The sequence below is a fragment of the Falco cherrug genome, chromosome 1, assembly GCF_023634085.1.
Source record: "Falco cherrug isolate bFalChe1 chromosome 1, bFalChe1.pri, whole genome shotgun sequence".
Lineage (NCBI taxonomy): Eukaryota > Metazoa > Chordata > Aves > Falconiformes > Falconidae > Falco > Falco cherrug.
The window spans coordinates 22,097,908-22,220,636 of NC_073697.1; the positions used below are offsets into that span (position 1 = coordinate 22,097,908).

The 122,729-nt window shown below is 39.8% G+C and overlaps 6 long non-coding RNA genes across 6 annotated transcripts; all 6 read right to left on the reverse strand.

The window, feature by feature from the left end:
• Window positions 1-35,433: 35,433 nt before the first annotated feature.
• LOC114014303 (uncharacterized) lies at window positions 35,434-42,803 on the reverse strand. The gene is made up of 3 exons (XR_003557760.2): window positions 42,608-42,803; window positions 38,710-38,834; window positions 35,434-36,127 (listed from the first exon to the last, which is right to left on the reverse strand). It is a non-coding gene; the product is annotated as an uncharacterized LOC114014303 (long non-coding RNA).
• Window positions 42,804-44,393: 1,590 nt separating this feature from the next.
• On the reverse strand, window positions 44,394-49,362 carry LOC114014290 (uncharacterized). Its single transcript, XR_003557724.2, has 4 exons — window positions 49,233-49,362; window positions 48,414-48,786; window positions 45,481-45,618; window positions 44,394-44,742 (listed from the first exon to the last, which is right to left on the reverse strand). It is a non-coding gene; the product is annotated as an uncharacterized LOC114014290 (long non-coding RNA).
• Window positions 49,363-49,512: 150 nt separating this feature from the next.
• On the reverse strand, window positions 49,513-88,967 carry LOC114014289 (uncharacterized). Its single transcript, XR_008730632.1, has 10 exons — window positions 88,850-88,967; window positions 82,762-82,800; window positions 81,924-81,989; window positions 74,971-78,032; window positions 66,087-66,248; window positions 64,734-64,825; window positions 61,903-62,013; window positions 59,725-60,011; window positions 51,206-59,498; window positions 49,513-49,715 (listed from the first exon to the last, which is right to left on the reverse strand). It is a non-coding gene; the product is annotated as an uncharacterized LOC114014289 (long non-coding RNA).
• Window positions 88,968-90,487: 1,520 nt separating this feature from the next.
• Window positions 90,488-97,783, reverse strand: LOC114014302 (uncharacterized). Its single transcript, XR_003557759.2, has 5 exons — window positions 97,619-97,783; window positions 97,462-97,520; window positions 96,067-96,253; window positions 95,775-95,918; window positions 90,488-91,810 (listed from the first exon to the last, which is right to left on the reverse strand). It is a non-coding gene; the product is annotated as an uncharacterized LOC114014302 (long non-coding RNA).
• A 109-nt stretch (window positions 97,784-97,892) lies between these two features.
• LOC114014306 (uncharacterized) lies at window positions 97,893-118,084 on the reverse strand. Its single transcript, XR_003557763.2, has 10 exons — window positions 117,544-118,084; window positions 115,167-115,284; window positions 113,238-113,423; window positions 112,051-112,183; window positions 110,073-110,202; window positions 108,894-109,183; window positions 107,612-107,712; window positions 106,678-106,780; window positions 100,609-100,751; window positions 97,893-98,677 (listed from the first exon to the last, which is right to left on the reverse strand). It is a non-coding gene; the product is annotated as an uncharacterized LOC114014306 (long non-coding RNA).
• Window positions 118,085-118,185: 101 nt separating this feature from the next.
• On the reverse strand, window positions 118,186-121,138 carry LOC129737264 (uncharacterized). The gene is made up of 3 exons (XR_008734944.1): window positions 120,997-121,138; window positions 120,467-120,561; window positions 118,186-119,725 (listed from the first exon to the last, which is right to left on the reverse strand). It is a non-coding gene; the product is annotated as an uncharacterized LOC129737264 (long non-coding RNA).
• Window positions 121,139-122,729: the final 1,591 nt, after the last annotated feature.

The following is a 122,729-nucleotide window of genomic DNA, read 5'->3' on the forward strand; positions in this document are numbered from 1 at the left end:
CACCAGGGGGATTGGGAAGAGGTGACTGGGTTGTGCAGATGCTATACAGGCACCCTCTGTGCTGGTTGGGGAACGGCTGTACGGGCAGGCACCTGGAAACCTTGGGAAGAACTAAAAACATTCCCCAGTTCTCCATGGCTGAGAAATGAAGTCATGCCCACCAACTTTTGTAGCTATGTAAACCTTGTTTACATGAAACATAGCTCCACATTTTTGGTGGGTTTTTTTCCTTTTTTTTTTTTTCTTTTCTTTTTTTTCCCCCACAGTAATGCACAGTAAAGCAGGAGAGAAAAATGCCCTGCACATCTCCACAGCTGTGAAATACCAAATAACTCCCATTGTTTGTTTCAGTTTCTAGGGATTTTGCTAAAAACATTGAAAATCAAAATTATTTTTCATTATTGATAGAGGGTGTATTTTTAGCTAAAGGCAGCTAGCAGGATCTGTAAGTCATATTAATTTTGACATTCTTTCAGGTTTTTTAAACTACTTTTGAATTTTATCATCTGCGGACACTGAGATAGATTAAATACAACCCTTTCACTGTCTCATACAGAAATTCAAATGCTGATTTCAAGCAGTAAACATCTGATCTTTTTAGGTGTTGAAAATAACAGCCCCTCTTAAAACTGTTCCATGTGAGTTATTTTGAACTTTTTCTCTGGCACCTCATCTCACACTGGCTCACATAAGTCTCACGCTTCTCGATGTATTTGAAACAATAAATTCAATGTGATTTTGTGAGAAAAAATGATAGACTGATTATAGCATGCCAGCTCAAAATTCAGAAAGGAAGCAGCCAGTTTTCATCACAGTGCTGCTTGCTTAAGGGAGAAATTCACACATAGGAAAACTTTAGATACCAGAACGTACATAATGTAACTTTAAATATTCTCTCTCATGCTTTCTTAGTAATATACGCTAACACAGTAATGTTTACATTAAGGATGAGCTTGAGCTACAAACAACAGATTCAGATTTTGCATCTAGAAGCTTGCAAAATTTTGAGAAGATGAACTTATATCACAGGCCCAGGCAGCATATGTGGTGGTGGTGGGGAAAAATCCTGCTGAAGAAAGAAAATGTACTTATTCTATACTCTTTGGTGGATGCAGTTCTGGACTAACAGACATAAGCAGTGAAACTGTGGGAATTATAATTTATCACTTTTAAATAATGTTTCTCAGCATTCTTGCATAGTTCGGCTTATACAAAGACTATGAGTTCATCTGAATTTCTCTTTAGCTTTCTACACATGCTGAATATTTTGAAGAATTTGAAATGAAATGAAATGTAGTTTGCTAGCACTTGACAAACTTTGTCTTAAGCTGGGAAAAACATGGAAAGAGCAGCCTGGTTAGCTCAAGCAGAAATTGCCCTAATGGGAAGACATCTGATTTTTCAAGGTTTAATTTAAAAACATCTGTCTCGGTGGATACCTCCCAGACAGACTCACTGCATGTGCCATGGGACAGCTCAGAGGAGGAGAGTGATCTGAAAAACCACTAAATGGGAGGAAAAGATGAAAAAAATAGGAGTGGGTGATTTTTCTCTTGTGGAGGATGGCAATCATGAGTTACAGAGGTTGCATCAATGCCAAGTTTTCCTTTAAACATATACATAAATAGAAAATATGCATTTCATGTTCACATTAAGAAAAACACATTTTTAGGGGAGGAAAACTGGTGGAAGAGACTGCCTGAAAGTTAGAGGTAATTAAGGAAAACAGGGAAGTCTTACCAAATTTCTTTAGCTGCAGTAAGATTTGCTGCAATACCAGCAAGGTAGGAAAACTACAGCTCCTTCTTGCATGTAGAGACTATCAGGAGCACGCCGAAAGCTTGCCCTTTGCTGGGCACAGGGATAAGTTTGTGGCATTCAGGGGGAAGAAACCTGCAGGGAAATGGGGTTCTCTGTCCCCCAGCTAGTGGGGTAACACAGAGATGCTGGAAGCTGTGCTCTGCAGTGGGAAAAGGCAGCGAGGCAGGTACTCTTGTGGGTGTTTGAGTCTTACCCAGCACTCTCTCTGACAACCCCCATGCGGAGCAGCACCGGCAGCACATGTAGAGTCTGGCTGTGAAGCCTGCATTGGGTGCACAGCTGTATTTACCGGTGTCTGGCTCTTGCCCTGTTTGCACACATGGGACAGAACAAGTATCGTGCCTCTTTTGTGCCTTTTTGTCTCTTTTGAAAGCCAGCCATGGAGGACGCCAGTCAGGGCTTTGAAAATTTCCATTTCAAATACTGAAAAGTGTTTTAATACTTTTGTGTTCATCTGCAAGTGGATGTGTGGAACGGTGTGGCAAACATACAATTAAACCGTCCTTCCCATGTGCGTATGGGATGCTTACGCCACTGAGTTTGGATCACATACTATATAGCTATTTGAGGCTAAGTGTAGTTGCCAGGCCCTTGCAGAGCAGGTCTGTTAAATAAAAATAAATAAATAAAAATAAAAACAAAGATACGACGAGTGATTTTAAAGTTGTTTTTCAGGTTTTTTCTTAAGGAAACGGATCATTTGCATTCAGGAAATTTCTGACACGCCACATCTCATCAGAGCATTGCATAATTTATCTACAGCTACTTGGTTTCCAAACGTGACACAACACAACCTAAGGTCAGTAGGATGAGCATCCCTCCCGAAATGGGGCATCATGCATTCATTAATTTCTTCAGTAACATACATGTTGTATATGGTGTAGATGCAAAACTGTGTGGTGAGCTTTTAGCGCTTCTGCAATGACTGTGGATGAAGAAGCAGTGCCTGCAATGTTGGTTGTATCCTGCACAGCTGATTTAACAGGTAGCCTTAGATGTGCCATTGCCATATAAAATATCTCTATCAGCAACGCCCTCGGTTTTTCTTCATAATTAAAATAACAATAATAGTCTAACATATGGAGGCATGCTGAGTTTGTTTGTAGGGAAGATTTTCAAACATTGCTGAGAAAATACATTTTAAAAAAACATCCCTGTGTGATTGAAAAGGCACACACATATTCGGTAGGAACACTACTCTGAAAACATGCACATGTATCTTTTCAACTCTTAAAGGAGATAAAATAGCCAGCATTCTCTAGTGTTTACTCTGCCAATATTTAATACAGTGCCCATTCTTCTTCCCTTATTAAATGCTGTTCTTAAACTCAGTCTAAATTATGGGTGTACACTCCAAAACAGGATGAATGCAGTACTCCCGAGAGTGATGGATAGCTTTGGTGCCTCAGTTCTGGGTGAGTAGCATGGCACTTAGGCAGAAAGATCTGGCTTGCCATTCATTGTAAATACTTTTATTTATAGTTATATGTATATATAATATATATTAAACTTTGTAAATATTTTGCAGATAACTGTGGCTTAGTTTCCTCAAATATATGCCAAATTACTTTTTTTTTTTAAGCATAATGTTAAATAGAGTTAACAATGTACCCACCAACCCTTCCTCCTACTTTATTTTTCCCCTTTTAAGTTATGTTAAGCGTGTGATCTTTTAGTCTCACTGACACAGTGACATAAGGATCTGCTTTGGCTGTTCGCTTTGTGGCTGTTATATTTAATGTGTTTAGAATGACCTTCTACCTCCATTAAATTACATGTGATCTAGTTTCTCAGCAGGGCCATTTATGATCGTTTGTCTGAGATTTTATGTATTGCTTTTCATTGTCCATCTCAGAAATTGTCTTACTTGCACTGAATAAAAAGTGACAAGAAGTGATGGAGTATGCTGTGGGAAATGCTTTGGAGATTCTTGATTCCACTAATGTTAGTTTATGAGCCACAGGATCTCTCAGGATGGATAACTGCATTACAGCGCGGTCAGTCTCACCCCGAGGGATACTTAGGGGGAGGAGGGGACAGCCCCCACACTGTCCCCTGCCTACACTTGCCCCCCTTGCCTGGCAGGGCAACTCCTCGCCACCTGGCTGAGCTGGCTTGAAGGCTCCTCCAAAGAGGAGCTCGTGTACGACCCTGGCTTTGCTGATAGCTAGTGGGCTACCTGTAGGCAGGGCACCAGTCCCATAATGTGTTGTGGGTGGTTTTTTCTTTTTCTTTTTTTTTTTAACTTGTGTTTGGATATTGTGCTGTCACTAAAAAAAAAAGGCCCCCATCCAGCTTCACTTGCCTTACTTCCCAAGGAAGCAACGCTGCCGGGATTGAGAAGACAGAGGCTAGAAACAGAAAAGGTTATTGGGAACAGTCTGTTTTCACATTTTAGTAGTATCTTGAATGAAACTCTGCTGACTTTCTCTGCTTCAAAATGGTTAGGTCGTGTTTTTCTATGAATCGTAGCTCTTTGTGTTACGTTCAGTGGGCACCATTTGTAGAGCACATGTGAAAAAGGGTAGGTGGCATTTTCCCTCTTGGTGTGCTGGCTTTAGTTCTTGTTCTCAGCAAACTGAGCAAGCCCAGATAAGATGCCTCTGCATAAACAAAGTATTAACTAAGCTTCTGGGGAGATGTTCTTGCTCTCTACAACTGCCCGTCAGGAGGCTGTAGCAAGGTGAGTGTTGGGTCTCTTCTCCCAAGTAACAAGTGATAGGATGAAAGGGAACAGCCTCAAGTTGTGCCAGGGAGGTTTACGTTAGATATTAGGGAAAATGTCTTCACTGAAAGTCTTGTCCAGCATTGGCACAGGTTGCCCAGGGAGGTAGTGGAGTCACCGTCCCTGGAGGTATTTTAAAGATGCATAGATATGGCACTTAGGAACATGGTTGAGTGGATGGCTTGGCAGTGCTGGGTTAGCAGTTGGACTTGATGGTCTCAAAGGTCTTTTCCAATCTAAATGATTCTATGATGGTTTTTTCTGACTGTTTCATACATTAAAATGTGCTGTATGAACATAAATTAAGGGTTCCTTGTAAATACAAAAACCTGAAGCCACATCCATAATAGACTTCAAACATGGAGAATGTATCACTATTGTTATTTGCGTTCTATGTGATAACAGGCAAATCCATAACTGCAGAATTAAAAATAAATAAGTAAACAGATCAGACAGTCTGAATACTGCAGTCTCAGAGATACAGTAGGTAGGAAGAGAAAAAAAAAACATATCAGTCTTTGCAGATGGTTTTATGATTCTATGAGGCCGCATTAAATAAGCTTTGTTACTGTTCTCCATTGCTCTTCAATGGACCACACAAGACAAAAGCAAACCTCAGTCAAAGGGTAAAAGTACTAAATAAATAAGTGCAGACCCACTTTTTCTGCTTCAGGACAGAATTTGTAATAAATTGAATCAAAAAGGGTTTTCATTGTTTTGGGAGCAGTTGGCTGTAGGGTGTGTGAGAGCTCTGATTTCTGTGTTAATTTAGTTGTCTTCAGAGATAAGAAAGACTGAAGGAATAAGTGTTTGAAGATTACTGTGTCTGTCCTGTTTCTGGCCACTAAGATTGGGGTTTTTAATCTTAATAATTTCATTTATGACAAATGGTGCAGCAGAAAACATCTTTTTCCTACATGTTTATCAGTTTTCTAAGCAATAGAGTCTGATACTTAATTTTGGTCGTCTTTGCCCCTACCAGAATAGGAGGTAAAACAGAGAATTTTCTTCTTTAGAGTACTTTGGGAACATCCTAACACATTAGCACAACTAGCATAGGTAAATCCAAAAGTAAGTCTGAGACTTGTCTCATTTTTCAAGAATCAATGAAAAATGTGAGTCTCACTTGTTTCCTGCTGTTCTACTATAAGCTAGCTTTTATTATTTTTATCTCCTGTGAAAGCAAAATTGGGCATGTCCAGAAAACAAATGCCATGCAGCAGAAGGAATAATCAAAAGGTTGTGAAGTGAAACAAAATCTGGAACACAGGGTGTTCAATTATATAGAATTAACATAAACATGAACAACGGTTTACCTAACTATTTTTTATGCCACATTAGCTTTTCTGTAGGAAGGAGAAAGTATACTCTGGTGCTTGAAATGCAAATGTTTCAAATGTACATCTATGCATATTCCCTGTTAGCCATGATTAAGGTCAGGGGTTTTAATTTTTGCCAGGAATGACTGTGCAGTCAACATTTGTTTTATTTCTGAAACAGCTAGATGCAGTTATTAAGAAATGTCTCTTCTCCTTCCCATTCGAAGCCAAAACGTTCTCATTTTGCCATTGAAAATTTTGATTCAGTACAGAAACACAGTTAAATTAAAGCCCAAGTGGTGTCCAACCCACACCTAGGAGATCTACACACATGCTTTATAATTGTACAAGGAAAGGGAGAGGGTATTCACATCTGAAATGTAAGAGATCCTTAGGTGGCTTTTTTATTGTTGTTGTTACCCCAATAGACACAAATAATCTGAGTATGTTCAATGTTAGCAATGTCTCTGAATATCCCGCTGTATGTACACATTAAAATACTGTCCCTTTAGAGCAATCTGGCCCTTTACCAACCTCCCAATGGCCATGGAAATAAACTGCAGTGCAAATTATGCTAAAAAAATCAAAGGATGAGAGTGAAATTCCTATCTGCAGAATTCATAATTTGTGCTTGCAGCCATCTGGCATTGCTCTCCCTTGGGACAGTGACCTCTCTCACTTCTCTCTCCATTGGTATTGCACTCACCTATCTCTTTGGTTGCCACACTGTCATATGAATGCTGCCTGTTATTTTTAAACATATTAATTTTCCTTTCTTTCTCTCCGTTTGGAGGTGTATGCCTGCTCTTTGAATAGAAATGTCTGTAACGGCAGTTCTACTAATTGAAATACAACACAGTCTTGTTTACTAAACACTCAGTGTGGGCAAGTACCTTCAGCTCCAAGGAGCGGCATGGGTGAAAGAAGGAAACAGAGGCAGCCTCAGAGGCATCTTTGAGCACCTTCATACAATATACTGGTACCACCAACCCCGGCCGGAGAGCCACAGATGTGACGCATGTAGTGTGTATGTCTTTCCATCTCACTGAGCCATACATCAAAGCTAACTGACCTGCTGAAACTACTCACAGAAAACTAAACTACCTTGTCCCCTCCTAAATAACTTTGAATGGAAAAAGTCTACTTGACGGCCTTTTAAAGGTCACAGTAAGAAAAGGAAAGTTGGCTCCTTTTTTTTCTGCTTGTATTATTTGCCTTAAATGCTACATTTGTTCCAGTCCCTGCTGTGGAGAACAAGTATTTGGGCAGTTATGAAGCATGGAGTTATCAGTCCCTGTATAAAGACAATATTAGAAAAATGCTATTGTGAGCCATAAGCATGAAGATTCAGATTGTGAAGCCAATGTGACTAAATGCAGCCTTGCAAAATGTCCTTCAGGAGGTATCTCACCATGGGTTCACAAAGTCACGCCTGTACAAATAGGGCTGGCACTCTCTACAAGTCCTTACCAACATCAGCAAATTAACCACTATTTGCTATTTCATGCTTCCAGAAAATGACTGTCGTCTCTGGCAGCTCCAGAAATCCAGCACACCCCTTCCCAGGTGCTATAGCTCCATAAGATGCTTTAACTTCTGCTGCTGCTTTCAGCTGGCACTAAGCAAGGTATGTCCTTGTCCTGTGTCACAGAGTGGAAGGGAGCAAGCACCAGTGAAGTTATTCAATCCCTCTTGATCCTATCCTTACCCATTTTAAGTAGCTTACTGATACTCCTGTTGACGTTTCTTTGCAACAAGCATGTTTTTTGTCCCCATTCTTCTTTCAGACCAGTCATCCATACCTGCATGAGATGGTGCAGGAACTGAATTGGTCAACAGACAAACAATAAGCACAATAATACAGTAAACATACATCATAAACCGAGTGTCCAGGCAGTGGAAATCAGCATGGTTTTATTAAAGTTAATGGGATTTTTTTACTCTTGAGAACTTGTTTACCCCAACTAGAAGTTATATTTTTGTCCAAATAACATAATTAATACAAGCACACTGAAGCTTCATACACTAAACCTCTATACATCCTCCATGTACAGGCCATAATCTTGTACAGATAAGATTATACCAAGTGAAATCCCAATCCTACTGAAGTTCTCAGAGTAGTTCCCATTCTCTGAAACCGTTTTCTGCAATTCACTTTTTTCCCCCTAATAATTATGTGGTCATAGTATAATATAAAGGCAAGACATTATAGGTGGTGTAAATGGGATCATGCACTACGTGACTGAAAATTCTGTATCATGAGTCAATCTCAAGGTAAGTGTCTGGCAAACCTTTTCTTAAAATTTAGGGGCATTGCAGGAGAACTGACCTAATGGAGTCAACAGAAGAGCATTGGCTGGCTTTACAGGAGATCAGTTTTGCCCCATTTACTTTAACTCAATACTGCAGCTATAGTAGGAATGGGTTAAATTCTTCAGCTGAACTTCATTCTGATTTTAATTCATTAAAAGCTGAAATCCCCAAGCAAAACTCAGGACTTGCCATGAAGGTAGGAAACTCGAAAATGTCACGATGCTGCAAAGCCAACAGAGGTCCAATGACACTGTTCCAAGGGCAACGACGCCATCACACAGTCGTGGTGAAAAGGTACAAAGAGATAAACTTTGTGTCTTCGTGTTCTCATTTATTCTACTCTGTTGATCCTTTGTGTCCACCTGAACTTGAAGAGAAAACAATTAAAGGAACTTTAAAAAGAGCCCTGTAACGGTTGCCATGCAATTAATTTACTCGTGGTATGCTTCCAGGCATCTTCAGTGGGAGAAAGTATGTGTCCAGAAGAATAACCTGATTTGATCTGAAAAAGACACGTACATAGTTAATCATAACGTTTCTACGTGTAGCCAGTCTTCTTTCTGAACACTTGCTACATCTTGACTAATTTAAACAGCAGTATATTCAGATTTGCCTATGCCTTTTTTTTTTTTTAAGTATGTAAAATAAATCTATCTATCTATCTAAATTCTATAACAAAACCCATTGATTTGGGTTTTGCTGTGGTTAGAAGAACAAAAGGGGGGGTGTATAAAGACGCAAATGTGGTTGTTAATGTTCATATACTTCAATGCAACATTTTGATGCACTTCAGTTTATGGATGATATTTATATGGACCTATCACTAAGCATAGTCCTGTGGGTCATGGACTTGGCTACTTTGCCTTTCAAAAATATGCCTGATAACTCAAGGTACCCAGTTCTAGACCAGTAAGATCCTGGAGACCCCCGTATCCTAATAAGCAAATTAAAGCAAGCAGAGAGACTGACGAGTCTGAGTGAAAAGGAAATGGGTTGTCCTATAACATGCTATAATTTGAGGTAATTATAATTAATTATAATCGTAATTATAATTACGTTTTGATAGTGCAAAGTTGGAAGAGAGTTTAGTCATTCCACCAAGGCTGGTGAAGTTAGTTAGGGGTTTTGTATCAATTGAATGTATTTAGGTATGGTCAAGAATTAATAGGAGAATTTTTATAAAAAAGTTTTCAGAAGTATTGCTCCAAAAACTGGGGTCAAAAGTTCCTTCTAGGTACCCAGAAGACTAAATATTATCCTGTTGGATTCTTCTCAGTAAGTGTATATACAGCAAAGGTGTATAACCCCCCTGCAACGTGATATACCATAAAAAGAGCCAAAAAAAAGAGGTGAAAGATGTGTCTCTATCCTTCCCTTAACAAATCCTAAGGAAAAAAATTCCAGGGACACAAAACAATTAAATGAGTAAGACACTCGTTACTACCACTGGAGTTCAGTTTTACGTTTAATCAAAGTGCTAATGGAAATTACCTCGGTGGTTGCTGTGCCATCCTTATTAGCAGATACTCCACGTTATAAAGCTGCTGCGTATAAACTGGCACCAGTGCCACAATCTGTGAAACCATGGTGCAACACATAGCTGTGGAAAAATAATTACTTCTGACCACCAGAGAAGAAGGTGGCTTATCGGTCAAGCAGTACATGTAGTTGTGCCTCTGTGGATAAATTAATCGCTTCACATCATAGGTATGTTCTGCGTTTTCCATTTTTGGTGAACAATTTTGCAGTATACCGGTTTAAATGGTATACCGTGTTTATCAATCTGCAGCACAGCATTCAATTATCTAGATTAAAAGAATTGACAGGAAATATTCTATATCATAGAAGGCTAACTATATTGTGAAGTCATACAAGTATATTCAAATCAAACTATTTACAAAAGAAATGGCAAAACTGCCATTATTGTCAATACGCACCATAGAACATAGGAATACACGCATATACCTCTCCTTTGTCAGTATCTGAAGGTCAAATCCTGGAAGTGCTCCCAAGGTGGATCCTTTGAGGATTTATAGAAGCACGCTGAAGCAAAATGCAAGCCAAAATATATTTGATGTGAAAGGAAAAAGGAAAGCAACTGAGATCATTATTCAAGCAGTACCGCATCTAGTGCTTGGTTTAGGTCTTAAATACTGGTAAAGCACCATTTCTGCAGCAGCCCTCTTTCTGCAGAGCCTGACACGTGGTATTTTGTGGCTGGCTGGCAACGATTCATTCCGCGTTTTGATTAAAAGACTGTACAACATGCAAGGCAGTAGAGAACTCATCCTAAGACTTCTGAGTTATTTCTCTTCTGCTAGAAGCTGACATTACACTGACAGCCATCTCATACTTGCAGGTTTTCAAAGTTTCTCATCTTTCAAAGTTTCTCATCTTAGGGACACAGTCCAGTGGAATGCATTCCCGCCCCCTGCCCCCCCCCCCCCCCCCCTCAAGTTTATGTACTTTGTTGATTTGTGAAAGAATACCTTAGGATGTTTGATATCTTTTGGCTTTGCATTGCAGGCAGTTTTTCTACCAGTATCAGCTCTTCTAAATCCTGAGAGATTGACTTCTTCCCTGGCTTGTTAACTTAATGTAGGTTGCCTTTCTGCCACTTCGGATAGAAGGGAATTAGAGGGAAAGGAGAGAAAGCAAAAAGAAACCCCCAAACTGCCACTGTTGCCTATTCTAGGTACTTCTGTGTTGCAAAGAAAATAATTCCTGAAATGGAATTCCTGTTATGGGAACACTTGGAAAATGAGGCTGGTATAAACTCCCCTGAACGAGAATTAGGAAGAAAGAATTTTATTTTAATACAATTTTAGAATTGAGGCATAGGCTGAAATTATATGGACCACATTGTTCTGGACTTCCTGTGACGCATGAGCCTTGATTCACTACATGACATGAAAAAAAATAATTCAGCTATACCTCTTTACCCTTTAGCCAGTAAAGGACTGCATGCTTCAAATTCTGGAATCACATCTTTTCCCCCTTATTTTAAGGTCAACAAATATATGCTTCAGCCTATGAGTCTTCAGTAGAGGTTATTACATTAAATGAATGACACAAGTACACAGGCAGAGGGAGAAAAAGGGGCATCAAAGCATTTAATCTACAACTTGTCACCTTTTACAAATTGTCTTGAAAAATGCTAATCACACTGGCTTGTAATTCACTTGTCTTTCAGTTTCTGCCCCATTAAACAGCATTATGTCCCTTAAAGTCTTAAGTCTTCCAGTTTCGTGTACTTTTCACTTTTTTTTTCCCCCCATCCCCTTTGCCTGTTATAATACACTCTTCTTGCTCTATCATTCTCCCTGACAGACTCTTCTCCCTTTAGCTTTGGCAGAACACTGCTTTTTATTGTAGTTCCCATGATCTGTTTTGGTGCTCAGAGTGTCAGCTTGTTCCTGAAAAGACATATCTGCTTGAAAGCAAGGATCCTGCTTGCTGAATTCCTAACAAAAATGATTTAAACTCCATTTACGTAGGGACTGGGAGCCAGATCTTTCCTCTCCCTTTTCCCTTTAATATGCATGAAGAAACACAGGTGCCCAGTTCCCAGAGATGCATCTTACCAAGCCAGAGAGCACAGTACCTCACACTCTATGTCCAGGTCCCGACTCTTGTTCATGGGCTGAGATCCACACGTGGGCACCATCCCACCTGGCAAACCACCCAAGCAGGGCATGAGCTGGTGGGCACCATCCTTACCACCTTTTCAGTGGACAGGGAGTCTGCCGGATGGCTGGGTAACAGATGGAGGAACAACGGGATGTATTTAGTGGGCCAGACCTAATGGATTCTGCTGGTGTCTTGGGAATACAGCTGTCAGCCAGAGGAATAAGGGCACGCGTGTCCGCTTCCGTAGCAATTGCAGGAGTTGACAACGTATAGTGATGTGGAGTGTGTGTGTGTGTGGGGAAAATGACATAAGGGGAGATTCTGGGGTGGGGGGGGAGGCAGGGACCTCTGACAACTGATTCAATACGCAGACCCACCATAAGGAAACACAGTTCCTTTGCTTCTAACTGACTTGCATTGCTTTGATGGGGTACAGGTTCATGTAAGAGAAAAACTAAAACAAGATATAAGAAAAACTATTCCTGTTAAACCCTGGATTGGATCCTGTAGAGCATGATTAGTATCAAAACATTTCTTCCTCTGATAAGTCTGAAAATATACAATGCAAAAAGTGGCTGTTATTTACCTCTAAATGTGGCAAAATGGTTTAGATAAAGGGCAAAATCCTGTCTGCTCTTTTTATTGCATTAGAAAAAACCCAGTGTGAACAGATAAAATGCTCAGGCACCAGATGAGAGCAGACAGAACCAATAAAATCAGAAATAAAGATGGTGTTTTATTGTGCTCTAGTGGATGGGTGAATTATACCCCTGAAACGTATTTCACCAACTTACTGTGTACAGGTTTGATGGGAAGTAACCCTTTCTGTAATTGCTGCCTGGTGCTTACCCAACAGTGCAAGGCAGTGTAACAGTAATACTAAACCCTGTAAAACTCTTCCAACAACCATATAAAGACCAAGATTGAGGTCTCTAATAGTGCTGTAATGACTGTATAAAGAATTATGACACCTTAACGACGATCCTAGGGCAGCCAGCACGCCATCAGTACAGCAAGACACACGCCAGACTCTTCTGAGCACAGATAAATGAGTGACGGAGGAAAAGGTCAAGAGTATTACGTAGAGTCAGAGATTTTCCGAGCGTAAGATCATTAGATCATTTAGACTCACCACCTGTGTAACACATGGTAAATAACCTTGCCACACAGCCCTGGAATTCACCCAGGTATCTTGTGTTAAGCATATGCATACCCAACGAGGCACCAAATCCTGATCTGAAGTCACTGAAAGACAGAAAATCTGACACTTCTTTTGGCATGGTGTTCCAGCGATAAAATATGTGCATTGTTGCCTCATCCTGAACTAATCCAGAAATTTTTGAGGATCCCTGCATCTGTCTTTAGGTGATTAAATACTGCAGGAAATACACCAGAATGGCTTGACATGTTTAGACCTTATTAAAATGGAAGAGCCGTGAGAATCGGGAATGCTAGTTGTTAAAAAGAAGCACTAGGAGTCACTTCAGAATTGATTTGTCCTTCCTGAGATCAGTTTTCAAGTGGTGACACATCATCCCTAGGAAGACATCCTGCCAAAAAAGAGAGAAAAAGAAGGAAAGGGATTTTTTGGTACGGATACTTGAAGTCATGTAAATATTTTAAGAAGAGCATAATCACATATTCCTAAAGGGAGCAATAACAAGCAAGTAGGGAATATTCTGGCTGAAGAAAAGATTCTGCGTTACAGACCAAAGACTAACAGAATGGACTTAGATACTAAGTTCAGCTGCAACTTCAGCAGTTTAATTTGCTGAATAAAAGCTACTGTGCAGTAGAAAGGCAGATGTTAGTCCAGCAAAAATAGCTGTCGTGCAAGATGAATATAGGTGTGCTGAAATAGCCATGCATCATCCACAATTTCTCTGGCTGCAGGGATGCTATGGGTTGGCAGCACATTGGCTCAAGGACTGCGCACAACGCCCCTGACAGATAGGGAGGACATTTCCCAAAGCAGGCAGCCAAGACCTTTGAGGTTTCTAGAGCCTCAGAATGACTTTCTCATGTTTTTCTAGTATTAGGACAAGGGCTTCCACAGACAATCAATGGCTTCCACAGTATCGAGAGAAATTATTTTGCGAGCTGTATTGCATGGCTGGTTAACTAGCTCCTGCAAGCAACTGCAGGCATAGGGTATGCAGAACAGAGCTGACTGCAGAAATTGGAAGCACAGATAATGCACTATGCACCAGAGAGGGACAGGATTCATAAAGTCTTCTCTAAATATCTGGGAACTAATCCCAACCTTCACTGGATTTAATGACAAAACTAAATGTCATTTCACGAGTTTTAGGTGTTTTTTTTCCCCCCACCAGATTTTCTAAGCTCGTGCGTTCAGACCTTCTAAAGCAGGGGCTGGTAACCTCCCAGAGAAGCAAGAAGTTGTTTTGCCACTGGGTGAGGTGCAGGATCCCAGCTCCCACAAAGCTGCATGCCACGGTGTGGGCTGGCATCCATGCTCTCCTTCAGCATCATCACGTGGAGGTGCTTTCTCTCTATCGTATGGATTTCTCCATTTCAAAGGCCAAGACAGATCCTTTGTAATGGGGAAAAGAATATGGAATCATTTGTGCAAGACACCAAACAGCCTGTAATTGAATATATAGGGAATTAAATACATATTTATTTATAGAAATGCACAAACCTTAAAATAACATATTGAGAACTCAAAGGATAGAAATTAGGAAATATCTTAGGAATTCAGGGAAAATCATGTATACACAAATTGCAGATGCACACACAGAAGTGACACCACTTTTAAAAAACTAATGTCATAGTATTTTGTCAGTTCTCTGGCCCTTTAGAGACAGCAGATTCCTTCTCACAGAGCACACAGAGAGCAGACCAGGCACAGAGGAGAGCAACCCGTGCATCCTTCCCAGCACGAACTCTCACATGATGGGTTAAATGGACTTTTTCTGTTCAGGGCCCAGGGAGATTTGCAGGGAGAAGATGGCAATTCCTAACAGCCTGACTGCCAGCTACAAATACCTTCCTGATGGAAAATATGCCTGGATCCCAACATCTCACAGAGGATCACTGCTTCCTTGCACACAGATAACAAGTTCTCCCTCTGCAGAAAGATTTCCTAGGGGTATGGGATACAAAAGGGGGAAGGCTGTAAGCTCTCAGCTCTGCCCACTTTTGACAGTTTTTCAGGTGTGCTTTGCTCCCTTCTGCTTTTTTTTAATCGAGAGTAGCATATGGCCACTTGTTAAATCTCAACAGGATTTCCAGCAACCGTGGTGTTATTAGAGTCATTTAATAATGCTGACGGATGTCGTGGGGGAAGGGGAGGTAGTTATGGTGGCTGTGTGCTTGATTTCCAGAGAACTAATTAAAAGTCCCTGCAAAATGCTTTTCTGAGGTATTATAAAATAGAACACACCACACACCCCCCCAAAATGAGAAACATGAAACCTGAGTTCACTCCTGTGATATTTAGATACATTCAGAATGAAAAAAAAAAATAAAAAAAATCACAAACAGAAACCCTGGGAGACTGGATGCAGTAGGACATACTTCTGAATCATAGATTAATTATGCACGAGAGATGGTGGAATAAGACTGTCAGCCCCATTGTTATGTCTCAAAATGAAAGTTTTTCTTTCTATTAATTACTTTAAAAAGTATTTTTCCTGGCAAATATAACTTCCAGTTCACTTAACGACAGAAAAGAGAGACTGTACAGTTCACTGCTCTTCTCTCATTTCCGGGCTAGGAAAAAACCAACATCACATACACTAAAACTTTCAGCTTTTGTCCAGAAATATCCTATGTAGCCACAGTGTCGTAACCTGTAGAAATACTCCTGTCTTTAAAGGGCTTTCACACCTGGTTTTCCCCTTTCAGTGTAAACATTGAGTAACTTTTTGACAGTTTATATTGTGTTAAGGAAAAAAACACCCCAAACCTAGCAATATAAACTGCATATACAGACACATTTTGTAAATATATTCCAGAGCAACATGGAAGAACAAAAATTTGGAAATATAACATACCAGATGAGAATTGTTTGTAAAGACAGCTGTGCTACACTGTGAAATCATATAATATGAGGGTGCCTTATCTACAAATGCCCTGATGCTGCTATATGACAGATTTTTCTCTATGAACAGACATACAACTGAATACTCACAAGTTGGTTTTATGATCACAGTAGGATGTGCTCTTTACAGTAACGCATCTGCTCATCACTTCAACCACTCTAGATTGTGACAATGAACTTTTATTTTAAGGAAGCACTGTCTTCCTAATAGAGGTTTTATAAAAAAAAAGACTAATTTGGAGTCCTTTTTAAAGATTTATATTATCATACAATGATTTATCATCATAGAAATCCTTTAATGATACTAAAAGACATATAAAAAAATTTATGAAGAGTTAGAATAGTCTAGCATAATCCAGTAATTGAGTTTCCAAGTCCTACTTGAAGTTTATGGCTGTTTGCATTTAATCTACATGATCTGATCCAGCATGAAATTTTAGCTTCTCTACACCAGAAAAGCAGCTTATAGATACATGTTTTACCCCCGGCGCATGGGAATTAGTTAGATTTTGATTGTCGGTGAAAGGACCATTGATAACATCTATGCAATGTTATCTCTATGTCCACAAAACCAACGCAATAGCTCTACACAATAAACAGTTGCAGCGTTGGCTAAGGCTAGCCACTGAATGCCCTCTAAAAATCTGAGCTGGTAAGTGTTTAGATCTTTGGTTTCTGATGTGAACATTTTGCTGGTTCTGCAACACCGCCTGAACTCAGATTAGAGGTTATTACAATATGAATGGCTATCGTGTTTGCTTCTGCATGCAAAAGCCAAACTCAGATGATTAAAGCTCTGATCTGCAAGCTGATAACTTGATTTGATTCAGCAGTTCTGAAACAGCACTGTACAAAAGGTTGTTTTTTGTGGGTTTGGGTTTTTTTTTTTTTTCCACCAAAGCACTGTAACTTAGTTTCATAACTTAGCAAAAAGTAAGGATGGCTTTACGTACAAAAATTTCCAAAAAAGCTACCTTATTATTGCATAATAACATTAAGTAATTGCATTAAAACTATATAAATATGTTTATCCCCAACACTGGTTTGAACCTTTATTCATCATTTGGGATTCTGCCATGAGTATTCGCATTCTAAGAGCCAAGTCAACAGACGGCACATCAGTAACCCTTCAGAGACCTACTGGTTGTGGAAGGATGCGCTCTGCCTTGACAGGAGCTGACCCATTTGACATTGTCCAAGACTAGGGCTGTAACAAACTACCAAAAATGCATTAAATAAACTTTTATTCTGGAAGTTCTCTAATACCTATGGTAAGAGCCACTGCTTAACTCTGGGACTGTCATTTATTGCTGAAAAAAAAATGTAATTAATGCAATTATCACCCATGAACAATCTTTACAGATAGACATTTAGGTAACTTACATTTCATTGCTTTTTTTACTCTTTCACAACCAAAGGCTGAAACAAGGCTTACTATAAATATGGTTAAGTTGCCAGATTTAAAAGAAAATTAGAAATGTTGATTTTTTTTTTCATGGTTATTTTGTTCATAGTTTGCAGGTAGAAGATCAGCAACAAGTTCAATACAACATTCGGCTCATTAAATCTTTTCAAATATCCCGACTTCTGAAATTGTTGGCCGACGTTTATTATAGCTGTCAGAATGTCTCAATTTCTAAATCCGAGTCAAAGATAAAACATCCATATTCAACACTGTAAAAAGTGCTTGGGGTCTTCTAAATGTCTGAGTACCAAAACTTAGAAACTCTTGCTAAATATCTTGCTTTAATAGGTATAACTGAAATGAAGAAGGCACAAACTTGTTTTCAATTATTGACAGATGCAAGGCTCTCCTTTTGCAGGACTCTGAAATGAAGTAGAACTCAGGTTTGGTGGAAAAATAGTTAATTTGATTTATAAAACAACATTTAACATTAAAGTGGAACATTCAACTCCTTGTGTCTGTTAAATTATCAGACAAAAAAGATAACAAAGTTGACTGAGGTCTACTGAAACAGTACATTTTGACCATTTTGAAATATCTTTGATTCTTATAAAGGAGCAGAAACTTTGAAACTAGGATGAAGATGCTCTGAGTCTAATATTCAGAAACCTGTTCATGTAAAAACATGTGTAAAAAAATAAAAGATTCCTTAATAATAAGTTAAAGGGTTTAGCATTTTTTATGAAGTCTTTTTATCAGTTTTTAAAAAAATAGCTCAGCTCAACTGAAAGAGTCATGAATATTATCAAAAAGGAAAAATGTTTGAGGGTGTGCTGTGTTTAGAAATAGCACTATATCATTCAATAATGATTAAGACAATTTCCAACAGTCTTGGCTATTTTTTCCTCAAATATTAACATAAATACATACTAAAATTTTTAGCTCTGTGTATGTGTGTATATATATATATGAACTGCTGTGCTATATTTAAGAGCCAGACACAGCACATTTTATGACTTTACCCCTCCATTTTAAGCAGGAAATCTCATTTGACCTCTTTCTTGTCGAATACAATTGTATCCTAATGGTGTCAAAATGTGAAATGAAACATAGGCAAGTAAGAGAAGAAAAGAAACTGAAATGAAATATTCTTACAACATTGAGCATCACTTTCAGCTTCTTGATTATTTTTTTGTCATGGGACATATTACAAATGAGAAATTCATTTGAGCCATGTCTTACTTTTGAGCTCAGTGAATGATCTGCAATTTAGAATAATTTTTTCCCAAACTGGGAAGATTATTCAAGTGGCCCGTGTTGGGAAGAGTATGGTTTAACTTCAACATCCAATTCTGCACCAGGAGCCAGTATGAAACATCAGACCAATTCCAAAACTGGGATTTTTCACTGGCAGGGAAGGATATTCTGTGCTACAAAAAATTCTTGACAAACTTGCTCCTGTTGCAAGGATGCCAGGAAAATTCAATAAAGTGTAGATAGAACATGAACTCGAAGTCTCTTGCTGTGGGTTTGATTTAGCTGGATGAGTTCCAGAGAAAAATAATAGTACACATCAGGGTGTACATATACATCTGTCTACTGCATTTAGCACATTTTGCATTGAATAATTGAAAAACCAACCCCTTGTAAATTATGTAGTAGGAGTTTTATGCTGAAGGAATAAAAAGAATATTCGTCCTTGTGCAATTTTACATACCGCTATAATCCTTGCTTTCCCAGCAGCTAAATTCTAATGATGGTAAATAAAATATAAATAATAAAGGAAATTTGGTTAAGATTTCTCATGGTCCCACATGGATTCTTTGGAAAGGTATCGTAGCTCCTCGGGACAGGGCAAGGCACTACTAACTGTGCAGAAAGGACACACTTCATCAGTGCTGACACTGGACTGGCCAGTGCCAAAAAGAATTTTCCATGTATATTTTTAGGACCTGCCATTCAGAGATGTTAAGCCTTGGTAGCTTGTTGCGATCAGATATAAAAAGCGTCCCCTCCCATCTTTTTTACATCAGTGTATCTATACTGACTTTGTATATTATTTCCAAGTTATACACGGGGAAGTATGAAAAGAACCATTCCCCGGGAGTAAAATTCCAATTGAAGCGTAAGCTTGTGTATAGCCACTTATTCGTATGAATTATATGAAAGTCATGGGTACTCTGGGTGTAAATCCAGGTGGAACCGTGCCACTAATCTATGAACATGTTGCACTCTTGAGAGGAGAAAAAACAAATCTAGAGATCCGACAGCCTTATAAAAGCATTCCCATTGTGGCATAATCTTTTAGAAAAAAAATAAATCATACCCCATCTTTTTGTAAATTGACCTGTAAGTTACTGGCAGCAAATCAATAGGGTACAAATGAAAAATAATAATGCAATAACAATGCTGTGTATTATCTTGGACCCCAGGCGAAAACTTGTAAAACGATCAATATGATAAAGATTCAGCGCTGTTACTCTTTTACAAAGAAATGACAAAATAACATACTGATTTCAAAAGGTGGCTGTAAAAAAAAAACCCAACACACCACAAACCCATCTGCCGCAAAATGAAAAGATAAACCCAAATATAAAACATTTCCTTGTTTGTTTGCCTGTTTCTTTCCCCTCAGACTTCCATTAATTTGAACTGGAATTAAAGGGAGCAATGGGGGGTTTTTTGTTTGTTTGGGGAAAAAGCAAGCAATTTTAGCATTAACCCAAGAATCTCAATGGATGAAAACTCACTTGCATACAAAAGGAATATGAAAACTGGTAGTTTCCATGAAGAACTTACGAGCACTTATTTCATTCACTATTTCATTTTAACTGTTATCTCCACTTTTTTTTTTTTACTTTTTTTTTTTTTTGAGCTGTTGAGCTTAAATGCAGCAGAGCATCCTTTAATTAAAGCAAGATTATTATTTTTTTGTAAATTAGAACAAAGAGGGTGCTTGGAAAGAGTCTTATCCTCCATCCTTAACAGCTTGCCTTGTTTATGGAGCAGGCATGGTAAAGCAGGTAGCAAGCTCTGGGTACAAAAAGGTCCATCTGGGGCCGCATGAGGAGCAGGGTAGCTCTGCCTTTGGGACTAGAGAGCCCTGTCACGGACCTGGGCAAACCCCTACAAACTTTCTGTAACGGAGGAATGAAACTTATGATGGTGGAGGTAGGATTACAGCAAGGCTTCATTCTTAAAAAAACCAACCAAACAAACAACAGACCATAAGCTTTACTGAACAAAATCTAAAATTAGGAAATTTCTTTTCTGTGTGTGTTTTCCACAGTTGTTGTTCAGAATAGAAAATTTAGAGCAGGAAAAGGAAGTGGAAACTGCAGAGGAGAGGGAGAAGGGCAGCAGTGCAGCCTGGCTGCTGATGGGGAAGCTCGGAGTTTGCCATCGCTGGCACGTCTGCAGCAGTGTTCAGCTGTGGCTGTGAGCCCCAGCGCTGCCGACACCAACGGAAAAACCATGGGAGGAGGATGAGCATATAGCACAGGGAAAGGCAGTCATGTTTAGAAGGATTACCTGTATCTCTGAACTAATCCTTGATCAGACTGTGATGCGCATTTATATACACAGGCATAACAGGCGTTCTGTGTGAAAGCTTCCAGAAAAGAAAATTTACAATGCAAACTGAGTAACTATATCTGTAGTTCAAAACAAACATACTCGCATGCTGCTATTTTGCAGGCAACAAGTGTGACACAGCACTGAAGTCTACGACGAGATAATTTTTAATGCCAGGTTCACGGCTGGTATGTGCGCGAGCCAACAGAGTGAACGCTAAGGCCAAGAACTACAAGGTAACTGACTAAGCATTAATCACTAATGTTATTTATTTATCCTTGTAGGTCTGCAAGGTGCTTTTCAGACAAGCAGAAAATTAAAGACTTCACGTTGATGATTTTGAAATCAAAATGAGTCATAAAAGTCAGACAATAAAGGGAGGGAGAATGAAGACAGAACAAGAAGATAAGCGGTAACCCTACAGGAGGGCACCGTTTGCGCGGAACAGCCTTCCCCTGTTCCAGCTTGCTTTCCTGCAAGTACACGGTAAACAGTTGTCTCATGCATCAGTCTTAGTAGCTACCCACAGCCACCTTGTCAGAAAAGATTTTTATAAATAAAAGCATGGGAAGATTGTGGCAACTCATGCATTCCCAGAACTATGTAAAGTAACTTCCACAATCAGTGCAACGTGGCACGTAGCAGTTACCCTTCGATCTCACTTATATTTTCATTTTGGATTACTAAGCACAGAGTGAAAATAAAATGCCTTTCCTGAAAGGCAGCCAAAAGCTACAGTTTTCAAATTTCAGTTCATGTTCAGAGCTTTATCACAATTTCATATGAATAAGTTCTTAGCTTAGAATTTTCCACAATTGCTTAAAGGTGCATTTAAAGTCATTTATCTCCATACGGGTGCATTGCTGTAGGAATTTTAAGAGTTATTTCAATATTAATCCACACTTCGTGGTTACAAGTACAGACCAGAGATCTTCATGCAGCTCCAGCCCCAAGACAGGCACCACCTCCAGGGTGACAGGAGACAGTCCCCTGCCTCTCCCATTAAAATAACGTGCATTTAATTTACTGTGACCTTGAAAGGAAGTATGAAAATCTCACTAGATGTGAAGATTTTTAATTCCTCTGGCATATCAGCCAATGGAGATGTTGGAAATTATTGCTAGAAGACTGTAACTGTCAGGGTATGGTAAGATTCTTTCATCTTAATTCTGGTTTTGGTTTTTTTTGGTTTTTTGGGTTTTTTGAAAATTGTCTTTGTGTGGATTTTTTGTTCTTTTTTTACAGTGTCTGTCTCCCTCCTTTTAAGTGGTATTTGTTGCAAATCAGAACAACCTCAAAATTGAAAAATCTTACTTTGGGGATGTTTAAAAAAAATAAAAATCAAAGTTCTTCATGCAATAAGATGAAGTTTTTCAGACAGCTGCAGATACCACCTGTTTGCAACATTTAAGGAAAGAAGCACACAGGCGTTTTCTCCAGATGCGCCAAACTGAGTTTTGCATTTATTCAGTCCTTCTGTTCTCTCTTGGTGTGCTGTCATTGTAAAATCCAAAGGGGTAAGTATGAGGAGAACAAAATCCCTCATTCTGAGCTCGCCTCTGCCTGCTACCCTGTACAGACAGAAAAAAACATCTTCCCACTGCTATCTGAAGAAATACACTCTGACATCAAACAGGAGTAGCAGAGGTTGTTTCCATAGTCTGCTGGACACCAACACATTTAATAAAAGCAACTGGACATCCCTTTTGCCAACATGTATGTCTGCTGAAGGCTGTGCCAACCCCTGCTGTTTCCCTCTGCTCTTTTGCTATGGCAAAATCTGCCTGCAGCATCCCTGGATGGAGGTTTTGGTTGGAGGTTGAGCAGCTGAATCAGCTTTAATCTGTTTCAGGCACAAGTCCATCACTGTAGCTTTGCCCACAAAGGACGGGAACTAATGTCTTGCCCAGAAAAGCTTCAAGCATGTGCACCAGCAACTGCTGTTAATGTGGAACAGAAACAAGAACCATGTCTGTCTCCTTTTCTGCTTGTGTAAATTCCTCCTAGTTGCAATTGAGTTAAGATGGACAACAAATATTGCCATGCACCCATATCAATTAGTTGTCAATGGCTCACCTCTCACAGTGCCTGTTATGGGTCACAGGCTCTCCCACTTACCTCAGCTACATTAGGCACCAGTTGCTGTAGTCTGAGTCCAACTCAATCTGCCTCACACTGGGCACCAACTGTTGCAGCACAATCAAACTAGCAGGCTGCAACAAGGCTTTTACCATGGGTCAGATTCTACTGTCTGTGCCATTTCACCTTCCTCCAGAGGGGCGGGGCAAGGCAACACCACTCCTCCTCCACCCAACCCCCTCTGCCACACTCTTCAGGGCTATTTAACTGCTTAGCAGGAACGAGCTACAGCTACACATCATCCGTGTCCATCAACCCACTGCCTTCAAGGCAAGGCCACAGCTGCATGCTATCAACACTCATTAGCCCACTGCCTCCATTCCTCTACACCTCCTGGCAGTGAGACAGATCCAGCACTGCTGGGTTTTGCCTTTGAAAGAAAAAGGACAGGTTGCAGGGTAGGTAAGGAAAAGTCTTCCAGTAGAAGTGACGCAGTTTCAATGTTAAAAAGCCAGGAAAATATATCATTTAGTTATTCTTTTCTATAGTCAGGGCTAGTTATTCCCTTGCTATGCTAAATCGCACACACACACACACACACATACATATATATATATTCAAAGACCAAGAAACCAACTCCATCTCATAAAAACTAAACAGTATTCTATTTTCTGTTTCCAAGCAGGCTGCTAAATCGCACAAGGTATTTATTTTATTTAATTTTTACTGTTATTTTAGCTGCTGTACTGTTTTCTGTACAACTCATGTCCCATAAGAGCAGCCTAAGCTCAGTGACACAGGCAGCGCCAAACAGTACACTGCCTTGAGAAGGAACACAATTCGTTTTGAAACCTTCCATAGGATGTATAATTATCAGCACCTAATTTATGCAACTGAGGTATCCCTGACTATTTAAACAGGCTGGCATAATGCTTTAAGTGGAACGGTTCCTTAATTCTGATTTTTTGTGCTCAGGTGTTAATATTGAAAGGCTACTTAGTCATAACGTGAACCAAACCAGTAATAATTCAAACAAAATACCTAAACCCAATGAAAACCTGTGGGGAGGGGGGAGGGGAAGACATGGCAAAGCCAACTTGGAGTGAAAGATCTGGAAGTAGTCTTTAGCCTGCTCAAGCTTTTGGAGAAGACTCAAGAATATAAAGGTAAAAAAATCATATATATAAACAAAAGAATGCTGCCTGCTGTAGTTAAGAAGTACGGAAGGAAACATTCCCTTGCTTTACAGCATGCCTTCCTTTTCTCTTTGGCTAACCACTGATACAATTTGGAGATCTGGAAAGACCACAGAGTGATCTGCTAGGCCAAATTGCTTTAAAAGTAGAATGTAGGCTACTACCTATCCTAAAAATAAATGCAATGTTTTTATGTAATCATTCATTCATCTTTTGTGTAGGAAAAATGGAAGTATTTTAACTGGATTCTCAGACCTCTACACTTAGAAATCAGTATCTCGCATGTAGAGCAGAAACGTAATTAATCTATTTCAGACTTTATAGATGTAGAAGAGCTTGCAATGGCCACAGGTTGTTTGGCACTGAAACCCACTAGCAACAGCAGTAAGTTGTAGATCAGAGACATTTTCATAATCACGAGTCACGTGATGCTTTCAAAGTATTTTCCAAAGGTAGGAGGAGAAGATTCTGCATTGTAAGAATCACTCATGAAGTTTTGTATGCATCAGTAACACATTATGGTCATGATGAAATAGCTGTCTCATCGCAGATTATGTGATGGATTTCCTACGGAGGGCTGAGAACTTGAAATTGAGCTGCAAAGCAGCCACGTTCATGTGCAATACGGTTTGTTAGTCTCAAAATTATGAGATTGTGGAGAAAAATATTTATCTTTATAGTAAGACAATGGAAAAGGGAAAGACATGGGTAAATACTTTCTGAAAATATTTTACGTTTTGTCCTCAAAGATACTTAAGCACCACTAATGTGGCCTGGTATTGGATAGATGAAACAAAAGTGTTGTATCAAAATCATTGTCTGAAATTAAGCCCAAGAAAAAGAGCTAAAGGCTGTGCCTCCTTTCGTGGAATTTATTTCCAGAGGTATTCAGGACAAAGACACTTAATCCCTAATGTAAACATGCAGGGAACGTTATTTATCTTTAAGAAGACTTGAAGGCTAATGCAACGCAAACTGAGAATTTTGTCTTTCTGTTGTGTGGGGTGAGAAGAGCTAGACACAATTTTTTTCTGCAGATATAAATGGATAGTTTAAAGAGGTGGCATAGCTGCAATTCCTTTGAATGATTCAAGCACCATGTTCGTTCTTTTTCATGAAAGAAAGCTTACAGTGTACAATTAAAAATGACAGAAATATGGTAGCAATATTGGTAGAAATATTGGGTCTGTGATATTTTGATTAAGTTTGATGCACTTGAAGTAGCTATTTCATTATGGTGGACACGTACGAAGCAACAGCTAGAAGACCCAGGTGTATGTATGCCATGGTGGGGGACTTTGCTGTTTAAGGGTAATTTTATTCAACAAATAAATGTTGGCAGTCATAATAAAAAAGGCTGTGCACACCTTTGTAGTCATCATATTAGACATCTTCCATCCTTCTTAATAAAAAAAAATTAATAACAATGAAACTGGCCTCTCAAACATTCCATCACTGCCTTCAGGAAAATGGATCAAGGGTTGGTTCTCATTATTTTGTCAAACTTCAAACGATACATTTTAATGAAGCTGTTTTAAGCTTTAGACCCCCTGTCCTTCTTCTAGTCAGCTTCTGCCACTCCTTGTCATAATATTTCTGTGCTGAGGTCACAGGTGCCTTAACAACATTAAAATATATATGATGTATATAGGCCTGAAACATATGCGGTCTGTACTTAGAATAATTTTAATTTTTAAAGCTGCTGGAATGCATGACCAAAGTAGCTGCAACAGCTTTTTCAATAATCTTTCCACATGAAAATTAAATTAAACCCACCAATTTGGAAGAATTCCAGTTCCAACAATTTGCTTCTAATCAAGGAGCTAGACATTGTTTGACTGGTGCTGGCACCTTGCCCTCTCCAGGGTAAGCCCTGACTATTTCTAAAATAATGAATCCACTGTCATCTCACAACCTAGGGAAACACAGGTCCCACTGATAGCTAAATCAGACAGGATCGTGCCCTTACCGTTAGCCCAAGGAAGTAGATATCCCACCAGGACAAGAAGAAAACGTTGCGCAGAACACTCAGCCACACCGTTTAGCTTCAGAGCAGCTTCCTCTGCCCATCCTGTGATGCTATGACACTGACTCATGGATCCAAAGCCCTGGAAAAACAGGTTCCAGCCCACGACCCTCTGGCACCAACACAGCACTGCTCCACCTGGTCTCACTGCCAACAGCTCTGCCGGGATGTGCACAGCCCCGATGGCATCTTCAGCCTGAAGCACTCGCTCCTCCAGCTAATTCTAAAGCTGGAAATGAGTTTTCCTTCTGATATTCCTAAAATGTATTTCACAAATGTGAAGAGAGGAAAGGTTTGGTTTTAGGCTCACACCCTCCATATGCAGTTCATGCTGTGCCCAGGTCTTGATATAAATTATCTTTCCCTCTGCTCATTACGAAGCTCCCTGCCAGGATCATTTTCCATGCTGTTCACCTCCTCTCTTCCCTTTGCTGGCTCCAGATTCTCTACCGCAGTAGACAAAAATTATTTATCCTCACTTTCAAGGCTCGTTAATAATTTCCTCCCTACTCATTACCTCTCATTTACTTTCCAGAGATGAACTTTCTCCTCGGGTTAGTGGCAGGGCCAGTTCGAAGTCCGGGGGTTAACACTGGTGGGTGCAGCTGACCATTTGTTCCCTGTGCTTTGGTTCTCCTCTGGGGGTTGGCAGGGTGGGATGGGAACCAGTGCCGAGGCAGTAAACCCCTTGGAGTGGGCACAATTTCTTGTCGCAGGCCTGAGAAGTGATTTGCACAAAGCACCCACCATTCTTCCAAGCTAATGCTGGACGAATAAATAGCAGGGAAGCAAAGGAGAATAGTGGACATGCAGCATGTAAATATTTTCTGAATAGCATTATTCTACATAAAATGTCACCCTGGTGACGTTACACACTGACAAATGAGAGCAACAAAGACAACAGGGATAGAAATGGAAGTAGGGGGAGTTGCAAAATGTGTCTCTAACCAAAAAGTGGGCTGCATTATGAAAGCACCCAACCTCCACAGTATATTAAGCCATTAGTGTATTTAAGGCAATGGTGGTCTGACTCACAGCTCCTCCAGCCAGCAGGAGCCCTTCCTTTAATTTCAATGTGGTGTGGAAGAGGCCACGAGGACTTACACATTCACCGGCTTTGAGGAGTTTGGAAAATGACATATTGTAAAGAAAAAGACCAACCAACATGTTTTTCCCAAATGTTTGGCAGCCGTCAGTGTTCCCTGAGTATGAGAGTAGAGCTCAAATTAACACACGCTGTAGTGTATCAAGCTGAGGCTTTCCAAGCTACTAATACAAAAGATGAATTCTCAAACGCCAGACACAGGTGACAAGATAAGAAGCCTAGCACATCATGTATAAGATATAAATGGATCCATCTGCCAGCAGTTACTTTATAAGTGAATTGCTCTCAATTATGTTAGAAACAGTATTTAATGAAATATGATTTTAAAGGACTACATAGAGGAAGAAAATGTGCAAAGTAAATTCCTGATATAATGAAAATTGAGAAGAGTGATAGATTCTGCTATTATAATTGGCAAACAGAATGGAGGGTTTTGATAGAGGTGACAGTAGAACAGCTTTTGGGGTATCATTTGGCTGGGATAGCAATTTTGTAATCATATGTCCAGCCTGTCTTCAGAGGTCATTTTCAAGGTACACCTTCAGATGAGAAATAGCGCTGTTATATGACAATTTCACTGATGGCTGCAAAGAAATGTTCATTACGTTGCCTTCTTGCCACAGAAGAAGGGACCAGTCATGTATCAAATGGTGGAACAGATGTCAATGAAAAACTGGCGTTTAGGTATTCTGAATTTAAATCCTTCATCCAGTCGACATCCAGTCCTTTCTCTTATGACAGAAAGTCAATGAACCCATATGAAGTGGCAGGTAAACATTTCCCCACCCCCACATCCCAATTTCTTCTGGGTTTTGGATTTCTGCTTGGGTTTTGGTTGGGTTGTTTTCTGTTTGGGTTTTTTTGTTGTTTGTTTGTTTGGTTGTTGTTGTTTTGTTTGGGGGGTTTTGTTTGTTTTTTGTTTGTTTGGTTGGTTTTGGTTTTTTTTCTTTTTTCCCTTCAGTATTTATCATCTCAGTCATCATGACAGAACAAGAGAGCAGTTGGGAAGAGCCCCAGCTTGGAAGGGAAGATGTAGATATGCCTGGCTGTGAGAGATGTATAGATCCCAAAAACCAAATGCCATGGTATCAATAAGGAAAATCTAACCTGTCTTTGAGAATCAACAAACAATGTGAGATTGGAAACATTTAAAACACAGGTGCATCTATACTGTATGGTCTCATTACAGGTTGGAACAAAGGTTGCTTAGATGCCTCGTCTGTGACATTCCATATTATAGTAGATGTATTTGTAGATACATTCTAACTTACATAATTTAGGAACTTCCTAAGGTTCCGTTTGCAGAATAACCAGCATGCTTACATAATGCATTCTACCCTGAACTGGTGATACCGCCTTCTTCAAGACAGTTTCATCCTTGTATCGTTTTTGTCTTGGTATGAGCGAGACATGGATTGCACAAGTACCCCTGCAGCTGCTGAATACAGATGTGAGGGAGTGTGACCTATTTCTGTAGGCTCTCTCTTAAAGCTCTTCCCATAGCCTGGATGGTGGAGGCATGCCACATTTTTTCAGAAAAGCAGGCACTAGTCTTCTAGCCTTAGAGACAGGATTTAATAATGCTGAATTTAAAGTTATTAGAAATACCATTGCTTTCACGAGTGCACAAATACTGAATTAATTATTACATCTATTTGAGATCAGCTGAATAGTATTTCATTGACTGATTTATGTTGGAAATTCACACTTACAAATTATATTCACCAATAAACTAGGCTTAGGTATGACATAGAAGTTATTGCTGTTACTCATGAAACGTTTTCTACTTTGCTTTTTGTTCTTGGGAATGTTGTACACCAAACAATATATTTCCCATATGAAATAGCTTTCCCGAAACATCTGCTGCCAGAAAGTTTGTCTGGAACTTGCAATGATGGATGAATTTTTGACAGGTAATTGCAATTCAGATCAGATGCAGACAGATTTAGTACCTAGAAGCTTCCAGTTTATTAAAATCACCACTGATTTATTTAAGCACCCCCCTCTCTATTCACCACCATTCAGAAATTAATCACTTGGGTATGGTGTTCAGAGCTCATCCAGCTGCTCATAATATGAAATACATCAGTTTATCCTAACTTTATCTATCTCTCAGCACTTCGGAAGAACGTATCACCACAGTATCCAGTTGCTACCAAACGTGGCATATAGTGTAAGCCTTTCAAGAGCGCTGAAAGAAATTCTAGAGTTCATATTAGTTACGTGTTTTAAACTCTTCAGGCTTACTAAAGCAAATTAAATGTCACCACTATCCATTACATGTATGAAAAGGATGTTTATCTTTTTCTTAGGTAGTAGCTGGCAGGATTGAAAGGCATTACTGCTTTGGTTCCTGCCAGTACAGTTTTTTCGGTTTTGTAGCATATAACAAATTCGTTATTGAATAGACATGCACCATCAAGATAGATACACACACACATACAGACACACAGACAAACACACAGACACACACACACACAGGCACAGAGACACAGAGACAGAGACAGACACGAGACAGACAGACAGAGAGACAGAGACAGAGAGAGACACAGACAGACAGACACACAGACACAGACACAGACACACACGTGTGCGCGCATATTAAGATTTTTCTAGATCATCCCTGAATTTATGTAACTGATATGACCACAGCAACAATGGCAAAATGGAAAGGGACTCCATCCAGTCATGAGCAATACAGGACAATTTTCTGAGCCATGTTAATGCTTCTCAGTTAGATGAGCAAGATGGTTTGTACTCGCTTTGGATTCCTAGGCCACCGCACTGGATTGTTGTCTTTGGGTTTTTTTTTTTTCCCTACATTGGCTTAGCGGAGATTTTCAAGCTTCATTAATATAATTGTCTTTAAAAAAATCCGGTCTAACTTCCAGCACTACAGTTCATTACAGCTTAGTTTTACAGAAGTTGAGGTAAACGACATCTGCTGCTGTCTCCTTGTCCACAAATCCAGTCATTTTATCATAGAAGCACTGAGGTCAGGTGAGGTTTACCCTTGCTGCTCTCTGTGGTCACCTACTCCTTCGTGTGCCTGGGAGTGTGTTCCCAGGTGACTCACTTCATGATTTTTGCAGGAACCGATGTGAGGCTGCCTGGGCTGTAGTTCCCTGGATTTTGTCCTTTTTACATGATGTGTGGCCTTTCCTGAAGATTGTGGACGGTTTGTTTGCCATCAGACCTTTTGCAGCTTGCTTTACAGCAAACAGTAGGTAGGCTGATCTACCCAGCCTTTCTTTCAAAGTAACTACATCTCCTTCATATCAATTCTACGTGGAGCTAAACTCAAACGAGTGCTAGCTATTGTGTTTGAGGACCAAGGTACCACCTCAGTGCTCTCAGAAGATACAGCGCATGATGGGACGACCTATGGGGCCCAGGTGTCTGTGTTATATAGGGATACACACCATAATACCGGTGGTTGAGGCTGGACCAGCTTTACACAAGGAAAAGTTGCATTGATCTCCTTAGATTCTAGACAGAAAGGACAGATCACACTCAGATATCAGATTTTATTAAAATATTATTTATCTGAATAACGTTATTGGCACCCAGTGCTCCCACCAGTTCACAGTGAAGTGAGAAAAGATTCAGTGCTGGTATTTCACTCGAGTCTGGCTGTTTCCAGACAGACTACCATCAAAGCTTTTGGAAAGTTAGACGTTAATTTTCTTTGCAACTCACATCTGTTCTGATAAAGGATTAGTTATGCACGGATAGCAGCCGTATGACCTTCAGCTATTTTTCTTGTACCTTTCCCAGACTAAACAGAGCTAAGCAAGTGTGGGACATGCTTGGAAAAGAGCCAAGGAAGGTTGAGGATGCCGAGGTAAAATGAGCATGGCAAATTCAGACAGTTAAAGCATTTCTATTTGACTTAATCCAGAACTGGCATCACAACTATTCCAGAATAGCCACTGAAATGACTCAAAGGGAAAAGTGGCAGAAGATAACAGATGATATCCTCCCTTGAATATAATCTAAAAATACACAGATGCCAGTACCTGCTCAGAGTTCCCAATAGCCTCCCACCAGCGGTAAGGCACAAGCAGACGTCAAAGGAAAAGAAGAGGGCAAGCGTACGGTACTCCCCTGAGTAATATTCCACCTGCCAGTTACTACCAGATCAAAGGGATTTTCTCAGCCATATGTAATTTTGTGCACATACTGTCAAAGGTAAGGACGGTTTGGCTCATGTGGACATAAGCGCCTGCTCCAATTTGTTTGTCATTTAAAAGTACTTTTATTATTCCAGGTGCCAGTAACTGTACTTCAAGAAGAAACCTAAAGGCACATCTGCTTTTGTTCACATACTGGAATCTCTTTCTGAAATCATGTCTTGTTTTAACAACAACCCTCTGAACTGGCTTAGCTGGTTTGCTGAAGCTAACAACCACCGCACGTACCTTCTTCTTGTACCTGCAACAGTAAATCACAAAAATGTTAATGCTGTAGACCATACTCTTACAAGAATAGCTATTCTTGCATTAAAAAAAAATAGCATCTATTAAGAAATTTAGGGTGAGTTTGTGCTTCTTCAAGCACAATAACTTAGCCAGATTTTTAAGGCACAGATGTAACATACCATTTCTTCAGTTGACTACAAGGAATGCCTGCCTCATGGACAGGAGTGAGCTTAGGCATTCCCCTTCAGCCTTACAGGGGGTGTCACCTGTCTTCTCTACCAGCGGTGAAATATCTGTGGGTGCTTTATGTATTTCTCACACAAACGAAGGAGATCCATAGTGTTCGTCCCACCTAGGGAGCCGTTACATGTTTTATGTGATGCTCTACCCGCATCCCTCTTGATGTTGTCTCATCAAACATATTTAACTGGCTGAGATTCCTCCATCTAACCACCCATAGGCCTAATTAGCTAATGCTAATTATTAGTGTCATAGATGTAAGTCCTTCTGCACCTACATTTTCATGCTTTCCTAGCTCCTTCCCAGCCTGCTCAACATTAAGCACACAGGTTCAGTGTTGGGTAGTTTTCAGTGTTAAATGTTAAACGGTAAGAGGTGAAGTACAATCACGGGTCTAGAAAAGGTGAGTTATGGGGAACGCTTGAAAGAAATAAAGTTATTTAATCCAGATTAGAGAACAGTGAGAAAGGGATATGACAGCATGTTCCCTAACATACAAACGGATGAGAGTTAGCTCTGAAAAAGAAAAAGGAAAAGAATTATTTCTCATGCCCACAGTAAGCAGCAAGAAGCATTAGAAGGGTGTAAATCCCAGTGAAAAAGATTGATGTTAGACACATCAAACAATCCCAGAGGAATGACGTGGGCCGTTATTAACTGAACAAGAGACCAAGCTATGTTCTCAGGGCTGATACAGAATAAAGCAGCTGTGATTTAAATGTTTCAGATTAGCTGCTGTTAAGTGGTCAGATGCATCTGACGGAAAGGAAGTTTTGGTGGAGCACGGCCAAATGGAAAAATATCTGCCACTGCTGGGAAAAGTATTTGTATCTTTCTCCAGGCATCTACCTAAACCTTTCCAGGTGGCTAACCCTGTGGCAAGCGCAGAGGTGCACAAACCTGCACAAAACCCGTATTTGCCTCCTGGTGAAGCTCACCCCTGTGTGGTTACAGCTACTTCAGTCACTGCTAGAGCAACACACCTCTGCACTCCGTCCCTGTGTCTGAGTACTCGGTTTGACTATTTGAGCCCTGTGGTTTGTGATTTCTTATAACTGACCCACCTGTCTGTGCCATTAAGGGAGAGGGAAATGTAGTTTTGTAAGCTCTGATCCATCTCAGGTTCCTAGAAGAAGAGAGTAAGGAGTAATGTTTTTACCAATATTCATTTGCTCCTTCATTACACAGTCTGCTGCAGAGAAATTATTCTTCTGCCAGGATTTTCCAGTTATGTATGCTCATCAATCTTTTAATGATTTTAAATATAATATGTGGATTCCCCCTCTTTTGCTTATGAATTAATTTTTTAAATTTTAGTAAGCTAACATTTTGAAGAAAAAAGGTCCATAGTGTTTCTGACAAACGATTATAGAATGTCAGATTGAGGATACGCTTCTATTAAAAAAAATGCTTTCTAGGGAGTGAAGATTTGTAGAAGTGTTCTGCTGATTCATGACAGCTAGATATGGAAATTAATTTCTAGAAGCTGCTCAGCGATGAAATATGTAACATATAATGCATTTGTCTGTAAGACAAATATGTATGTTGGCTGATTAAAGAAGATATATAAACTTCTGAAAAAAAACCAACCACAAAAGGAAATTATTCTCAGGATCAAACCAGCTAATTATAAAACCAACAGGAAATGAAATGTGTATTTTGAATAACTATATAATTTTTCCTAAACAGGAAACCTTGAATATTGATTTCTAATGTACTACATATGCAACTTCAAAATCTAATGGCGCATTATATATATACTACTGAATATCTGAATCCTGCCACTCTGCTTGTCCTAGTCCATTTTCAGACAGATGATGTTGGGCAATGTTGACTCACTGCCCAAAAGAATGAGAAACAGGGGACAAGGGAGGAGGAGAAGGAGGAGGAGAAGGAGGAGAAACTCCCTTTGCTGCAAAACACCCCCAAATGTGGCAAAGGGCTGGCTGTTTCCAAGGAGGATCATTTCAGGACACCAGGATACAAGTTTATTCTGGAGTACAACTATGGCAATCTACTCTCCAGTTAGAAAGGGAATCAAATAAAACTCAGCTGGGCTAGCCCCTATGGCACAGCATTAACCATTGTGGCAGGGATATATTGCAAATTTGACCATGATTAATCTGATATAAAAAATAAATCCTGATTTCATTGCCTACCTTAAATGCTGTTTGTAATAGGAGACCAAATATAAAGGCAGTGAAAGGCCTACAAATAGTTAAAAATGCACAGTTTTAAGTGAATCTGAGTCCATAAGCCAACTGATGAAAAGCCAAATTTTTATCATATTTTTTTTTACGCAGAAAACATGTGGCTCCTTGCATAGCAGGTGCAGAAAGGTGGGTGAGTTGGTCGGGGGTTTTTTTGTTGTTGTTGTTGTTTTTTGGGGTTGTATTTTTTTTTTTTTAGTTAACATAAGAATCTGTCAAACTAAGGAACACTTTTTCGAGAAAAAGCAGTTCAGCTTCAAACAGTCAACAAGTGATAAGTGAGGCCTTTCAAAAATAGAAGTGTGTACATGTGTTGATGAGACAATATGTGAATGCTGATGAATAAATATAATCTGCCTGAGTAGGCTAAATTTCAGCTTGTCCTCACATGTAAGCTATTTGCATTTCTACAGATGTGTTGATTTTACATGGCTTATGGACAAGAAAGTGGAAATGTTAAAAGACAGCTTTTCCCTGCTTTTGTTTTTTTTAAAGAAAACAACAATTCAGTTGTTCTGTCAGGTTCAGAGACTTGAAGTAATTGACGCTGAATGAATAAAAAAGATCAGTGTCCGCATCATCAAGCTACTAATTTAAAATTTCTCTAGTCCTTTTGCAAAAATAAGATCAAATTGTGTATTAGGTTCAGGCACACATCCCTGAGAGATGAGGGCTTTGCAAACTGGTGATTTCCCTGAGAATTAACGATTCCAAACACGTTGGCATTGCTAAAACAAGAGAGAGTATGTCTGTATATGTCTTCTAATTCAAGAAGGCAGATTATGCGACAGCTCAGAATTGACTCTTTTTCAGATTTTTTCCTTTTTCTTTTCTCTACAGGGTCCAAAAGAATGCATGATGTTCAAAGGACTTGTTGCTTTTCATATTTCTTTTCTCCATTTTGTCTTCTATCCTGTAAGAGAGTGAGAGAGCGTGCTTATTGCTTTGTGGCATACAAAATAAAGAGGGGAAAAAGAAAGAAAAACAAGCAGAAAATTTCTGAAGGTAATAAGAAAAATATTGAAAATATGTTTAAATTTCTATGAAGTAGAAGCAACTACTATTCTTTACATTTTCTAACTTTAATAACTCCTATTTAAGACCCAAATACTGTTTTCTTTGCACATCCATGTGCATTTTTTTTTTAACATGTGAGGATGGGATACAAACCCACAGAGTGCTAGTCAAAATTAGAGAACTGCAAAGCAGCTGCATTACACCTTTACTTTTGGGTGAAGAAATACTACATATTTGCAGTCTATAATCCCTTTTCTTTTCAGAGAAATTCCCAGTGGCAGAGCTGGAAGAAGAGCACATGTGGACAAGACCTCATAGTGCCTGTTCGCCTCACGGAGGATGATCGGAGACCCCTGCAGCCACCGCACAGCGGTACCTCAACCCCCAGCCTCATTCAGCTCCGTACGCCTCTCTGGGAGCACACGGAAGCACCTGGGGAAAACAGAAGCTGCAAGTCGTACAGATCCACATGAAAAAACAAACCTGGGCTCCAGATGGTCTCTGTCTGTAACCATCACGAGAGATGCCCTCCTGCCAGTCAGGAGATGGGGCAAGGAGGGAGCAACCTTCCTTGAAACCAACCAGGAAAACTGCAGAAGGTAATAAAAGGAAACGGGAACTGTTTTTTTTTTTAGCCTGGTGCTTCTCAGTCTTTGTATTCACCCTAGCCTTTCCAACAGTTAAGCGCTGGCTGGCACTTCATCTTTAGTTATTAACTTTATCACAGTCCTCATGATATTATAGTATTCTCTGTTGTGGTCCTCGCACATGGCACAGCTGGGCAATTGGCACAGCACATCCAACTTGTGGGTTAGAGATACACCTCTGTCTACGGGGTCCTGGTCCCCACCAGTGAGAGCCCACCCATACATCCCCCAAACGTCACAGGTCCCAGATCCAGCACTCACCCCAGTCTTGGAGCTAGAAATCACACTGCAGTCCTGCAGCTCACAGTAGCCAAGGAGAATCATCTTCAGTAAACTTCAGGTAACATGTTCATGTGAAAATAACAATATTAAGACTGAGATGATGCATATGGTCTAAGACAAGATGCTGGTGTTTCTCATTTTGTTGTCTCCACTGATTCTTTCCTGTGTCATGCCCAAAGCACAGTCTGAGGTGCACACTGTCTTGTTGACCCAGATATATACAGTGCCCAGGAGGAGGACAACCTCATTTGCTACGGGGAACAGTGGATACTAACAGCAAGAATGTAACAGGTGACACTTTTTTGCTTTTCTTCTTCTATTAGATTGCAGTGAATAATACTCCAGTCCTCAGATATGAGCTTAGAGCCACTCTGGCAAGCTGTCTGAAGATTAACCTTCTGGTGGGTCACAGCAAGCTGATACATCTCCATTTCCCCTAAGAGCCGCACACAAATCCATACTATGAATACTCGTGGTCCCGCTGCTTTCAGTGTAAGGAGCCATGAATTGAAGTTATGTATTATTTTGACCTTTCTGATCTCCCAACATCACACTCTCCCCACTTTGCTTCCTTGCTTTGGCTCTTCAGATTGGTAGTCTTTGTCTGACCTCTCCCTTAATGTGTGCAGAGGTCACTTTTTTGCCTGCACTGCCCTTTGTAGCTGGAGATTACTCCCCCTTAATTTGATCTACCGTGTCCATTTTGTAAAGTTCACATTCAACAAACTTGTTTTCTTTTAAAATCATGACAGATTGTTTCCCTGCTCAGTTGTTTACTCATGGCTTCGCACATGTCCTGAACTCCTCTCTCTGGCTCTCAGGTGTGAGTGATCCTTAGGATCAAATCCACTTAGGCATAGTTTGAAGGAATACTCCACTACTGCTGGAGTCGAGAAGAGAAGGGAAGAGGAAAAAAAATCTGTTGCATGACTACTACATCAATCTGATAAGAAAGGTCAGAGGCATAGGGCCCAACTACACAAGAACAAGAATTGCTCTTGTACTGAGAATTTGCTGGTCAACTGTAATTAGTTTCTAGCTCCTTACATCCTCCTCACTAGTGACGACAAAGAGGCTAGGTCTTTCTAACTGTGCAAAACTGGGTTTGTTATACAAAATATTTTAGGTCCTTTATTTCATAAATTTTGAAACCTTAGCTCATCTACTCCAAGAACACTGCATCTTTTCAACACGCCTTGTTGACACCCTCTAGCTAATATGACAATTCATCATTAGCAATTCCCTATGTCAGAGTTATGGTCTCAGTTCAAGAAAAGATTTAAGACATGCCAGAATCCTAGAGAAGCTGGGAATAAGAGTTAATATCACGTGCAAACATAGATGTAAATTTAAGTGGCATGCTCTATTTTTTGCCACTATGGGCCCCTGAAACCTGCCATGGTGTTGGAATCATTAACAAATACTGCCCAGGATGTGCACACCTGCTCAGGAATTGCATCCTCATTTCTATTTCTTATCTTATTCTTTAGCCTTCAAGTATTTGGATTGAAATGCCCAGCATAATTATTAACCTTCAGTACAGGAATCCCATCAGATAAATAATTTGTTTAAAGACCGTAAAAGATTAAAACACAGCAAAAGGTCTGAGCCCAAAGCAGAGGTTGCAAGGGAAGCTGTGCGTGTTTTTCAGAGTGCTTTGGTTTTGCTACTCTGTTCAGGAATAAACATACTTTAAAAAGCTTGAGGGAAGGAGATTTTGATGCCATAGCAAATATGAATCAGAGCTGAATTCATCATTGGTATGATGATCTTTGTAAAGATAATAAAAGAATTAAAATACCAAGTTATGAGGCACTGAGAGAATGCAATATACTGTTCCAAATATTCCTTGTAATCAGTGTGTGATGAATAGTCAGTTGAAACTAGTACCTACTTACCCATCCAATTCAGAAGAAAGAAACACCAAACCTGTTGTCATTTATACTAGAAGTAACCATAAGAACTGACCTGGTGTATAGGTGAAAGATTAGCTACAAACCTTTTTTACGTTTCTTCAAAAACTGACAATGTACAGAATATAGCTTTAAAAATTAATGTGACTGATCCTATTTTAGTGTTCACTTACTAAACTGTACATTAATATAATAAAAAAGATCATGTACATTTGATAAAATATGGCATGCTTTGTGATTATTTTTATATATACTGTCAGAATTATTCGGAGAACAGTAAAAATTATTTAAAAGCTCTAGGCTGAAAATAAATCCATCTGATGCCATTCTTTCAGAAGCTGTACTTTTCTCTGCCACTGTTAATGTTGTTATTCTGAGCAGAACAGTCCACACAGTTCTGATGGCTATCCAAAAAGGACTAGAAAATGGAGGTTTAATAGCCGAGAAAAAAAATATTTGAACATACAGAACAACAATAGCCAAAGGTGTTAAATGTTAAAACCCTCCCCTCCATATAAACGAGAAAACTAATGAACTTAGATAACCTGTAAAATCCTAGTAGATGCAAAAGAATTCAGAGATTGTTAATCACAGGCAGCTAAAAAACATCTCCTTCGCCTGGTTACATTTGGGTGAAAAAACTATAGGACCTTTTCTCCACTGAGAGTTTCCTGAAAAAATACCTAAAGTGTATAATTCTCTTCCGAGAAGCAAACCTTACCTTGGCCAGGGAATCAGGTATGGATCCTGCCTGCTGTGTCTCCTGCTCCTGCTGCAGGCAGAACAACTTCTCTACAGTGCAAGTTCTCGAGGACCATCTCGAGGTCTATCTGGGCAGCCCCACGCCTGGCAATACAGAGAAAGATTAGTTCCTTATCCATGTTGTTTTAAGTAAGAAGGCGGCATAAGGTCTCTGGAACCATGTGAATAATATAGAGCAGTTAATCAACATTTTATTCTTTACAGTTTAAGGCCTTCAGCTGAATGGGTTTAGTCTCTAAAATGACATCTATCATTTGAACTGATGAGCTTTTGTTGATGAAAAGACAAACAGGAAAAGATAAGAAGAAAAAATAATTGCTTTCCAATGAAATCCTCAGAGACAGAACTATACCAAATAAAATTTTAAAATTTTGTCATTTTCACAGGGAATCAGCTCTCATGTTCCACAAGAAACTTTGCTAAAGCTTTCAAGAAGCTGTGAAACCAAGGTTCAAAATTGTACAAAGGTTTCTGGCGATACCTGACTTCAAGGTAGAGGTGTTTCTATGGTCAGTGAGAGCTGGCTGCAAAAAAGAGACAGCAGGGGGTGAAGTACAGAAGCACAAACTTTGGTGGATTCACATAAGAACTTCAGAATATTTCCAGATGAAATTCCTGAACCTTCTGCCTTGCAACAAGTGTTTCAAGAATTGGCATCACATTGCACTTGAACCCAGCATGCACCAGTACGGACAAACCAGGACGTCACATATTTTCACACAATCAGTTAACTAAAGACTAAAGACTTCCAGAATCTGACGTTTGCTCACTTGCTTGCCTTGCATTCTCTAAAGGCTGCTGATCCCCTGTAGCAGTTGGTTACGAGGTATGTTTTTACTACTTCACCAATGGGCTTTGGCATGAAGTCCTAAATGAGAAAGACCTAAGCATAGATTTAAGGTGAACAGTTTGTATGACAAGGCAGAAAACTTAGCCAAGGACTGCAAATAACATTTTTAGATCCCTAATTCTATTTCAAATACTACTTCCCTTACAATTGTTACTCAGCTGTGAAGTGCCTTTTTTTTTTTTTTAGTAGAAACAAATAATTTAACAAGTATTCTTCTTGAGAAGATGGTTTGCTGTCTGTTGAGAAGTCTAGGCTATAATATTGCAGATCTGATTTACAGGAAATAGGTTATCTAATAAAAAGCTATTACAAAAATGACAGGATTGGAAGGGAGGAGGATGGGTCATTTATCATAGGGAAGTGATGCATTACTGATTCTAATAATGTTAAAAATATCAATAGTTCTCTTATTTTTGTCTTCCTCTGAGGCCGATAGATTAATATCTCTTTGTTCCACCTGGGCTTCCTTCCACTTCACAACTAGTAGTGGGGAACACCCTGTTTCCCCTTTGATTTCTTCACTCTGAGGTGCCACTGCCCCGTGGAGATTAACACAGGGGTAAGAGGAGTGCCCACCTACAGCTGTACCCTATTCTATAGATGCAGCAAAGAGACGGGTTGAAGGCACACCCAGCCAGTCATGGATACAGTTCAACACATCAGCTATTTAAGCAAGTTATACAGGACTGGATAATTTCCTACTTGTACAGAATTCTTCGGTCACTCAGATGTCTGAAGCAAGAGAAAATGTTAGGAGCTGGGGCAGCTCTGCTTCGGTAGGGGTAATATGGGAGTGTAACAGAGGGTCAGTATCACAACTTTAGGTTTAAAATATGAAATGGACTGTAGATTGCCACTTCGTGAATACTAATTCAGGGTAAGGTGAAAAAATACTCCTATTCCTGTATTTCCTCCACCTTGGGTCTCATTTTACATACAACATAACCCTCAGTCTGTGAACCAGATCCATCCTCCCCACTGCTTTAGCCAAAAGCACTTTAAAACTTAAACTAGAAAGTATCAGCAGCTGTGGAAAAAGTAAATTATCCTACCATACATTATACATTTGTGTCTTTAACAAAGGTCTGACTTCCTCCAGCATTTTAATCCAACTTTGGGGCTGGAGGTGTTTAAAAGACTCTACACACAGAGGCTGGGAGCGTATTGCCTACATTTCACAAGCCAGCAGCTATAGGAATAAGTAAAGCAGGCAGCCATGAAATAGTATTTATAGTAAGAATGAAGAGAACTAAAAAAAGGTAAAATGGTTTTACGTAAGATTTAATAAAAAACCCACCACCAACAACAACAAAAACCAGGTAAATTTACTGCAGCCAGAAAGGTTACAAATATTAGAAAAATGACATAAAAGTTAATAGAATGTATGTCATTTTAGGTCCCTCTTCCAGCTCATGCACTGTCCTTTAAAATACAGCAGCATCTGAGATTTGGAAGGTCAGGAGGAAAAAACCCTGCATTTGTACCATCTCCTGTTTCTTCTCCCATCTCATTGTTTTCAGTTTCCTTTGCAGAGACCTGATGAGAGATCATTAGCCTGAAAACTGAACTCAAACTCCGTAATCAGGATTATAATGGGAAATAATTATTGGGTAACCTCAGCAGACGCTGCTTGTTTTTTCCTCTCTGCAGTGACACCAGAAAAAGAATGAATTTTTGGACTCACGGAAAATTACAAACAAAAGAGCACAAGGTCATGACTGGGAAATGAGCACCTAAAAAAAAGTGGGCTTTCTTCTTCCACAAAACAAAATCCCCAAATGACAGAAAAACATAGATGAAGTTTCTCTGAAAAAGAGAAACTGTATATGAATAAGAGCAAAGCTGAATCTAAAAGAGGTCCATGTGTTTCCTGTGCCTACTCAAAGAAGGAAGGAACGAAGCAGAGAACTTGGGTGGATGGCAAGTGGAGTACGAGTAAATGATGGAGGGCAAGTGGTCAAACACTACTTGAGGTGGGGGAAAGCTGCATCCGTTTTCCCTTTAATAAAGATCCTGTAAGTCTAGAGATTATTTTTTCCTTCTCAATACTAACGTGTTCACCAGGCAAGTATTTCTCCTCTAATAAAAATTAATACATGCTAAATCTCCACTGAGTGTGGTTAAACACCATATATAATAATTAATGCACCACCCCCCACTCAATAATGTCACTGAAACCAAACTTCAGCATTTTATATTAATGCAATTTAAATAAGCAATCAACAGCATATGGTAATGCTAAATCAAGGAGATGAGTCACCATATAAAAATGATTATTTTTTTTTCTCCACATGGAGGAAAGATTAAGCACATCGTTAGTGATAGAATCATGAGAATAGCTGAACCATCGATCTTAAACAATGTCCAAATACATTTGAGATGCACAGCTGAAGGAGCTAAGGGCAGTGGGTGATTCAGAGGACTGTGTATGGGAAATACTCCAAAACGGGGATACTGTCACAGAACCAGCTGTAAAGGGTTGGGATCATCCCTCTATATGCAGGCCTGGGCACAAGGTGCTGCACAGCCAGACCATTTGCAGAAGTTTATGGAGACACAGTAGGTTACAGCTACAGGAATGTTTTTGGCACAGCCCCAATGGAATATGACGAACCATTAAAGAGGACCTGCAGCAAGTCGTTTGCCCAAGTAGGGGGTCGGGATAGGACCAAGATGTGACTTTTCCCCCTTATGTTTCTTTTCACTTTAAGAAGAGTTTCTGTGGCTAGCAAAATGATGAGGAAAACCAGATCCTAACAGGCAAAATGCCCAGAGCTCACGAATTACGGAGAATTCCACTGACTTTCCCAGCCGTTAGAGAACGATGATCAGACTTACATGGGAGGAAGCTGAAAGGAAATTCCCTGTTGCTACCAACCTACCAAAGCAGCAAAGATGGCAGCACCAGTGGGGGACAAATATTAAAATGTGGCTACATTTCAATACTAAAACCAAGAAAACGAAAAACCCACCCAAACCCAAAAAATTATGGGAAGCAGTATTTTACCTGGTTTCCCAGGTTTTGGTGCCCTGGAAGCAGATCCCTGCTTTGGTCATCTCCTCTTTGGGTACCAGTGAGTCCCCAGGTCTGCTCGATTGCCTACGGGATCAGGTTTGCTCCCCTCTTCTCACCAGGACCGTCCCTGTCTGAGCCATCAGCACCTGACTGCACACAACTGACTGTTAGGGCAATATAATATGCTTGAGTGTCTGTCTCTTATACTCTTGAATTTTTATAGCAACTTGAAACAGAAAATATTTTAACACAAATATTATGCAACAGTCAGAATCAAATGAGTAATAGGATACCCTTAATGAAAGCAATCAGCACTAAGTCAGAAAGCTCGGGAGACATTTATATGATATGTATGCCAGAGAAAGATTTTTGCATAGGGGAAACTGACAATAGAAAAAAAATAATTAATCATCATTAGTAAGTATTTTTATGGGGAGGGGGCAAAAAGCCCCAACAGAAAGCTGTTGATGAAGAATAAGAACTATCAGCTCCACACCTACAGAAAGATTTGAGATGAGGCAAGTATTGCTTGCTTCCCTTTCTTCCATCATTCCATCACAGCCATATGTTTTGCACTTGTTTTTCTCATGTCACAGTGTGATACGTCATCATAACCAGGCTTTGATAATACAAAGAGCACATCATGAACAGATATTCTACAGTCCTTACTTCTTCAGATTTTGTAGCATCTAGATTTTGAAAAATATTCACATATTGCTTCCACATATTTTCTTTTATCCTGACAACTCTTAATTAGAGAAATTTCTCCCCGTTGGTCAACAAAGTACTCTCCCTGATCATCTAACACAGGTTCTGTTGTGGAGTAACAGTGTAAATATGGGAGGTAATTTATAAGTCTCCAGTGCATTATTCACCATCATATTCCTAGATTTTTAAAAAGAAGTGGTAGCTATAACATTAAAATATTTGACAAATGACCAGAATATAACCAAGTTCTACTAAGAGCAAGGTAGAAGCCTTCCTGGTGTTCCTCAGCACTGAGCTGGGAAGGCCAGAGCATGGGGCAAACCATACCTCTGTGGCCTTCACAGCTACCCGAGTCAGCTTGCTGGGAGAGGAAAAAGAAAACCAAGGCATCTCCTGTGCCGGTCCTACAGGCACAGAAAGCAGTCCAGAGTCCCCATTTTGGTACTTTCCACCAATTTTCTCCTGAATAAGTAAATACTGGTGGTCTGAAGGTCTTGACATGAAGCCTAGAAGATGAGAGCAAAGGCCTTTGCTTTATCCTTGTAATTTTTAAATTGCACAGTTCATCTTCGTTTTGCGTGATAACTGTTAGGCATCCTGGACAGGCTGAACCAGGCACCTCAAGCTGCCTGCACACTGAATCAGTGTGAGCTGAGCTCAGGTAGGGCTAGTTCCTCCCTCCTGCCCCCCTTCCAAAATGTTCAGATCTCCAAGAGCTCAAACGATACTAAAAAAAAAATAATAAAAATCCCAATCTAGTGATAACCAATAAAATCCCACAGAAATACTCCCAAGGCTTTTATAACAATTCCTGAGTTGAAGGTGGAAAGACTTAGGCAAAATCCACTGCCTTCAGATGCTAAAACCTACACTATTTGATAAATAGGGATTTAGTTCCAATTAATAGGTTCAGAAGTGGGATGATTAAAGAAAAGAAAGCTCAGAGAATAATCAGCACTAATTATAGTAATGCTGCTAGTGTAATTAATCAGTTTTGCAACCTGCAAAATCGAGATAAAGAGTTATAAGATCCAGAGATGAAAAATCACTACGTAGAAACTGTGGATTGTCATTATCTAAAACAACACATTAACACCGATTTGGGTCTTGGGGATGGTTTGTCTTTACTCACCTTTCCCCTGGCTGCTGGAGGGAGAAGGCTGCTCTGTTCTCCCATGCTCTTTGGCCCATGGAGCTGCAACCATGAGAGCCTTTCCAGTGCCAGCCATGGTTGGTCTTGCCCTGCTGCTCTCTCTCCCATTTTCCTTCTACTGAGATGTGGCCATATCCCTGACTCATGGCCAGCAGGTTGAGGGAAGTGATTCTGCCCCTCTTCTCTGGTTGAGACCCCACCTGGGGTATGGTGTCCAGCTCTGGTGTCCTCAGCACAGGAGAGACATGGAGCTGTTGGAGCACATCTAGGTCACAAAAATGATCAGAGAGCTGGAGCTACTCTCCTTTGAGGACAGGCTGAGAGAGTTTGGGTTGCTCAGCCTGGAGAAGAGAAGGCTCCAGGAGACCTTACTGCAGCCTTTCAGTACTTCAAGGGGGCTTGTAAGAAAGATGGGGACAGATACTTAGTTGGGCCTGTAGTGGTAGGACAAGGGGGAATGGTTTTAAACTAAAAGAAGGTAGGTTCAGACCAGATATAAGGAAGAATTTTTTTTCTGATGAGGGTGGTGAACCACTGGCAGAGGTTGCCTGGAGGGGTGGTTGATGCCCCATCCCTGGCAGTATTCAAGGCCAGGCTGGACAGGGCTCTCAGCAATCTGATCTAGTGGAAGACGTCTCTGTTATTCAAGGCCAGGCTGGACAGGGCTCTCAGCAATCTGATCTAGTGGAAGACGTCTCTGTTATTCAAGGCCAGGCTGGACAGGGCTCTCATCAATCTGATCTAGTGGAAGACGTCTCTGTTGACTGCAGGGGGCGTGGGCTAGATGGGCTTTAACGTTCCCTTCCAACCTAAACTATTCTGTGATGCATCTCAAAGCCACCAGGGTGCTCTTGACCACACAGTGAGTCTTGTCTCTCCATGTCTCCTTCCCCACTCCCCAACGAATGCGTCCATCACCTATTTTATACTGTTCTCTCTTCAGCTACAGGGCATATCATGCTCCAAGAAAATTCAGAGTACCCCCGAAAGGTATTTCCATTACCTCGTTTCTCACTTCAGATCACTACAAGATGTCCTAGCAGAAAAAGTGGGAAGACTGAGAAAGGAGACAGTCCTGCACCAGTCCATAACACAGCGGGAATACTGAAGTATCCCAGACACTTAAAATGTCTGCAGTGACCTAAAAGGACAAATAATACTAACCTAATATAGGCATTCAGCCCCGTATCTATGCACTCAAAGAACTCATGTGACAGACTGTTGTTGTTTATGAAGCTATTTTTCAAGAGCATATAAAGTTCTCTTGCACTATGCACTAGTAAAATAAACTATAAAAACAATTTTACAGTGACATGAAAACAATAAATCATAAGGACAGAAATTCATCGATGTATCTTTGTCTAATGTGCCGTCCTTGAGTCCTCCTGTTATGCTTATATAGCAAATGCTCCCAAATAATCTGTGATTTTACATATTAGCTGCACAGCGATGTTTGGCGTAATGGATGAGTAAATAAAAACTGTTCATCTCAATTGTGTTTCAACATTAGTTTTATGTTGTCCTGGCCCCGTAAGTTTAAGGAGTATCCTTAGCACTAGTTAGAAGTAGTTTCTGTGATTTAATTTTATATTTATGTCTTTACTCAGCTGCAAGAGATTTTTCCAATAAATAAAGAGAGTGGCTATGAATCTTACATTACAGCTGTAAATTCTTGCAGCAGGCTACATTTTTAGTGATGCAAAGGCTGGCGCTCGTGGGCTCTTTCACGATAAATATATCAATGTCCGTCTGAACCCCCTGGTGGAAATATGGCTTCAATTTTTTTCTTAAAAACATGGATCAATCATTGTTGCCCTTGCCTATTCTTTTCTGTCAAATGCTTCAAATGTGTTGGAGTATCTGTAAAAAAGTTTGAGAAGCACTTTGGCTACATGTCTTACAGCCCTATTGTATAACATTTAACTTCAGTGCGGCTCTTGCTGGCTTTGAGGTACACGAAGAGCTGATCCAGACCTAAAGATCAGGGTGATTAATTATAAACCAACGAATTCAACAGACTTTATAAAGTAATGTAAGGGCCTTTCTTGCCTGCAGAATACCCTGTAATCAGGATCTAACCCTATGCCACTGGGCTCTAAGTTATATATTCCATATCCTTGGAAGAAAGCTCTGAATGTCCTACCAGTAGATACAGGGGAGAAAAAAACTATAGGGTTTACACACTCATGCTGCTTTTTTCCAGCTTAATTGATGGTAATTTTGTGGTTGGAACTACAGTGTATTAAGACATTGTCACTTTGCAAAATAATGTCAGAAACTTTCTGGTTTACTGCACTAGCTAGAGCCATTCTGTGCTTAGTTGATTTATACAGTCTTTTGTTAGATGAGTAACTCTTCCTTACTGGATAAAAAAACCCCAAACAAACAAACAACAAAAACCACCACAAAAAAAATCCAAAAGGAGACCTGGCAAGCCAATATGCATTAAACACTTCATTCTTTAGTGTGGTATTTGGGTCTTGCCCACTAGTAATGTAGGAGAGCCAGCATCCATCAGAATGCCCAAGTCTCTTACCGGAGTTATATCAGTTCTTGCAGGTGGATTACAACATAACTCTTCTAAAATTCAAGAAGTTTGTGACTCAGTGAAAGGAAACTGCAAAGGAGAGAAAGACAGGAGGTGTGAGCTTCCCTTCATGCGAAGTTTGCTACTTCAGCTTTTTTTGTCAGCAACACACTCACGTCTACCCGAAATGTAACGTATGGAAGTGGCTTTGATCCTTTTCTCTCTAATGATCTGTTCAGTTAGCAACCTTGTCATGAAAACGTGACACTACTGTCTTGTTAAGGCTCACCTCATGGAAGAGGTATTCTTTGAATGAAAGCATCAAAGACGTTCCTTAATCTACTTTATGGGAAAGTCTCTATTTTATGGTCATGTATACCTAAAGAATTGAAATATTTCAAGTTATAGTCTTGCATAGCTGAAGCTGGCACAATATAACCCACCAGCGATTGCCGGGACAGCTTCAAAGATCCCAGAAATTGTCAAAACCTATTTGCAAAGCAATATTATCGATACTTGCTTTGACAAGTAAATGCTGCCTTTTTCTCAAGGAAAAAAACCCAACAGATCTATTTATTAACGACATTTATTTGAGCGCATTAAAAACCAAAACCAAAACAAACAAACAAAAAAAACACAACCAAGAAAAAACACAACAATGTGAGTAGGGACTGAGCACCTATGTCGCAACACGATGAAAATAAGCTTGTCTGCACTGCAAATGAAGCATCTTCCGAATGAGAACCCTCCGAGGCGAGAACCACATCACGTGGAGCTGGGGTAAATCCAAGTGCTGCCTGGCACAGGAGAAAGGCACCCTCCGGCAGCACGGACCCTGTGCCCACACGTGTCAGGGCCACGAGAGCTGTTGGCCTCCCGCACACTGTGCCCACCAGCCATCGCAGGAGGCAGCGACTGCGGCAGGCTGCACAGCTGCAGCATAGGTGAGCCTTCCGGAGGGAACGGTGACAGATCACAGGCTCTGTCCTTGAGTAATTCTACTGAGATCAGTGGTTTTCCATCTCAATATAAGCGTGCATGTATGCATCAGAGCTGCCTGAAATCATGCTCTTGTGTTCTGTGTTAGTAATACAGGCATTGCTCACGACTTGGTTTATGACACAAAAAAAAAGGAAAAAAATTCTTCTTGATCACATCATGTGGAGTTTCATCAAAAGGAGCCTGTATGAGACTCAAACTAATGAACAGCATGTCTCACAAAGAGAGGACACGCTGCTTCCTACAAATAAGAAATTATTGTGGCTTCTTAAATGAGTTGTCTATGATACACTACAGTGAAGCAATTAATGTAAGGAAGATTATAATCCTCAAGAGTAATTTAAAAAGCCTTGTGATGCACGGAGACACAATAAAAAAAAAGGAGGAAAAAAAAAAAAAAGAGCCATTACCAAAAGTAGTTCCAACCAAGGCTGCTGGCAGGGTTATACCACACTCCAGTCCAAAGCAGTAGAGGCTGGGGAAGTGCTGGGCAGCGATGTCCACTGGAAAACTGGGCTAATGCTTTCTCCAATATTCCACAAGAGAAGCTGACACAGAGCCAGGTGACAGGCTCAGCAGGAGAGCAGGAGCTATAACTCCATCAGACCCTGCAGAAACGTCCCTTTCCCTGTTGTTCCCAAGCCGCAGGCTCCAGCCACAGTCAAGGATGTGCATCTAGCAACACGAAAGGAATTGTGACTGTTCCTGGGCAGCATCGCAGGGCACCACAGCGCTCACATTACTGGACGGGAACTTGTTCTGGCCTCTTGTGCTTCCTTGTCCCTGCAGCAAATGTACATATTTCAGGCACCCTCATCACTCCTCCTGGCTCAGCAGCAGAGGCATGTGCTGATGTACAACATCATAAAATATCAGCAACATGTTCCAGAAAGTAAACATGAGCTCCACAGTACCTGGAGCCTCTGCAGGTTTTCAACATGCCAGCAGAGGTGAAGCGCTGGGAAGGAAAGGCAAGACTTTTGGTAGCTTGCCTGGTCTGAGCCAGCCTCCTACAGCCCAAGCACCCTGCATTTGTGCTGCAGTGACAGATGCTAATATCTACCGCAAGCATTTGGCATTTTTTAATGTCAAAATGTGCCACAGATGGCTGCGAACATCAGCTAGCGAGACAGCAAAAGCTCCATATGCAGCCCTCCGTGGCCCTCCATCCCTGGCCATCAGCAGTGCTGGCTCAGGGCGCAGCAGGGCTCCCCAGCAGCCCCACGTACCATGGTGATGGGGCAGCTCCACGTGCCATGATGGGGCAGCTCCACGTGCCATGATGGGGTAGCTCCACTTGCCATGGTGATGGGGCAGCTCCACGTGCCATGATGGGGCAGCTCCACGAGCCATGATGGGGTAGCTCCACTTGCCATGATGGGGCAGCTCCACTTGCCATGATGGGGCAGCTCCACGTGCCATGATGGGGTAGCTCCACTTGCCATGGTGATGGGGCAGCTCCACGAGCCAGATGGGGCAGCTCCACGTGCCATGATGGGGTAGCTCCACTTGCCATGGTGATGGGGCAGCTCCACGAGCCAGATGGGGCAGCTCTACATGCCATGGTGACGGGGCAGCTCCACGTGCCATGGTGATGGGGCAGCTTGTGCCGCTTGTGAGCAGCTGGTACAAGCATATGCAGGGATCTCTGGCTGGGCAGAAAAATCACACCTTCGTACCTAGTGACGTAGCTGTTGCTGATGGGTTACTTGCTGTGACAAAACCAGAGTAAAACAGAAAGAAAAGATAGCCAGGTTTGGGGTTTTAGTGCACTTTGTCTATAGTTTTGTATTACTCAGCGTTAGTCTCAAAATGCTAATACTGCATCGGTTAAGTGTAGCATAACTTGAAAAACATAACATAGGTACAGAAGTATCCAGAATTTCACTTCCAGGCTGTTCATGGGCTAACCAGAAATATTTTCAAAACAATTCAGATTAGCAAAACGCATACCAAAAATCATAGCTTTTGTGTGGACATTTTATGAATAATAAAAAAATAATTTAACAGGATGAACTTCTACTGTGAACTTCTTGCCTGCTTCTAGCTGCCAACTAGCAGATGTTCACATCTATTCCCACTGTTTTTCACATATCGCCCTTATCCAATGAGCTAATAATACAAATGGACAGCCACAATGCAGTAACCTATAGCTGAAATATTAGTTAATTAGCAGCTACCCCAAACATTATGTGGCACTAAGCATAGCCAGAGAGGTAAAATAACCTTGGAAATCCAAACGGGTATGCCTTATTTTGTGCAAAAGGGAAAACAAATACTCAGTAATTAAAATTTTAAATACAATAATTTGTGCTGTTGATTTTGATAATACAAAAAATGGGAGGTAATATTCCTTATCAATCCACATCATATGTCTATTATTTTAGGCAGTCTGTTCTCATATAGAGCCTCAAAATCACGGCTCAGCCCATTTTTGGTGGCTGGATGCTCCAGCTGCAGGAGAGCAGGATTACACAAAAGACATCCTTTATTTTTGAAAATAAACCTCATTTTGAATGCTGAAGAAAGGAAAGGCAGTAATTGAACGTCTATTTGCAAATGCTCTCTGAGAAAACACGGAGATACGCCGGTGGCACGCAATATTGACGCACGGATATAAATGCCGGTCTGTAGATACAAAGCAGATCCTCGCTGACACCGCCAAGCAGCCGCAGTGAGGTGAGGTGTCTGCATTGAGATGTGAGCGCCAGGCAGGTGCGATGACGGGCACTGGCAGAGGAAGGACACACATTTCAGATGCTGGCTCTGACCTGCTGGTTTGTGGCTGTGAGCCCTTACTGGGAAAGGTCCAAGAGGCAGCTGCCATAGTTACAGCTCATCCTCTCCCCTCGAGATGGCAATTCTTTTCTGTGTGGGGTATGGCTATGGGTAAACGCACAGACAGGGTACAAACCGAGTCTTTTCTTCCCTAAATCCATGTGCTTGAGTACAAAGTAAAACAAGTATATGCAGCCCTTCGTGGCCTTCCATCCCTGGCCATCAGCAGTGCTGGTTCAGGGCACAGCAGGGCTCCCTGGCAGCCCCACGTACTACGGTGATGGGGCGGTCAGCTCCACGAGCCATGGTGATGGAGCAGCTCCTGTCCACAGGGCTGCCTCCTGGCCAGGACCGAGTAAAGCTCGTTTCAGCATTAAAACATCTCCACTCAAAGGATCGAGCCATAAAAAGAAATTGGTCATACCTGTAGTACTTAAATAACTTGCGTCCCCTCCAGAAATAGTATGGCTTTTGTGGATGGTCACTTTGCACAGATTTCTCCAAGCATCTTTCGCAGCACCTAAGAAGGCTGCTCCCAACCTGAGGACTTGCCACGCTTGTTCTGTTCAACAGACTGAAAAAACCCACCCAGCGACAAATATGCACCTTCCAACACCAACCCTGATTTCTCACTGGACTAAATTTTCATATATCTTAACAGCAGTTTAGCAATATACACACAAATAAAGAGCTTTAATTAAAAGAAAGATACCATGAAGAATGTAACTCCTAATTACATTACTAAACCCATAAGAAAATAAAAAAAAGATGACGGTTTATGTACTCGGCTTAAAATATGTCCTCAGTTAGACCTATAAGAATCACAGCTGCTGTAATGGTCCAGTGAGGGCAGCTTTTAGATCACATAAATTTAGATTTTTTCCTCTTAGCAACTTCATAATCATGAAGTTATATAACAAATCTGTAAACCAATTACCAAATGTCAGAAGGTGCCCTGATTAAAATACACATATCCCCTGGAACGTGCCATATTCACAAATTAGCCATGTGTTATTTATAGTTCCTCAAGGCACAATAACGAAGAAAGTGGTAATGAAATCTGAAAGCCTGAATATCTCCCTTATGTCTGAAAGCAAATCCCATGAGACCCATCTGTAGTCCAAGCTGGGGCGGGGGGTGGTGGGGTGGGGAATATTCCTTTCTAAAACAAACAAAAAACCTACAAACAACCTCTCCTGCCTTCATAGTTTCATATTTGGTGCTTCATTTTTAAACCTATTTAAGCTGCAAATTAAAATCCTACCATCCTCGTTGCTCCCACACGTTCATTTTATTGAAATGATTCTTCAAAATTCCTTCTTGTGTTCTGCAACACCACAACATGCAGCCCAAATGCTTAAAAAAAGACAGGTTCAGCTTTACGGGTGCAATTTGCACTTGCAAAACCCAAGTTACACAGTACGCCTCATCGTCTCGGTGTGTGGCTCAGTGTCCTTCCGTGCCCTGCCACTCCTGGCCCTTCACAGGATGACCAAGGATGCCTCTGTGCCTGTTCCTGCCCATGGAAGGCTGAACTTGTATGCATATCAATTCCTGCTGCAAGTTCCTGCAGCGAAGTTATTCAGCATTTTCATTCAAAACTCTGACTGCTGCAGCCACCCCCTGAGGCAGCACAATCCCACTGGCATGCTGCCCTGTTTCCATTGCCATAGGTGATGGCTGGTAGGGTCTTACTGACCCCAGTTCAGGTCCTTAATAAGGCATATTTACACCTACCCTGCAAGACACTTGCTTTCTTCTTCAGGGAGATATATCTGGTTCAACGTACCATTTTCAACATCCATATGTTAACATTTGGAAGGCCTTTGCTAGGTTATCTCTGCCTCTCTCACTTCCCACTCTCCCCAACACTGACTTTTGACTCTACATTATTGTCCCTTATTTTCTCTGTTCACTATTGATCAGAGCTGTTATTCTGCTTCTCACATAAGTTTTTCTTAAAAGCCATGCATTAATATTCTTTCTTATTTATGGTCATATATACATGTACTCCATCATATGCAGAAAAGCATTTTTGAAACATATGGTGATTACTGCATTGAAATATTTTACACTCATCCAATTTGATGCAGTCAACCTGTAGCATTGTAAGACACGAATAATTCATCATGTTGTAACATGAGTGCATAAGCACAAAACAAGGATAAATGAAGGAGACTGCCTCTTTTTTTGGCACATGAACCAATTCCCAGGAACGTGTGGTGGTTTCACCTTTTTTTGATGACGGATGCAAACGCTGCAGAACTGCCAAAAACATTTGAAGGTCCATCAGAATATTTAAATATGTCTGTAACACTTTATGGATAAAATAATTAGTATCACTGTCTTTCAACCCCCCAACTCAGTAACATCCTCCTCCTACCCCAAGTCTTTCCACAAAAGGCTCCCCTCATCCATTCCCCCATTTATTTCCAACAACAAACCGAACAGCAACAGAGCCTCTCCCTGCTCCAAACCGGGCGAGCATGCATTGCCTTCTGGTTTTCTTGCCTCTCTCTTGCTTCTTCCTTTGAATGGCTTTTCCCCTCTTTCTTTTAATCTGCCCCTCTCCCTCCTTACATTTGTTAGCTGTTTTCTTGTGTTGTTGGAGAACTGATTTCAGGCAGCTGAAAAGCTCTTGGAGGCACCTGAAGGGGTGAAAAATCGTACTAGAACCAAGAGTCGCATCTTTATATTACTTTTGCAGACCTGACTCCTAGCCAGAGGGTTAGCAGATGGACATACTTTGCCAGAACATGTTTTGAATTTAAACAAAATTACATTGGCTCTTGCTGGGCTGCTGCAGTAGCACAGTGACCTCAGGAGCCATTTCTACCTATGCACTGTGTTCAAAGGTGAACTGTGTTAAGGTTTAATTGACTTCATTTGAAACTTCTCTGTATGTAAGAGATGTGAATAATAGAAACAATTAAAAAAAAAAAATAGAATCCAAAACAAACCAGAAATAAAATAGTTCTCATCTTACCTAGCCTCCTTTTCTGCAATTCTTTTCACCTTTTCTTTATTACTCTGCCTTTTGAAGAGCTCCAAGATACACGTTTTTGAAGGATATCTAATTAATACAAGCCTCTGACCTTTACTTTTGAAGATAAATGTGTAGCTGGAAACAGCAAAATAACAAAAAGCCAGCCCCAAAATATCGCTGTGTCACTTGGCTTCAACCACAAATACAAAGCAGGAGATTTCCATGGGAGAATGTCTCCAGGATAGGGTTCCCACAGAGAAGTGGTAGCTGAGCACAAAACCCTCAGGTTTTGCATTTTAGAGATTTGGAACTATTTAAAACTAAAAGCACACTTAAGCCTTTCAGCCTGTGGCTACCATCCCTTACAGATGGATGGGGTCTTGGCAAAAGCCACCTCGTCCCTGCTAACTATGCAGCAAGTGCCTTGACAGACCTCTAGCCAACGGGAGGAGTATGCTTAGGTCAGTTACCAACTCGATACAAAGGGATTCCTGTCATGGGGGAGACCTTTTAGGGCTGTCCCTCCACCTGTTGCCAGTATTTTTCTTGCTGAGTTTCAGAACTGCTGGATGGGAGAGTCCCGGTTCTCCCTTTGGGAGCCCCACGTGCAAGGGAACAGGCTGCCCTGATGAAGAGCTGTATTTCACTGCCTGCACCCCTCGGGCCAACTCCTTTTTGTGACTTCAGACACCGCAATCTGCACATGTTTGTTTCCGTTGAATTTCCATGTTGAAACCCACAAGCGGCTCTGTCGGCTTCTGCTCTCTGGAAGGAGCTCGCCATCAGCCGCACGTGCACTGTCCTACTGCAAAGCACTTTCAGACCACCCTGGGGTCTGAGAGGTGCTGTCCTGCCACAGTGCTTGTAGAAACCTTCCAAATTTAATTTTCAGCAAGGGATAGGAAAGTCTCTCCCAAAAGGATCGTGCTTTCCAGGAAATCCCTTCATGCCTTTTCTGGCCAGCGGTGCTGTCACACAGACATACCGTATCCTGGTGGCGCGCTCCATGCTCCATGCAGCCATGCCCCAAGGGGCTCTTCCTGCATCCAGGCAGCCTGCAGATGTCTCCCCCATGACTCTCACGTCGAGTCATCGAGTGAGGATGGCAATAAATCAAGAAAAGTGGTCAGGGACCTATGCTGGACTTCAGGCTGCCTTTGCCATTATTCAGCATTGTGGTGTCAGCGGAGACGGGAAGTCTCGCTTTTTATTGAGGGTCACAGTTCAAGTATCTTAACTTCAAATTTTAAATTATCATCGTAAACCCACACTTTAACTATTTTGTTCATTTCAGAATGTAATTACCTTTTCTTTCCAGGACTGAATGGATATGCTAGGTGGTAAAGATTGTCTTTTGTTAGCAGAAGCAGACTCTATAAGCTATTGTGTTGTTAATTTTGCAGTTATCTTGGCTTCCTTAATATCATTTAGCTATTTCTTTTCTTTATGGTTACCTTATTCTTCTTGATTCTGTTTCACTTTGAACCTCCATTGATGTTGAGGATGTAACGCATTTTTTATCATACTGAGCAAAATGCTGATGGAATCTTTGTGCAGACTCTCTGGCGACAGAAAAAACTTATTATTACTGTACCGTTTGTATTGTATCACCAGAAATCTATGCACATGCTTTGTAGCCACCCACTTTGCACAGGAGCGTGAAGAAATAATTTTGTTTTATTCACTACAAAAGCACTTTTCTTAAACATGTGTCTTTATAATTGTCTTTTTAAAAATTTGTGCGTGCATAATGCATTGCTTTTAAAAGAGACTTGAATGATTTGCTCCAGTTGTACATACCTTACCTCTTAGGCTGCTTCTTAGCTCAAAGGTGAAACCATCTAGGGTGAAATCAAAAAGTCTGTTAGATTTGAATGTAGAAGGAAAAGAATTTCATTCACTGAGGGCAGGGACAAAAGAGCCCCATCTGCAGTCTGTACCAGTCATCCAATTACTCCCTTTCTGGCATTTTCAAGGATCTCAAACCCACCCAGACTTTTCATGACCCCGAGCCACCCAACTCGCAATCCGTAAAGGCAGAGAAGAAAGAATAAGCTCCTTTTCCTCACCTCCAGACAGCTCCGTATTTCCATTAATTCGAACCACCTGCTACCTTGACTTCTCAACGATCCGTGGCAAGGATCAGCAACTATCCAAATTCAATGGCAACTAACTAAAAGTATTCAGAAATATTTTTAGGTAAGCATCAGGCTCACTCAGCACAACCCAGCCAGCCATTCCCGACATCCATGTGAATAGCAGCTGGATATTATGACATAGTTGTGATAGCCATATATTGTCCATATGCTCACTTTGAGAAGCTGTAGAGACTTCTGTCTCTGAAACAGGGTTAAATGAAAATAATTTCATAAAAAAGCAGAAGACTAAAAATGCGGTCTAGTGAGTCTGTTTCCTTATTATGCTCTGTATTCCTACAAATTCATTTGGCAGTCAGGACACACGGGGTTTGAATAATTTCCTGCCGTTACATTTTCCCTGCTGCTAAAAGTAACATGGTGATGATTTTCAATAAACAAATCTGCTCTTTTCTCTCAAGGTTTGTGTACACTCCAAATGCATTTGTGACGTTAGATTTTCACCAGGGAAATGAAAAAAAGCCAACAACTCACACTGCTGAAAACCCAAGAAGCAAACCTGGCCATCTTTTTGTAACACTTTATGAAAGCATTTACTATTATTTAAGAAAATAATAAAAATCAGCATTGCCCTCTTAAGACACCCAGTACAAATTGGGACATGACTGAAAGAGGACTTTCATACTGAGGCTGCATCCAGTTGCCTTTCTTCTCAGCTCAGCTTTATCAGTTTTGAACTGAGCTCTTCCTCCTGAGGATGCTCTCAGGCCAAAATTCAGGTGACTCACAAGCACCAGAGGTCAATGTGAAGCAAAAGAAACATCAGAAAGAACCTATGGAAGATTTCTGTGAAATATAATGGAACTTTGGGCCACATCAGATTCTCTTTTTCTCTTTTTTTTTTTTCCTCTTTAATTGTCTTTTATTTAGACAATAATTTCTATTCCACCTTTTCTTTTGAATCCACGTGACAGGCAAACCATGTTTGGGTGTGGGTAGGCTGAGGAACGTAATTGCAGATCAGATCTGCTGAACCTGGGAGGCAGAACTGAACATTTCTAGTGAGGAAAACCCACACTTTTAGAACTTACACCCAAATAATACATTAAAAAACCTCATGCTTGAGGGAACAGATCACTCCTATCACCAGCCCTGCCCATTACTGTCTTAGGACTCTTTGGAAATAGTGCTCATAGTGGCCTGAAAGCAAAGCTGTGACACAAATTAAATTAAAAAAAAATAATTTAAAAAATTTAAACGGAGTTCCCATTTTTACATAAGGCCCCAATGACACAGTCAGAAATATTTGTCATATTCAGTATGAGCATTCCAAAACAACTCTTTCTTGAGCCTGTTTCCTTCACTCTTTCAGATGGTGTTAGATTAGGTGTTTGAAAAGAGCAATGCTTCCTTCCAGCTGCAGCCCAAAAGAACCACCAAACCTTTTCCGAAGAAAAAATCATACCCAGGCAGCCTCTTCACTGCCTTTTTATTCTGTGTATTCCTCCTTTCAGGCTGTGACGGCGCTTGTAAGTGAAGCAAGGAGAAATTACCTCTTCTGCAGTAAACCCCCACCTCATCCATCAAAGCCATATGGTCACTTGTTCATTTACTGTATACTGTTAGTTTAATAGTTAGGTAAATATTGCAGTGCCTGGATACTACAGAAAAGCGTATTTTTACACAATAATAAAAGACAGTAATAACACTAAGAAATGCTCTTATGGCAACTTGGGCCCTATAAAACTCTCCTGGCTTCAGGTGCTATTACTGCCTCAGCAGAAATCGGCTCTGACACCGGTGAAAAAGGACTTGGCATCCCAATTCTTTAAATAAGATTACTAAACAGGACTGACACTTTCATTTCAATTGGACTGTCTTGGGAGAAAATTCCATATAGGAGAATTTTCCTGGAAAAAGTCAACCAACAGTTTGTAGAATATCAGCTGTAACAGCTACCATTACTATTTCGAGTAAAAATTATCAGTCTTTCTATTAAAGATGAGCTGGAGACAAATCGGGATCTAATGTTTCATTGTATTTACACCTGCATGCCCAGATATGTAGGCAAAACTGCTCGCTCAATGGAAATCTTTCCTTAACTTCAGTGGAGCCAGGATTTCCCACTGATAGTTTTAATTTTCAGGATAACAACTGCAAGCACGTCACTAGCAATAACATTAATGATCTTCAGCGCAGTTTAAACATAATTAGAGGCAGACCAATTGTCCATGTTACATTCTCTTTCCAAGAAAAGACTGAGAAAAATCACGCAAAGCTGTATAACCTGAGGGGAGAAAAAGAAAACAAGCATAGAGGTGAGGTCTAAATCAAATATGAGGCAATCTATATTTTCCATTAAAGCCATTGTGAAATAGGCCATTTTGCAAAGGTCTTGATTGAAAACCATGTGAAAGTTAATGGTTTTGACTCAGATGATCCTCAGCACTCAAATAAGAAACAAGAGAAAGGAGACCCACAGAAACAGAACTTCAAAAAAATGCCAGCACAAAACCATACAACATAAAAGAAACAGTTTAAATAGCTCTAGCAAATAGTATAAATTTCCTTGCCCCCACAACTAGAGGAAGATTCAGCGATGCAGGTTCTCATTAAAATGTCTTTTTTCAATAAAGAGCCATTCAGTAAGTTTTGCCAATATTGTTTCTATATGCTGAAAGCTTTATCTATTCTTTGACATTTGGTACTTATCTAATCCTTTAGTTTTAATAAAAAGCTATTGACAAGTGTACTAAAGACTTCATTTTTTAATGTGGCTGATTTGAAGGCTAATTAGCACGTTCATATCTGTCAAAAAATCCAATGTCTTTTGTATACGTATTTCTGGGTTCTTTTGTGGTCATTTTAATTAAATTTGTTGATAAAATATTTGACAAATGAAGGAGGAGAGAAAAAGAAATATTTAGTAGCTCAGGTTAGGTTTTTCAAAGGCAATTCATAGTTAGTGCCCATTAAACTAAAGAAGGAATCGGCCGAATAATTTTCTAGGTTGTTTATTTTTTTTAATGTTATCCTTAAAATTTTAGCACCTCTTTTAAAAGAATAGTCAGGAGAGAACAAGGAGCAGTCATGATCCAAAACGGCTTCCTCTCTTCTTCTCTCCCAAAGGAAGAAGCAAAAGAAAATTACTGAGATGCTGAAAAACAGGACTTCACAGTTTAAAAGGCTGCTGACAACCTCTTATGGCCCTCTGCTTCAGAAGCTATGATTTCAAGAGCAAGCAAAGTGGGACATAAACGTTACTGATAACTGAAAATTAGGAGATGAAGAACACTTCAGAACGTTTAAGTGTGGTAGGTCTGATTACAGCAATCAAAACACTATCCCATTTTGCTGCAGTTTATCTTGACCGGCAAGGTTAAAAAATAAAAATAAAAAGAAAAAAAACCCTATATGATCTTAAATTATACAGTATGCATAAATATTACAAAAGTCCTGACAGAATTCTACACAGGCAGTTGACCCAAAAGGTAACATGGTATTTATCTTGTTTTGTACTTCCAACCAAAAAGATTCCTGCTGCTTCTTCAGAGAAGTTTCACTCTTTCCTGGCAGTCTGAAATATTCCTTTTGTCGGTTTGGTGTTGCGGACTGACCTGTTTCTCCCAAAATACCTATTAAAAAAAAAAAAAAAAGAGTTTTGTCCTTAATTATAACACCGGGGTGTTTGCAACGATGTTTGTATATGTGATTCTCTAGTCTGCAATGGCTTAATTATACATTATCCCAGAAGACCAGTAAAACAGCATAGCGACGTTTGTCAGAAGACGTAAATTTGGTCTCATGACCATAGGCATAGTCCCTGTTGCTCCAGAGAGTGAACATTACCCAGGCACTTACGTATACTATATAAGTTGTAGTTTCTCCTCTTCTGTCAAGTGATTTTTGACGACTTGGGATGTTTCCTCCTCTCCTCACATCAGCTTCCCAGGCAGATTTGAGCAGGTGTTTGTGCTGTTACTCCTCGTCGGGCAGCTGCTCCATAGTCTGGGGCCACAGCTCGTACCAAGGGCTCCAGGGTTAAGCTGGCAGTAAACACCATCACCTCTTCCCTCTCCTGTGAAAACCTTCTCCTTGCTAAAGATGCAAAATCTCCAAGGATCATTGCATAAACCTCACTAACTTCCCTACAAAGTGCAAAACAACTCCATAAATACACAGTGACACAAACATTAAAAACTCCAGTCGAGCCATCCACAGTGAGATTTCCTGTTTCAGCAGAGGACAAGAGAATAAACAACAGATGACAAATGTTAGGTTGTTCTCATCTTAAACCAATGTAACTCCATGCTGCTGCCAAACATGAATCCTCTCTTCCTTCTGTCAGGTGAATCAGCAAGTTCATCCCAATTCATCAGGGACCTGCACTACCGCTAATGGACAAAGGGGCTCAATAATATAGAAAGCATGATATATTAAAGGCACTAGAAAACAAACACTGTCCTCACCCACCCCCCAAAAAAACCCACCCAACCCCCCAAAAAAACCCCAAACCCCTAGTATTAACAATAGTACCCAATGCAGATTAAAAATGCAAATAAACAAAAGAACTTCATGCGGGTTTAACCCTAGTACTTAGGGATGACTTGAGCACAAATGGCCACATGCCGTGTTCACTATCCTGTACGCCGAAAGGATGCAGAACTGAAATAAAGTCTCACATCCAATAATTAAGACAAAAATAAGAGACCCAGAAGTTGTGATGAAAAAACACAAATTAAATGAAAAGCAGTCCCCTTTGGTTAGGAAGCAACTAAACGTCATTCCCAACTTCTTCCAGGAACTGAAAGTAAATCAGCACAGGCATGTGATGCTCTCAACTGAAGACCTGTACTGCAAGCACAGAAGTTAATTGGCAGCTAGCTTCTTTGCCATAGATTTAAAGATTTTAAGACCCAAAGGGATCAGTGTGATCGGCAGATTTGACCTTCCATATAAAAGAGGCCAGGAAATGTCATGCAGTAATTCTTACATCAAATCTAAAAACTTTTAGGCTAAAGTAGAATATATATTCGGCTAAGGTATCCAGACGGAGCTTTTAAGATTTAAAGAGATGGAGTGTTCATTGCCAGCCTTTTGAAAATTGATCTACCTGCCCTTGTTGTTAAGGAGGTTTGCCTAATACCCAGTTTCAATAGCTCTTTCTTCAACAGAGGTAGCCACTGCTATTCACCCCCAACTTCTTATTACACTCTTCATCTTCTTTAAGCAGTAAAATATAAAACGTATTTTCAAAAGTGAAATAAATAACGAGATTGAATTCAACTTCACCAAAAAAGAGGAACTGTGTGGCCCACGCAGTTTCAGGGTGCTGCTGATTGCTGCCATCTGGGAGAATCAATGGTAGATACTTGCATTAAAATATTCATTAAGCACCAAGTGACTTAGTAATTGCTTTAATCACCTTTCATACACGAACCCTCACTGCTATTCTTTGCATACTCCTCTGCCCAGTGAGTTTCAGGGCCATACTATTGTTTATTTATGCACAGCATCCACTGGAGTCAAAGGAAAAATGTACCGTAGGTAAGCCAGCAGCCCAGGGGACGGGCTTGCCAGACGTGTCACATCAATGCAGATTCCCTGCACTACCCACTTCAACCACCCACTGAAACTGTATTTAGAATTAAATTGCTTTCTATTAACTTTGCCCTTACAGAGGATCTACCAAGTTTCTAGCAGCTGCCCTGAAGTCACCCAGCTGTTTTTTAAAGTGTGCAGGGGACAGCAGCCCTGGGCTTGACAGCACACAAGTGATGCTGGAATGCTGGAAAACTTTTTCCCTTTTTTCCTTCCCCGCCCCCCCCCCCCCCCCCCCCCCCCGCCTTTTTTTTTAATTGGCTTCCAAGGAAGTCCCTTGCTGAGCTGTCTTGTTCTCTGCCAGCCTGATGAACCCCTGCACCGAGTCCTCTCTTGCAATAATCTTGTAATGTTATCAACAGCAGAGAGAGAATGAAAATCATGCCCTCATGGTCATCAGAAACCAGGATTTACCGACATGAAATTTTAGCAGCTTACATTTTCAAAAGCTTGTGTGTAGGACTTATTCATAGGAGTAAGTACAAATGCAAAGCAAAACCAGCAGGGCTTCTTTAAAGTCCAAGCAAGTACTTCCACCCAGCAAACTACCTACCAAGCAAATAAAATAATTGCAGTGATTTCCACAATAACAATAATAATGTCTGCCACCTAAGTGGAAATCTGCTGATGGTAATGCTGTGAGCAAATATCAACCCAGCCCCCTACTCCCATCCCTTCCAAAGAATAAGAATAGTCATATATATGTGTGTGTATATATATATATATGATCATATTACAGACAGTTCTCTGCAGCCTTTTTATTGATTCAAATGCACCCAGCTGCTGGTATGTTTTGCAGACCAGAGACTAGATGCTTGCATCTACCACTGCTAAAGGGGATACTTCTCCATGCACAGCTCAGAAAGGCAGGCTTATTTTTTCCTTACTTGAAAGAAAAAAACATATTTTTTTAAAAATCATAATAGCAATATAACAAAGCCAAAATTCTGTACAAACTCTAAGGTATCCATTAGCAATACTATATAATGCTGGACTAGACTGTTGAAGGGGGAAGCTTATTTTTTAATTTGAAAGAAAACATACCTGTTAAAAGCACACCAGCTGCATGAATTCAAGTATATTTTTTAACATTTAACATCTGTTTCATTAAATAATCCATAGTGAAGAGGAATGACCAGTAAATTCAGGCTATTTATGTCAGTTCTCTGACATGAAAATACTTCTTGGTCCAGCATTCAGAGGCTGTACTTACCTTCACAGCACTATAAGGTAACTAGCAAAATACACAGCCTTAAGTTAATCGGGACAATCCTGATTCTTTTTCTCATCTGCTGGAACAAATTCAACATGCTAGTGACATACTAGAAGCAAAGAGGGTCTAAGTTAGAGGTAGAAGGAAAAAACCACTGTCTTTGGAAAAGCTCAGTCTGGCAAACCCTCTGCAGGGTAGTGCCAAAATGGGTGCCAGTTTGTTGCGTGCTGGATTTCCTTGGGAAAAAGACATACACATGCTTCCATACCACCATCCAGAAACTGTTTCTCACCTGGGAACATAAACATTTCCTGCAGGTGCTGAAAGACTCCTGCCTGATGTGCTGTTTCAAATGGTAGCAGGTCTTGTATGTGTACGTTATTGCTGTGATACAGTCCTTCAAATCCATGGAATATGCTCGTGTTGAACTTCAAATCCTTTGAATGCATTTTATTAATAAATAGAAAGCCGTAACTCACAAAACTTTTATTCTGCTGTTCCACAGACAGCATTGATTGCAATAAGCAGCCTTTTTACTTAAACCATCAATGAACCTTGAGTCCTTAAAGCATGATAATTAAAATCACAAGAAGACAGCCATCTAGGACTAGAGGCTTATTGGAGGATTCATTTTAAGAAATCCATTTGTTGAGAATAGACTTTCTTTTCTGTTCAGATATAATTTATAACATTCTGATGTATTTTCTTCAGAAGTGGTCACAAAGTAATCTAGACTAACAATATAGGACTGGTAAAGTGCTTATTCTGACAACCCTCTATTATTTCTCGTGTTTCCAGAGTTTCCCCCTGATCTTCAGGGACATGTATTACTCCTACACTACTTTATACAATAGAGATAAAATACAGAAAGGTAACCGATATGCTTTAAGGTAGGCAGCCAGTGAATCCTACAGAAACTCAAGGAGCTACACCAATACCCGAAATTAAGTATGAACTGTTTTTTTTTCCTTGCTGAAAGCTGACGCGTTGTGAGCAGTGTTCCTCTCTGCTAGACGTGACTCTACTCCCCAGTTCAGAAGAAAAAAACCCACACATTTAAATGTAAATAGTTGCAAATGTTAAACAAATGAGTATTAATGACTATTTCTTGCTGCCTATATATTTGCACAAGTAAGAGCCCACCATAAATATTAGTGTACCCAGAAGCCTATAGGCTTAAAACGTTGCAGTAAAAAAACAGAAGTGCCAACACTGTTGAATCAAACAGTTCTTAAAATAACCTCTTTCAAACGGAACTTGGAGACAACTCTGAAAGTTTTAAGCATATTCTCTGCCAAAACTACTGAAAGCAGCAATTAAGCACACAAAGAGAAAAATAACTATTTCATCTTTGATTAAATCCAGTGCTATCTACAGAAGAAACTGAAGACCGTATGCAGGCATATGCACTTATGGCTTATATATGCACATATATTTGGCTTATATATGTGGCTGTCCAGAGACACCTTTATGACAATTATCAACAAACCCTCCTCCAAAAAAAACCCCCAATTTTGCCTCACCAAAATTACTCTGATTGCATGGCAGTTGTATTGGTCAGACAAGCTTAGTGACAGGTGTTATGGTAAATAAAGGACTTCTGTAACACAGAAAATTTATGTCCTCATCTGCTTTTGTCTGAAATGACCATTAAAGCCGGCTGAACTGCCTCTGTGTCCTGAAACACAACACCTGGGACTTTGCACCTATGGAGCTAGGAAGCCTTACACCTTACGCCAGCTGCAGTGCTGGGCTCCTGCCTGGACTCACCGCCTCGCAGGGAAATCACAGCTTTGGACTGTGCTGGCACATGCTGGACACTCAGCATCTCCATATTAGAAGATGTTTTTTGAAAAAAAAAAAAAAAATTAACTACTTGCATCTTAGTCGCTCATTTAAGAAAAAAACTAAGGAAATGAAAAGTAAGTGTATACGGTTCCTTCCCTTCCCTTCCCTGGATTCTTGTTTTCTCAAACTTCTTCAAGAATTTTGAGGTTAATATAAACAAAAAGTGTTACAGAGAAAACCAACTATATTCATACGAACTGAAACGCACCTTTTTGGCAATGTGGAAGTGCCCCCAAATGTTTGCACATTTCTTCAAGTGTCCTTCCAGTGCAGCCGCAGAACATGATTTCCCTGAAAAGGCTGGTAAGAAGCAGAGTGACGGCAGCGTATTAGGAAGATACAGATACCGGTATTGAGTGGAAGTAAAATACTTTCACAAAGAAGTTTTAACTTCTTTAACAAAGAAATAGAAATAACACTTGAAAAATTATATAATCTCCTCTGAAGATTTGAAGTTGAGAGACAACACATTTTCCTTTGAGAAAAAGGAAAGCAAACTGAAAACCTATTTATAGAAAATTCACGATCAACTCTAGTTAATAGAAGTATAAGGCTGGAGATGTTAAATCACTGCTGAGGTTGTTCCTGGAACCTTTCATTCAGACCTAACTACCCAAGTATCAGAGAATTTTCAGAAAAATTACACAGAACTCTCAGCACCTGCATCACGAAAACATATTTCAAGACTACTGAAAAATAATTAAATAAATGTAGCAACCTTTCGGGGGACCAGGAGCCCCTCCAAGCAGACCACCAGCTGATACCATCACATCCCACCTCGTGGTCCTGTCCACAATGGTGCAGCACTGCACCAGCCCTAAGGCCCCTTTTCCTGCGCCCTCTGGAGCAAGCGTGTCCTGATGCTCATGTCCTGATCCTGCTGGAAGTGTCTCTCCTTTGTAGGGAGAACATGGAGATTGCATCTTCCGCCTGCCCCACCAACAGCCCCAGCCCTGTGGTTCACCATGTCTCCCACAGCTCTTCTCTTACTCCTTTCTCATTCTTTGACTTACTTGGGCACTGGTTTTTATAATAGACACTTTTATTGTATGATCAATATTATTTTTCCTCCTTCGTGTTCTCCCTTCGTCAGTGCTTTCCAGTACAGTTTTCTTAACTCATATATGTAACCACATTGCCGAATCTTTGTTTTCTTCTAATAAAGCAATCTTGTCATAATTCAGTTTGTTGAGCTGTCTGTCTAACTAGAGCTGTCTCTCTCAACCTGGCAAGTGTTCTATCTCTAGATGATTTTCTCAACACATATTGGAATTTTCAGAAAGCGGAGAAATGTAGTAATAGAAATCCCTGCTATGTTTCCTTTTCCCCAAAGCATTACATTTGGCCCTTTCAATATTTTCTTGGTCAATGAATCACCAATCATAAAACAATTCTAATTTCTCTTTTAACTTGCTCTTTCCCTCCTCCGCACGACAGCACGGAGTACACCGTATGCTTGCTAGTTTTCAGACTTTCTCTCTAAAGCCAAAAAAAGCCTTCAGGATCAGTGTAAATCTGGATCTAGCAAGAAAGTGAGGATGCAATTCTCCAAGACAGTTACCTGTGCTGCCACTCCTACTGCTGGGCTCAGATGAAGCCCCTTTCCCCTCCTGCTATTGCTTTTGAGGTCTCCCCTAGTTTCTTCTCCACAGGTTGACCTCACAGGTTGCCAGCGCTTCTGCTCATGCCTCTGTTGCCCATTCAAAGAGAGGTTTCTGACCTTCTGTGCCAGGCAAAAAAAAATAAAAAAAAGTCAATATCTCAGCCATGATAAGGAGTAAAAAGTTTTGCAATGCAACTTTCTGGATAGACACCCCCAGATCTTCTCTCACTATACCCTTTACCATTTCTAGCAGTTTTCCGACCACCCTCTCCCCAGATCACCTGCAGGTGGGAAAGTCCGCTTTCCCAACCCATTTTAACTAAAAACATCACACAGAGAATAAAGAAGTGGTGGTGCGGCCTTTCCAAATCCTGCTTGCCTTCCTCTCCCCACGGGAACAGCGGAGCAGCATCGGTGTGCCTCCGCAAGGCAATCCACATGGCAGGAATTTCCCGTGTTTATCTTCTGCAGGGGAGCAATAGCTTCTCGGGGAGCACCAACTCCTGTGCCAGCAGCATTTGCCGTGCAGCTCTCTGGCTTTTTTGAACTACAGTGTTTCAGGAGGAGCCCTGTTCAAAGCTAACTTCCCTCTATCACAAAGTTTCCCTTCGATGCAGACCAAGCACAGCAGGCGGTGATGTTTCTCATTTTATGCTTTCAGGAATTTCTACAGTTTTAGCATTTTTAAAACAGATGTTAAGCTGTTCTTTGTTGGTGGTTTTTGTTGTTTTTTTTAGCTGTGAAAATGTCTTTAAATCTCCTGAACATGCACCATTTGACCTCCTGAGCTCAATAATTTAATGGCATAAGCACTCAATTATGAAGTCAACAGACAGATGAAGTGTCAACGGGTTGCAGGCAACAAGCTGACATAAATTCTAAAAAATTTAGCTTTTTAAAAAACCTTAATTCCTTCTTTACTTCAATTTTCTTCCAGGGCGCTCTGAAAGATCTCTTTTGAACCTTTTCACTTGGCTCTTTTAAGCTATTTCAGCAGGATGAGCAGTAGCTTATAGGTATAGCAATGAAATACTGAGCAAACATATGTAAAAACATTGCATAAGAATGTTTCCTAAAATGGACTTTTCAGAAAACCAATACCTTTTCACTATGGTAGATCACCCAGCAACATCAGTAAAAGAATTTTACTAAAACAGCTATAGCAAAAGAATAAAACCTAACCACCAACACTGAAAGTAATTATATTTATTACGAACCCATAGGACCTCTTCAAGTGACACAGCATTATCACAAGGCTATGCAACTCCGTGGAGCCCCATTCAGATCTCAGCTTTATCTTCATGCAGTTCCATCTTTGTATACTCAAAATACAGTAACAATAAAAAAAGCAAACCAAAAACCTAATTCTCAGAAATTCAGCAATTTTTGTTTTACGCAGACTGTGAGCGTCATTGTGGGTGTTTGATTGCCCTAAAAACATCGTCAAAGCTGTGTAACCGCTGGGAGCTGCTGCAGGTTCTCACAGCTCTAGATCCAGAGGACACTGTGGTTTGCAAATGCTCCTGTGCAGATAATTTCACAGTAAACATCCAACATTCCACATTATCTGAACTTGAAGTCGAAAAACTGATGAATCAACATGTTCTTCATTAATTTTATTTTAATCCTGGTATTACACTGATCCTTGGGGAAGGGAAATCTTTTTTCAGTGACTTCAGCAGCAGCAGTGGGGGAGCACCTGTTGGTGTTTTTATGAGAGATACTGCCTGCAACTTTTCAAGTAAAGAATTGAGGTCTCCCTTTAAAAACAAGTATTACAGATCAGCCTTCTTTCTTTCTGAGGCATAGAAGTTTTTTACAATGAAACTTAAGGCTCTAAGGCTCTTTCCTGTAATATATGTCAGTAAAAGAAAATATAAGCCAGTAAAGTTGCTCATGTAAGCATTCAGGATTTAAGGAATTACTTAAACAATCAGTGCACGGAATTATTAACCTTGGAGAATTAAAATGTGCCACTACGTGATGAATCACAAGCAGCAGTCATTTCAGATTTGAAGGAATGATTTTATACATACAACTGAAACATTATTAAAACAATAGGCAATTGTGTTGCATCTACAGAAAATTTGACCAGACTTTTAGACCTTTACAAAACCTTTGCAACAGCTTTTGTTTGGTACATTCATACACCAGTTACTTCTTGACAATGGCACAGACTTAGGAAGATTATACTCTAGTATTTATCTTCAAGTAAAGGAACAGCCTAGTAAAATTAGAAGTTTTTAGGTTTTATTTCTTTGCAATATTCTGCTGTACTGGGAGCATTAAGAGGATCAACATGAGTAAGTAAAATTTTGGTCATGCATGGCTTATTGCATGAAAGCAATAGTGACAAAACCAGCCCTGATACCAGACTAATCTGGGCACAGGTTATCTGTGTATGTCAGGTATTTAACAGTACATTTTATAATAGAAAAGGCTTAGGTATTTTTTAACATTTTCCCTCTGAGACAGGTCACAGGAATGTTCACTGTTTAAACCAGCTGGAACATTGATACCATGAGATTAAATAAAACATAGAAAGGATAAAAGATTACCATATATTAAAAACAAATCCCCAAACACAGCTCCCCAAAAACCCCAGAACTAAAAACCAAAGAGCAGAAATGAGAGCAATGAGAGGTATTTTGTCAACTCACTGAAGTGTTCTACCACTTCAGGTAGAACTACCACCCTCCTCGGTGCCTTTTTGTGTGTCACTGATACTGTGTGTCCTCATAAATTTATTTTCCATTGATATCCTGCTTAACTTATTAGTCCCAATCTGTCATTGTCCATTAGGAATTCAGGAGATCTTCAGGTTCTCTTAAAGTGGTCACTTGGCCATCAGATAATATCAAACCATCATTACCATATCATTTATCAGATATTTTTTTTTTTAGCTTTTCCTAAATTGTTCAGCTCCTGAGTCTTCTGGATGTTGATGAATATAAGATGTGCATTATATTGCTAATGTTAACACATGTTGTCTGTGTCCTACCTACACAATTAATTATAAACCCACACGCAGACACTGTTTTTGTTATCTGCGTGGAGCTGGCTAACAGCTCCTATATAAATGATTATTAAACAACACATTGAAAAAATATGTAATTTCTCACTGGCTGTATTCAAACAATAATCCATTTGCATATTCTTAGTAACTGAAACATAACAAGCCGACTTTGAAAATAAAGTTCAGATCTGTTTTGCCTTCTGATGAAAGATCTTTCTGAATGAGCAATTTAAATTTTTTTCAACCCATTCTATTGAACATAAGATAGATAGACCTAAACAGCACAAAACCTGGGCTTCATCTAGAGTCTAGTAGAGTGCCTATCTGTCCCTAAGGCCTATGAAAGCTCTGTTAGGAATGGAGGCAAATTATTATTTGGAATTAGCCCTGACTCCCACTGCTGTTCTGTCCTGTCTCTCAGAGCACCCTGGAATGTATGCTTAAAAGGATACAGGAACAGGCTCAGTGAAGAAAATTCCTTTATCCCACCAGTGCCCCGGTCATTATTTTCTCTGCTAACAGCAGGGAGAGCTGCCACTAAAAAGCTCACATGATAGCCACTTTCTAAAACAGCAATTTCCTTATCAAGAAATAATTTCCTCTTTATAAAACCCCTTTACTACTTCTGAGGAACAAAATTGTGCTCTGGGAGGACTACCCAAACACATTAGGGGACTGTTGCAACAGGAACCTACACGTTACTTTTGATCCATCTCCTCCGTGAGCAGTATCAACACTACTCTTTTGAAACAGGTCATTGGAGGGGAAAAAAAATCCCAACCCAAATCCAATCAAACAAAACAAAATACCCCACCGTACAAGGAAGACAAGCTCTCAACTGGTCACTCTAGCTCTCACCTGGCTGCTGAGACTTCTCTAACAGTTTTCATGTGAGGACAAAAGGAGGCAGACTTGAAAAAAAATGTTTTTTTAAGGAGAAGGGTTTCACAGGACATGGTGGGGCAATCCAAAGTACGTATTAAAATACGAGTTGGTGACATGGAGGGTGTACATTGATTCTCCCTTTTTGGTTTGTTTTCTTTCTGCTTCCCCTATGTCCATAAAATAATTTCTTTCTTCAACTCTCCTCTTTCTCACCAGGCACTTCCGTCCTGGAAGCCAGCTTCTTGATTTCTGTGTGCTTTCACCTGCCTGCCTTCCCACTTTCTCCCGTCTCTGTCCCCTTTCACACTGAAGCCAGAAATGGACACGGCCCCAGTAACCGCCCAGCATCCACAGGCTCGCACCCCGCACCCTCTCTGCTTACTGCCTGGCAGGCGTTTATGGCACAGTTTGTTTCTTTAGCAGTAACTGGATTCAGACCAGCGCACCTTGCCCGTTGCCATTACTGAGATCCCCCGGAGTCTCTAGCTAGCTAAAGGTAACTCTTTTCGTTAGCTCAAAAGACCAGTGCTTACTCCCTGTGGTTAGGAAGCAACTTTCCTTATGGGCAAATTATTCCAAGTTGTCCAATGCATAATTAAAGCAGAATGATCATTGCCACGTTAACCGCGGATAAGCAGGTCAAATACTAAATGAGGTAATTTCATTCTCCCATTTCCTAATTTCATTTTTATTCTGCTGAAACAGGTCCAACGGAGTGGATGATACATGTAGCTTTACACCAAATCTATAACTGAGTGCACCAAAGCTACAATTTGCCATGAAGAACATGACAACAGCACAAACTAATCTACTGATGCAAAGAAGCCTGGCCACGACAGCACCCACGGACACACGACAGAGCTAGTACCTCAGTGTGAGGCCTCAGAAACCTTTTACAGGTAAAAAGGAGTAAGGCTGCTAGAGTTTCCATATGATATAGACACAAAATTTTGACTGTTAAATCACGGAGCTGTCATCCCAAACAGCCTCTTCTCACATCAGCCTTCTTTTTCTAAAGCCTTTTTGCTTCCTTGTTTACTTCCTTGCCACTATTGCTGAACTTTCCTGCTTTTAACTCTTTTCCTTCAAGAGTGATAGCCCAATACTATCATACATTTCCATCACAAACTTTGTGATATAATTACTGCTAATTTCTCATGCTTTTTTTTCTTGTCTTGATCTCTGATGCCACTTGCAAAGCAACTGTAACCAGAGAAGAATGCAAAAGTAAAGAGAAGTTTTGGTAAGTCCGTTGAAGACTTCCCTGGGAATCACAGTGCCGACCTGGGTGCACATCACGACACTAGTTACACTATTATCCTCCAGGTACTTATAGATGTGCAAGGGCTCCAGCCCTCCAAAATGCCTTACAGAGCCTGTGCAAAACCTTTCAACACAGCCAGGGACAGAAGGACGCAGCAGCCCCGTGGCTCCCCGAGCCAGCAGAAGCGGTGATGCGGGGCACCCGTGCACCTGTCGCAGCAAGCAGCTGGAGCAGCCATCCAGTCGGAAAGGGTATTCATAGTTTGAAACACAAGTGAAGTGCTTCACTTTCCTCTGAAACCATCAGAGATGCTCAAACCCGGTCTAAATGTCTAGCTCTCTTCTCTGCTGCCGCTATTTTGAGGGCTCTGCTATCTTTTGCATAAATCTGCATGGAAGCAAAACCTCCCTTACCTACTGCTTCAGCTCAGCCGACATCAGGTCGCCTTTATATCTACCTTATTCTCGTGTTTCTGTGAAGGAAAGCCAGAGAATGAGGAGAGTGGATGCGTGTCTATTGTTGAAATACACATGCAGGTGGCCAGAGACAAGTCAGGGCTTCTTTTCCTTGTGGAGGAGGTCACAGTTCGTCTTGCACCACTTGACATCTCACGGATGTTACTAAGAAGTCTCATTGACACACGATTTGAGAGATGACACAACTCACTACCAATAAGTTGGCAGCACCAGGAAATAATCAGGATTTGGGAGCAGGCTATGTCAGTGACAGCCTTCCTAAATTTCCCTGTTTCAGCCCAGAGATGCCAAGCTTTAGGAGTGTTAACATGCATCCGTGAGGCACAATGCTGCAAAGCGGGGTAGCTGCTCTAAGAGAGGTCTCAAAAACTTTTATCACAGCTTTATATCCAACTTTATTGGTTCTACCTTTTAGCAAATCTACCTAGCTCAAGCTGAAACATTTCTACTAATTCCACCTCTGAGGCCCTTCCTCTCTCTATTAGATGTGGAGAGGAAGAATTGCAAATGATTAACAGAAATCTGCAATAACATCAACACAAACCTATTGGTGAGATTATAGTGTTGGCCTATACATAAGGACATGGGGACTGTATGTCACTGCTCAAGGATGGCAATAGCGAGCAGAAAAGGGTAGTTTAAACTCACCTACTAAAAATTTGCCTAATGCCAGACTGAAGAAAGGCTGATGAAACAAATCCTTAACTCCTGAACAGATGTTCTCGGAGTTGTATGTTCTGCAGTACATGAGGAAAACTCATGTCCCGTCTTGAACAGGACTGGGTTCTGCTTAAGAGTCATATGTCTTTGAGCCAACACAGACTAAAAGGCACCCAGACTGGTAGTCTGGCATTAGACCGGAAAAAAGAGGTTTTGTGTGAAACTGGGAGAATAAGGATGGAAAATAAGTACAGAAAGACAATCTTGTCTTGGCATAGAGCACTGAGTAATAATGTGTGCTTTACAAGCATACAGCATCATTTTTTTCTTACCTTGCACTGGCTACCATTGCCCCCAGTTAGCCACACCTATAAACAAAACCCATGAGGACGAAAAAGTATAAAGAGAAAGAAAGATAAAATGTTCATTCCCACTCCACCCCCCACCCCCACCCCCCCAGTCACACACCTTCAACTGGAAGGGGTGATTTTGGCACACCGGCACACTGCTAACAGCAAGCTCTTTTGCTGCCTGGTCAAGTGACAGAGCAGTTCACATCCCCCAAACCCAGCATCCCTGCCTCATCAGGCAGGAACAGTGTAAGGAAGCTACCTGGAAATCACACGCTGGGGCCACCTTCAACTCAGCAGCTATTTTCACACTCTATAAATGAGGGCTCCTGGCTATCTAGGTACAAACCGTTCCCACCAGCCCTCCTCCTGACTGAACACCATGTATCTTTTAATTCCAATATTCCTATTCTCTGTATAGAAATATGTGATTCCGTATATACATCAGGGATTTGGGCCAACACGTACTTCAGACTTTTGCTTGCAGTAACAGGTAATACACAAACCCAACTCTTGGCCAAATTTTCCAGACTGAACAAATGTGACAGGGGAACCGCTGGTGCAGAATGAATGCAAATCAGGATGCCAGTTTATTTTCCAGCCAGTTCTGCACATAACTAGAATCTAATCCAGTTATGGTAAATATTCAAAATCTTGAAGGAAGGGTGAAACATATGTAAATTGCCATTGTGATTTTTTTTAAAGTAAACCAGAATCCAGCAAATCCATCTCGTTTCATTATTCTCTGCAGCAGAGAAGAAAATTCCGTTGCCAAGAGCAAATTAAAAATAATAATACTAGCAACACATATTTTACAAACGTATTCTGCTTCTTAAAAAATAAAGTCCCTGGATGCTATAGAAGCCAATAAATTATTGTACAGGCTTTATGCAAAAGCATCTCAGCACAAAGTAGATTATCTGCTCACATGTAAAAAAATTAAACCGTGCCACTTCAAATCTGAGCACACCGCTGTCGGTGTGTCCTACACTTTTAATGACATTTTAGAAGCAAGCATTGATGACTCTGCAAAAGTCATGTCTGCTGCCAGAGCTGTCAGTTTACATAAACACCTAGTGAGGAAACCAATATTAATGGCTTAAGTTCCTCCGTAGCCTGGAGCTACGTTTGGTTGTGAAGACAGGACAAGCAGGAACGCCAGGCGCTCTGCCCTGCTCCCCCGCCAGCCTGTGACGCAGCCTTCAGAAGAGTGCCATACACTGATGCCAGGGCACGCCTGGCTCTTCTGTCAAGGTTTTTCAAAGCAAACTTGTTGACCGGCAAATGAAAGCTAAATGGCTGTCTAGCCAAAATTACGCTATGCTGCTGAAGGCATTTTTAACAGAGGAAGTGCTGAAAGCTCACTTTTCTTTTTTATGCAGCTTTGTATATTGAGTCAAGTGACAACACAATTTATGCATTCAAATGGAAATACAGAACATGTACTAAATAAAGCCGTATTAAGGCTTTGGTTTTGCACATTATTTACTCTAACTAGTTTTTAGCCAAAAAAATTATGCCGCTAGATACAGGAGAAGATCAAAAGCATAAGTTTGCCTTCAGAAAAGTTCATAGAAATGATACAAAATATTTTATGTTAACATGAGTCAGTAGCCATTTGGTTCCAGAAAAAAAAAGCCAAGGTTGTTTCACTGCCAGACACAGATTTAAAATCCTCTCAAATGCTGGTTGGTTTTGTTTTGCTTTGTTTTTAAATTTCATGATGCTTTATAAGCAACTCAGTATTTTGTTAGAGAAAACGACATGATGTCTAGAAATCTAAATGATTTCAAAAGCACAGCGAGAACATTACAGTGTCACTCCTGAGCCTTTTCTTGTAGAAAAAATACGTCTTCTTCTTGGCACCCCATTACGCTGAAAACAGAATGGTGAGACCCTCACTGACACATGCACCTACAGAGCAACTGCCTTTGTCTGATGCATTTTTCTGCATTGCCCTTGCTTCAAACTTCCTCAGTTCTTGTCCAAAACCTGCAGAAGTCAAAAGACAGGCTCTCAATAGTTCTACTGGTGCCTCTCAGGCTCCTAACTTTATAATCTGATTTAGTATCCCACACTATCCACTATTAAACAACACAAATTATTACCACTTGACTTAATATTCAAGAAACTGACAACTTATCCCCATAATCGATATTGATAAATACATAGAACAAGTAACAACACTCACCTTTTTTAGCTGCGTGTTTATCAGAAGCAGAACATACATCACAGCAGATAGAAGCTTCTTTGCTTTGAGAAGTGGTACCCAAGTAGAATATTTGTGGCTGTTGTCTTGTGAACTACAGGTAAGCCTCCTTGTTTGTATAGCAAACTTCATCTGCTTTCAAGAGTCATAAATTGAAAGGTTACAGGGTTTAAGCCATTTCTGTGTTATGATATGTCTACCAGGCAGCAACAGCTGGGCAATAAAATTCTAGCCATAAATGTTTCTGAAAGCGGTAAGTTCATGGCCAAAGCCATAACTATGGTAACATCAATTGATGTCAAAAATGCAATCTAGCTGCATAGTTCCCTTTAATACAAAATGATATCTTACATTGCAAGGTACTTACCAGCAGCCTCCAGGTTAAATAAGACGGGTTAAGGTCGGGTGGGATGGCCCTGAAAGGCTTCGTCAAGTCAGCCTGAGATTTGTGGCCTCCTCCGAGCCTCCAGCGTTCCCTGATTTCATCCCCATCCTATCGAACACTCTCAATATCACTTTAGACTGGATATTGAAATCACTTAGTAGCAATAAAAAAGAGAAGTGCTGCAGAATTGAATCCCATTTTGCTCAGCACACATCTCTAAACTATTACCAGTGTGAAATGAAATCTAATGTCTCCCTTAGCAATCCCATCTTCTTTGTCCTTTTGTTTTTCTAGGAGCGTTATGATACACTAAATCCACTTGGACACACAATAGTTCACGGGTTGTACCACAGATTTCAAGAAAAGATTTCCAAATTTATGTAGCCACTGCATCAGGTTGCTTTTCAACCATCACGCTCTCATGGAAAAAGCCGTTAATAAAGGTAAAAAGAAACAATGCAAACATCTCAGATAAAACACAAAGTTACACAAAATGGTTAGAAAATGGAGAATGGTGAAGTTATCTCAATAAAATAATTTTATCTTGTCTAATGTTCAGAGCGCTCATGCTAGTCTGACTTTATGGGAAGACAGACAAAACCCTTTGCTATCATTTCACAAGTCCAATTCTTATTATTATTTCATATAATATTAAAATGAAGTAACCTCCTGTTAGGCTTAACATATAGGCACAACGCACAGTCTCCCTCTCTATTGCTAGGAGTTTACGTTCTCTTTCCCCATTGGATTCTTAATTACTGCAGTTTGATTTACAGATAAGATGGCAATAATGAAGCAATGGTTATTCGTGACCCACTTCCTTTTCCTTATCTTAGCTCTTATGCTAGTAGGAAATAGAAAATGTGACTGAATCTCTGCGGTTTCATCTAATGCCCTCTTCAGGAACACGGGCTCTACGGTTGTTCGAAGGCTGTAGGGACAACCCAAGTGCCTTGCTTTCCATGGGGAAAACAGGGCAGCAGCAGTGGGCCCGTGCTATTGGGGACACAGCCTCTTAGCACTGCCAAACGCTTTCTGATTTTCAGTTTTGTTTTTCTGTTGCTCATGATGCTCTCTCGCCTCAACCACATCTTCCATAGCATTGGAAGTTTTGCTGAAATAAAGTACAAGGCAGGTGACTGATCTGCGGAGCCAACAACTGAGTGAGTGATGAATTTGCAGGGCAAGTGAGGATACAGCATGCCCCAAGGAGGAGTTTTGGGGGAGGATTACTGGTTGTCAATTATTGAGAACAGATGTAGCTTATAGAGCTTGGGCGGAAAGCTCATCTGATTGCTTTTGGCCAAGTTTAGATGATGGCTAGTCAACAAAATGCGATGCCCAAGAGACTGTGAAACTAAACCCTCCGGAAACATGTCCAAAGAATAAACCAAGTGTAAGGCAATACTGTACTAATAAATCAGCTGAGCTTCTTAACAGTAACAGAGTCAGATATGCGTGTAACGATTCTGTTTAAACTATCTGAGGAGACTGTCAAGGCTGTTCTATCACAATAATATACATAATTACTTGTATTAAATACAAGGAGGTAGCCTCTAGTTTTCCTCAAATTTAATAAATGCTATTACTTTTTGTTTTAATGAAGATAGCAGTCTCTTTAGATAGCTGCATGTCACAGTGTCTTCTTAGATAGCATTTTTAACTCCTCACTATTATTTCTGGAGTACACTAGTTCCAAAAATGTCATGAAGACAGGATCTGGCATGGCAAGTCCTTGATGCAGCTTATCAGAATTACAGACTGATATTATAAAGTAAAAACTCCTAAATAAAAATAAAACAGTGTTGGAAAGGAAGCTTGCTAAATATCTGCACTGGTACTCTTGGGCAGTCAATAGGAATGGTATATAAAATACAGAAGTATACAAAATCAGCAAAATGCAAGCTACAGATGGATGCTATTTAAAATATGTATCTACTCTACGGAATACAACAGTGTAAATTTATTGCCTATTACGAGGTGATTAATTACTTCATGGTAGGATCGGTATGTAGGTTTTCTCCATATGACTTCAAAAAGAACATGTCAATCAGTGCTAGACCAGAATATGAAGCTATAGCTCACATTAAATAGCATCTCGTGGTGTGGAGTAAGATAATATTTGGCATGAATAAGAGTATCACAATGTGCCCTTTCATTCATTTTCAAAGTTCAGCAGAAACCTACTGGAAGTTGTACTTTTACTTTTTTATTTTTCATCTGCAAAATATAATTGCTGCTAAAATCAAAACACTTGACCCAGTTGCCCAAAAATATTTTGGATGTGGAAAATGGATAACTTCAAAACTGTGTATTCCATTTCTCCCACTTCCACAATCAATTGGCATAAGGCATGATTTAAGTGAAAACATACATTAAATGTTGGAAATTGAATATACTGGACAATTTGACACTGAACACCCAGAATCACCAGCAGTCAGGAGTAAAGCTATACTCACTGGGGGGAAACTCCTAGCTAAAAACCTAGGGAAGTAACAGCCTACACGACACACAACCTGCTGTAGAAGCACCCATCTCAGACATGGCAGCCCTTTCTCTGCCCATTTTTCAGCCTGGACTTCACCTTTGATTCTCCATATCCCAGGTGACAATGGAGTTTTTCTCTTCCCCGAGATGGCTTCTCTCTTTCCACTATTTTCTGTAAAGAAACGAGAAAGTCAAGAAAATGAAAACAAGTGCCAAAAAAAAAAGAAAAAGAGTTCTTATTTTCTAGGCCCAACATAGATTGCAGGATGTAAAGTAAATGTTTGTTCTTACTTTTCCCTGATTAGACTTGAATTACTAGTATTAATAACCACTGCAATTTGCAGTTAGTTCCCTGGAAAGAAATTTCACGCAAAAGTCGTTCATCTTTCTTTAGTTCTTCTGTTTCCATAGTCACTGGAAACAGAAGAATAAAAGCTCTCAGGATTCCTTGGGTGATGAACAGATGGGTGGAAGGACAGGTAGAAGAGTGCCTTTCTGAAGTGCAGGTGTAGGGTTCATAATTACACCAGTTCTCTCCCTTCTCCCAGACCATATTTCCAGGAGACAGATGTTATAGCTTAATGTATGGGGTTTTTTCCCTTTTATTCGCACATGTATGTCTGAGCAAAAGCCTCTTTTTGCCATTTATATGAGCAGTAATACTCCCATTGCAAACAAAGGTGAAAAGCTCTTTAAATGGAATAATATCATCTCATCAGGCACAAAAGTTTGCCCCAGCACTAAAAGAGATAGCTATTGATGCTTCCTCTCAAAGTTCTTGCTATTTGTGTCTCTAAGTCAAGTTATATGGTAGCCAACCATTTTATATCAGTTACAGGTTAGGTAAGTTATAACAGCATCCTGATGTCAAAATCAAATTTTATTTCATGAGACATTGCTTCTTAAAAGTACCTTCTACACATAAATGTAAAGCAAGACTATTAGTGTGGCTCTTAGAACATAATGAAGGATGTTCATGATTTGTCTCTTAATTATGCTTTTTCACTATCATTCTGTGGCAGCACAATTCCCTTTTCAACCACAAACCATGTTCATGGCATACATATAATGCAATAAAATTGACACAGATAAGAGCAATGGGTCACATTATTCTGTGCGATTGAATCAGTAGTCAATGCAACTGCAGAGAATTTGTAATTCAGCAAGCCTGTTTCAGAAGATTTTGAAAGATCCCATTGCCTCAGATAAATTATAAACCAAACAGCAATAAACTATACAATTACAGAATACACGTTTTCTATGAAATGACAAGTGAGCTTCTCTTTATCTGCTGATTAAATAAGACACCACTGGCCCATGTTAACCGGGCCAGTGTTGATTGCTATTCAGTATATGTGCCTCTTCATGCAATTATTCTGATCTAGAAAAAAAAAAAAAAAAAAAGCATAATTTCTCAGATTAATGCTAATATTGGGTGGGTCACCATTAGCCAGCTGCTGCTGATACAAACCCTAACAAAGGAGGACACGGCACAGCATGGAAGTACCCACATTACAAAAGAGTTTGGCCCCTTAGAAGAAGTTGAGGATCAAAAATCTTATCTCAGAAACCCTCCCGTCCCCTGTAGCACATCCAGTTGTATTTCATTAGATAGTGGAATGATGTACGTGGAAGGGTCTCTAGCTCTGGAGAAAGGCAGAAATGTGCTGCAAGACTGAACTGAGCAGCACAAGGTGATTGTCTGAGGAAGGTGGCCATGAAAAAGCTTTAACCTTGGAACGTTAACAGCAAAACTTGCAAACATAAAAAAAAAAAAAAAATTGTTTTGTGGTCTTTTTCCCCCCGAAATTGCTCTTTAACATTATAATTAAAAGCTCTGTAGCCTTGATGGTGAGAAAATGCGAATTTCTGTAACGGTCACCCCAACAAGGACAAATGAGTCTAACACAAAGGGAATTTTTACAGAGCTTCTCTAATATGGGTTGCAGTCTGGGTAGATGAGATGGAATGGAGCCTCACAGTTTCCAAAGTTCAGCTTTTTTTTTAAGGTGTGAAGTCTCTGAATAAAACAAGACCTAAAAGAAAAATCAAAAGCTAAAGATTCATGGGACACAAGCATATAAAAAGTAGAAATTTAGGCAAAGTGCGTATGTATACACATTCAATCTAGTCACAATTACATCTTATATGTCAGAATGCATTTCCTTATCATGACAAATTAACTGCCAGTTCATTATGACTTCATACCATAACTAGTCACACTTCTTCAAAAAGTTATTTTTTTTGGTTCAGCCTGCTTTTTATGCTCCATGCACAATAATTTCTATGTGGTGCACCCTTGCTTTCTTTACCAAATCACTTTGACATAAAGCCATTGAAATGGGGGCTACGATCAAGAGCCTTGTTTTACTGGCTGTGGTTTGCATTTACATGACAGGCATTTGTCTGCTTAGGCAAGAGAGAACTGTTGTTTGAATTCAGTAATATAAAGACTTTTTCTTTGAAAAATGGGTCTTCTGGACCAGAGGATTCTATTAAAGAGAGAAACGTGGGGGAGAAAAATAAGAATTAAAATGTATTTCACGCTATTGGAATTTTCCTTGTCCTGCACATCTAATTACAATGTAGTATCTTGTTCTGTACACAAATGTTAACAACTTCACTTTTTTTCCAATCTGAATAATTTCACATCGATCTGAAGAAGTAATATCCACATGGGGATTGGCTTAAAGCAATGAAGGAAGCTTTTACCAAATGTTGTCCAGGAAAAGCTGATGTTTTGAATATATTTGGCAGATAGGCGCAGCACTGAACCAGGTATTTCACCTACCACATGGTGCAGCCTACAGAGACAAGCCAGATGTTTAGCACTATCTCTGAGACCCTAGCATCTATGGGGAATTTTGCAATTATTTGGAAAAAGAATTATTTAAAAAAAATCCAATACATCAGCAGCACATAGCTTGTCATAGCATATGTACAACCTAAAGTTTTTGAGAACATCAGATATTTCTTTTATAAAGAAAGAGGGTTTTAAAAAGTACTCACACAGTTCAGCTTTAAAAAGCGCAGTCTTTGTGGTTCTAAAATAGGTTGGGCCAGTGTAGCCCAACTATTTCTGAATAATAGCAGGTCGTTATTAAAACGAGAAGAACAGTAACACCAGACACATTACAAAAGAGATTGTCAGATGTAAGCGCCCATAAGAATAATGTGTGGGGTCTTGCATGTTCAAGAATAACTCCCACAGAATAAGATGAGGAATGTGGGGTTGGACTTCTTACGCTCTTACGCTTTTTTGTTCCGTGTGAAGACAATAGCTCTGGGTTTTTAAAGTGTGGGCTTATTTTTCAGCAAGCTGAAGATACCTGCAGTTTTAAAAGGTCACTGGAGTTGGTTGCTCATTAGTCTTCAGCCATCTTTTAAATAGACAAAAGCCAAATCATTAGCATTGTAAATTGGTCTACGATGCCATCAGCATATAAAGATAAAAGCTCTGACCCTGATACTGGTTGGCCACCATTCAGCAGTTACACTATTTCCAACAGCACTAGAAAACCCACTATTCTTTACACACATACTACCTGCTGGTCTACAATTTCCTGTAATTATTTATGTATTTATATTTTTATATTATTTATTTTATATATATATATATATATATATATGCTAACATTAGCCTAGCCTACCTTGCATGAACACCAGGCTGCGAGGGAGGCTCACAGAATTAGTGCTGTCTTTGGTGTGCTGAATAGTGTAATGCTTTCATGGTCTGAAAAAACACCAGTGAAAATGACATCCAGGTTCTCTCCAGTTTCTCCTATAATATTTTCTCCTAAAATATAGCTCCCATTAGACAAGATAACATTTCTACTCCAGGCAACATGAAAGCTCAAACCTGATGACGTGAAGCCAGGGGACAACAACTGCAATACCACTTCTGAGATCCAGGCTGCACATAAAGCCATACCTGCAGACAATACGGGGCATTTGTGCAGGCTATAAATGAATACAGAATCTGAGCTACTTCTTTTGCAGATGAGACTAGCTGTAGTCTTCTCTTAAGCAGTCAAATAAAGCAGGCTGAGCCAGCCAGACCTACCCAGTTGAATATGCTTAGAGCAAGCGGGTGGTTCTTGCTGAATTCAAGCCATGGCACCAGCCATCACTGAAAAACAGAAAAAAACAGAAAACCTAAGAAATGTTGGGGGTGGGTTTTTTTTTGGAGGGGTGGGGAGTGGAAGAGAGAAGCAGAAACAGCTTTGCTATTGGTTTATCATTGCACTGTTATGACTACAAACTTATTTATACCGGCTAGCTATAGGGTGCCTTTCAGTCCGCTGGCAAACTTAACAGCTGTGGGGTTATTATGGAGAGCACACATCTCTCCACGGGGACTCAGTACCACACCGCTCTATTTTAAGTATGATATAATGGAAAATAGACCCATGAACTGAAATGGCCTGTAGCTGTTAACCTCAGAAAGTAGCTTTAAAAATAATGTATTTGTTATTGTAGTTGTTAATAGTTTCCAAAAAGATGACTCCTAGGACTGCAAGAGCTCAGTGACCTCCCATACGTACATCCTTCTCGGAGGTTAAACGGGAATCGTTCATGAGCACACAGTTGAGAGAAGAATTACCTAATGAAGTGCTCTTGCCTGAGCACATCCAGCTCACAGCACTTTCTTGTGAACATAAAAATGGAGCTTTTAATGTGAAAACCTGGTTTTGTTTGAAACTTGGAAATGTTTATGGGAAATTCTGCCTCTAGGCTCTGAGACATGCACATGCATAAATGCACAGAGCATCCTTCACATTTACATCATTGTGGTCTCAAGGGGGAAAAGGTCTGAAAAACAAATCTGTTTTTACAACGGGACTGAAATGAAATTATCCAAGTTAGGACATCTTAGTAACAGTGACAGCAAAGATACTTACCAAGGCAGGCTTAGTTTAAATCCACTCTGTTGATGGACTCTTCAAGAAGCAAGAAACAAAAGTAAAAAGCATGCATTTCAAAGTTAACACTGCAGAACTCTGCATTGAACTTCACTCATTTAGTGACGAGAAAAGAGGGCATTAGACAGTGACATTTCTTTTGGGAACTGGAGAGAATGAGTGATGGTGAAGTGATTATATTATGGACAGCGTCACATCCACAGTAGCTAATTTGATGATAAATTCAGTTACCAACACATGACAACTCCACAGTGTATGAAGATATTAAATAGGAATTCTCCTGAAAACCTCAGCTGAAACTTCAGGTGTGACTCATTTGACTTTAACAGTGATTTTTTCAGACCATATCTTAGAACAAGGCAGACATTTTTTTAAAAGTTTCACTAAACTTTTGGAGTTGTTTTTGTGTACAGTGAAAGCTCTCTTTTCTTTTCATAGGTGGTATTTCAATAGAATATCAATAACGGGCAAAAGTTAAGTTCAGTCATAAGAACCACTGACCGCTAAAAGCACTCGCCTCTTACACAAAAGAGTTCCAAAAGCTAAAATAACAACTGGTATAACTATATTTTTGAGTCAGCTAACTGGTTGAATTATTCTGAAGTGTGCACAAGACAGAACAAGAGGGAATGATGAACAAAGTCACTGACTCAAGAGGAGGAATGAGGAAGAAAAAGTCTGTAAGGAAATGCATGTGCAACAACAAGCTTATGCTTTCTCATTTTTAGGTTTTTTTTTTTTAGTCTGTGAGGTTGTTGGTATCATTAGGTGTTTAGAGTTTTCAAACCCAACCTGACCTGGCAAACCTTAGGGTTGATACTCTGGTCCCTGTTGAGGTGGACTGAAGGGCGGGAAGGAGTGGCAGGTGAAGAGCTGGGATGCAAAGAGAGGGACAAATACAAACAAACGTGGTGTTGGGAGTCACCAAGGCAGCCAGGTGGGAATGTTCAGATGGGAAGCGCTAGTGATGGGAGCTTCGAGGGCCCAGAGGATGTCTGAAGCTGGGTGAGGGACCAAATGAGTGATTTCTGATGGGGTATGGAGATGACAAGCAACAAAATGTCACATGGAAAGGGGAAGAGAATGGGATGCTAGATGCAGAGCAGTAAGGCCAGGGCTTGTTGGGTAAATAGGATGGGACTGGGATTTACTCGTGGAGATGATGACCACCAAGTGCTGCTGCTTATTCCTATAGCTCAGTGGAGGGGAGAGAAGGATGTGGGTGACTCAGAGATTCCCTGCTACTGACGGTCTCTCCACATGGCACGATAAGCTGTTCTACAGTTTGCTCATCAAAGGCCTAGCTAATTTCACACCACATGTGAAACAACCCATTAGGGTTTTGCTTTCAAAAGTTGGAATATGCCATAATCACAGATGTCTCTGCAGGCTTCTTCAGACACCTTATGTATTACTATTGCCTCTTACTCTATGACGATAGCCCGTTTTGCCAATATTATCTGCCTCATTCAGTGCTAGAATGGCACTGATCTGGGATAGCTGTCGGGTGGAAGGGGGTTGCCTATAAAATCCTAGTTCCACCTGCAGAAGGGGTTGGAAACGATACATGGGCAAAGAAACTGAAAGAAAGGCAATTGCAGCTGCCCTGGAGAATACGATTCATGCTCTGCGACTGATCTCTCATGTGATGCTAAAGTACACATAGAAAAAAAAAGAAAACAAAACAAAAACAAGACACAAAAAAACCCTATTTGTGTGTTTCTCATCCTCCAGCAGCCTGACTCCTAGTCTGACTGTCAGATTCTCAAAAGTACATCTCAAGGGCATAGTGAACCACTACAGTCTGCTGTTCTGCCTTTCTGCATGACATGAGCCACAGAATTTCACCCAGTCCATTTCTGTATCTATACAGAACATGGTCTGATTGAACTAACAAAATCCAACATATTTGATCGTATAACTGCCAGTCTTCACCTTGGAAGCGTAATCAGATTGGATTGCCTACCAATATTTAGAAAATTAGCAAGGAAAATTCTGTTAAGCAATGCTTACATATTTAGATTTGTATTTTTGGAACTTCTTGTTTGTTATTGAGCTCTTGAGAATATGTAAGATCTGAGCAGGCAAACACATTAGCTTCTGCATCTTGTCCCTACTATGCAACAGGAAAAAAAAATAACAACAGAAACCCTCTCACAAACAGTTACCGAATAGAAGATTCATACAGGATTGACTATGCTCAAATCGCCAGAGTGAAATACAAAGACAAAAGAGGCATTGACTCAGTATTATTATTAGATTAGAAAAAGGAAAGGAAATACTTCAAACCTATCTGTTAAGCAATGCTGTTTGGGAATGCTTTCCTTTCTTTTCTAATTGCTTCCCCATTGGGAGGAGGGTGGAATGCATGTGTTGATTTTACTACACTTCCTTGTAAAAGAGCTGTTTAACTTTTAAGTAACACTGAAACACAAATAACCTCACTCAATTTACATACAAACTACTCTGGCAAGCCAAGGGCCTTCCCTTGGCAACAGCTGAAGCAACACAGGCTGTGTCTGAAGCATTTAAGCTGGCCTGCTCCTTCAGCGCCGCGCAGACACTCCACATTTGGCAGCAAACGAGGATATGGTTACTTACAATAAAGTTGGGGAGAAAATTCAGTCAAATTTGAGACTTTAAGAGTCCAGTCCCAACATCCTTAACAGTTTGCTTCAGCAATGCACTTAGGTATTGATGACAGCGAGGGAAATTGCTAGTGTTTGTTATTCACCTTCTCTCAGGTCTGTGAACTGAAAAAAAGGAAAAATATTTATGGGTGGATAGTCAGTTTCCGTCAAAAAACTGAATCTGATTACAGTTTGGTTTTACTTTTGATAGGTTTCTCACAGAAAAGGCCTCTTCTTTTTTTTCTTAATCACAGAATCATTTAGGTTGGAAAAGACCCTTAAGATTGAGTCCAACTACTTCTCCCAGTCTTCCTGTTCTTCTTCCTCCTGTTCCTTCTCTCCTCCCTCTCTTTTTCTTCCAATTTTTATTTCTTCTATTCTTTTTTAAACACTTCCTCCTGATTTTGTTCATTCTTATCTTTCACCTTCCTGTGTTCTTCCCCCTGTTCCTCTTTCCCCATCTCCTCGTCATCTATTTCCTCCTCATTTTCTTCAAACTCCTCTTCCTCCTCCATTTGCTTCCTGTTGTCTCTTCCTCCTCCTCCTCTCCACTCAGGGACCCTAACTCTGCATAGAAGCTTTTTTTTTACACTATTTACAGAATTTTGTACGCAATTACTTTGAAAGCCTTCTTCCATCACAGCATGGCTGCCTCTTTAAAACACTTAGTATTTTCTCTTTCTCTCTTAGTTGTTGCTGATGGTAAGTCAGCTGCAGACTGAACACTGCAGGCCAGACTGCCTGTTCCTGGGAATCCCCTCGGCAGAGAACAAACCAGCTTCACTCTTCTCTGACCACAGGCCTGTACACTCCAGGAAGGGCTACCAGCCTGCCTGGCAGGCAGAAGACTCCCCCACCAGCCCCCACTGCTAAGCCGCTGCACGTTCGCCAAGCGGGAGAGCCAAAGCCCTGTCAAGTGCATTCCCTAAACACCAGAAGTGGGGGAATACAACTTTCTGGTTCATTAACTGTCATGCTTACCCAGGAACTATTTTGTTCAATATTTAATCCTAGAGCTCTTTTAGCAGCTTGTTTGAGGGAAGGAAGGGGGGAGGGGAGGGAAGGAAAGGAAGGGGGAGGAAGAAAAAATCACCAGCATAGATACAACTAGCTAAGACCTCCCATCACCACCACCACCACTCAGCACCAGCTTTGAGTAATCAAACCTTTTTGTTCTCTCTCACTCATTCCACTCATGTTTAGTACTTCTACATCAAATAAAGCAGATTCAAAAGGAGTGATTGGCAAATACTTTTTTCTCAAGTAGCCCAATGATTCGAGGGCCATTTTGAATGGTGCAAGCTCTCTTTTGCCTTAGTTAAACTACACGCATGCATTAAAGCAACCCCTTCAGTGAAGCACGAGGAAAGCCTCATTCTTTCTCTGCAGATTTGGGGCAGGGGTGGGGGAAGAAAAAAAAGATACAATGAAAGGGCTTAGACATGTACTCCAGGGAAGGCTGTTGATGCCACTAACATGTAAGTACCAGGAGTCAGGCAGCCTAATGTTGGTCATAGAGAGCCTAAATCTCTTTCTTGCAGCCCAAGACCCTCATCTCAAGCGTGTCCCTTCCAAGGTATCCAATTCAGAGTGTCTAGCTCACAGGTATGATCAAACCTACAGGTAACAAACGTTCCTATGGCACCATATATAAACATAACACCTTATTAACTCTTATTAACTCACACTTTCCAAGAGCCTTTTGTGGAGAAACGTAAAGGCTGGAAGCATCCGGGTCTCTCTGAAAGCAGCAGAAATGTGCCCCCTTCCCAGTGAGACATGTTGTTCCTGCAGGCAATGTTTCCTCAGCAGCACTATGGAAAGGAGCAGCTGCCATTGTCACTGTGCATCACCCACTTTAACAAATACTAGGCAACCACTGCCAGGATTAATCCCTCTCCTGACTGTCCTAACATGTACGATGGTTCTTCTTGAGCAGCATTTTCTACTTATCCCTATTTTTTTGCTACAGAAGCCATGTCTACGCAAGAAAAGGGGTTGTATGCAAGAATGAATAGGCTCTGATTTATGTATATCATATCAGGCAGCCTTTTGGAGGCTCCTCCTGGGTCAGCATGCTCTATTAGTCTCCAAATGTCATGAAAAGGTATTTAAATTAACAGTCAGGAGAGCATGGATTAACAAGCAGAGAAACACATGGATAACAGAGCAGCTGCTGCAATCACGGTAAATACTGCACACCCATGTCTCCACTGACCCTCTCTTTAACAGCGGCTGGGAAATGTGCAAGCACACTTATTTGGGATGGGAACTGTAGATGCCAGCTGGACCTGCTTTGCTCTTCCTACCTTGCACTCAACTATTTTTGATGACTTTGAGGCCAGTGACACGCATGGCAGGACCTTAAGGCCTCAGCTCCAAGGCTACCAGCGCAGCCTCTTCACCACCAGGCTCAGGATGAAGCTGCACAAGCTGGGACACACCAGACTCACAGCTCTTCCTGTTCCCCATTCCTTCTTTACACCTCTCTTGTGTCTCTCCTTGCCCCTGGATGCCCTCTGGGGGTTTCTGTCTGACCCTGCTGGGGGTTGATTCTACTCACTGAGTTAACAGAAAAGACCCACAGCAACAGAAAACAAAAAACAAAACAAGAACAAAAAAAAAAAGTGAAAAAAAAGGAAAAAAGGAAAAAAAAAGAAAAAAATTCAAAAATGCAGATATAGTCTGCCTTAAGGGGATTAGTCCGTCCTCACGGCAGAAACTTCACCCCTGCTTCCCCACCTTTCCTTCCCTCCCAAGCACAGCGTCATTTCCCAAGCTTGCCCTCCAGAGCTGTGCCCTGCACAGCTGTGGGTCTCTCTTGCTTCATGGGTGGTAGCCCTTGCGTCCACATGAGGCAACTGCTGGGTTTAGTTCTTTCTGGTGGATATAGATTGCAGTGTAGTTCCCTGCTTGTGCTTTTATTTCTGCTGTCACAAAGTGCTGCTGCTCTCCCTCATTCCTCCACAAATCCTTACTCTCGACTACATCATCATCTTAATCCAAAGCTTTCTTCCAGTTTTTGCAATATTGCAAAAAAAAAAAAAAATGCTCTTCCACAGAACACAAAAATATAGAGCAAAGTTACGGCAGAAGGCTTGTAGCAATATTTATAGATTGATAGAAAGGCTCTTGTGCCTTTAGGTTGAAATCCAAGATAGCACTCACAACTTGGTTTTCTACGTGTTCCCACTGAGCTGTCCAAATTCTTGCTAGCAGGAGTCGAAAGCAACAGTTAAAGGTACTTGTGGTACAGTTAAAGGTGTATTAGAGTGGATAGGCTGGGCAGCTGCTGAGCATCTGCTGGGCACTGAAGACCAGCAGGCAGCCTCCTCCTGCACCTTGGCAATGCTCAGTCCCTCCCCACATGCTGCAGGTCCCATCACCTTCCACCACCAAGCTGCCAGCACACCCCAGTCCACAGCAGGAGTACTCACATTTATTTTATTTCCAGGCATCACGCTTGTAATCGTTAGCTACTATCACTAACTGATTACACACTGAGCAGTTCCAAAAATACCAGTCTGGGGGTGACAACTTTCCGTCATGTGAAATCTGACAGCTAAAAGAAAAAAAAAAGATGCACGCACACATGCAGGCATTTCATAGCTTTTAAATATTAGCACCAACAATTATTTCTGCTTCACTTCTTACATATTTTTGCGAGTTTTAATTATTTAGAATTCAGCCTGCTCAAAGATTGATTTTATTTTTGATATTTACTTTTTAACTGTCACAGCCTCGAACATGCTGCAACTCCTAACTTACTGAGGATGTGTCAAGGGATTTGGTGCTGGTACCAATTCACAGATCTACATCCTGTAGTCATGTTGTCACCTTCAAATGCCATTGAGATGCCCTGGTTAGAGTCCTCTCCCCAAACATTGCTCAGGTAACCTGTTACCATTTTTCTACAAAAAAACCCCAACAAGCCCAAAATTACTTTTGCACATTTTTCAGAACAAAGGGACTTTAAATGTACAGAATTACAGGAGGTGATACCCTCCTCACTGGATTATAGGCAGGCCTGGCATTTGGGACATTTGGCCAGACCGAGTGACTTCTCTTTGTTCACACAGGAGTGAGCTACTCACCTGAAAAGAAAGGTCTTCATAGGATGCTTGTTCTAAATCCTCACACTGATGCTTGTATTAAACCTTAAGTGTTTGTTGACATAAAAGCAAGAGAGAATGAGTCTTTAAATTTAGCTGTAGAGCCTCAACTAGAATCTACAGTTTTACAAGAAATTTGCTATCATGCAACAAAGAAAGAAGGAAACAATCAAAACCCCAAGGCCAAATGCACCACCTTACCATTATGGAAACATGATTCTTAATGAATAGTCTTCCGATCAGGCTAATGGATATTTTTTTTTCCTTGATTAACAAGAAACCTCTGTGACCTTTATTAGACCTATGTGGGCTGCATGCCTATGTCTAGATGGCCGTGACACACGGTTCTTAACTCCATTTTCCATTTTCAGGCCTGCTAAATTTGCATTTTGAAATTTTTGAAATTCAATTGAAAAAATTGAAAATTGCTTATTTCACCATAAACCTTCTACTAGTAGCTGCTTTTCCAGTATTAACCCAACAATTACACTAACCGATATATAGTATATTACATCTGCATTAATATAAGCAAAACAGCACTGTCTCCGCTGAGAAGTCAGGACAGATGTCTGTCCACGGAGAACAGATTTTGGAAGCAAATAATTTTTACATTTTTAAGTCTCATGCTGAATAGGTAGGTGCTGAGAAAATAGTGGTCAAGCATGGAGGAGGAGCAGCGTGGTCTGACCTCTGGAGGAAGGAGAAACAGCACAGACAGTAGAATCTAACCGACAATAAAAGCCTTGTTGTAGCCTGCTAGTTTGATTGTGCTGCAAGTCAAGAGTGCCAAATCAAAATGCAGAAAGGCTGGAAAGTGCTGGCAGTGCTCTGGAAAAATTTGGAGGTGAAATTGGGAATCAGGGTGGTTTCCAGGGTGCGGAGCTGGGAGCTGGTGGGATTAGCCCTCCTTCTCTCAGGAGCAAGAGCCCCCTGAACACAAGACAGTCAGGGCTGCAGCTTCACCACTCCTATATCCTCCTGGATCTGGATATTAAAATATGGAAGGTTGGGCCTCCGGCCTCAAGGCCTGGCTCATACTTCCTGAAGGTCCATAAATCAGCCTCCAGGACTGAGGCTCTACGCCAGCCAGAAACTATTATTTATGGTTTGGAGACATGTTTCAGGTGCACAGGGAGCCTGAGAGCAGAGTGGATGAAGCTGTCCATACAGACATAGCGATGCTGCAGAATGAAGCTGCTTGTGCAAGCAGCCTTCAGGTACTCGAGGACTGAGCAGACCAGCTCTTAGTTAGGTGTCTGAATACAGATTAAAAGGCTCTTGGTTTTCCCAAAATCGTCTTTGTTCTAGGTTTCTTTACCCCTGCCATCATCCAGACAACATGCTGCCTGTAACATATCTCCCAAATCTGCTACCGGCATTAGTACTCACAAAGAGTTTTGGAGTAAAATAGAAAATAACATCAACTTACATGATACTATAATTCAGTATTTGTTGGATATTTTGTTTTTACTCTAATAAAAAGGTAACTGTAATCTTTCACAAATTGTCATACACAAGAAAATAAAAAGGTGTATAACAGTATGCACTGACTGCAAATACGTATTTAAATATTCAATACAGCCGTAATTGTGCAGAACTGACATAGAAAAATCCCTTGCTCTCTCTTCCTCCTCAGTCAGCAAATCAGGTGGAGGATTTTGAACATAAATTCAGAAGGTGTTTTCATAAATAGAATATTTCAGCAGTTAAGGTTATGGTTTTAAGCAGTTCTGACTCTTCTCACATCCTCTTCCTATGCCGCGGTAGAAATAAATTAAACTCTTAAGCTGCTGCAATAATGTCTAAGAGACAAAACAGATGGAAAAAATAATGGGATAGGGTACCTTATGAGTAAGATTTTGGCAACGCAAACCCAACACCTCTGTTCTTTACCTAAATGTTTAGACTTTCAGCTGCCAAAACCAAAATAAAATTGTGGGCTTTTTAAAAAAATACGTGGTACATCTTATATATAGTACACTCCACATCTTTAAACAAAAAAAAAGTAATATAAATCTGCACAGGGGAAAAAACCTCCAAGAAGCAAAATACTCCAACATTCTTCACTAGATTTTGTATCAGACCCCCAGAGAGAAAGGCGGCCATACATAGCCACGCAGACATTGCAGTCCTTTGTGTCAGCAGCCACAGATCCACCAGCCTCATGCAGAAGGTCATGAAGGGCAGATGATGCTGGGCAGTTCCTCAGTTGCTCCCATCCGTGGCTGGTGCTGGGATGAGCTTGTGGGGATCCATGGAGGCCAGGGAAGACACGCCATCTCCCTCCTGGATAGAAAAGTAAGTCAGACAGGATTATGGTGGGGGCAACTGCATTGATTTGGCATGGAGCTGCTTAAAAGGAGCCCTGGAGCAGTACTGATTTCTACTTCTTTTATCACCTTGTTCCCCTTCCCATGTTCATCCCTCTCAATCCCCTTGTCTCTCCCAGTTATGCAGCTTGTCATGTGTGCTTTTACCCCAGTGGCCCTGGATTTGCTGTCCTAATACCCCTTTTTTGGTATTTACCGTACGGTTTGCTTGATAATCTGCCACAGCTATCTGCTAACTCCCCATTTTATTAATTACCAGGTCTGTCCATTTCTCACACTGTTGTCTTGTTATTGCAGCCATAAACCAGGGTGAGCCTGGACAGCATGGACATGACTTTCTCTTTGATTTCTAGAAGGTTCAACAGCTTATTTTATTTGTATTTTGTTTGTGCAACTATACAGCCAGGGTAGGACACTCGCTTGGGCATTATTTGCTTTTGATATCGGTAGTTCCTCACACTGCTGTCTCAAACTACACATTCAGGACAGGTCGTTTGTCTGTGTACCTCGACACAGCCACGGCTCATCTTTGCTAGTTATGGACTTTTTTGATTTTTCACAAACAGCCAAGCAATTTTGCCAAGGAAAAGGTATTTTCTTGACACTCGCTCTGTTGCAACATGGACAAACACAGCCCACACAAGCTGCCCCCAGCAGAACTTAGCTGACTGCAACCAATTTTAGATTCATGGGAGGCCCAATATGGTATTTGCAAGGATTTTTCCAGCAAAGAACCTGAGAAGAAATAGGTACAACTATCAGTTTTCAAATCTAAACACATTAAAAATAACCTGCATCCTGCTGCGTTTTCCTGACTGACAGAGAATTATCCTCCCTTACTGGAAAACCACATAATTTTTTGGAACTGTTTTTGAACCAGGTGATGAAAAACAACTGAGACCACATTTTTTTAAAATGGTCTGGAACAGAGCTTTCACACATTTGTATAATTCTAATGCGTGCTGTAAACTTCCAGTGAGATATATCAACTTGGATTGTCACCTGCTCTCTGAACCAAGTAAGACTAAAAACCAGCAAAGTACATACCCAAGGATCCCTGTGCAACCTCATACCTATAGAATTCAATTCTTATGGAAAGTTTAAAGAAATGCAGCTAATACCTTGAAAGAAATACATTGTACGGAACCTAGTCTGACTAAGAAGAGGGGAAGAAGTTAGAATTAGAGATAAGGGAAATAGAAGCCCGTATTGATATATAAGTAATAATGTGTGCATATGTGTGTAGAGTCATGCAGCTTAAAAGCACATACAGCTCTGGGGGCTTTTGGTAACTTGGGTTTAATCTGTTCCAAGTCATGATCCTCAAATTGTGTTTTCCATAATTGGTTTCAGCTGAGCTATAATGCACTGAATTTGGAAACCCTAAATCTTCTTCATCTTATGTTGTTTTTTGGAGATGACTATTATAATCAAGTTTGTATCTCATACTAGAAACAACTGCAAGAATCAAGCTAAATATTTACTGTTAGGAAAAATGTAATGCTTTTCCTTTTGAAGAGGAGCAGCTACAAAACCACCTGTAAATGTTTGTCATTTTTATTTCATATTAAAAACCAAGTTTTTATGACCTCATTCAAGAAACCCACAAGAATCTGGCTGTGCTTTTTATATTCTGTTTGTGCCCTTTACATCATTTCCTACTTTTAATAACTAATGATGATAGGTAATTACTTAACAGATGGTAAAAGCTCTTTAATTGCTTTTAAGGACTACTGAGCTTTGCTGTATTTTGGGAGCATTAACTTCTGTGACTTCTCATCTTCCTCAGGTCATTCCAAGTTTGTTCAGCCATCATTAAATATTCAAGGGCCTGGGCTATTTTTTTTTTTTTTTCCCCTCCAGCACCACTGAACGCGAGGTCAGTAACGTGTTCCTTCAGACTGTTGTTATTTCAAATACATTTCTTTTGTGAGGCCACATATAACACTGAGAAAGCATCACCCTTCCCTTTTCTCCCCAGGTCTGGTCGGCACATCAGCCCATGCGGCCCAGGGCGGCTGACCTTTAGTTAGCAGCACTGCATCTTTCTCTCTTTCCTCTAGCAACCTACTATGAGACCATTAAGAGGAGGCCGGGGGGCGGGGGAAAGAAAAAGTCAAACCTCAAAGCTAAGTGGGCTGGTCTCAATAATGCCTTACACTGCATTTCCATTATCTCCTGAGTAACACAGGCAGGAGACATTTCCAAATCAGAGGGGGTAAAACTGAGGAAGGAAATTAATTGTTTAACACAAACACAGTTAGTGACCCTCTTTATAGTCCCCTTGCACTCTGAATAAATTGCACATTATCCAAAGTAACTGCTAGCCTAATTAGTCAAGGTACACTACACGCCACCAACAACTTCACTGAATGCTTTTTTCAGTTCTAATAGCTGTTTGTCTGCGTTTGTATGTAAATGCATACGAGTAGCTGTGGTAAAAGATACCAAACCGACTGAAATAAATTTACTGCCTCACAAATTAGCAAAGAGTATGTCTAGAAACAAATAATTCAATTTTATGATTGCTGCTAAAATAAACTATATGGCTTTTGCATTTTGCATGAGACTGCAAAGCCTGAAATAATAAACAAATAAAGTCAGGATGATTTCTTCATATTTAGGATCAACAGCCCTCCTGGTATATAGCAAAGGTTACAATTGATTAAGTTGTACATTTTTCTTTTGATGCAGGGAGCTACACACAGGGTACTAGATAGACAATACATAAGTTCTGTTAAGTGTACCCAGAAGTGTGATTTATTATTAAAAATATATCTTTATAACTGACTTGTTGCTTGAAATAAAATAGGTACATAATATGAATGTAACAAATGGATTTTAAGGTAGAGGTTGTGAAACTTTTATTTGAAGCGTGCAGTGTAAAGTTTGGTTGCCTGGGAGGAACTCTGAGTCAGCCCTGCATACAGAGAGGCTGAAAATCTTCCTCCCTCCTTCCTTTTGCTGAGGGATGGCCATTTATCGCCTTCGTATACCAGTGTGTATTTATAGTAAGGTGGCTGTCCATGACTACATGAGACTCAATAGCATTGCCACCTTTTATGATGTTTGGGTAGTGTTCTGATATTTAAGAAACAGCCCCTGGAGTCATATAATGCATCTGTTCTCGCCACTAAGAAAAGCATGGGGTGACGTGCTTATTTTCCCCTCTATACCTCTGAATTGCTGGGAGCAGAGATATCTACTTCCCATTTGTATGCACTGAATCCGAGTACCTCCTCTAACATTGCAATTTCATTTTTGATTGAGAAGAAAATGATAGTTATTTGCCCAATGAAAACCCAAACATGACCTCAACTTGTATTTTGTTCAATAATCTCCAGTACATTTAGCAAACTGCTGCTCTGAGCAGATTATGTTCAAACATAGCGTGAATACTTATAATCATCGCCAGAAAAAAAAAAAAAAGGGACTCGCTAGTTATTAATTTTAGATGTACTAAGCACTTCCTTTGCAATTCCATTGTCATCTAGCATCATTGTACCATAAATTTAGAGTGTTGCCTGGAACAGCTCTGCGTTGTTTTGTAACATGACTCCTTATGTTTTCGCAAGTTTAAGCAGATACAGCTCATTGTATAAGCCATTTGCATTTACTACTCTTTAGGAAGATAAGAGATACAATCTAAAAACTTAAAATAGAGCTATCTTTACACAGCTTAATAAATTGCTATGAATAAGCAAAATCCTCAATTATGTTATGCTCTAAATTAGCCTGGGTTTTCCATGAGTTTGTAACCCATAGGGGGAAATAATGAACAAAACAGAACAAACCAACCATAAGTCTTGGAAGGTGCCGTATGCATAAAGCCAGAGAGATGATGGAACAAGGAATAATCAGACTTTTGAGGAGCCACTGGGAGGTAATTCTTATGCCCCATTTTGCACTGTTCTTCTTACCTGTGATCCGAACTATGGATCCTGACATGCCACACAGGATTCCCTCCTGAGAAGGACTCTGAGGTTTGGCTCTTGTTTTCCTGAAGATGGATAAACCACTGCCGAGTACAACGGATCGGTGTGCGCACACTTACTGCACTGTTTCTGAAAAACAGGGTGTGGGCCACTCTTGAGAAACAGAGGTAAAAATAAAAGCTGAGGAATCAGCTCTTTCTGTAGCCAGAGGAAAGCTGGTCTTCAGACCCGCAGCTGGTTGCAGCTGGGCTGTGTGCTCCTCCCTGGCCTGCCAAACCTTTCGGCCGGTGCTGCCCATTTCGCTGTCTTCTTCAGTACCCTCTCAAATCACTCAGAAAAGCCTTCTCACGTGAAGGACTGTGTGGAAGAGATAGCTAAGCTCTCCTCCACCTGGGCTAGCATCCAAGCATGGCTTTGGAGGGATGAGTTGAGCCTACATTCCCAGCTCCGGGAAGTACCCCTGCCTGAAACACAAGGGAAAGAAACACAGAGTGTGTGCCTCAAAATCTCTTCCAGGATGCTTTTTTTTTTTTTTTTCCCCTTTTTCTCTTTCTTTTATATTTTTTTAAACTTAATCTCAGAAAGAAATATTTTTACATTTTAATATACTGGTGAATCAAACAAAATCATATCATGGGACTCCGCATCAACAGTAGGTATATATAATATATAGTATCTACTCTTGCAGCCTGACAAAAGAAATGGAGTTCCTCTTACATACCATATTTTAAAAGCTGAAGCAGAAAACATCCTTTCCCTGCCTGAAATAATGTAAAAGGTTTATTGCGGGAAAACAGAGTTCTATTCTTCGACAATGCGCTGTAACATTCTGTGGGTACTTAGAAAAGCTGACAGGAAACAATGTGTTTGCAACTAAGATTTGTGTATTTTTTCTATCTTTTTTTTTCTTTTTTTTTTTTCTAAATGCAAGCCTCACGTACTTTGAAGTCCTCCAAGATCCACTAAAAGCAAGCATTTTGCAGGAGGGTCCCTGAACCTTACAGAATTAAACTCCTGAATGGTCTATCGCTTTAGTTACAGTACATGATTTCCAGCCCCAGCAAGCGTGCTAAGCTAATTCACAGCAAACCACAGACTTGCCATCATTCTGAGTGTGCCAGGCTGGAGCCATTTCTGAGACAAAGCACGATCCTGAAGCATTTTAGCCTTTCCACCCTCGATAAAAGCAAAACATACGTAGGAAGAGGAAACAAATAGTACTTATGGTTTAATTAAGGGCTGAAAAGCCACAGGTATCTTCTGATATTTGAACTAATCACAATACAAAATTTTCATTTGCCACATATTTTTAGATTCACTGCATTTTCATGGCTTTAGCAGAAGGCATGTGCATGAATGTGTTTTCAAGGTTCTTAGCTAACGGGTTTCTTCCTGTCTTTATCGTATTTCTTTTGATTGAAACACTAATATTAGGGCTGCTTCAACTGCCTCTGGGTAATGCAGCACAGAACTAGCACTATAGTAAAACTCCCTCGGTGCTAAAACAATCACATTAGCAGGACCTCTGTGAATTTGTAATTATAAAGCAAAACTATTTCACAAAGCAAAATAAGCATATTGACTTTACTAAGCATGACAGCAGGTCAGTCTGGGGAAAGGGCATAAAAATGTGTGGAAGAAAACATCAGTAAATAATATATATTCACATCACCTGTCCTGCTCAAACTGTTTAAAGCACTGCTAGGAGTCACCTCTGAGCCAGTGGGCCTTCTAGAAAAGACAAGAGAGAAATCAACATCTGACTGACACAGCCCCCACAGCATGCTCCAGGATCCTCTCCCCACATCTGGCATCTGCTTGAAGCTTACTTTGATTTGCTGCCTTCCTTCCAAGGACCTCTGGGAAGGAAGAGGAAAGGAGATCTCACCTTAAGGGAGAACTGACTGGCACCTGGGATCTCTGGATCCAGGGGCCCTCTGGGGTGTGCTGGTGCAGAAGTACCCACGGAGAGTGGGGACAGTCCCTAGGGACAACCTGTATCTTGAGAAATAAAGATGGAGATAAAATTCAGTACTTCCACAGATCCTGGAGTATCTACTGTAAGATTTCTAATTCAGATTGCATTTACTCTAAGGAGATTTCTAATCAGAGCAGGTGTGTGTGGACCTGGTCCATCACTTCAAAACTTCAGTAGAGATATCAGAATCTAGCTCAAGGGTTTTATCAGAGAATAGAGTACAAGAATGGCCGGTTTTCATTCTTTGGTTGGAACCTACTAAGTTGCCATTAGTAGAATAATGCACCAAAAGTGGATCAGGACAAACTCAATAGATCATATTAAGATCTTTATCCTACTGAACACTTGTGTGAGTCAGCACAGCATAAGGAATTACAGTCCACATCAAGCTACTATAAAACAGATACTTGCAAAGCCAATCCCATGCTTTGCTCTTACACCATGAGGATATTTCATGTTGTGTGCATCCTGCCTTGGTTCAGCCTTGTGTCTGGTTATGCAGGGGATGGAGCAGGGTACTTCTTTGTGCAGCTTGCCGGGGAATTAAGAAGAGGAGGGCAAAGTAGCCTGCAGTGACCTGCTGTCTGTTGGGGCCGGGGTGCCTAGCAGCAGAAAGGGGTGAAAGAATGGTCTTTCTGTTCTCCTGTTGCTCTATGAGAAACTCTACAGGCATTTTTCATAACGTAATAGCTCTGCTTGCATAGCTAATGCTTCTGTGGAAAGGTATCTGTGTTGTAGGAAAGTACTGAGCAGTGCTGCCAAAGTACTGTGAAAGTTTGCAAATCCAAATGACTATTTTGAAAGCTCTGACAGAAGACTTGAAGACTGTGAAGTAAACTTCATAGCACTTATTCATCATCCCAATAATCCTCACAAAATAGAAGCTGTGAATCTTCTGCAGACGGGGAGGCTAGGGGGAAGAAAAAAAAATGTTGGTGGTAGTATCTATGTTTCTTCTATACTCTTATAGCACTTTTTTTTAAAAAAAAACATCCTTGTCTCCACTTTAGCAGAAGAAAAAATAATTAGAAAGAGGAAAAAATAGATTAAATTATATTAAAACTTGATTGTTAGCTAGCAGCTGTGATTCTGATGGTCTGGTGCTTAAATCTACATGATGCTTTCAGGAGCTCTATAGGGATACCACCATTTGTAATTCCAAAGCTAAAAGACGAGCACTATTTGAGATAGATGATATGAAATAAAGATAACTCGTGGTATTACGATTTTACCCCCTTTTCTTTTTCTATTTAATTTTCTATGGTTGAAGAAAAGATACAAACAGGTGCGTATTTCTTGTTTTTTTACAGCTAAAAATTCAAACATTTTTGAAAGGTGTAAAAGTATTGTGGCTGTGTGTCTACACCAACATCCTGACCCCTGAACTACATGCACCTGCATTTTCATTTAAGGAACCAATCTTTTTTAATCTTGACGATGTGAAATAAAAAGGATTTTGGAATGAAATGACAGGTTTTATTTTTAAACACAGGCTTGCATCTAGTATTACACCCCATAGTCTCAGTCTGTACAATTAATATTATCCATCTGATGAAAAGGGAATCCTGTTTTCCCTGGCAATAAATAATTTTATACAAGACTACATTTTGAAGAAAGGGGTCAACTATGGACAAGAATTTCTTACTGTAGGAAAAGGTTTCTATAACCCTATGGCTGAAAAAAGTTATCTTGGAAAAACAGATCAGACAATTTTCTTTAGAGCTCGGCCATTACGAAGTGTGTTTGCTGTTGGGTTTTTTTTTTAATCCTTGGAAATCCACCTTCTCTGCTAGCATCTTGGAGATTCTTTCTCTTTATATTAAATAAGGATAGATTTTCTTATATAAAACATTTGTGGAAAGAAAAATCCTGCTCAATTCTTCATACCAGATCTTTGAGCATAAACTTCCGTAAGTGACTCCATGTCGCTCTGAAAAATGGGAATGGAGCTCTGCTTACAGCTTACAGGCTCTGACTCTGCTCTAGGCAGGCACTATAAAGATAAAGATGAACATTATTCAGCTAAATCACTTCATTTCCACCCTTACACTTCAGTACATGTTGAATGTGATTTCAGGAATGATCATATCTGAGCTTTGGACTTTCAAAGAACCGAGAAAAACATGTGCCACTTAAAAGCTTTTTTTTAAAAAAATCTGGGAATACAAACTGTGGCCGGCACCACAATGCAAGCAGAGTAAGGCACACAAGGACATCCCTCTGGAAACACCTGAAGGAATTTAGACTTCCATGCTGCTGAAATTAGTAATATTATTTGCCCCATTTAACAGTGGGTGCTCAATTATTTCTTCTGAGCAACATTACTGTTACTCTAACGTTCAGTTTAGGAAATTGAAATATGCTTGGGGAAAATTATGGATAACATTTTTCACACTTTTACTTAAGGTTCTTTTTGATCATTAAAAAAACGTATCTCATGTAAACTGAACGCACCACATCATCTTGTAGTTATGCAAGTAAAATTCACTTTCTGATTAAAATTACACCTATTCGGGTTGCATGCAGAAACACGTAGCCATCTATTCTAGTAGTTTTATCTTGTAAATGTAAGAAGGACCAGAATGAGGCATGCAAAAGTCATTATATGTAGATATGTATGCAATATAGGTGCATTCTAGCTTAACTTGAGACTGGGGTGGACAAGAACATGTGCTCTTTAACCTCCTTCCCACTGGTGCCCTAGAGAAATGCTATCTGTGTTGCTTCTTAACGATCTTACCAGTAAACCTACACAATGTCTCTTGCATTTTAATATTTCAAAGTCATTGTTTTGTTGGGGTTATGACCAATCATACCAGTCATCAGAGTTTATTTCCTTACCTTCTTGTCTCTGTCCTTTGGTGGTACCCTTCCGTGTACTGGCATTAAACTGGCACTTCAGAGATCTGGAGTTGTATTTTAGTTCTGGGTGTGGGCAGGCTGTAACCCAATGGGATTTGGCAGTGCTTCACACTTTTCAAAGCCTGAAATAGTAATACCAATATATTATTAAATGACAGCTTTAAAATAATACAGCAACAAGTAAGTTCTTTCATAACAGCACAAAAATAATTGCCCTAATACATTTCTATCCAAAGTGTACCTTACATACCATGGAAAAGTTGGTTCTTTCAGAGAGTGCAACACAGTTTTGCTAAAACAAGGCTCACAGAGCTCAGATAATATTGAGTGTAAGCTTCCAGCATTTTACAATCCTCTGAAAACTAGAAATCTGAAAATATAGGTTTGCCCATTCCCAAACAGTGCATTTCCCATCTGCTAACAGAAACGTGTGTCACAAAAATATTCTGTTCAGAATGTTTCTTACTGTAGTATCACTTAAATACTTGCAGAAAGGGAGAAGAAAGAAAACTTTGAATTATAAACAAGAAATTAACTAATCATGATCAATTATTTTTTTAAAAAAACCCCACCTGTGCTTACAACAAACCACAAAATATTTCCATAGACCCAGGAATTTAGATGATATAGTGTTTCAGAAATTTTCTGCCAGAGGGACATTTTTTTTTCCTTCAAGAATTTTTGATACATCAGCAGCCATATGCTTTAGTTTACTGGTTTATGCTGATTTCAGTGACATTTTGCTTCTGACGAGAAAAATCTAAGTGATCTAAAAATCTATGTGATGTTTCAAAACAAGTTTTCACTTAAAATGTGTAACACATATGCACAAACCTTTGGAAGAAGAGATTTTGATTTTATCAAAACTTCTCAGTGATATAATGAAGAAATGTAAATTTTACTACAGAAAAATAAGCAGAAGTCATGAGAGGAGAAGAATAAACTGTCACCGAAGAAGACTGAGCCTTGGTGTTATAGAAAACCCTCGCTACTGTTAGGCAATTATTATTTTTTTCCACTGGCCAGGCAACATCACTGCAGAATTTTCTTTTTTGGTCAGAATTTAGGAATGTGTTAGATGTACATATTCTTGACCCAGCCTCACTGAAAGAGAATGGATTAGAGATAACTTCCAACCACAAATTTCTTTAGCTTTATGATTTCTATAGTAAATTAATACCCTCTGGACAACAAAAAGACATCTCTTCAAGTATGCTTGTGCCTTTTGAAAAGAACATGGTGTCTAGTAGAATGCTGAGGAGCATGTGAAAAAACTGTTTCCTAACTCAGATTCATCTTGATAAGAGTTAGTTACTTGATCTATGTAGGAATAGTTGAAAATTAGATTAAATACATTAATACCTTTGAAAACTGTCCCAAATTCTAGGGTTACTGGTTAAACAGACTAACTTTTTTAACTTCCTCTATTAAAACAATGGTGATTACAGAGTGCTTTGATGTTCTGCTTTCATACGAACCGGAGATACTAAAACAGATGTGTTCAAATACAGGATACTATGTTATTAATGAAATTAAGTTGAATTTTTAAGAATGTGATCTAGCGTGTGGATTTGCATTAGAAAAACGTTTGGGGAGATTCCATAAACAAGTAAATCCACTTGGGATGCAGGACTTCTTGACTCAGAATTATAGTGCAGGTATTGGTATCCTGTTTGTAAGTGAATATCATGGCCCTTTCATGAGTAACAAGTCTCCAACGAGGTTCCAATGAAAGACGCACAGAACTGAACTTATTTCTGATCCCTTTTTGGAATGTGTGGAGTCGTTCAGTTTATGGCTTCCGGCAAATCTGGTGCTGTTTTAAGCAACTTGATATCAATACTTTTGACAATGGAAGAAAAAAGGGAAATTGGACTTTGACCCTGATTTATGGAACAACCTACATTCTTTTTAATCCAGAAAGACTGCATTCATTTTGTTCTTACAGAAAAAAACAACTATGACATTTTTCCAGGTATCTTCCATGAGATTCAGCTACTGCCATCTATTGATATATATATTGTGAAGGGTCACTATGAAAGTGCACATCTTCACTTTCTCACCCCTGTAAAATATCAGAGGTGAGAAAAGGACACTGAAAGAATGCTTCTCCTTCCCAGCAGTGAAAAACAGTGATTTTTGAAATGAAAGAAAATATCAGTAGTAGTTTGAGGGTGGGGTAAAGGCATGAGCTACTTTTATTTTAGAGATAAATTTTCCAAACAAGAAGGGCAACATCTGCATATATATAGGGGTGGTCTATCACTAAATGACTTATCTAACAAACTCGTCTGAGATGCATAGTTGTGTTATCCTCATTAGCTTGTATTTAGGTGAGTTGGCCAACGTTCAGCTCTTTAACAGCAGCCCAGTCTCACTGGACATGCTCATTCTCCAGGCCTTTGGAAAACAGCCTGTTTCCAACCATCTGTGGAAGGAAGGCACTGACCTGAATTAATTAACTGAAATCAAGCCAGTTTTATAAAAGAACAAGACCAAAGAAAGAGACAAATTGAATCAGAATAAGAAGCAAGCCGTGACTTTCAGCAAAGCCCTGACTACGTGATCAGGAACAAACCATGACTTTGAGGAAGTGGCCACTATGGCTAAGGAAAGTAGCTGAAGCAGAGCGACCTCATGGGAGTGAAGGAGAAAGCAAGGCAGGGTCTGAGGTAGAATTTAGTAATTTCTTGTTATTGCATATCACAGCAAAACACTGCCATCCCTCACCATTTCTGGTTTCTCTTGTGCTGAGCAGTAAAACCAGTCATTACCTCCTCTACTCTAGGACCCAAGGACTGACAGCTATATAATACACCTAAGGGCTTTTTGAATATTATTGCTCTCCCTTTCACAAATGAACAGCAAGGCTATTGCCAGGCTTTCGTGAACATTTCTTCTCTCAGCGCCTCTGTCATCTTCAGTTGATCGTACCAAGATAAGAATTTTTCTCTTCTGAAAACAAGCTTAGCTCACCTATACAGAAATCTGCTTTATTAATTTGTTTTCAGCCGAGATACAAAGTATCTACTGCATGCTTCCTACATTTTGTCAACATCTTGCTAATTACTTAAACAACACAGTTTTCTTCTTTTTTTTTTTTTTTTTTTTTTTTTAAATGAGACATACTGGGAAGAGGGAAAGCCTGTCTTCAGTTACTCATTTCATTTATTCAAATTACAGCTTTCCAATCCAATACTGCAGAAAAAGTGCTCCAGGGTAAATTTGGAAGTCTGTTTCATTATGATCTTTTAAGTATAATGCAATTAGAATCATGCCATGAATGACTAACAGTTTAGAAGCAATTATTTTATGACTAGGTGAATGCCTACCTCACAGCAAATATTTCTCACATCTTTGTGTGCTAGCCTTTTCAGCTGGTGCTAAGATTAGCAAGATTAAATAAGCATTTATAACCATGAAAGGAGACCAAGAGCAACCCGATTTGTTTGAGGAAGCTGAACTGGGAAACCGGAGAACTCGGGCCAGCTGTGTGTCCTGCAGCAACAAGCTGGAAGGTACTGGGGGCCCAAGGACTCCGTGTCCCGGGAATCAGGCCCGTCAGAGGTTGCTGACCCATGGCCAAGCTCTCTTTGATAACTGTGAGGCGGGAGGTAAGTCTCAGCGTCTGCCTGAGAGGTGAGGGCTAGGGAGGTGGAAGCACACGGCTCCATCGCAGTGCGGTTTAGCACAGAAGCATGATGGACGCTGAGAAAATGGAAAGGAATTAGCATTAACAAACCAATTAACTGCTCTATTAGAGAGTGCTAAAATGTGTGGATATCCTTACTGATACTATGGGTGTTATTCAGGCAATTACAACTACTTTACTCTCTACTAGGGATACAAAAGTCATAGACATCAGTACCCAATGTTCCAGTGTTTTGACAGCACAGGTTGTCCAGAATTACCATTTTATTTTAGCCAGCACCTCCTGCTGCTTCCTCAGGCTCCTGAGCAGCTCTGTGACAATGCCTGGGCTGCACAGCTCCTCACCACCCCTTCCCCATTGAAAAATCCATCATTCATACAGAAACCACAGATGGAACTATGCACATCCTTCCCAAATCTTGTGGCTCGCACTAAAGCTGTATCTGAGGAGTTCAGGGAGTGATGCTCAGGGCTTGAGCCCAAGAATCAAGCCCTGGGAGTGCTTTCAGGTTCCTGGCTTCCAGGTAGGAATGAAGGCCATCAAGCTGAGCCAACACCCAGCTCCTTGTCCTCAGAGTCTCTGCTTGAGTTTATGGCTCCCAACGCTCCTGGGCTCCCCTGTGTGAATTCAGGGCACTTCTGCTGCAAGAGCCCAGCTACAACAGAGAGCTTCCAGGATTGCTGCAGTTTTCAGGTGACCTGACAGCCATCAGAAACTCACCTCTGATTTGACAATTATTTTAGAAACTATCGAAATTATGGCTGAAACACACACAAGTGATCCCTTCAGCCATTTGAAGGGATTCTGCCCTTTGTCATTAGGATTGTGAAGTTTAGCATCCATTATTTGCCATTCCACATGAAAAAGAGCAAATATAAAGTGCATCGCTGGTTGCTTCTTCACTAGAATGTTGTGCAAGAATAATGAGCCTTTTCAACTTGAAAATGGAGCTCCACACATTTGTGGTGGAACTCCCATTTTAAGGACTTTAAGCTCACCAGAAGCACATCCTTCCTTTCATTACTACTCTATTTTCCTCTTAAAATAAAAGTTACATTACTTAGTATTGTAACAGTCTGCATATAATCTGCTGAGAATAAACACCCATGTAATGAGTCCGAAATGATATGGTAATTACTTAATTCAAAATAATTACATGGCTATTTGTGCCCTCTAAAATAAGGTATTACTTATTCAGCCCAAACAAATTGCTATTTGCCCAGGTTTTGAACTCTGGTAAACAGTAGCACAGCAGTCATCTGAATGCTGAATCCTGAAACAATTTTGTGTTAGATGTTTACTTACACAGAAATGGAAACAAATATTTGTCAAGGCAACAAGCAGGTTTTAGCACAACCAAGGGAAAACCAACAGAAAGCCCTTGAAAACACGGCCAAGTCAGAGTGCTACAAGGGCACCAGCTGGCTCAAAGTCACCCAGGTGCCCTCTAAAACATCTCACAAGCTTGAAAATGTTAAATGAAAGAACAGGATTTGTTTAGTTTATTTTGGCTTGTCGTTTGCGTCTTAGTGAGCTGCCTATCTCCCTGCACCGCCTGGAGATACAGATAGGAAAGCCACTGCGGAGACACAAACTGGAAGGAAGGAAAGAAGGAGCGAGGGCAGACATACATTCAAGCCATTGATTCCAGCCAGCTTTCCTCCAAGTCGATAAAGTATCTTCCTCTGGCTTTAATGGAGGCTGGAGAAGGCCTGATTTCAGAGCGCTCACAAGATTTAAAAGTCGCTTCATTCTAAGCAGTGGTAGAAGGCTTTTCATTAATTTGAGTAATGTGAGCTAGAGCCATGGATGCTCATGACTACTGTCTCCTCGAAGGTAATTCTCTGCTTTCTGGAATGACTGATAATGAAGGACTTGCAAGCGGACTGATGCTGCTTTGTGGATGAAGGCAGAGCCCCTCAACACCCAGCGTGGAGATCAAGTACTTCACAGACAGGCACAAATGTGCTCCAGGCATTGAGTGAACTACATGAGTGGACTAAATTGAGTGCATTGCTTTTCATTTGTGATGATTAAATATTTGGGCCTGGAATGAAAATTAAATCTACACTTAATTTTGTACTCCTGTATCGCACAGCTACTCCTCATTTATTTCCCTTGTCGTTTAAAGACGTTAGATTGAATACTTATATTTTTGGAGTTACTGACTTCACGAGGTAGACCTATATGCAAGATCTGGCATGCTGTTTCCTACTTCCAGGAAAAAAAAGGAAGCAGCTGAAATCTAGTCCATCCCAATTTATTACAACTTGGGTGAGAAATAAAGCTCAGTAATCAATTTTTCCACTTCAAAAAGAGGCAACCTGAAGAAGCAAGATTTTCAAAGGCTCATAGAAATAATGCAGGCTCTCTTTTTTCAAATGTTTTCAACTTACAACAGGGAGATCCAAAACGTATGATGACTCTAACAGAATCGCCGCTTTGCATCCAGAGGCACCTCAGACCTGCTGCTAACAAGAGTCACCTGCTGTTCTAAACCTGTAAGGAAGAAAATGATTGCTTATTTTCTGCTAACATATATGCAGAAGAAAAAAAAGTAAAACTGCATGACTTAAGTGGTAGCATTCATTTTTATGCACAGCTTTAAATTTTTGTTTCAGCATTCCGTGCCTCTTCATGTGTTTGTATATCATAGGACTATTCCAATATTTTCACTTACCATTCTTGCTGCAGAAAAATCAACATTGTACTCATTGCTTCATTTGCTGAAGATGTTAAAGGTATTATCTGGAAAAATTGCAACTCTTTTTAGCATTGATAGAGTTAGCCTTAAAATCCCTTGACATTATGTTTTGCATTGCTTGAAAATAAGCTGCCTGTAAGAGTACAACTTAATTCCATACCAATTCCATACAACTTAATGCCATACCATTTAATTCATTAGTTAATGTTTTCCCAGAAACCATGTTGGGTTTGTCTCGTTATTTGTATTTCTTACGGTTCAGGAAGCAGATTACATGCCGCGAACGGTTGTCTTCCGGGAAGCAGTGTTCCGGTTGTTTTATCTGAGGTTGTGTCAAGATACTTGAAGTGTCCCATACATCTTTCCTATGGCTAAGTGGCCCCAGGCTACTTTGTGCTCTTTCATGCCAGGTCAATTTAATTCAGCCTTGGTTTTTGCTAAGGTTGCTTTGCCATTCTGCATACCAGTATTGTTTTAGGTGTTCTTGATGCTAAGTAGCTTGCATATTTTCATGACAACATTGCTGAGGCCTTAAGCTAAGCTTTCTACAGTTTTCTATATAGGTTCTTTAAAGCACCATGAGAGAAAGAGGAAAAACAACAACAAAAAGAGGTTTTGGCCCTTACTTTAGTTGTCAGTTAACATTTTCTTTTTTCATTTTGGCAGAAACAGTACTGAGTGTGGTGGCTTATGGTAGCACAATAGTAAATATCCCCACCATTCTTTCCTGTAAACAACAGAGAAAATTGCCTGTAACTTATTTGTTCCATCCCACATTTTTTACAGTACAACTGATGATTTTTAACAACTTTGGCTGCCTACAAAATGTTATTCCCTCTAGCTCTAATGGGATTCAACATTCCACATCTTGGTAGAAGTAGGATGCTTGTGCTGTTGCCCATTTTGAGTGATAATGTCCAGCTTACCTTAAACAGATGAGTTAAAACTTTGGCTTTTATTCTAGTGTGTCATTATATCCACTTGAATAAATTTATTTATCCATCTCAATGATACCGCTTGTTTCAGCTCATTTGGTTTTAATTCAGGCCTGAGCTGCTCCATAATCATTTCTTCAAGTTTATGACATTACACATTGTTGACTAATAGCTTCATTTTGCTGAGTTTCCATTTATTACTGTCACTATTGCAGCTGGATTTGAATTTCTGTAACTTGCCTATCCTAGCATGAATCTAATTTCATTGACGTTTAACACTGATCCTGAGGGCTCCTCTTTGACTCTTTGTCAACTAAAGATCAAATACTTTTGCTGCTGACTTTTAAAATCAATTATAATCTCACAGGATTTGGCTGAGAGGATAACCCAAAGTGAAAGGCAGTGAGTCTTTAAGAGAGAGAGTTTCCCAATGCATTAAATAAGATTGATTTTCTGTGTGCAGAAACAAAAGGTCTAGTAAAGGGGGGAAAAAATACCCACACAAAACCCCTGCAATCCAGAGTCAAGTCTTTTCTATGATATCCGGTAAATGTGCATAAGTCTGGATTGCAGCTGCTGAATTTGAGGATCTGGTATAAAAGAACAACCCCACAAATTGTTGGAAGGATGCTCCTACAAAACCCGTGCACAAGTCCTCTTCAAGGTAGCCTTTCCTCTTTAAGTGCCTCAGTTTTTCCTGTGACATACTCTATCTTTGGTTCAATTAATAGAAAGAAAGGATCATAGAACAGCCCATGTGCGGAGGGACCTAAAAAGATCATCTGGTCCAACCCTCTGTGGAAAAGGGAGCCTAGACGAAATTATCAACAGCCTGTCCAGTCATGTCTTCAAAACCTCCAGTGATGGAGACTCCACCACGTCACTGGGGAGGTTGTTCCAGTGATTGATTGTTCTCACTGTAAACATTTTTCTCCCTTATATCAAGATGAAACCTTCCCAGTGCAACTTGTACTCATTCTGCCTTGTCCTCTCCATGTGGCTCCTGGAAAGTCTCCCTCCTCTTTTGTAGCCATCCTTTAAGTACTGGAAAACTGAGTCCCCTGAGCCTTCACTTCTCCAGGGTAAAAAGACCGAACTCCTTCCATCTTTCCTTACATTCTCCAGCCTTTTGATGATCTTCATGGCCCTCCTTTGGACCCCTTCCAGTCTGACCGTCTCTTTTTTGACCTGTAGGGTCTGAAACTGGACTCCAGGTGCCACCTGACAAATGCTGAGCAGAACAGGATGATCATATCTCTATCTCTGTTAGTAAAAATAAAATAATAATAAAAAAATAAAATCCTCCTCAATTAATCCTTTTATTTAACTTAGTATTAAGAAAACATATTTTAAAAAATTAATTAAACTACAATTTATCATTTCCACAACACCATTCCTCTCTCTGCTTTCCAATATTTATATTTGCATTACCTGGATCTGAACTACATCTCCAATTTCAACAAAAAAACCTGAGGCAAACTGAAGTACTGTGCTATGTGATTTTTCATCAATAAATCAATGCCTTCACTTTCAGAGTCATTCCTGATCTATATAAATGACAAATACAGATTAATGGAATCCTAAAATAATAATAATAAAATGAATACAGTAACTTAATGGAACAAGGATATGTTTTCTTGAAAATATCCTTTCACACTATGAACAATAATTCTTCTTTAAATTCCCAGCAAGTAAATATATTTGCTTCACACTTTAAATTAGGTTAAATATCATTTTAGGTACTGAATTTGAAAACTCTTAGAGGAATTATTCACATATGGATAAGCAGGAGGGTCACTAAAACCAGACCGAAAATAAATGTATTTTAAAAGTTCATTTTGACAGCATATGAATAATCACAGATGATAGACATAAAAATGTAAAGTCTGTTGGCCAGTGATTCTTAGTGACAAGCTGCTGTTATTTGATCAATAATAGGGAAGAAGCTGGGGGAATGACAGAGCCAGAAAGCAGAAACATGTGATGGAAAAGCAACTCATGGAAGATGGAAGAGCTGCAAATAGAAAACTTGTAGAAGTTAAGGAGAAGACCAGATGGGCTGGCAGAAAAAGCTACTCAGAGAAGCCCAAGATAATATAATTGCTTAACTGGCTAGCATGTCTGAGCCAGGATCTGCAGGATTGCCCTTTACTTGTCTTTCCAGGCTGCAGGTTGCTAGAGGTGTCTTCTCTTCAGCCCTTATGCTTCTCAGTTTCTCCTTCCCACAGTTGAGAACCTCCCCATAATGTGAAACAGTCATTACAGAAGCAATCCTGCAGTTCCTGAGAGAGAGAGTGTGACCTTTATTGACATAGAATTCAATTTCAGAACTATTAAGAAATAATTTTACTTAAAAATTATGTTTGGAAATTTTCCCAATGCCAAATTTTTCTTTAGAAAATTGAGCCTTGGGTCTGTTTTAAGCAAAGCAGAACAATTTATTACATTAAACAGGACAATACATTTTGCTTAGAAACTAATGATTGTCAACTGCATTTCCTCACAATATTGCCTTCTGGGAATTTGGGAATTTTTAGCACAAGTGAGCAAGAACTTTAAGTTGCTGCAGACGTGTAGGTCATTATCTAACTATGTGTATTTCAATTACCTCATCGTGGGAGGGGTATTTCTCAGCCCCACAGAGAAAACTGGAGGCCAGGCAATAGTGACAGCTGATCAGCTCATGAACGAAAGAAAATGAACCACTTCACTTTCAGGAATGCAGTGCTTTATTTCAATCAAAAATGCCAAAACAAAATATGTCAACATTTTCAAATGAATATTCTTTGAAATCTCCATGTTTTGAAGGCAGGTGTTAAAACTTCATTTTCTCTTGAAATAAAAGCAAACACTGAAACATGCGTGAGGAGGAAAATGTGCAGTTTCTTCTCATCTACTTATATCTACTCCCCATTTTCAGGACACAGCGCAAATAATGGAGGCGCTCAGCAGCGAGGCGAGAGCACATTACAAAATGGATAAAAAGAGATAATCTAAGCTCCACAGGAAAAGTCAGTACAAAAGTACACCAGTCTAGGGAACCCTACCCATGCAGTGAAAATTTTATTTGGGGTAGAACATTTGTAATTGAAATCTAAACACAAATAAACACATATATAATGTAGCTGTTCACGCACATACAAGACGCTAAAAGCAAAATTACAAAGATGTCCTGTTGTCAGAGCTCAGCATTGATTTATTTTCCAATTCTGGTCAATTTGTTATCACAAATGCCATCGATTAAAATGTTTTATTTGATACCAGGTGAATTAAAACAATCTTTTTATTCTAATGATAGAGATGCACTTAGCAGCATATAAAACAGTGATTTAATGGGTACTTAATGGTCTAAAGCTTTAAATGAACAAATCATCAATTAAAGCTTTCCTAGCCTTTTATGGTTCCCCATTTGGATCCTAAAAAAACAATTTGCATTCATTATGTGGGGCTGATATACAGTACCTTGCCTCCCACTGACATTCAGCTGCATCACAATATCAGCCCCCACAGTATGCTTGACGCTGTTGCCTTTTGAAAAGCTTTTATTTTAAGGTCTGGGTTACAATCCTTCCATGCCAAGGGTGGACAGAATGATTTCAGACTTCTCCAGGGAACTCTACATTTGCTGTAACATCCAGATTCTGAGGAATCACTGACAGTAAATCCATTCCTTTGTCTCTAGTTCACCTCAGAATTTCAAGCCAGGTAGTAGAGGTGGATTTTCAAAACACCATGCGAAAACTGAGCACAGAACCTTGATAAGTAAATAATAAGTTGGCATGGGCTGGTTTCTTCCAGTGATACACTCTGAAAGAAACTCCTTCCCAAAAACAAACATTAAAAGAAAATGTACCTTTGTATTTTCCTAAATATTTTATCTGTGCCCAAGAAGCCTGAATATTCCGCGTCCAAGGAGTTTTTCTATATTTCTTTCATATCTACGTATTTGCTATAAGGAACCCAGCAGTCTCAAACCACACCACCTTCACGCCACAGAAAACAAACCAGAAAAAGTATTAAAAAACCCAACCTATAGAAACTGAAGCGGCAACCTACGTAAGTTCTTAGACACAGCCACATCTATAATTCTAAAACAAATTCAAATGTGTCCTTAGACTCAACTCCAATACCTGTCAGCTGGCAGTTTACGTCCTGGTCCTTCTTGCCAGGGGAGGGAAGGCAAATTGGTGGTCACCACTGTCCACAGCCACAGCTAGATGGAAGAGAGTGTCCTCAGGAGGATACTGAGTCTTATATATTCACCTTGGAAAGGAAAAAAAAAAAAAAAAAGGAGAAAAAGAGAAACAAATACAAACCAAAGCAGATTTCCCTCCAGCTTTCATTCAAGATATTCATGAAATAAACAGTGTCTTTTCAAATTGCAGAAACCCAAATTGCTCAGTAGCTGCTACCAGATTGTGAAACCTTAGTGCTTCAAAAGCAACAAAACCCAGGAGTCCATTGGCTTCACCCCAGCAGGTTCACACTGCATCTTACATAGAGGTGCCTTAAAAAAACCTCAGAGCCCGAGGAGAGAGGGGTTTGGTTGGTTGGTTGGCTGGTTGGGTTTTTTAACCTGTAATCATGCCTATTGTAAAGCTCTCATGTCCTTTTTTGCTTCAGAATACTCCTTGGCTGGAGAGAATCACAGTTGCCTTCTTGAAGTGCTGTTTTTATACACTGAAAAATATTGCTACTTGAATCCTATACATCAGGCAGTCTCCCATTCTTCCTGAGTCCCTGTGATTTTCAACACGTCAGTGATTCAGGAATTGGAAAAAAAATAAAAATAACATAACGCACACATTCACACACACATATATATATATATGTAAGCATTTAAAAAAACATTTGGGGGTAGAAACATTATTTTTGATAAAAATAAAGTATTGATGTAAATAAAAAATAACTTCTAAAAAGAAAAGCTTAAAAAACTCCAAACCATGTTTTCCTTCTTATTATATTTTGAATTGTAAAATAGAATTTGTTTGGTTGGTTGGTTCTTTTTTTTTTTTCAAAATAAGTAATTCAGTGAATTCTACAAGCAGTGGAAATAATTTTAATCCTACTACTACAAAAACAATAATTCTAACATTTTAATTAATTTCCTGTTTGTTTGGGTTTTGGGGTTTTTTTTCACTTCTGAATTATTTCTCAACATTCTGTGCTGTTACCTTTCTCTTTACCACCAGTACCTGCCAATAGGACATTTTCAGATGGTTTCAGTGGTGCCACATAAATGGGAACTTTCAGTTCGTTGATCCATAATGTGGTGTGTCTGCATTTTTTCGCTCTGTACTGCATCATTAACACTTACCTCATTTTTACAGGCCCTGTCATCTCTAGGTCATTTCAGTCATTTCTGCCTTCTGTGCAGTTTCCTCCCATTAAGGATCTAGGTCTGCAATAATTCTCTCCTGACCGATTAGTTTTGGAAGTACTGTATTGCATTTCCTTTTGCTTCCTTTCATATGCCCATTTTCAGCTTCTTCCAAACTGCAAGCTTAACAAGACTATATAATGACAATATTACTATCTCAAATGATATCTGAGAGCTTACATACTCATACTTATTTATTGTGGCTGCTATCATCAATTAATGATTCCCCCCACATACCATAGGCTGTTTTTTCAAAACGTTAGTATATTTTTTAAAATAAAAAACCCCTTTTCATATCACGTAAATTAATATATGAACCTTCTGCCACAAAAAACCTGTTTATACACAGAAAAGAGATGTGATATTAAGAAATGGCTAAAAGAATTTAAATTATATTTCTCAATGTATTGTGTCTTTCCAAAATAGATTTCTAGTCAAATCTAGTCTGACTCTTTCATCTGCTTCAGAATAGTATTCATCTCAATGAAACAAAAATCACCTCTATAAGTTGTCAGGAGATGCCCACTCTTTGTCCAGCTGCCTTTGGGACTGTCAGTGCAGCATGTCATGTAAATAGATAGCATAAAGAAAACAAAAACAAAGGAACAAACAAAAGCATTGCCCACTTTTCAGGGTGGTGGTGGGGGGAAGGTAGACTTCTGTAAGTCTACCAAGATTGAAATTTGATGTAAAAATAAAACACAACAAAAAAACCCTTGTAAACCATCATTAGACCTTCAGAATTCCATCTGCTTACACTCTTCATATTCCTGTCTTCTTTCACTGACTTTGGGATGTTATCTGAATTGGTCTATGACAGTCTGCCAAGAAAGGATTTAAAAATGTTGCATAAAACCCAAGTACCCTCAACTTCCTTAACACAAATTCACTACTAATATCCTATTAAATGTTCTGACTAACATCCATGCACTTCTGCTGAATTTATACATCAGAAATACTGGAACAGGCTTAGAGATGTGACAGTCTGCACTAATATTGGGGTGTTGACACATACCAGTTCTGTAATATCAGTTTTCTGCAAAGGTTAAAGCTTAACAAACTTTTTGTAATAAGGAAGGCTAACTGCATTTTTTGTGGTTTGCACCTCCATTGCCAGAGATCACATCCATAAGGTGTGCTGCTCTATAAACGTAGCTCTGTCTTCTGGTTAGGTAGCCAAGAAAACATTAAAACCTAACCTAAAACAATGCCTGTAGTGGCACCCTAGCACATAAGCTTTATGCCACTCAGGAGCAAATGTCATGTCATGATACTGTAATATCATGTAATAAATGTTTCATGAGAAGTCAAAATGACAATGTTCCTTTGCCTAAATATCTCAGAAGTATTGTGTTCTCAAAATGCAGAGGATAAACCCTAGAAGACCCCAAACTTTGCTTCAGCAACAGTTGCACTTCCACAGTGAGTTTCTTCCAGAGCTGCTGCTTTCTTTGTGGCTGACTTCTCATTTCCATCTACCTACTCTGCCCTTAAGCCCTTCCACCTTTATCATTCCTTCTTGCCTCCAAGTTTGGGTTACCTCAGGATCCAGGTAATATGAAGACTTGTTTTAAAGCACAAGACCATTTAAAAGAAATTGAGATTTTTTGACATGTGGGTTTTATGCATGAAAGTATTGCAATTATCACAGTAAATGATCCTTAGCGTTAGTAGTGCCATGGTGATGAGAAAAGTCAAAGTCCAGTTAACACGCAAACAGTCCCATTTATTGATTTACAAGAAAATTGCTTGAACACTCTTGCTGAGTAAGTAAGCACAGTAAGTATTACTATGCTTTGAAAAGCAAATTTTTATCTCTAAAGTTGTTCATGAAAGAATAGAAAACCCCACTTAAGTGAGTCTTACCTTAATTTTAGGCCAGGTTCTTTCCAAAACATATGTGCATCCCGCTCTCAGGGGAACCCAACTTGTCAGACTTGATCTCGTCCGAGCGTGGAGCCAGACCATGCCTGGGAAGTCCTCCCTGGTTCTGCAAGACAGACACAATCTGCAAAATCCTGGCTTCAGTAGTACTTTGGCAAGAAATTCTAGAAACCAAGAATTTTGCGCCAGAAAGCTTTTCCATTTGAATCTTCAATATTACTATTTAATTGCAGATTTTCTGCCAAACGCTCTTTCATGCAAGTCCATTTGCATTTTCTGCTAGGTACTGACCCAGAACAAGAATAAGAATTTTCTAAGAAGGCTTCAAACATAAGCATGGTACAAAGCCAATGAATACTTTCAAAACTGTCCAGGAATAGTTTATATAAATGTAAAGAAGAAACAGCAAAATGCTCCAATGTAAAATTCTGACCAAGAGCTGTACCAACCACATTCTGGATTTGCAAGCAGGTGTTGAACTGCAAAGAACACTAAAAGCATTTCAACTACCAAGCTACATGAAAAGAAAAAAATGTTTATTCAAGTTTGAATCCTTTATTTTGTCAATATTGTATATTTGTGAAATATAGAAGTATATAATACAATCCATCGAGATGTTATTTTAATACTTATGTTATCATCAAATCTCCACTAATCAATGAAAAAGAATTATCGTCGGTGATGAAAATACTCATTGTTCTATGTACTGAAGACATATCACTGAGAACACATTATAGCATAGTGGTGCATACATTAGACTATTACAGATTTCTACAATATTAGGCAAATTTCTGAACAAGATGATTTTTACAGGCTATATTTAACATTTACTTCACTGCTTATATTATGCAATTTGGTTATTTCATTAAATGCAAAGCATCAAGAAGTCATGTGCAGAGGCATATGTGAGTATAAACACATATGTACCCAAATCATTATGCAGGTTTTATATTTTTACATTTTTATACTATCAATGTTTTAAATTTACAGTACAAGGACCAAGATGGCCTCTGCTACTCACTCCCTTTTCTTTTTTTCATTCTCTAACAGTGACAGAAATCACCTACAGCATCATTCATACTACTACGTTGCTCATATTGACAGAAGAACATGCTTAGGTGGATTTCTTCCCTTTGCCCCAGGATAACCAAGGCAAGTTCCACTAACAAAGCAAAACCACCCAGCTCACTGACCTAGGCCTGAAAAGACAACCTGTCTTGGACAGACCACCGCAGAGCAAAGCCCAACTCTGACCCTCGCTACACAAGGCCATCCTGGTGGCTCTACATAAGAAACTTTAAATTTGTTTTCAAAGGCTGGTATGAAATGCTTATAACGTCCTGGTTTTGGTTCTGCTTTATACATAATATTATCATTATTGTTTTCCAAGGGAAAACATCTGGGCAAACAATAAGTGGTTCATAAAAAGTGTATGAAAGTCACCAGTTTTACTGAATATTAGCAAGGATCAATCCATCTGTTCACAAACATCACTTGTATAAATTAACAGCCACTTAAAAACTTAATGCTACATCTGTTTAAAAGCAGACATGACAAAAATATCCAGAAATATTCAGTGATTATTTACAAATGATAGCTGCTGGAAAACAGTGATCAGCACAATATTCTTCACATACACGGAAAAGTGAATAAAAATTACTCTTTAGAGTTACACACCTGTTCAGTCTATGAGAAATTGTTACTGAAGTTTTCTTTAATAACTCTTTAAAGAAAATATCAGAATCTGACATGAATATTGGAAAATTATTGTATCCAGGGATTTTGACTGACAACTTTTGACACTGGTTTTTAAGGTTAATTTTTAGGTTCTGATTTTTAATAGTTGCTAATCCATACAGCCTCTGTAAAGGAGGCTGTAGGTTATTCTGAATTGAGTGCAGAGGAAGCAAAGCATCTTCTTTTTTACAAAAATTATATGGTCCATTATAATCAGTTATGCAATTAGAGTGTTAGGCTGCTTTGCTTTCACAAGCCACCAAGAGACGTGTTTTATTTCAGCACCTACAACTCTTCCTTTTACTACAGTGAGATGAATATAAAAGAAAGAAAACAGAAGTATATATTTTGTTTTAGAAGTTATTGATTACCATTTAAACATGGAAAAAATACAGTTATTTAAAAAGTTATATTATCCTGCTTCTGTCTCTCTGTGAGGAGTGACTGAATTTAGAGATACTGACAAAATAAGTTCAAGTCATTAACAATTAAGATGGAAAGCTAAGGAAAGAACACAGTGCCCTGACTCCTTCTGGTGCAATCAAAGAATCACGTGAACTCATCTGGAGAAAAGAGAATCGCCTCCTGTATGTAAGGATAGGCTCCGTTGCAAGGTACTTACCATTTTCTTTAAAATTCATTTACTTCGTGTATATAGTACTTGTACCAAATCACTCCATGACTTTGCCTTTTTTACGTATGTGCACAATGAGACATTTGACTATAAAATCCCCAAGATGTTTTGATATTGCTACTGTTGCTGTATTGCCAGAAGGATATTTTTTCTCTTACAGAACTCTAAAATCTGCACCTGGAGCAAAAGAGAGACTATGCTAAGCAACCAGCAAGAGACACACTAAGCTAGATTTATTTATTTTATGAGTTATACAATCAGATAAAGTATTTGGGATCAGACTAAGTACCACCTTCAAGAAGCCTGTGTGGTATGCACTTTTCATTCCTACCTGTGTGCATTCTAAAATGGCATCCGACAAGCTTTAGACTCCACTTTTCATAAATATTATTGAAATTATTGATGTCTTTCTTGAATGATTACTTCCTGTGAACCTCAAGTGAATGAAAATGATGAGACTTGCAGATAAAGTCATGACTGAAATTTTTCATGAGACTTACATGAAACAGGTGCTTAGCAGTGAAAAGACACATTTAAGAGAATTTATAGGAATATTTCTTTATTCACCAGCTGCTGCTTTTTCTTTTACTTTACTTCACCAGAAGCTGCTGAAGCCCTGGCAGTCCACACCACTGGTGGCCGTACACTTTAGGCACCAGCCCAGCAAGCACTTTGCTGTGCAGTCATGCACTGATCAACACGTTTGACTGTCAGTGGAGAACTGGGAAAAAATTCCCTGCAATTTCCTTCCATGATTTTAGTAACTTGCCAGAGCTCCCATATATTATTGTCAATCACAATCATCTGTTTTCAAGTCTATTTTTTCCTCTATGGATTCCTAAGTTCAATGAGGATTCCCTAATCAGATATCAATGACTGACTCACAAACATACTTGTCCTAGAGGGGAAAAAAAAAAAAAAGATCAAATATCACAGTTTTCTTTCTTCTCTTCGTATTTCACCTTAGGTTGAAAACAGTTTTGCCATGCATGGCTTTGAAGACAGTTGCAAAACTCCACGTAAAAAAAACCCAACATTTCCAAGGAAGTACTATTAAATTTATGTTTTTAAATATGTTAGATTTACTCATCCCCTTCCCCATTCAGGGAATAGTAACATTCTTTTTAAACATGACAACGCAAAACAACAATTCTTAAATTTCATTACATATTTTCCTATGAATAACACTTCAAATGCAATCTTTGTTTAGTAGTAACTTAACTGGTATGTCAGTTTTGCAAGTACTCAGGGTGTACAACTCAGGACACAACAGAAAACACTCAAGTTGTAAATAGTGGGAAACAACATTTCACAAACATGTCCATAACCCTCTTCAGAAATCATAAGTAAACAGGGCATTATCCACTTTTAATTTTTTTCTTTTTAGAGAGTTATGAGTTTGAACCAAATACTTAAGTTGGGTCGGAAGCTTAAACATTTGTTAGGAGTGGGCTTTTTTTGATCCAATATCAATTTTTGCCAGAGTTTTGTAAGGCTAATAGGTGGGTTTATGCCACTGAATTCCTTTAAGAATTGATTCCAATCCACCCACAGAAAGTCATATATTACTCATGGCAAAACATATTTAACACAGTTTTTAGACTTGAAAAATATATATTTTGATTCTGATCTTCCACAAACAAATACCAACCTAAAACCCCCACAAAAATTCTAGTTTTTCACATGGATTGCTACCGTTCTTCCCTTTTGCAAATCAGTTGTTTGGTGTTTTTTTCTGTTTTGGCTCAAAATGTCTGTCAAACTCGGTGAAATAGTGCACAACTCCATCATCAGGATAGAGCTGTTCACTTTGCAGGCTTCAATCCCAAACCATTAACATCAGTGAAAGGTTTTTGTTCAGCGCAGTGGATGGCAGAACAAGCCGTACCCAGGATTTGTTGCAAATTGCATTTGATCTGCTCTGGCTTTTTTCCTTTAGATACTTGTGTGATCACAGTAATAGAAAGTTTATCTTAATTTGTTACTGACTTAGAAGTGGAGTTTTTCAAAGACTTGCCTAAACAGAGTTTCTTCTGATATCCAGCCAGTTCTAAGGATTTTCTCTGGTTTTGGTTTGGTTTGTTGGTTTTTTTTCCGTTCACCAGCTCCCTCAGGGCTTCACAGAATGATGCTACATAGAAGTCTGAGGGAATCCAAAGGTCCTGTACTGCTGCAAGATTAAGATAAATTAAGGAATGTGTTTATGACCTTTGTTGTTCCAAGTTACTAGGAAAAGTTAATGAATTAAAGTTAAGCATTATATAATTCCAATATACAATACAGACAGAAGTTTTCCTTCAGTCGGTCTCATTTCCAAGTGAGGTAGGTGCCGCCATATTTCCTTGTCACTTCCAGAGGCAAAACGCTAGCAAGTAGTTGCTTACTGAAAATGATTTTTAGCTTTCCCAGTGAGTAAATTAATTGCCCTCACACTTCAAAAATTTATGGGAAACATGCAAGGTTATTTTGGATCCAGCTGTTGCCGACGTGGACATGATACTATCTGTGGTAGAAACCAGCAACAGCATATTGTAACTTGTGGCACCAAGGCTCTGCAGTAACAAGCAATTACACATTCCTGCCTGCTTTGCACCTGTGATAATACCACTTCCAAAGCTATTAAATACACATCTATGTCCAGAGTGAGTCCTGCTTGCTTGGATATGATAGATGAGAGCCAAAGCCTATTTTTGGTTGACAGTGATATTCTATGTAGCTATTTCTGTCACTCATACCACATCATAAGGATAGTCTTTCTCAAGTGGAACTCAGTAAGGCTTTATTGGTCTGGAATACTCACACTAGTGATGGCAAAATGAATTCTTAACATCCAGATTCTCATAGATATCAAGGGTGGGAGTCACACATGAAAAGGCAACATGCTATTTGGGTTAGTCTACAGTGGACATACCTTGGTGGCTGCACTTTCTTGCAATTTTCCGTACTTGCATCCCAAACGAGAAGAGTTTATGGCTATGGTGTAATATCGCTTTCCTTTTTCTTCACCTGAAAGTTTTAGAAAGGAATAATCATGTTTACTTTGTAAACTTTACTTTGGATTTTTCAGTCCTAATCATATCTTGTCTGAATTTCCCTTTATTGGGCTGAAATTTCAGGGTAAGATGCCTGCAAGAGCTCCTCCTACACCATTAATCTGCCGAATACTCTTTCCAGGACTACACAGAGAACGGAAACTAAAAGTAAATCCTCACAGGGATTATTTCCCCTCCTCCCACCTCCACCTCTGGATTTTTGCTGTCATTTATTTCTGATTTACTCAACCAAGTTTTTTCTTAACTTACATTAAACTCTGTGCTCTACAACTTTACTGTGTTTCTGATTTACATCTCCCATCCCCTAAGTGATATTCCCTGACAAGTCAGAAGACAAATAAGCTGTCTGTCCTGTGGTCTCTTCACCTGTATCTTCCCAGGTTTTTACCTTTTTTTTCTCTTCTTTTCCTCATATTTTTAAGTAGTTCAGCAGCCTCTAGCAAGGTTTGTACTTTCCATCCACCTCAGACCAGATAGAATATTTTGGTTGCATTTTTACTTGCAAAACAGGTAAATGCTACTTGAAGGCAGTACTTCTGGAAGATAAGCCGTTTTTAAAATTGTTTATTACTAAACCCAATTTTGTCTAGAAAATACTTTATTTATCATTATAATACCATTTGCTAATTCTGGCCCATTTAATCAATACTTTATGAAACAATTTTCAAATGGAAAAGGAAAAATTGGAATACTGTGGCTGCTTCGTATCGTACTGTGCTTTGGTCGGAGCACTTAATGGCCAACATACCAGAAATCTGAATTGCAGTTCTCACTCTGTCAGAACAGTTACCTACTGTCTTCCACCTGCCACTGAAGTGGGCATCTCATCAGACCGGTAGGCACTCTAATACATCACATTGGAGCTCTTTTACTTCTTTTTCAAAACTGAAATATCCACTGGACACAAATGGGCAATCTGAAATTTAAGAGGTAGCCAATAGCCATTGGCTCCTATGAAAGTCTGGGAAGTTTGCCACTTCATTTCTTTAACTGTTTTTTCACACCTAAAATAGAAGACTTCAGTTAGACCGAAACCAATAACATTCTAGACGACAAAATAATTTTAGTGAAGATTTGTGTTCTTCTTCAGTGAAACAGAAAATAAAAAAACTCAGAAAAACATATTAAGACTTGTATTTTCCTCCAGTGAAATGGAAAACAGTAACAAAAACCATTCTTTCTAAGTCATAATTAATTAAAATGCTTTTAAGTTTTGAATTTGGTAGCCAAAGAAATAAATAATTTCTGAGCAGCACTCCATTGTAGCAAAAGAAATCTTACCCTTAATTATCCAATGTCAACTATCCTGATTATGTTCTTTCTGCATCTGCTTTAAAATTTAAAAATATATTTCTGTGTTTAAAAACACCTTTGTATTTAAAAAAAAACATAGCTGGATATTTTGAGAACATACAAATAAACTGAGAATTTTGAATAACAAAATGTTTTTGTACTTATGTTTATTCCATCTTTTATGTTTGGCCTAATACAAATGCCATTTCTGTTTCTCCCAAAGGTAACAGCTGTAGGCACGTGTGGCTGCATATACACAGAGCTGGGATTTTGTGTTGACAAGGTCTACACAAAACAGATAAAGGGGTTTGCCAAAGGTTAAGTATTTCCACCTCTGCTATTGATCTGGAGATTTATGGCTAAAATTGAGTAAATTCTGTGACCTTGAACTAGAGCTCCTTGGATTTAAAATGCGACTTGATTCAGCCCTGTTTTATATATTTACTTAAGCATACATTTTGACTTCTAAACATGTGACTTTCCCTGTCTTTTGAGGGAGAGGGGGAAATAGAAAAATCATGATTGAAGTTGGAAACTCTCAGCGCTTTGTATCATCAGTTTTGAGACGGACCCTAAACACTTTGGCTTGAGGTTTTTTACTGCTTTCACAATTGCACAGAGGTGCCTGTGGATGCTTAGATATTCAGAGGCTTTTCTTATACTATGCAGCAGAAGTCTCGCAATTCTCCTGCTGAGATGCTTACTCCCATAATGTGGTGAGCCACTCTGAAAAATCTCAATGGCCCATAGCTGCATTTTTAAACAAATGTATTGTTTTGATTAAAGACAGTTAACATTTTATAAAAAAGAAAAAAAAAAAAAGAATTC